Here is a 144,179-nt window from a genome sequence, read left to right on the forward strand (position 1 = left end):
AAGGATCAGAGGGTGCTGACTGATGCTCACCTGAACATGAGCTGTCAGTGTGCCCAGGTGGCCAAGAAGGCCAATGGCATCCTGGCTTGTATCAGGAATATTGTAGCCAGCAGGACCAGGGAGCTGATCGTCCCCCTGTACTCGGCTCTGGTGAGGCTGCACCTTGAGGACTGTGTTCAGTTTTGGACCCCTCCGTACAAGAAGGACATCGAGGCCCTGGAATGTGTCCAGAGAAGGGCTATGAAGCTAGTGAAGGGCCTGGAAAACAAATCCTATGAGGAGCGGCTAAGGGAACTGGGGTTGTTTAGTCCGGAGAAGAGGAGGCTCAGGGGAGACCTTATTGCTCTCTACAGCTACCAGAATGGAAGGTGTGGGGAGCTGGGTGCCATCCTCTTCTCACAGTTGTCAGGACTAGAGGCAATATCCTCAAGTTTCTCTACAGTTTCAGAGGAAATAACTGTGGATAGAGTTATCTAGATAAAATATATGCAGACATACAGCTGTTTGCCAAATTCAATCGTATCATAGAATCGTAGAATCATAGATAGAATGGTTTGGGTTGGAGGAGACCTTAATGAACAACTAATTCCAAACCTCCTGCCATGGGCAGGGACACCTTCCACTAGACCAGGTAACTCAAAATGTTGCTCAATTTTACCTCTACTTCTTCATCTACATAATAGTCAGACAAATGTGAGTACCTTCAGTAACTGTAGATTGAGAGTAGGACCACTGGCAAAACAGATCTCACTTTTACTCTCTTCTTTCTTTCACTAGTTTTTGGAATAAGAAGAAAGTACATGGCCTTAATATTTCCTGGTTTTAAGATGTCTCTATTGACTTTAATTAACCTTCCCTTAGGCTCACAATCATAACAAGCAGTACTTCTAAAAGCAAATAAAAATTACAGTGTTACATGAGGTTTTCAAAGCATTTCTAGCTCTCAAGGCAACAAATAAAGGTTTTAGTAGTTGGCTTTTAAAGATCTATGGGCTATTACCATAGATCACTAATATTTCATTGATCTAGCTAGCCAATAGTTCAACATCGTTAAGGTCCATGCCATAGGCATCTCATGAAATTATATAATGAATTAAGCTTATATCTCTGTTTCAGAACAATTACATTGTATTTTCCTTGACCTTTATGTGCTGTTTACATGGTTATAAGCTGCAAGCAGAACACTTTGAACTTGAGAAAGTAATTTTGACTGGATATACAAAAACTTAACTGGTGGTACAGTTTGCAAATCTAAAAATACTACAACATAAGTAATCACATCTTTTTAATATTTACTTTTTTTCCAACAGTTCAGCTCCTGTACAGTAAGATTTCTGTTTGTTTGCTTGATTGTTTTGGTTTTTTGGAAGTAATTCAGAAAAAAAAAAAAAAGTAGAATTTTAAAAAGTGTAGAAATCTCAGTCCTTAGACAATTTTAAAATCTTCAATAACAGCAACAACAAAATATCAGTAAGACAAAGTTGCATTACCATATATTAGCATTGCAGCTACAAATGTTATTAAGCTCAGCCTTTCCTGAAATTTTACTACCAGCCAGCAATGAAATAGTATTTAGTATAAGTTATTCATCTATAACGTATTTTTCACATGGCTTTAACAGAGAAATCTTGCATAAAAATGATTCTAAATTACACTTTATACCATTCAGCAATGTGAATGTAATGAGAAATAAAGTCAATCCACAGATTTTAGTTTTTCCACAGATTGCTGCAACAAAATAATCCTTGTGCTATCAAGTGGAGTGTAAATGGGACCACTTTAGTCATAACTAACACTAATTTCCTGTATTTTGAGCGAATTTATTGAGTTATTCTAGCAGTTTAGTTTGAAGCAAACAGGAAAAAGAAACTTAGATAATATTTGAGTAGTCTTTAGTGGTTCTATAAAACCATTTGTATAATTGTACTTTTTTGTTTGCTGCTGCACATCTGGATTATACATGGGAATTCTTTTATAATAATAATAATAATTAATAACAACAACAAAACAACAACAACAATAATAATATTAATAGTAAAGGTTTTGCTCAATATACTATTATAAAGCAAAAATTTGGATGTGACTAATATTCTGTTTGTACACACCAGTCTTCTTGCTTCTCAGAGAAGTTAAACTTGAGTGCTCACACTGCAGTATTTTTTACTGACAGATCTAGATAGCCTGTAGGTTTTCTTAAACTGCAGTTCAACTGATAACTCTCTCGAGCTTTTAGCTTCTCATTTACTAGGTCTCCTGCAACAGCTGCCAGTGTATTAATAAAGTAGATCTACTGGTGCTGAAAAACTGTGAATATAGGTATAAAATATGGTTGCTCCACCCCATCTTTTATTTCGATGCTCTCAGAATTGCTTGAGCATGAAGTCAGAATATCTCTGAAGATCCCTCCTATTTTTCTGTTTCACAAGGCAATGTTAGCATGCTGGATCTTTCTCATCTACTGACAAAATGCTGCATAAAGAACTTATTCTGCCTCAGTCTTTAATGCTTCAATCTGGACAACATTCTAATCAGAAGTACTGTTAATCTGTATTATTCTTTTCTTTTGGTAGTTCAGTTTCAGGGACAGCACAAAACAGAACTGAATACAAATCACCCAGATTCCTAGGCTAGGACTATCAAATTATCTACTCTTACCTATAAAATTGATCAATGGACTTCATCCACAATAGCTAATGGAGCTGAGTTGCAAAAACCATGTGCTCTTTGTATGTCTCATGGGTGTGAGTTTGGTCTGGAAGGGACTCTATCCTATACATTATTGTACTCCACACCCCAGGATTCTTCAGTGAACCATTCTTTAAAGTACTCTTTTTTTTTCTTTTTTTCTTCTGTTTTATATTTTTTTCCAATAACCTTACTGAGATCATATTTTTAAATTTTTAAAATCAAAAGCAAAGCTTGCTGCTGAGATGCACATTAAGAGCAGTACTGAAAAGGTTAACAGTCCCAGTTAAAGCAATTAAATGTTTTATTTATATTTCAGAGATTAAGCAAGCAATTCAGCCATTGTAACAAATCAAGCTGACAAGTCCTATTCACATAAATGACAATGTGCAGACAAAAATTAGATTAATTTCTAAAATAATAATAATTCCTTTACCCAGGATGCCATATTTATAGAAAGTGTTTAGAGAAATGCTTCCAATTATTTCCAACTTTGCAACAAATTATTACAGAACAACCTTTTCTTTATAAAATTGCCTTATTTTGATGACTAATTGCACCTTCTCATTCTTTGTGTAAATGGACTTTCTTCATTACATAGACGCAGAAGGGATGGAATTGCAAAACAAAAGCAAGACGGGGGAAGAAATAGTTTCCTTGCTAATTCAGTGACACATTTATGAAAACTTTGCTAAATTAATGTAGCTGCAGGGTTCATAATAACCTATGTGTACTTAATACCTTGCCAGATGATGCATAGGTTGTTTCCCTGGAATTAAGCAGTCATGCATATTTACCTCACAGTAATATCATCTGACAGACGCAGACGCATACACATATATACAAATACACTTATAAGCATGCATGAAAAAAATCTGAGACAGTCTTTTGTTGTTGTTGCTGCTTTTTTTTGTTTGATAGTTTGTTTTTTCAATAAGAAGAAACAAAGAATTTGGTCATACTGTATAGCAGGTAAAAGTAGTCAACATAGGAATGATAGGAAACGGCAGGGCAAGGTTCGACTATTTCCTTATAGACAGCTCTTTAGTTATTTACTATTCAGTTTTAAATGACAGAATTTTGAGGTTTTTCAGTTGTTGGTGCTCAGTCAGCTGTTGATGGTGTTCACATTAAAAAGTATGACAATCAACTTTGTATCACCAATACCTAGCTGTTACAGAGTTACTACATTAGCTTTGCTTTTAGGCCTGAACCATGCTGCCCAAAGCCTCTTAAACATTAAGTTACCACAATTCATATTTTATTCCTACATACCAAAGCTAGTCATGCAGAGAAGACCAAAAAAAAAAAAAAAAAAAAAAAAAAAAGCAAGGTGCTTGTCTAGGGTGATCTACGCTGAATATTCATAGATGGTGGTTATTGTCTTTCTAGTCCTAAATCAGAGACCTGATTGAGAGCTTCCCTGTCCTACACCACGATATGTGCTGCAGGCAGTATCAGCTTTGTAAGTACTCCTGGGACTCTGTGACTTGGTTTTATTAAGGAGCAGTTGAGGAACATAACCAAATCTGTGTATAAGGACTTTTTCAGAGAGAGGTAACACTAGTTTTTTGTTGTTGTTTTTTGTTTGTTTGTTTATTATTATTATTATTATTTATCCGCCCCTAGAATACTGGGTTCTAAATCTAAATAAATGAACAAAAGCTGAAATGAATAGTGGAAGCACTATTTTCCTGCAGTCTGTGCTTTTTTTTTTTCTTTATTTGCACTGATATAAACTCTCGCCAAGCTTGATATGCTTAGCTAAAAGAAAGAAAAATCCTCCCCATAAATTATCACAGAGAGACAATGTTCAGATGCTAGTCTAAATGTTAAACTGTGCTCTGCCCTATGCACAAATGTTCATCCTCAAAAAATCTTCTTCTTCCTACTTATTTTAATAAATAGTAATCTCATTCTTGCCTATTATAATTACAGGAGTAGAAATTATACACTCATTTAATGTACTGTACATCTTTGGCTTCTCGACCAACTTTACTTTGTTGGCCATTTTCTCAGATATCCTGAATGAACAGTGTGATTTATCCCTCTCTCTATTTCCTCCCTCCAGAGAGCTCTGTGTGCCTTTGACCCTGGGCATGTTTATAACATCTTTGATGTTCCTATGTGATAACGCTTTCATTTCAGTCAATGTTATCACATCGTGCAGAGAGCTTTTTGTGCTCCTACTACTTTCCAGGAGATCTCAGTCTTCCCTAAACAATTCATAAAATAGGGATCATCCTACATTCTCTATCATAATAAAAGTTCTTTATCATGTAAACGTGAATTTAGTGGACTGTGTAAGCAAGGAAAAAAAAGATTGTACTAGGAAATCAGTGTAATTTCTAAAGTGCCACAAGAAAATAATAACCTTCATCCCCATAAATCAACTCTGTAAACCGAAGGGGAAAAAAAATATTGAATAAATAAAAAAAATCATGCAGCTGATAATAGTTAAAAAAAAAAACTTACAAAAAAATGGCAACTGCAACTGTTGAAGGACATATTACTAAAAGTGACAGATTTCAGATCCACTCTTCTTTCAAGTCCCCTGTGAGTCACACTGCTATCATTTCTTCATCTGTAGGGGACAAACTCTGTCCCTTCTGTGAATTATGTCAGCAATCTTCCATCAGACACATGCAATATTGCTAGGTGACACCTTGCAGCAGGTGTTCACTTCTTCCATATGGTGCTTCACACATTTACTTGAACTATCATATCTGAAGCATATTGAATTTGTTCAGCCTACAGAAGGTGTCAAGCTAGATGGACGACATTCTTTTAAGTATGTGCATTTGTCTTGGCTTGACAAGTGTCCATTTGACACTGAATGGAAAGCCTTTTCCTGAGAAGGCTCCTGAATACCTTATTTCCTGTCACTGTAATTGTTGTGCTGCCAGAACTTTGCAAAAAAATATTTGTGATTCCCACTGGCAAATTGCTTTTATCTTGATATGCCAAAGTATAAAGTATCTAGATCTCTTGTTCTGAGTTAAATAAGTGGGCATATTTTATAGATAATAAACACTGGTCCTAACTTCCTTTTTTGACTTTTGTTTCATAAATGAGAGTATTGGGTCAGTGCTACTGGCTGCTTCAATAATGTATTTATCTCATTTACAATGGTCTCTATCAAGAAGTTTTTTTTTTAATTAAACAGTTTTTTTTTTTTTTCTGGAACACGTTATTGACACACTATATAATTATTCTTTATTCACTTGTTCAGCACAATGCTATCTACAGCAATGAATATTTAAATGTTTAATATTTAAACATTAATATGTAAACATGTAATATTTATTTACATGTATTACATTTACATTTATTTACATGTATTACATGTAAACATGTAATATTTAAATCCAGTCACTTATTATATATCTGTAACATTTGGCGTCGTGATTTAATTGAGGCTGCAAAGTCCTAGACAGTTTAGTAAGAATGCTTACTGACTTGGACAAACGAGTGGAGGATGACACAGTCTTCAAGAAGTGGGATTCAAAATCAACAGGCTGCAGCTTCATTTGTAATCTGACAAAAAAATATGCTCAGTGAAAGTAAGGAACACTTCTTTTAGTCCACCACATCATAACAAAAATAGACAAAAACCTTGGTCAATCTATGTTAGGATGATACATATGAAAAGGCTGAGACATACAGAAAGGTGTCAGTTCCCCATCTATAGTGCTAGAGATTCTCTAAGCCAACTTCCTAGTACTTTTCTGCACTGAACAGATTCTTGGCAATAGCCCTAAAATTAATGAAGTAAATATGTCTCTTCTACAAAATCTCTTCCAAAATTATGTTTTTCTTTAACAGATTTCACTCTAACAAGCTGGTGCTGCAGTTGTACTTACTGCTGCATCTTCAGGTTTTTTATCTTGTTTCTTGCTGTAGCACTGGAATATCACAAACTGAAGTGAAAATATTCACACACACACACACACACAAAATCACCACCACCAACAACAACCAAAAAAACACCACCATTTTCTTTATCAGAACTAAAACTGGCTAGATGAGGATTTAGCATGTTTGGTCATGAAAAACTGAGGGTTGTAATCTGTGTAATTGATAAGATTTAGGGCAATTTCTCATATCATGTTTTCATTGGCTAGTGCCATGTAGGTGATGGCCTTATGAACAGATATTTCTTGCATTTTCTTTGACTTCACTAGAAATATGGCTCATAAACAAAAACATCCTGCAGTCTTGAAGGTTTCACACAAAGGAACTGCTAAAAACATACTGTTTTGTTTTTCAGGCACCCTTGGCCTGCCTGGAGACCCTGGTGGTTTTGTTAATATCTGTGGGCATTTTTCTGCCTGTCTTATTCCAACAGCCTTAAAAGCAGCCCATGAGAAATTGTTTGAGTGAACCATTCATTTGTATTTTCTAGTCCTAATAAACTGTCTAGAAGATAATAACATCTGTATAGAGTCAGCGCGAAAGTCCATTTGGTTCAATGTCCTGTTTATGCTGAACAGGAATAGTTTTTATTTTGTCATAATGCCACTCAACCAGACAATATCATCTGAGTTCTTTCTACAAGATCTTGCCATCAGTTTCAGTTGAATTCCAAATAATTCTGTCATGTTATAAACTTTGCTCTATTACTGCTCTCCCTTCACTGATTACTTGTGAATGTTCGTCTGTCCCAGTACAGAAACTTATGGTCATGACCAAGCTGTGTGGTGCAGTGTCTACATCATGGAGGGAAGGGAGGTATCCATGGAGGGTATCACTTGTCTGTTGAGCAGGCTATTGTAGCCTTTGTAAACGTAAGTTATTTTTAAAAACCATCTTCCCCTCATGTTATGGCCAAGTTAAATAGCGTATTTTACACTATAGAAAGTTTTGTACTGTTACATAAGAATTTCCTAAAATACTTGGAAATTTCTTGCTATAAAGTTTGACAATTTATTTTAAAACCATTTCTATGAACACTTCAGTTTTACACAGTTCATCATTGTAAGTACAGAGAAGAAATCACCAATGTGAGAGCCTCCCAAAATTCTACTATGTAAACCAATGAAAAATGTTAATTGGTTTTGCAAAGACCTTTACTTTTATAACATCATAATTTGCAATCTTTACGACACAGTTCTTTATAATTTCTTGTCATACTTCTGAGGTATTTTAAAGTGTGTTGGGATAAGGAACCGGACTCCCCCCTCCCTCCTCCAAAATGTTCTCGTGTAGCTCATTATGCTTTTACTTTACGTTAGAACTAAATTGTAAGTTACTCCTTTTCAGTTCTCCACATCAAGACACAGCTTACTCTTTATAAAGGGATGTCTTTGTGCTTGTTATCATTTTCTAGTACTTCAATTTGTTCAGATTAGATTTTATTGAATTATTTAAAAGTCATACTTAATTTGTGATTTATAACACTGATCTGCTAAGGCAAAAGTGGCCATTCTCTATGAGCCTTACAAGTCTTTTATTTTTTGGCTGTCTTTTGGTTTTCTTCCTCGTTTTGTTCATTTTCCATTTAAAATTTTTTAAAATTTATCGAAACATACCAAAAGGCTGTCCCAGATCTTGAAGTCTCTAACTGATTCACAAAGTAGTCATTGATGGTGTCAAAAACTGGTCTCATTGCACCTTGTGCATTATGAAGTTGATCCAGTCCACATTAAGTCATCAAAATATCCTGGTTTGTACAGTTATAGCTTTTCAAATATCTCTTAGCCTGTCACACTTGTCATCCCCACCAGATGATTCACAGTATAACCCCAGTATTGTACTTTCCCCTCTTCAACATAGAATTTCATTTCTATGTGCTCTTTTGTGATAATAGCAATACTTTCCACACATATAACTTAAAGACTTGTTAATTTAAGGTGATGTGTCTTCTGGCATGATTATCTCATAGTCACAAATAATTTTTTTATTTTGCTATTTACAGAGCTTCACTTACCATCTTTCTTTCACCAGATTTTGGAGAAATCTGGCATATTTCAATTTGAAACCTGAGACTTTCACTAGCCTATCTAATTTTTAAATTCTGAATATTTTTTGAAGAAGTGTATACACATTTCATCTATATCTATTTCATGTCTTAAATATTGCCTAATAAATTTTAAGGTTATTCTTCAGAAGGAAGTTCTAACTTCCTTCTGAACCCCCATCAGAGAATGCAGCATTTTTCCGAGTGGATTCTGATGTTCATGACTTTAAACACCATGCTCTTTTCACTGTTTTACATTTTCCAGCATTTTAGTTATAAAGAAAAAAATACTTAAAGACTGTCTCAGTTTTAATTATTATGGTCTGGCACAGTGCCAGTAAAAGGCCATTTTGCTGCAACACATTTTTCTTGTAGACTGTAAAATGGTTCTGAATTCTTATGAACCACTAACATTTTCCTTTTTTTTTTTCTGTTAATCTGACACTACTCATTCTTATTCTCTTCAGTCTCGTGCATGATATTGTCTGTGCTCTTATGCATATTGTTTTTCTTTTAGAAGGGCTTACATTTGGCCATAAGGTTTTCTGCTTTTTCACCTCTCCTTATCAAAATAAAAGTGCTACAGTAACTCATTGAGAGGGCTACAGCTGATAAAGTCCCACAGGTTTTAGAAAGCTGCTTTTAGCTCTATCTAGAAGCATACTTACAGGTTCCCTGTCTCAGGTTAGTTGACCATCTTATGAATCTGGCCTTTGGGACCTCCTCAGAAAATTATCTTCTTACAATCATCAGACAGAAAAAGAAAAAAAAAAAAGTCATAAACAGTTGTGAGTTGAATATTAATGTGAAAAGAACTGATTTTTCAAGCATATGCAAGCAAATAATAATTAAAAAATTAAGCACTTCTACTACTTGCACTCTTGATAAGAATCTGGTGCTGAACCTGAGCTGCTTTACAGGATTTAGAGACCTGTTCTAAACCTCCTAATTTGTTTTTCTTCTTCACTGCCTCCTGCACAACTTCTTGACAGAAATTATAGGGAACCAAGAAGGGTGGGAGGTAGGTTTATTACTGGCTGCTGCATCTTCACCTGGGAAGAGCCAGAGCTGTGCAGGTAGGATCCTGCATGTCCCAGCAGGAAAACTAATATGTTCCCCAGAAAACCATGTGGAAATTCAAGCTCCTACTCTCACATTGTGCTGCAATGCCCAGCATAGGAAGGAATGCTGGTACCCTTGTAACAAGTTCCCTGATACAAGTAGTACAAGGAAGCAGTGAGGAAGAAAAGAGAAAGAGAAAATCAAATTTTCTCTCATCTACTGTCCAAAAGATTTAACATTATTATAGTAACTGATATATATAGTAACTATGCTGAAAGAATCAAATGGCTATTGCCCACTGTTATCACAGAGTGGAAACACAGTAGAAGAAACTTTTGACCATTGTAATCCTCAGTCATTATTCAGCAAATATGGCAGCAGCTAATCCATTCATTCAGTTTATCAACCTCACTTTCTCTATGCGTTCATTCTCCTCTACTGCAAGTTATAAAAATAAGCAGGTCCATGTTTCTTCAGCAAGTTTTATTTATTTATTTATTTAGACTTATACAGCACTGCTTGTCACAAATATGTATGCAGATATAGAAAAATCATCTATACTTTGTATTCCCTCTCACACATACAGATATGTCTTTAGCTAATCAGAATTGATGAACTGGTTTAAAAAATATTAAGTGTGAAAAAAAATGATAGCCAGGATAAACTGTTTGGGAACAGCTCCCAGGCATAGCTGTATACATAGAAGCTCCTTTTTGTCTCTCCATCAGAGAGAAAAGGCTATATGTTAAAGCAACATAAAAATTCACATTTGTGAAATATGTCCATTCCAGAAACTCTCTAATACCATCCCTAGAACTCTGCCCTTTAAACATCAGGATATCTGGAATACTGATCTGAATAGAATTGATCCTGGCTTTCAGAATATGGAAACAAAATAGTGAAAATTTGCCAAAGACTTCAGAACTTCTGGTTCAACCTCTTTCTTCAAGCAATTAGACCCCTCTGTTAACCTTCTGCAAGTTAACCAAATTCTGTTCTCAGCCTGCTCCAACAAAAGGAAGCTGCCACAAGACTCTTTCCAGATTGTTGACTTCTCACTTCTGCTGGGTGTTTCCAGAGCTACATACAGTATTCCAGATGCAGCAGGTCAAGAGCTTATTGGCGAAAATTAGAATCCAGGCCAACAAAGGAAACTTTGTTGGTGGTTTCTACTACAGATCACTGAATCAAGGAGAGGATGTCAATAAAGAGTTGTTTCTTCAACTGCAGGAAGCATCATGCTCACAGATCTTGATCCTGCTAGGTGACTTCAACCACCCTGACTTCTGTTGGAAAAGCAGAACAGAAAATTGCAAGCAGTCCAGGAGACTACTGGAGTACACTGAGGATAATTTCCTTGTACAGGTGACAGAGAGCCCAGCTAGAAAAGAGACGTTGTTAGACTAGTTGCTTACTAATGCAGAAGAACTTATTGGAGATGTCAAGATTGGAGGAAGCCCAGGGTGCAGTGATCATTCCCTGGTAGAATTCTCAATCTTGAGCATAGTTAAAAGTAGAGTCAAGACACTAAACCTCAGAAAGGTAAAAATTTGTCTGTTTAGGGCACTAGGGCATAGTATCCCTTTGAAAATGTGCTTCAGAGATAAAAGAACAAATGAGACATATTTAAAGACCTTTTTTTCTCTTAGGGCACAAAAACTCTCAATCCCAACATGCAAAAAGTGGGAAGGGGAGGCAGAAGATCAATTTGGCTAAGTCAAGGTACCCTTACACAACAGGTTTGAGGCTTTGGAGCTCGAGGGATGGGTAGGTGAGGATGTGGGGGAAGGTCCACACAGGAAGTTGTCTAGGGCAAGGAAGTCAACTCCATTCCTCAAGATTTACTCCACCAAGAAGGAAAGAAGGGCAATTGTTATAGGTGACTCCCTTCTGAGGGGGTCAGAGGGCCCCATATATTGGCCAGACCCTACCGTAGGGAAGTCTGCTGCCTCCCTGGGGCTTGGGTCAGGGACATTACCAGGAAACTTCCTGTCATGGTTCACCCTTCTGATTTTTATCCATTCCTGATAGTTCAGGCTGTCAGTGATGAAATCCCTGAGAGAAGCCTGAAGGCTATCAAAATGGGGATTGGGACGATTAGTGGATGGAGTGAGAGCACAGGTGGTGTTTTCCTCTATCCCTAGTAAGCAAATGGTTCCTCTACCCCTAGTGAGGTAGTGAGCAAATGGCTATGTTGTGTTTAGCTGCCTGCCATGTTAAACCACAACAGGTTCATAGGATCTACCACGTATGTTTTCACATGGTGATATTTGGATGAAAAGGAAGAACCTTACACTTAATTCACAGGCACACATTTACAAAAATCAAGCTTAAGTTAGGGTCTGGTGGGTTTAGAAATCAAATTAAATGTGAATGAAGAAAACTGCACGAGGTTGTCACTCATTTTAAGGACATATATTGTTGTATAAAAGCCAATTATCACCAGTTTTTTGAAGATATAAGGCCTTACAGGCTTTGGCAGGGAGAGCTACAGAATTCAGTTTGTTCTCTAACAGCATCAACAAAAATTCACTTTAGTCTTAGAGCTTTATTTCTGACTCCCTTGTCTGTCACCAATTATTTTGTGTGCACATTGAAAGAAATCAGTCAAGACTGTCAGCAGCATTGATCTTGCTTCTCTGTGCCAGATGTTCATTTTGTCCATCTGCTCACACTTGCTTTGCACAACATGAAAAACAACTGGAGATGGTGAGGTGACACTGCAATTAACCTTGTAAATTATTTTCCTTTTGCAAATGAAACCATCAGTTGGGTCCATAACTTACACAATTAAAAGCAATGCATCTTAGTCATTTTTTCTAATCCTCCATTTAATATTTGATCATAGATTTAATGTTTAATACTGTGAAATCATTGTTCTGTCTCTCTCATTTCTTGAATGTCCTTGATTTTAAGGATAGTCAGCAAAATACTAGCTTGATCTTGCAAAGCTTTACTTGTGTGAGCACTTTGATGATGTCCGATGTGATTATTCACATGAATAAGGGCTTGCACGGGTAAATTCTTATATTTGAGACAGCTCATCGCTGTGTCTTAGTAGCCTTTAACTTTTATTCTTTCTTTGGAATTAGTTTAAGATTAATTGTGTGGTGGGGTCTATAGGTGTTATTTATAATCATTTTCATAACTCAAATTTCTGCAGATCTTCATATGAAATTTTTCTCTCCTTAAAATAATTGCCAGTAATCCTCTTTAGCCACAGAAAATCAAAGTTGCCTGTCAATATGATTTGATATCATGTGAATGAGAACATCCATATGTATATTTGATGTATACTAAAGTGAAAGACTTGTACGGGTGAACGTTTTCTACCTAGATACTCAATTATTTTAATCCTTAAGGGTAAATGTCTCTATTATTCCAGACCTCTGGTTCTCTTATGTAAAGGCTGACAGCATGTTACAATTTTGTGAAGAAAGCTACTATGCACTGATAAATAAATAACCAGGGTCTCATTAAAATGGATGATTCAGATGACCAGTTCAAAAGTTACAGTTAGGCTCCCAAAGGTGAAAGCACATTCCATTAAATTATGATATTATGTATCTTTGCTATTATTTCATTTCAAACTCTACAACTGTTTCCTTATTCAAATGGAAGTTACTAGGCTACTATGATAAGCAGTTGTATTATATGACAACTGACATCTTGGTCATGACCAGAGATTGAAAACCGGGTCTTCAGTTGATAAAATCCTTCGGTACTACAGATGGAACTACAGGACTGACCTCTGCAGTTTGCTATAATAATAGCAGCATGACCCTATACACAGGTGAAGAAGTGCCACTCGTGGCACCATGTGTTGTTACAGCTGAACCCAAAAATGCAAGAACCCACTATTGTGCTAGATTTTTAGATATTTTCACATTGCTTAAAGTAGCAGTTCCTTGTTTTGTTGGAAAACAAAAATCTCATTACTCAGGCAGTTATGACTCAGTTATGAAATTTACTCTTTCCCCACAATGCCTGGGAAATCTCTTCAAATTCAAATAGCTGACATAAGTTACAGTAAATTGCATTAGACTTTTCTGATAAATATAAAATATTAAACAGAATATTTTAATAATCACCATAAGGCCCACCACCAATGTAGTTTGTAGAACCTGTTTTAAATCAACTGAGAAGGTTCATTATTTGTCAACTTTATTGATAGCTATACCTTTTTCTTATTTTTTATGCAAGTCTTCATCTTGGCATTCACTGAAATAGAGTCTCAATTCTATTCTTGACATCTTCAAGGTTCTCAGTCATGGCACTTTTTTATTTATTGCAACTTTTATAGTGCAGGTCTGGAGACACTGGAAAAATAAATATCAGTGGAGATTTCCAGAATTTTTAACTTCCTTTTCCTCTGCATAGTGATGATCAGGGTAAGAGCAAATTGATCCTAAATCTATCAAGATTTTAAGTGTTATTAAATGAAGCAGTTTTGTCTTCTCTCAGCAAACATTTGATTATGAGAACTTGGCAATTCTTGTCACATTCTTCACAAATAATTGACAAATTAGCTTGTACTGTGTGTTGTGTGCATGCTTACACAACCTTATTCTGCAAAAAGAACATTATCCAAGGATTGATCATGAAGTAAGGTATAGTTCACTCTGAATAAACATGAGTAATTTAGGACTAGTTCCAGACATGTATTATTCTATGGGAATGTTCCTGGATGATGAAAGTTTAAGAAACAAACTTACCCCAACCACATAAACAAATATATTTTTGTTTCTTCACGTAACCTTCAGAAATCACCAATATTTTTTCTCATTATGTATCTTTTCCAGTGCTTAGAAAATGCCTCACATTTTCTAAGTTCATGTTCGAAGAGAACATGACGGGCATTTCTATCCTGCAATACTGTGGCCCAAGGGTAGTAACATTCAGGACAAGTGAATGCTAAAGTTTATCCTGTGTTTACTCATGTTCAAGAGCAAGTAAAGTAGTTCTCTCCAGAGTAAAAACAAAGACACCTTCAAAATATGTGCTACTACAATTTAAATAATTCTCCTTTTTCTTTCTTTCTTTCTTTCTTTCTTTCTTTCTTTCTTTCTTTCTTTCTTTCTTTCTTTCTTTCTTTCTTTCTTTCTTTCTTTTTTTCTTTCTTTCTTTCTTTCTTTCTTTCTTTCTTTCTTTCTTTCTTTCTCTCTCTCTCTCTCTTTCCTTCCTTCCTTCCTTCCTTCCTTCCTTCCTTCCTTCCTTCCTTCCTTCCTTCCTTCCTTCCTTCCTTCCTTCCTTCCTTCCTTCCTTCCTTCCTTCCTTCTTTCTTTTTATCCTTTCCTTACAGTGGAAATCCAGAGTTATTTTTCTGCTTAGCCAATAAAGCATAATTTTCATGAATGTCATCATTTTCTTCTGTCGTCACCACTTTTTGCCCCTTCACCAAGGAAAAAGGAAAAAGCAATCTGTGAGAAATCACGTTGTTCACTGTTGCTTTTCCGCTTCATTGACTGGCTACCAAGACAGTAAAGTTGCCATATTTTTTTTCCTCACAAGTTTGTTTATTTTTCTTTCTCTCTGTGCTGTCCATTTAATTAAAGGTCAGGATCTATGACTATAATCTTCTTCTGGGATAATAGCTAAACTTAATAGTGTATCTTCTTTATAACACTGACAGTCTATCAACTGCCGATTCCTTGTGGTAGCTATTCTGTGCACCTCATCATTCTGTTGGATCTTTGAGCAGACACTGTCTTTAAAATCCCATTTGTACCATTTGGGTTAGGTCAGGAAGAGTAATGGCTCTAATCTCGTTGGAGTGATATTATTTATCTTGAAGCAGGTGCGGAGCAAGATGCTTTCTCCAGCCAAAGAATTTCAGTTCTGCAGTGGGTAATCCCAGGCCTACTGCACATGACAAAATGACTGAAAGATTAAGCTATCACTTTAGGTCATATTTAAACCTACATGTTATATTAAATCATTTGCAGGGTACTAAGATGGAGGATTAAAGTTTCCCTTTCCAGTTTCAGCCAGCTTATCTAATTTTTTTCTTAATATGTTTTCAGCATATAGTAAGCAAAAGTAAACAGGAGTAGATGTGAATCACAGTAGTATTCCTCTCTGATCATAATCATATGCTGAGTTTTTTGCTTTGGGCATAACAGGTGCATATTTGCTGATATTTAGAAATTTGAGAAATTCAATTCACAATTAACATGAGATTCAGCGATTTGACATGCTTAAATTTCAGGACAAACCTGTTGTTTATAAAAGCCATTAACTTCAGCTGCAGTCACTGTCTCTTCCGAACATCCAACCAGGACTTAGAAAAAAACCCTGCTGATATGCTGTAGATGTACATCTGTTTCATGTACTCATTTAAATGGGTATTAATTTGGGGGTAAGTTTCATGACTTTGTGAAAAAGAAGGTTAGCAAAGAACAAGATGGAAGATCATGCTTTTGCTTCCTCTTGTTATAGGTCCCCATGCACGATGGAAAAATGATTGCCTAAGCCTGCAGTGCTGGGCCAAGGTGTTTCTAAAAATTATGCCTGCAGATGACAAATATTGGCAAAATAGCACAGTGCAACATTATTCCTAGAAAGGACTCAAAGTATCCTTCTACAAAGGCAGATAGGTTTGTAGGCAGTCTTAGCAGTAGTTCTTCAAACTTTTCATATTTACAGGCAACTTTTGCTCTTTTATTATACCTTCCTGCATAATGTCCTTGAGTTTAGTCCATAGATAGCCACATTAAGCTGGTAGAAACTGAGAGTCCTTAAAACTCCCTTAAAACTGGTGGATAGTTTTTAATGATGAAGACATGGACCCTAGCTCTTGCTTCAGTATACTAGATTGCTCTCATAGTACTGTGAAATGTTATAGACTATTCTGGGATATCCCTGAGGAAAATTAGAAAATCAGTGCAGATACAAGTGAACATACCAAACAACTGCATAGAGATGGTTTAAGAAAATTCAGCAGAATTTGTCCATTATGATAATGGGTCCATTATGTTCAACCATGACACTTATGAGAAATAAGATGGAGAACTGGTTGATTCCCTTTCTAGTTTAGGTTAGCCCATCTTACAGCATATAACTGACGTATTGCAACTTTTCAATACTTATTGCAGCTTTTCAATACTTAAAGGGAGCTTATAAAAAAGATGGAGAGAAACTTTTTGCTCAGGCAGATAATAACAGGACAAGGGGGAATGGTTTTAAATTAAAAGAGGGGATATTTATATTAAATGTTAGGAGGACATTCTTTACTCAGAGGGAGGTGAGGCACTGGAACATGTTGCCCAGAGAAATTGTGAATGCCCCATCCCTAGAGGTATTCAATGCCAAGTTGGATGGGGCCTTGGCCAACTTGATCTTGTGGGTGGCATCCCTATCCATGACTGGGGTGTTGGAACTAGATGATCTTTAAGGTCTCTTCCAATCCAAGCCATTCTCTGATTCTATGATAATGCTATCAATATATTCCAACAGATCATAAAAGATTAAAGAGAAGTTTGGACTGTGCACTTAGTCACATAGTCTGAACTTTTGGGTAGACCTGTGCGGTATCAAGAGTTGGACTTGATGATCCTTAAGGGTCCCTTCCAACTCAGGATATTCTATGTGGAAGAACTGAGCTCCCACCCATTTGCATTTTTGTTTTAGGGAATATTCTATGTGGAAGTTAAGTTGTGGATGAAACATATGTGGTTCTATCTGAATCAAAGGAATCCTCAAAGAGCTCCAGTGCATATTTTTTAAATATTATTATTAATTATATTTGAAAAGTCATCTAAGTAGTATATAAATATACCACTTTTGCATTTTGTCATTAAATACTTTAATTTTTCATTATTTAAATTTGAGTTTGTGGTGATTTTTGTTACTTTCCACATATACACACTCTGTCTGGTTTGGATTCTTGCCCTATACTTCTTTAAAAGCTTTAAATAAGCTTAAAAAAAAAAAAAAGCTTAAAATGATAGATTTTATTTATTTATTTATTAAACAAAAAATGTTTCCTTTAACAATGCTGCATATAAGCCAATATTTTTCACAATTAAAAAGCAAATCGATCTAAGAATGACCATTTTCCTTCTAAGTTCTAAGGTGGAATGAAGTCAGAATTAGAAAATACCTACCAAAATAGCAGCTTCTCCCCACCTCTTACCAGTAGCATTAACAGACATAAAATGTTTTCTAAGTACTACTGCAATAAAAATAGTATGTATTAAAGCTGGTCATATAAAAGATTGTAAACTTCAAACAACCTTTATCCTTATTGCACCATGGCATTGCTATGAAGAAATAGCTATTACCAAAAATAAGAACAAAGTTCAGTGTCATTTCCTGAGCTTAATTTTTTTCAGACTCTTCCTCCAACCCAACGTATTGGCAGCTTTGATTTCACTTTCCAGGGAAGCTGTCACTGATTTGTGGGATTTTCAATGAAACATCAAAAGGATAGACTAAGCACACTGCACGTAGCTCATAGAAAGAGAGTGCACAGCTGGAGCAGAAAGATGTGTGCTGCATCAGACCACTGAGCACACTTGTGAGACCACTCCATTGCTTACTGCTGTTTTCATTGTTGGAATTTAGCTTTTCCTCTTTGTGGGTGTAAAGACGCTCTTTTCTGTCCCCCAAATGGCTCTTCAGAAACCAGAGACTGTCTTCAGATGATGAAAATTCTGCCTAAAACTCTCTGTCAAATGACTTTTATTATCTGACTCTCACTCCCACTCTTCAAAACCTGTAAAAAAATCCTACCGCTCTACTGATGGAATGTGAAGGATGTGGAAAGAATCTCACAAGAAGGATGTGGAAAACATTCTCTATTCTGTAAAGACCTGTATTCTTCCTTTAGTCTGCACCTGCATAAGGGAAGGTTGACTTCATATTTCTTTTCACTAATACTCACTCCAATAGGAAAAAGTCAAATTTAGGGAGACCCAGCCTATTTGAGATATAAGCAGACATGTATTTATGTCTGCAGTTTCTTACACAATTTCAGGATTCTTAGTGCTCTTTGTCCATTTCTATGAATAATAGTAATAATAAAAGTAATAATAATAAAAAATGGTACTTTTAATAACAGCATGATTTTTTAGTAGTGTTTCCTCCCTGTTGCTTTACCCTCATAAACAGGGATGTGTACTGAGCACTGATTTGTTCAGAAACTCTATTTTATGTTTTGAATCTGGGTCAGCCATGGACTAAGTTGTGTAACACACCTGTTTTTCTCTCTAGGATCAGTTCAATTGGAAAGAATTTTTTTTTTTTTTTAAACAGAGAAGTTATTTCTAGCATTTCCCATTGTACTATACAACTGGTATAGCACAGAAAATAAAAAACAGGTTTCTGTTATCCTACTTCCGCCTTGTCAGAATTATTTTGAAAGACTCAACACACAATCCTTACTAATGATAACGAATGACAGTAAGTGTGAAAAAATTCCTCTCTCTATAGTTAAACTGTCACTGAGAAGAAGAAATAATAAATACATAAATAATAAAGTTATTGCCTAATATTGAGATAGCAAAGCATACACCCTATAGACTCCATGGAATCTTCTTTTGTTCGATATAATACAATTTTATATCAGAAACGGGACATACTTCCTATCCAGTTATGGTAAATTTATATATAGTTAGGAAATTGCAAATTAGGCCTGCTCTAGGCTTCTGTTTTTGTTTTGCTTTGTGTTTTGAAGTAGTGTAGGACTGAACCAAACTGTCTGCACATCTTCAGTTTGCTTGATAGTCTAATCTTTCTTCATTGTAAAGCCTAAATGCTTATTAGGCTTCTGAGTGAACCAAGTCTCTTCAATAATGGCCAAAAACATGTCAGCAAGCTAACAGGAAATTCAAACTGCTGCCTGCAGAGGAACTATTAAAAGCTGCTAAAGTAAGAAGTGATATTATGTAGATCACTGAAATGCTATAACCTCTTAGTATTTTGAAAAATGTGAGGAAAGTTCAAAGCCATACTGATGCAATTTTAAAAGGAATTGGACTTCAGTCTTCTCTCTATATTTGCCTAATTTCTTCTGCAAAGACGTGTATACAGAGATTTGTATCCAAACAGAGGAGAAACAGGTCAACATGTAATTAGGAAATGGTATTTTTTTTATAATAAATATTCTTAAAATATCAATTATATTGAAAAGACAAGTGAAACTTTGTCTAACCTTAACATAGAATTTGGATTTCATAGAATCACAGAATTATTAAGGTTGGAAAAGATTTCCAAGATCATCTGGTCCAACTATACCCCTATCACCAGTGTCACCCACTAAACCATGTCCCTGAGCACCAAGTCCAACATTTCCTTAACCACCCCAGAGACAGTGATGTCACCCCCTCCCTAGGCAAACCATTCCAATGCTTAACTACTCTTTTTGAGAAGAAATGTCTCCTAATTTCCAACCTAAACATCCCCTGGCGCAACTCAAGGGCATTCCTTCTAGTCCTATCGCTAGTTATCTGTGAGAAAAGACCACCCCCCAGCTCCCCACAGCTTCCTTTCAGGTAGCTGTAGAGAGCAATAAGATCTCCCCTGAGCCTTCTCTTCTCCAGACTAAACAACCCCAGTTCCCTTAGCCGCTCCTCATAGGACCTGTGTTCCAGGCCCCTCAACAGCTTCATAGCCCTTCTCTGGACACACTTCAGGGCCGCAATGTCCTTCTTGTACAGAGGGGCCCAAAAGTGAACACAGTCCTCAAGGTGCAGCCTCACCAGAGTACAAGGGGACAATCAGCTCCCTGGTCCTGCTGGGTACACTGTTCCTGATAAAAGCCAGGATGCCATTGGCCTTCTTGGCCACCTGGGCACACTGACAGCTCATGTTCAGGTGAACATCAGTCAGCACCCTCTGATCCTTTTCCTTTGCACAGCTTTCCAGACACTCTGCTCCAAGCCGGCAGCATTGCATGTGGTTATTGTGACCAAAGTGCAGGACGCAGCACTTGGCCATGTTGAACCTCATCCCATTGGCCTCTGCCCATTGACCCATCCTGTCCCGGTCCCTCTGCAGGGCCTTCCTACCCTCTGGCATATTGACACTTCCCCACAACTTGGTGTTGTCTGCAAACTTACAGACAGTATACACAATTTCTTCATTCAGATCATCTGTAAAGATATAAAAGAGAGTGGGTCCCAACACCGACCCCTGGGGAACACCACTTGTGACTGGTCACCAGCTGGACTTCATTCCATTCAATACCACTCTCTGGGCCTGTCCATCTAGCCAGTTTTTATCCCAAGAAAGAATGTAGCTGTCAAAGCCATCGGTTGCCAGGTTAACCAGGAGAATATTGTGGGAGACCATGTCAAAGGCTTTGTGAAATCTAGGTAGACTACATCAACAGCCTTTCCCTCATCTACCAGGTGGGTCACCCAGTCATAAAAGGAGATGAGGTTGGTCAGGTAGGACTTGCCTTTCATGAAGCCATGCTGGCTGGGACTGATCCTTTGGTTGTCCCAAATATGCTGAGTGATTGCATTCAAGTTGACCTGTTCCATCACCTTTCCTGGCACCGAGGTCAGGCTAACAGGCCTGTAGTTCCCTGAGTCCGCCTTACGACCCTTGTTATGTATGGGCATCACATCAGCACATCTCCAGTCATTTGGGGCCTCTCTGGATGACCATGAATGCTGATAGATGATGGAAAGCAGCCCAGCAATCAGATCTGCCAACTCCCTCTACAACTTCAGGTACGTCACATCAGGGCAGATAGATTTCTGGATGTATAGCTTGCCGCAGTAACCTTTAACCAAATCCTCTTCAACCAGGGGAAAGTCTTCCTCTCTTCAGGTTTTCTCTCTTGCTTCTGGGCTTGGTAGTGCATGGGGGCTAGCCTTAGCAGTGAAGACTGAAGCAAAGAAGGCATTCAGTAACTCCGCCTTTTCTGTATCTGTCATCACCAAAGTACCCACCTCATTTAGCAGTGCACCCGTATTTTCCTTAGTCTTCATTTGCTGCTGATGTGTTTGAAGAAGCCCTTCTTGTTTTCCTTGATGTGTCTTGCTAAATTTAATTCTAACCAGGCTTTGGCCTTCCTCATTGCATCCCTGCATTCTCTGACAATGTTTCTATATCCCTTCTTCCACACCACGTATGCTTTCTTCTTGTATTTAAGTTTTCCCAAGAACTCCTTGTTTGTGCTCTTTTTTCTTTTTTCTTTTTTTAACCATATAGATGGGATTTTAAAGAGGCTTCAAATTCCTTTCCATTCCCAAAACCAAATTATTAGAATTATACGGTCTTTTTGTATGGTCTTTTTGGGGAAAACAAACAAACAAACAAAAAAAATAATAAAAAAATAAAGAGGTACCTTCTTACAAGGAAGGAACATTTCCTCCACAGAGGAAAAGGCTGCTCTTAAGGGAAACTGCTGAACATCTGTGCCAAGATAACAGAGAGAAACTCCAAAATGAGCTGATCATCTCTTTTGCATCAGTGAAATGGCAGTCAAAAACTTGTTGTTAGGAGACCTCACCCAACCAGTCAACAGCAGTAGGAAATGTTTGTCAGAAGAGGGGAAAAACATATAAGCAAACCTTAGCAACTGCTGATTGAGTTTCTTACTTTTTACGAGAATTTTTTGTTTAGGTGCTTATTAAAGTACTGTCATTTCGTAACCCAGACGCACTTAGAATGTAATGCAATTTTAAAGGCAGCATCACATGCCTAAAGCCATGGTTTAAATTTATCCATTTGTTTTTATCAACTTAATAATATGAACATAGAAATCAAAAGCCAAAATTATAGAAACCACATATGCTTTAAACGAATCACTAAATCACTTCTGGTCTTTGCTTGCTTTAAACACAAGGAGCTAATGCATCATCAAGCAGTACAGATCACCCTCAGGATTTTTAAGTTTTCTCAGCATTAACCCATTGTTTGCTTATTTTGTTTCATTTGGGACCATTGATGGGTAGTGGTTCAATTTCACATAACATTCAGGAATCTCCTGTGTGTTCCAGTTCATCAAAATATATTTTTATCAAGTGCAGAATCTATTTTTTCCCCTTTTCAATGAAAACTGGGGGGAGAAAGAAAGAAGTGCTTCAGTGTTCAAATACTTCATCTTCTAATGAGAATTTTAAAATATGAATGGAAAATAGAATCTGAGCTAAGTAGAAATGGGGTGTGGTGAAAGACCATAATATTAAATCAATATCTTCCTAAGACCTGAGAATATATATTAAAAATAACGGTCTTCATATTCATTTCCTGGGGGTACATGAAGTGCAATAGGTACTGAGAGACATTGTGATGACTCATACTGGATTGGAAAACTACAGATACAGAGGAGAATATGACCAAATCCTACAGCTCTTACACACTTTTTACTCAGGCAAGTTGCTACTGGCACAAAAGCACCAGTCTGTAAAGGAGCCGTAAGAGTTAGGTTACAAAATCATTCTCTTTTTCCAATGGTAAGTGGCTCCCGGCAGTATACTCTGAATTATTTTGTCCTGGTGTGCCTAACTAACATATGCAATGAAGCTGAAACCCCTGAGCTGTCTCTATGTACTGCTTAAAAATCTCATTGGTTTAAAGTATAAACTAAAAGCTTGAAACCTTTTAATGTCCTGACTATTAGGCAGTTATTGCTGATATTCAGGCTGCATACTCTTTTCTTACTTCCATCTCTCACAAGCCTTTTAATTTTCTTCATATTCTCTCAAGAGTGTTCAGAGTCACGGGTAGTGCAGTGGACTACCTAAATTTAGCAACCCAACCTCAAGGAAATAAAAGTTTGTACCTTTCCTATAGATGTTCTATTGTGAAGGAAAGATAAATATATCTGGTTTACTTTTCCTGAAATACCAGACCCTTCCATTTTGATGCTAAATGTTATCCACTAAAAGAACACTCTTCTGGAGAAACGCATAAAATTATATCAGATAGGTATGACCTGACAGAAAATCTAAATATGGGGACAAAATTGTATGAGATAAATAAATAAATAAATAAATACACGTGCATACATGCATACATAAACATATTCTATTTATTTATGATTTTACTTATATATAGTGGAAACAGCATTTTCTGAAAAACAAACAAGCAAAAACCAACTTTTTTTTCCTCATCATTAATTCTTTAACAACTATCATTTTCATTGGCATTCCATTTATTATATGTAGAAAGTACAGATAGATGTTCTCATTCATAGTATATAATGGATATCACTATATATTTATTATCTTGGTTATATGTTTTTCAAAAAGTATGTGCTTTCTATAATTGTTTTTCTATAGCAGGTTCTATAGCTTATTTAACAAATTAATTCTCTGTACTACTAGTAGTAATACCTAGCTGTCTTCTGTATCCTCAAGATATATTTTAAAGAATAATAGTTGAAGCAAGTGTTTGCACTAAATTTAATTAAAGATTGGCTAAAACTAAAGGTTTACCCAATTTAATTTCATCTTAAGAGAGGTCATTGATGTTGATGTCTCTAAAAATCAGTGGCTGTTTATGCTGAGGGCATGAATCTCTGAGACAGGAATTTAGCAAAATGAATACACAATAGGTTTAAAGTATACTAGGATCCATGCCTTTTCTGCAAGTGTTTTAGGTGTCTCCAGGCTGAAGACTGAAAAAAAAAATCCTAGGGTAATCATGCAAAGGATGAAATATGGAATCCGTAGCTGAAAGGTGAATGTGAAAAGGGAAAAAAAAAAAAAAAAGCTTTTTAAAAATATTCCAAAGAATATTTAAAGGGAATATAGACTGGTAGGAGTTCCATTTTAAGATCAGGCAGAATTATTCTTCTACAGTAAATTTAAGCAAGGCTGAAGAGTTTTACTTTGACAGAGTTTATATCAATAAATTATACCATGAATTACTTTACCATATAATGAGTTTGGTGGATTTGAAATAAGTGAAGAAATTTAATGCAGGAATAAAAAAGGTTAACATCATTTAAAGAAACTAATAAACAAAAAACCAGGTGATATAATCTAAATGATATATTTAACTGAAAGCTGAAATATATTAGGTAGTGGATATCTCATAATCCAAGTATGGGTTTGGTAGCAGCATAAGTATTTAAGTACTGTGTAAATTTAGTAACTTTCTTCATATAATTACTGATAAATTAACTGCAGTATACAGGATCAACAACAGATGAATATTTCATAACTGATTACAAGTATAAAAAGAATTTACTCCTGGAAGGTTGTTGTGACAGTGTTTTTAATGAATACTTGACATTATTAATACTGCAATTATTTATTTATTTCATTGGAATTGTACCTGGCATTTGGCAGCGATATAAAAATAGATGATCCCTGACTTGAAGATCTAATATAAAATGATAATAGGCCAAAGTGAAGAAAGGATAAGAACAGATAAGTTGATAAAGCTCTTGGGAAGTCTAAGATGACTGGCTCTAGTTGATATCCTAAAAATAACAATTAATACTGGGAATAAAAGAGGGAAATACTTTTCTCCATCTGCACTGTAATTTACCTCTGATTTCTGAGGGGGAAACTAGAAGATTTTTTTCCTTCTCATTATCATTTTGGTTAGCATTTTAATAGATTTTTTCGTTGATTTAAATTATGTTATTGGTTTTATGCTGCATAAGCATCCTTAGACTCCCCACTCCCCCAATTCTCCATTTTTTTCATCCTTTTCTGAGCTCCATCCATTTTTCTACCATCAGACAACTGAAAACTTAGCTTTAAAGAGACATTGAGGTTTTTAAGGAAACTTAGTATTTTGACAGCTGGCATTTTAAGGAAAATATAAAATATCAGGAAACATAAAAATTATGAGAGTTGACAATGCTGCCATCTAGCCTTTCAAATGTAATCAACAGGAACCATCCAATAAAAAGCAGCGAGTCTCTGAATGTCTTTACTAGCTCCCTAATTATCAGGCATCTAAGAAGACTCCTTTCTGCAAAGTCACAGCATCTTTATCATGGACAATATGTCCTGCGACATCATTTTGAGGAGCAAGACTCTATATCTATTGAGCTAGTGATATCTTATATTCAGATATTCAGAGGCTGCACACCTGAATCATTACCGTAAAACCTCTTGTTATAAAAATTTAAAAGCCAGAAAGCTTCTGTGTTATCCTTCAAAAAAGGATTATGATTTCTGGACTACAGAACATACTCTTATGGCTAGCTTCCTCTGCTTGTAATGTACATAGGTAGGACTAGTTGCAGGTTTTGTTTTAAATGTTGTGTTTATATATGTGTTTTATGTGCATACACAAATATTTTTATGAGATATATCGTTGCTATATGTATGGACTTTTATTATGTAGACTTTTATTATGTATGTATATATTTTTTATTATTTATGTTTGAAATGCTATTTTTTTCCTGTTCTTGTTTTAAAACTAACACATTGTTTTGTTCTAGCCTGTTCCACAATAATTGATTTTGTGTTCACTTGTTAATTGGTTTAGTTGTTTCTTTATTGAAATTCATGGATTTGCTGATGTCCTGAGGAGGGTGTGTTTTCACTGGTAGTCACTAATTGCACAGTGTAAGCATTCATAAGCTTGCAACTTCTTCATAAAGCAATCAACACATTTTAATAACTTCCTGAGTCTCTGCTCTGCTCTCTGAATCTACATTATTTGTGATCCTGCTCTCAGCTGAAAACAGGTGCCATATTTGTATAATAAGAAACTCTTTGAAATGAACATATATTTTACTTTTAACAGAGTAATTTCTTGGAGACAAATTGCTGTAATTATTGTTATTTATTTCTACAACAGAAGCTTTGGGAGTTTCATAATCAGAGATACGTTATTTTACATGCAGAACGAGAGAATAAAAGACATTCAAAGCACCACAGAGCCTACAGGGTAAGGGTTAGATTGTTCCTAAATGTATTAGTCACATTATGAGCTTAAAAAAAAAATCATGTACGGTAGCATGGCTTTCAAAGGTACTGTGTGCTTTCTGTTAGGAACCCCTTCTTGGCTATTTCTTGGCAATGTGAGCAGAAGAAATACGGGAATAGAGAGATTAAACAGAGATGTTGGATGTCTCTCCCAGTGACCACCAACCAGGGGCAGGAATCATTAGTGCTGTGTGGAGATACACACTAAGTGTCAGTCCTTTAGGAGAGCATCTGACTAGGAGCAATGACACATCCTATTACCCAGTACCCAGTCCAGAAGCCCAAACCTTCCTGAAGGTCTCAGCAGAGGCTGAACAAAGTCCACTTCCTCTCACAGGCTGAAAAGAGGGAATGAAATGAGATCTGGCCTGCTACTGATGCCTCAAAGCTTTTGAAGTTTTTACAGCTGTGTTGTGAAAGAAATGCACAAATCAAATCAGTCACAGGTTTCTTATCCTCAGTTTCCCCTCTTTTCAATTCCTTTAGTTGTCTTCCTTACATCTTTGGTCTTTTCCTCACAAAACCACTGTAGCTGCTTTTTATCCTTCAGTAATCCAGTAAGAAAGAGAAAATTTAGGCTATATTGTCTTAGTATTGCTGCCTGTAGCATTCCCAAATCCTTGCCCTCCACTAGTGGGTTTTTATATTGTTTCCTGTTGCTCTCTTTGTCTAAATAAAATCAGACTGAGCTATACAGCTATATACGCCCAGCTTCTCTCAGCAGCTTTCTTGGTAATAAATTCACAAATAACTACCATATACATAGTTATTTACCACTTAGTATTATCATAGGCATATATGTTAATTATAAATACAAAATTATAAATATTTAAATTGTGAGTATGAAAGAGTACCGCTTAGGAAACCTGGCCAAGGCTCCCACTTTAGCACAACCAGCCACTCCATTTAATGATTAGCTCTTGTCTGTCTGTTGACAGTCACTCTACTGCTGGCCTGAAGGAATCTGCCTTCCTCTGTAGAAATCAGGAAAAAAAAAATCCATTCCATCGCTTCTAACTTTCTTTTTAATTCCCATACGTTTATCCTATACTTAAAGGTTTGTTTTTTTTTTTTTTTTTTTTTTTTTTAACTTTTGCTTCTGTAGTCCAGGTAATTCAGACATGCATTTTTTTTTTTTTTACTTTATCAGTGATTTTATGTAGATACGTGTCATACATCTGTCCAAACAGATGCCTGAGAAGGAAGACAGACAAACAATCAAACAAAACAATCAAAGTGAATTGGGAACAGAATAACCCATGTTCACTTAATACATTCACTGGATATGAAAGTTAAATAACTCCCTGGATAATTTCCTAGCAAGATATCTGTGGGGATCTGTATTGTCATTGTTGTTGCTGCTGCTGCTGTTGTTAATACTCTAATTATTGTGTAAGAATGTTTTTACTTGTTTCAATAATCTCATACTTTCTATAGAGATGCACATGAATATTTTGTACCTGTCAGATTTGTAGACAGACTAATCGCATTCCCATTGCTGTGATTCTCCAATCCATTCCTTACACTTCAGTCTCCACCATCCCTTTGTCTGACAATCCTTGAATCACTTGTTTAAATCCCACCTTGAAATACCTTCTGAGAAGAGAATATCATTGCTTGCCTGCCATAGGAAGGAACAGAGTTGGTCAGACTACATTTATTACTGAGAAAAAAAAAAAAAGTGTTTTCCAACTACTTCTAGAAAATTATTTCTGAGGAAAAAAAAAAAGATTTTTTTTGTTGTTGTTTAGAAACATCCTCATAGTCTGATCATCAAGTCTTTATGTTGTCTTAAATAACACGCTACTGGCATGGGGACTGTTGTTCTTTTCTTTATGTCATGCACTGAGAGATCCAGTGGAAAAAACACAGTAATTTATATCCTTCCATCCATGCTGTAAATTATAAGCCCTGTGTTCAAACAAACCTTTTTTTTTTTTTTTTTTTTTTTTTTTTTTACTTTCTGCTTGAAAAAGAAGTTACAGACCTAGACAGTGTTGGCACCAGGTGAGGCAAATACAGCTGTCCTTATTGTGAATTACCCTTGATTAAACTGAACATGTCTGAGAGCATAATATTTATGAAATGATACACTTACACTTGGAAAGAATTTTTTTTCTTGGGGCATTACAAGGAATCTGACTTCTGTGGTCATTACATAGTTCCTGATAACTTTTCTAAGAATGCAACTTCATACAAGTGTGCATGCCTATTTTAATGTAATTAAAAATTTCGATTGTCTTTGCATTTTTGAAAAATATTGGTCTGCATTCAGAACTAGCTGTCTTCCAGCCTGGTAAGACTTTGTGCATGGAAAAGTCAATTCATACTCTTTATTCAACTTGCAAGCTTATTGTGGAGCTTAATTAGTGAATATGCATGAGGCACACTGAGATCCTTAGTCAAAAGATCTCTATCATAACTTCATAGTCATTAATACCTTAAAAAACATTTGTGCAGCCACAGAAGTTATCTACTTATACTTCATGCTATTTCAGAGGCTGCTTAAATCAGAAAACTTAAATTAGGGGTGCAGTTAGAAAACGAATGCAGAAGAGATTTCAGCCATACGTTTCTGACCCAACCTTACATTATTTTTTTTTTCCTTTTTCATATAAATCTACAAGTAATCTCACCAAAGCAGCTATTTATCCTCTTATCATTTCAGTTCTGCAAGGCTGAATGTTTTTGGCAGCATTTGTTTGGTTTTTTTTTAGATACTTTATGGACTTTCACTATGACTAATTTTAGTTCAGGCACAGAAAAACTGGAGAACAAAAAAAACAAAACAACCCTCTTCACTTTAATAGCAACATGGAAATGCTAGAAAATCTCTTCATAGATGAGTTTTTTTTTTGGGGGGGGGCGGGGGGGAAGGAATGGACAAATAATCCGTATATTACTTTCCTGAAATAAGGTAAGGTAGAGAAATAGAGGGAAGGGAAGGGAAAAAGGGAAGGGAAGGGAAGGGAAGGGAAGGGAAGGGAAGGGAAAAAGGGAAGGGAAGGGAAGGGAAGGGAAGGGAAGGGAAGGGAAGGGAAGGGAAGGGAAGGGAAGGGAAGGGAAGGGAAGGGAAGGGAAGGGAAGGGAAGGGAAGGGAAGGGAAGGGAAGGGAAGGGAAGGGAAGGGAAGGGAAGGGAAGGGAAGGGAAGGGAAGGGAAGGGAAGGGAAGGGAAGGGAAGGGAAGGGAAGGGAAGGGAAGGGAAGGGAAGGGAAGGGAAGGGAAGGGAAGGGAAGGGAAGGGAAGGGAAGGGAAGGGAAGGGAAGGGAAGGGAAGGGAAGGGAAGGGAAGGGAAGGGAAGGGAAGGGAAGGGAAGCACAGAACTTGTGATTTTCTTCGATGAAAAAAGAGCAGAAAAACAAAAACATGATGTCATGCTTTTCAATAACTTGTTTAGAAAAGCAGAGTTCCTTATGAATTAATTAGAACATTTTCTAGTTCCCAACTTCTTACTTTCTGCTTTTCTGTGGAACAGAATCTTCTCTTAAGTAGTGCAGCATGTCTCTTAAATGAGAGACTGTTTCTTGTACTATCTTCTCTCAAATTAAGAATTGTGCAAGTCCCCCCTACAACAGACATTGTTTACTTGTAACAGGAGCACTAGGCAGATTCTGAAATGTGGCTTCCACAAATGTACACCTAATTGTTAATTTAGGAATTGTAGAGAAAGAGAAAGGTGTCATGTGACAAAACATGGACAGTTTACATGGGATCTGTAAACTGTCAAATTTCTATGAACTCCAGCGTGCGATGTCACACATTGTGAGTGGAACACGAAACGTATTGAAGTTATTTGGGAAAAAGGCCATTGACTAAGATGTTTTATTTCACACACTATGTTAAGAAATTCTACTGGACCAATAAAAATGTTCCTGTGCAAAGTCAATATTGCAATCTTTATCTGACTGTGATCAAGTGAAATCCTAACACGACTGCTGAGGATAAGGAATAGTCTGAGGTTCTTAATGCCTTGTTTACATCTGTCTTCACTAGGGTTATCCAGTTATCCTCGGGGTACTCATCCTTCCGATCTGGAAGTCTGGGATGGGGCGCAGAAGAAATCCTCCACAGTTCAGGTGGAAACAGTTAGAGACCTGCTGCTCCACCTGGGCTATCAATAGTATGCTAGCAAACCCACTTGGTCTCCAAGAAAATATTTTAATCAGTTTCTGATGATAGGGTGTGGAAATGGGTGGGCAAAAAAGGTTTGAGCACGATTTATTTTTTAATTTCTATTTTAATTTAAACCATTCCATATCCCCACCAATTCCCCCCAGACAGCTAAAAATCAATGAGCCAGGGACTCCACAGACCATTGGCAAGTGCCCGTCATTCTTCAGAACTTCAGAACAAGCAGGGTGATTAATCCATTTAAAATTACTGCACAGGAAATATTGGAGGTGGCAGATGCTTTCCTCAATTGTGATTTACATTGAAAAGAAAATTAAAATTCTCACCGTAACAATTAACTGACTGCTCCACTAAATCCAGTGTCATCTCTGGCTTTTTTGTCTTGTGGAGAATGTGACTATAAATGCTTCCAGCTTTCATGACATGAAGAGGTGATGGGCTTGGAGTTTTTTTTTTTCCTTGTTGTTTTATTTCTTTATATTTTTTTCATCATTAATGACACTCATTTGCTTGTTTTGGGTTATGATTTTTGGGGTGTGGAACCTCTAGGGATTACTGCTTTAGAAACTGATTAATCTATAGTCATTAAAACACTTCAGAGGCACTGCAGCAAAACTGTCAGTATCTCTTCATTAGCTCTAAGATAGGGAGCTCTATATAAGTACATCTAAACCTCAGCTGTAACATCCTCCTCAGGGCATATTAACAAGTGCAGCTTTTTACAATATTTCAGGACTAATTTCCTGCTTATTCAGATACTTTTTCATCACAGGGAATTTACACAGCTACAGACATCTGTCTTAATAACACTCAGTATGTTAATATGGGTCTTGAGGACATCAGGTGATTGAAACTATAGCTAGTCATTTCTCCCCATCATTTTGAAATCATCAAAAGTGAATCCTTCATGGCTTTGGAAGACTTACTGAGTTGATTCATTTTTATTCTGTAAATTATATTCATTTTTTTCCCCTTAAAATTACAGGCTGTGTATAAGACCTGTAAGGTGTGCAGTGACAGTTCAAGGAGGAAGACCTATTACATGAAACAATATAACTTCATGATAGTGAACCATGTGATCTAGTGCTTGCAGAGCTTGCCAGATAAGGCAAAATGTAGGTAGGCAGCAAATCTACAGTGAGACAGAAAACAAGGACAGAAACCATTATAAGATTATAAAGGTTATTTATTATGGTATTTTTGAACCTGATGGTTCAACCTCATTGTAAACTTCTAAAGAGGTATCAGCAGTCCACACTGGTCTTTCACCTAGCCATTATCAGTTGGCCATTTCCAAATCATATGGGTCTCAGGACAGGAGCTAAAAGATGAGAGGTTAATGGCTTTATGCACTAATTCAAGAAGTTCACTCTATTTGAAAAAGTGCTAAGACTCTGTGGCAAAAAATGTCAAGTGAAAATTTTGGGCTACTATCACTGATGAAGTGGAAATGTCAAAGAGCAACTCATTAGAGTCAGAGAACAAATAGGTAGGGAAACTCAGAGCTTTGAAAAGAATGAAAGGTAAGAGCAAGTAGATGAACTAGATGTGATTGATAGGAAAAAAAAAAAGTCAGTGAAAGGGTGTAAGGAGGAGTGATGCAGTGAAAAGGAAGACGACCTTGCTCACATCAAAGAGCAAACAGAGACTGTACACCATCAGTCTGCTAATGTTAGTGTAATCAATTAATTTTGATTCTGAAACAGTCTTCAAATAGGTTTTTATACATTTACATTTGCAAATCATAGAAATATTGGCTGGAAGGGCTTTTAATGATAATATTGGCACCCCAACCTCCCATTTGAATCAAGACTAGGTCAGGTCAAATGCTGTTTTGTCTGGTATAGTCCTGGAAGGATCTTTGTGGGCAACCTGTTCCTCTGCTTACTTTACAATGAAGTTCCTCCCATATTTTATAAAGAATATTTTTTTCCTAATGTCAGTTTGAAGATCCCAAGCCATGACTTGTTCTCATAGATTCTTTTTTTTTCATTTGCCACCAAGGAAAATTGCTTGGCTCAGTAAAGCCTGGCTGTGGCTTTTCTGTTTTCACCCACAGTCACCTAAGAAATGCTGTTGTGCTCCTTTCATTGCCTGTTCTTGATTCCATTTCGTATATGCCCACTCTTTGCATTTTAGTTCTTCAAGAATTCCTCCTTAGCTTCCTGCCTTAGCATCTTGTTTTTCTGTAGAACAGAATACTTTGTTCCTGAGTTCAAGTAATTTTTTATTTTCAAACCAGACACCATCCAAGACAACTCTACCCCTTTTCATGGTGTTGCAGGGGATTCTTCATAGGAATTTACTGAAGTCTGTGGTCTAAAGTCCAGAGTCTTAATTCTTCAGCCGAGCCTCTCAATTAAGATTCTTCTCCAACCATCCGATGCAGGGAGTCAAAGCAAATCCTTGGGTATGTGGTGGAAAATGTGGATTTCCTGTTTCATGCTTGAGCAGCAGCAAATAAAAAAAGAAGAGACAAAAGTGGTTTGCTTGCTTTTCTTTCTATCTTTTCCTTCCTTCTTTCTTTCCTTCCTTCCTTCCTTCCTTCCTTCCTTCCTTCCTTCCTTCCTTCCTTCCTTCCTTCCTTCCTTCCTTCCTTCCTTCCTTTCTTTCTTTCTTTTTTTCTTTCTTTCTTTCTTTCTTTCTTTTAATGAGGGGAGCTATTCTTCTTTGCAACTCTGCCAAATTTTATTGAAATATTTCTATGGTTATCATGTATTGTGTTCAATTTTGGGCCTCTCACGACAAGAAAGACATCGAGGCCCTGGAGTGTGTCTAGAGAAGGGCAACAAAGCTGGTGAGGCGTCTGGAGAACAAGTCTTACGAGGAGCAGCTGAGGGAGCTGGGGTTATTTAGTCTGGAGAAGAGGAGGCTCAGGGGAGATCTCATTGCACTCTTCAACTTCCTGAAGGGAGGTTGTGATGAGGAGGGGGTCAGCCTCTTTTCTCAGATAACTAATGATAGGACTCGAGGAAATGGCCACAAGTTGCACCTGGGGAGATTTAGGTTAGATACCAGGACAAACTTTTTCACTCAAAGAGCGGTCAGGCAGTGGAACAGCCTGCCCAGGGAGGTGGTGGAATCACCGTCCCTTGCGGTGTTCAAGAAGCGCCTGGACAAGGTGCTATGAGATATGATTTAGTAGCTTAGTGGGTAGTATTGGTGATAGGAGGATGGTTGGACTAGATGATCTTGTAGGTCCTTTCCAATCTTGTATTTTGATGATTCTATGATTCTATCGATTAACAGAAAACTTGTTATCCATGAAATATAGAGTTCAACTTAATAGAAAATTATATAGATTCTTACTTTCCTGAAAAAGAACTTTATTGTTAAATATCTAAAATTTGCATTATTGAACTAAAACACAGCATATTTCCTTTCATTTGACAGTTAGTTATGAGCTTTTCACCAAAGCTTACGTCTCTGTGAATCATTTAATATCAGGGATGGTTATTATTGTACCTTTCAGTGGTGATCCTAGTATAAGCAGTCTTTTCAGAACCTGTGTCATGCCATACTATGTTCTCCCATATATATTCACATACCGTATGAATAGGTATGGTATAAAAGATTGAGTGATAAGACTATACTTCCTTTATGTGGCAACATAGTGGAACATGGACTGTTATCACTTTTTGCTTTTGTTGCGAGCAGGCCAAGTATCTTCTTGTACCTGAGCCTACTACAGTATCTTCCAGTCTAGACATCTTATTGCAGATGAAGATCTAAAATCTTCTTTAATTTTAACTGAAAAAATTAGTTCAGCAGTTCAGGCAGCAGTTCAAAACCAACAAACCAACAATAACAGCAACAAACACCTTTATCTGCTTGGAAGTTCTAATCAAGAAATCTATGTCAATAAACTTATGCCATGCAAGACTACTGATACAGCCAGACTTCATTTACTGAGGGTGAGCAGTCCATCTTCTGCCTCTACCAGGGCAGAATTTTTGCTTGCCCTTTTTGTTTTCCCATGATTCCTGCATACATATCTGAACAGTAGCTAAGCTCCAATAAGAGGAATAGCTTCTACCTTTCCTAGTCTATAATTTGATGGTTGGAGTAATTTCTTAGAAATGCAAAAATGTCTTAATTCTACTGGGTTGATAAAATGAATATATCTCTATTTTGGGGGGCAAATATACTAACCATTTTGTTATTACACAGAAGGGAGAAAACACCACTGTCCTTTCAATTAAAAGAGTACTGCATATTCAGGTACATACCATGTTCCTCAAGGAAAAGTTTCTAAGTGTGAAAAACACATAGTGTTACTATAGCAAGAGCTGCAGTGAGGAGAGACACAATTCAAAAAAGGTGCTCAGCATGTTGGTCCTGCCAGTCTCAATCATGGCAACTGAAATCTGCAATGTGACATCCAAAATTTGGTGCTTAATTTGGAATAAACTGTTTCACAGCAACCGGGTCCTGTTCTAAGCTGATATAAAGTGAATATATTAATGAATTATTACCTGATGGATAGAAACCACACTAAGGGTATAAGATATCCATAAACATCCTTAAGCATGTTGTTGAATTGTTCTAATATTTGAAATCCAAAAGCTCTTACCTAAGTTTCTACATTTAGACTAATGCTATTTAAGGGCCAAGGGAGTTTCATTGTTTATAATAAACCATACCAACTATTTCAGAGATGTTGCATTGAATGCTGTAAGTGCACATAAGGAACATTAGGTTTTATGCAATATAATAAAATTCCTTATTATTTCATTGAGGGAAATAACCAGAAAAGACTAGTGCATACTGCAAGCCAATCACTTCCCATTTAGATTGTTTTAAAAAATTAAATCTGTCTTTGAATTATATTCTTATGAAACCACTTTAAAATATGAAAATATTATAACACTTCTTAAGTTAGTTTAACACATCTGAGGCATTCCAGAATAAGGGCCTTTATTCTCAACTGCACTAAGGACGCATTCTATTGTTCTGGCATCAATTACAGTTACAAGCATTTCAAAGCCCCTTTGCACTTGTGAAGAGGTATAAAAAAGGTTTAATGTAAATGAGTCATAATCTTTTGGGATGAATCATTTATAAATGGGAATAATTAACAAAAACATATATTTTCCTTCTTCTTGTCAGTCCTTTCATTCTTAACTTAGGGCCAGATCCTTCCATTCATTTTACTTACTTGAATATGTATTTCCATGTGAGTATCCCTTCCAAATTAGGATTTTTATGTAATTATTTTCAAAAGAGATAAGGAGCAATTTCTGTTTTGCTATTTAATTTTATCAGTAATCTGTGAGCAAAATGGTGGCTCTTTTTTCAGGGAGCATTTCTCTTTGAAATCTTAAAGAAAAAAAATAAGCTCCTCTCCAGTTAAAACTATGAGGTTTGCCTAAAGGCTTTCAAGCAATTTGGAAGTCCTCCAGTAAGTCTCAGTAATTCTCAAGGCCTTCCTAGAGCACCACTTGGGTAGGAATATCCCTTATTCTCCCTACTGCCTGCACTGAACTTGATGAAATAATTTTCACTGATTTTAAGGAGAGAAAGATGTTAAGTCTTGTCAAACAGACTTCTGTTTAGGAGCCTACTTTTCCTCAGGTCTCTTTACAGTCAATGTAGGAAGACAGACATTCCCATAAGGTAACATACATTAAATGAATTTATTTTGGGATTGCATTTGTGTCTCCATTGGATACTTGAAAACCTTGAATACAAGGAAACCATCACTTCCTATGTTATCTGATCTTTGTTCTCAACAACATAGCCAAACTTCTGTAATTACTCATTTAAGTATAGCCAAGGGACTAAGTCAGCTGTCCTGAAAGTACATTTTTAATGTAGTAATTACAAAATAGTTAGAGATACGCATTAAGTGGTAGTTACATAAACACTCATATTACTATGGCCAAAGACTGAATAAAATGGAAAAACAGTATGTTAGAGTGAAATATTATTTACATCATACCATTTTTTTTTCAAAGATCATGATAAAGTGATGAATATATAATTGCAAAGGGTATGGTGGCTGTGCATAAAGACTGGAAATCCCTTAATCAAGCAGCCCCTGTCAGAAAGTTTACTACAGTAGGGACAGACATGGCAAGAGGAAAAAATATTCCCTTGGGAGAACTAAGTTTTGACAGGTAAGACCTTGGACAGAATCTTTGTGACATTAGCCACCACAATACTCTTTCTCTCTTCTAAACAACTGCATTAACATGAAGGTCTGGTAGAAAAAGAACAGACCAACAAACAAAAACAAAAGCAAAGCCATATAGATTAGTTAGATTGGGTAGATGGGTCAGAAATATCTTTTCTCTATCAAATGGATTATCAGATACTGTAAATAAATAAATAAATATTAATTTTAAAAAAGGTTATTCAGTTTCCTTAGTCATCATTTTGTTATGCTTCTTTTAGCAGAATACAAGGATGAAAAACATTTTGTTTGTATAATTTTCTGTCTGAGGCAATCTGGTTATAATAGAACTGGCTTTGGTAAATCAAAAAAAGTTAATTGCTGGAAAGTAACTCAGCATGGTGTTCAAGTAAATAAAATGGCCTATCTTTAGCAAGAGAAAAAATAGAATAAATGAAAATTTATGTTGTACCACCTCTGAAGTCAGTATTGGTTGACTCTATATTATAATAAAGAGCATGCACAGACAAGAATTTATCACATCTGTAAATACCACCTTTTCTTGTATTATTTTACATCTTCAGTACAAACCTTTGTAAAGATGTAATTGGGTGGGTTTTTCCTCCAAAGCCAATATACAGAACCTCTGCATACACATCAATTAATTTGTTTCTTTCTATTGCTGAACATAATCAATTAAAAAAATACTTCATTACCACGCACACAGTTCAGCAGAAGGCCACCAAGATGGACAGGGACCGGAGTACTTGCCCTGTGAAGAGAGACTGAGGGACTGGGCTTTTTCATCTTGGAGACAAGTTGGTTTTGGGTGTCCTAACAGTAGTGCCCTGCAGTACCTGTGGGAAGAAGATGGAGCCAGGCTCTTCACAGTGGTGTGTGGTTGGAGGATGAGGGGAAAATAAAAGCTAATAAATTGTTAGAAGAGACTTTATAACTCTCATATGTGTTATAAATCTCTCATGTGTCATAAATCAATGTTAAAAAGATGTTAAAAACTAACTGTAGAATGCTGAACAGTAAAATCATTCATATTCATACAGCATATAGCATATTTTGATGGAAGGTGATGTCACCAACTGAACAAAATGTTATCTACAAACTTTCCACTGTGTAAACTTACAACTTTGTATTTACGTTCATGTCTACTACACCGGAAAAAAAAGATTTAGAAGACGTTTGCTTTCTGGCCTGCCATTATAATTTAGTTTGAAATCTGCTACCTGTACCATATGAAGAATTTTGCAATGCCCAATAGCAATAAGAACATTCACTTGTGTTTACTAACACTGATAAATAAATAAATAAATAAATAATCTAATGGAAACTTGGCTCAGCCAGTTCTCCAAACCACTCAAAGGTGAACAGCTACACATAACAGAAGAATAGTTCTAATTTTTTTTTTTTTTGGAGGGGGGGGTTATTATTATCGTTACTATTTTTATTTCTGTTCAAGTTACAAACCCCATCTACAAAGACTAATCTCATAAACAATGAATTAATTTGGAACTCATACATAAAACAGCTCTAGCAAAAACTGCAATATTTATCTTGTAATGACCAACTAAACACAAATATTTGTAGGCTCAGCTAACTTTATTTGTACTTCTGCATCTAATACTTAGATGTTTTACACATAGATACCTACTAAGCAGAAATTTCTTGTTTATATTATTATTTTTCCATATTGAATCACTTGAAGCATCTTTTTCCACTGTATATTCTCATTTGCCTGAAATAGAAGTCAGAATTTCTACTCTTTTATTGCTGTTTGTTGTTTGGCTAGGCCCATGAAGAAATCTTTCATGTATAATTCTGATGGTCAATTTCACCAAAGCTAAAAACTTCTTCAGAATCATTAAATATTTAAATATGGTTCACAGTTTGCCATATAGGTAGTGAGATTATGAAAAGGTGACCATGAGTTAAAGAGACTAAAATTAGCATATCTATTCCTCACTTTTCACAGCTTCTCCTCTGCATTATTCAATAGTTTGCTAATTCCACAGACAATCTCTTCAAGCAGACTGAAATAGTTGCTATATTTAAAACAGGAAAACAATCTCTCTCTTCTCTAAACTATGAGAATCCTTATTACAAAAACACCAACGGCCCAAACAGAAGGAATTCAATCCTAGTGTCAAAATTCAATTCTAGTGTCAAAATTTTAGAGCTAAAAGAGATTTTAAGCTATACATTGAGTCACGGTTGCAATGGGGAAGATTTATCCTTTTCAGAAACGAAGATTCATTGAATTTGTTATTACTTTGGGTGCTCACAAGGCTGGACTTTAGAACTATGGCAATTATAAACAGAAAATATTTTTTTTTTTCAATGATCTTTAAAAATTTTACAATTTAGCTTTACAAAATAGCTTTACAAACTATTGGGGAAAAAAAAAGACATTCAATAAAAAATGCAAAATTCTTTAATATTTATAATATATTTATGTTGTTTGTAACACATTTATTATATTCACACACATAATGATGCCTTGCAGTTGAAAAGCTCTCTTGTCAGTTTTTTAATGTCTTGCATAAGTAATCTGAAGTTTTATTACTCAAGAATGAAGTGCTATTCCAAAATCACCATCTTTCGAATTTCCACTGAAATTAACGGAGATTTCCCTGTTTTTTTTTGTTTTTTTTTTTTTTTTTTCAGATCAAGCTGACTGTGGTGTTATAAACAGATCGATCATTCACAATATTTGTTGTATGGTCGTGTAACTGTGGTATTTCTTTGGAGTTATTTTGGCTTATAGCAGGAAGTGTCTTTTTTTTTTTTAATAAAAACACTTTTGCTATAAGCATCTTCATAAGGGAGATTAAAGGGTCAATGTATATATTAGTTTCAAAACAAATATTGTAAAGGTTCTAATTCCAGTCCTTGAATTTATATTCTTTTTCACACAGGCAAAATTTAAATTAATGAAAATGAAAGGAAATACTGTGGAAATACTTTAACTACAGTGGAGACAAAAGGCACAAAATGACACAAAGTGCAGTTACTCTAATGCAATGGAAAGTCTTCCTGTTGTCCCCCGTTCTACTGTAAAAGAATTCAGTAAGATATGGAAAATGCTATGCAGACTATTAAAATCTAATAAATCTAATTAATAGAATCATAGAATCACAGAATATCCCGAGTTGGAAGGGACCCACAAGGATCATCAAGTCCAACTCCTGGCACCACACAGGTCTGCCCAAAATTTTAGACCATGTGACTAAGTGCACAGTCCAATCGCTTCTTAAATGCAGACAGGCTTGGTGCAGTGACTGCTTCACTGGGGAGCCTGTTCCAGTGTGCGACCACCCTCTCGGTGAAGAACCTCTTCCTGATGTCCAGCCTAAACTTCCCCTGCCTCAGCTTAACACCATTCCCACGGGTCCTATCATTAGTGATAACGGAGGATAGGTCACCTGCCTCTCCACTCCCCCTCGCAAGGAAGTTGTAGACTGTGATGAGGTCTCCCCTCAGCCTCCTCTTCTCCAGGCTGAACAGGCCCAGTGACCTCAGCCGCTCCTCATGTCTTCTCCTCTAGGCCCTTCACCATCTTCATCGCCCTCCTCTGGACACTCTCCAACAGTTTAATGTCCTTTTTGTACTGTGGTGCCCAGAACTGCACACAGTACTCGAGGTGAGACCGCACCAGTGCAGAGTAGAGCAGGTCAATCACTTCCCTCGACCGACTAGCAATGCCGTGCTTGATGCATCCCAGGATACGGTTGGCCCTCCTGGCTGCCAGGGCACACTGATGGCTCATATTCAACTTGCTGTCAACCACAACCCCCAGATCCCTCTCTGCGGGGCTGCTCTCCAGCGTCTCGTCGCCCAGTCTGTATGTATAGCCAGGGTTGCCCTGTCCCAGGTGCAGGACCCGGCACTTGCTTTTGTTAAACTTCATGTGGTTGGTGATCGCCCAGCTCTCCAACCTGTCCAGATCTCTCTGCAAGGCCTTTCCACCCTCATCTGAGTCCACATGTCCTCCAAGTTTGGTGTCGTCGGCAAATTTGCTCAAAACACCTTCTAGTCCTACATCCAAATCATTTATAGGAACATTGAAGGGGACTGGCCCTAAAATGGAGCCTTTAGGGACCCCACTAGTGACCATCCGCCAGCCAGATGTGGCCCCATTTACCACAACCCTTTGAGCCCTGCCCGTCAGCCAATTGCTCACCCATCGTATGATGTTTCTGTTAAGTTGTATGCTGGACATTTTGTCCAGTTGGATCCTATGGGAAACCGTGTCAAAAGCTTTGGTGAAGTCCAAAATGATCACATCAGCTGGTTTCCCTTGATCGACTAGATGGGTGATCAAAATCCCTATGCATTCAACATCATTACTATATATTAAGGCTATTTCATCTGAAAACCTAATAGAAGCTGACACTACCAGTTACTCAGGATGTTGAAAGTGACTTGATGACATTAGAGGGAATGATAACAGAAGCTTAGATTGTGACATTGTATAATGATTAAACATAGACCTAATTTGGCTGCCAGTTAACTCTGGAATACTATGTTGTGGGCAGCCTAGGGAAAAACAAAACAAAACAAACAAACAGAAACAACAACAAAACAACCAACAACTTGCAGAGTTGTTGACTGAAAAATAGAGGCAGAGGCAAATGTACAGGGTATAAAAATTTAGGTGAATAACAGTAAGGACACAGTTGACCAGTTTGTATTGTCACTTAAAACCTTTGCCTGTGCTGTCTTAACCAACAAATGCTGAAAGAGCAAGCTGCTGAAGTCTGTTGCAGAACTATTATCATCTGTTCATTTTACTTCCCTTGCCAATTATCCTTAATTATTGGAAGCTTTTTTTCAATGTACAATAGCTGCTGTTAGTATACTCATTAAATTGAAGCTCTAGCTCAAGACAGATTTTGATAAGCTACATTATGTTATACACCTGCATTTTCAAGCACTCCATCCTCCATTAACGTCATGTCCATCTTTGCACATTTCCTAAAATACATTTTTGCATTTATCTATTTTTACAGGATAAAGGGACAGAAGTCCAGGTTTCCTTGCTGAAAGCTGACATAATTAGTATAAAAAGACAGAAGTGATCAGAGATTGCTAGCAGCTAGGGATTAAATATGGACAAATATTGCTTCTCGAGGGCTAGTTGATGCAATTCACTTGGGACCTTTGGAAAGGCAGAAGGAGATTTACCATGAATCTTCCTGTTTATAAGGCTCATTGCAACCCACTGTACAGCCAGTCTGTACAACACTGCACAACACTGGGTGCTGTGTAAGAGGGGGAGATCTCAAATCCTATTTGTGTGAGCTGTAAAGAAAATGAAGATGCAGCTATCTCATACAGAGAGTACAATCTTGCCTGACACTTGTGGGGACTTCATAGTGGAAGAGGTAAATATCCCATGCATATATGCATAGCCCCAAATATGGGGTAAATATCCCATGCAATATGCATATGCCCAAAAATGTTAGGGAATGTCTGGCTAATACAAAAACATACAAATACACACACACACAAACACAAATAAACCAAACCAAACCCAAAAACAAACACAAATAAAAAATGATGAGAACTCAGAAGGAAAAAAAAAAAAGTCTTTGTGTACTGCTTGCCCTGGCCTTCCGCCTTCCTTTCATGTCTTCCGGCATCACCTACAGCTTGCATCTCCTCTGATGACAGAACGTTTTACTATAAAATCTAATTAAAATGAAAGCAAATAACTGACAAGATGAGTATGCAACAGTGTTTGAGTGTATAGCTCTTTCTTTTCTCATTCCCCATCAATCTTTCGTTTGTCTTTTTTTTATTGTTATTTCATAATTATGAGATCTGATTTAACTTGTTTAAAACCACCTCTCTGCCTTCAGTGCACAAACAGACACATTATAAAAGCAAACAAAAATATTGAGTTGGCAATTCCAATTTCTTTGAGATGTTGGGACTGTGTTGCTAGTTCCATACTTCCTTGTTCAGCAAAATTCATAAGAGACATAGATTTAAAGTGCTGTCTGATCTTTAAGGTTTATTTTTTAAGGTATTCTTCCTGTACCAGACATGTCTGTCACACTGTCTCACAGCATTATAAAAAAGCAAGAAGTACAAATTTCAAAATGAGACAGGGAAAATAACTGCCTATATAGTTTATTGCTGTTAATTTTTGATCTGTATTGAAAGCTCCATTTGTAAAATTGAGTTAATAGTTTGTTTATTTCATTGCACCTCCATTCTGTGTGATTCTTTGACATGTATATATGTAAACACCTTGAGATTTTTATACATACAAACTCCCTCAAAGTGTTATTTTTATTGGTTTATTTGTTTTCTTTAACAACATGTGAGATATCTGCAAGAAAGCTCTCGTCATACTGTTATTTCTACTGACCACTATCTGTGGTCGATAAAACTCAGGTATCACTCTAGTTTTTCTAGGGAAATCCCCTTTAGGAATCAGGAGGATGAGACATGGGGAAAAGACCACGTTAATAAGTCAAAGGGCTTTAATGAGGACTGTGAGTATCTTCTTTATAACCCTTGAGTCAACAGGTAGAATTGCTAGATCATTATAGTAGAGAGAACTTACAGAAATACCTTATTGACTCTGCCTATCATCACACCCACAATTCCCATCAATGGAGAATGTTCCTGCTGTTTCTGAGTACTCTCTCTACAGCTTTTCTAGGGACAAGGCTTCTATTCCAGATCAAATACAATTCATTTTCTCATGAATAAATATTACATATACATGTTTTGATATAAAATCCATGTTTATGAACCTCCTCACATCTTTGCTGCAAACAACACTGACAGCAGAGTCAGAACAACTCTAATAAAACTGATTCTCACAGTGTTTTCCACCTGATCTGAAACACAAACTGCTAGCAAATGTGAGGTATCTGGGCACACAGTGCTCAAAAGTATGCCAGCTTGGTTTTGCTGAACCATGGGATCTGGAAAAAGTTCAGAGAACCATTTGAACTTTTGGAGCTTCATCCAGAACAAACTAAACTGCCTGGTCATTTAGCTCTGCACAACACTAATCATCACTTGTAGTAAAATCTCTGGAATCAAAAGCTGGATGACAATTTTGTCGATAATATGCGAGGCAGAGTGCAATTCAGTTTGCTCCTTAACAGTTACATTGACTGTGCTGAACTGACAGTAATAACAACTTGTTTTTGTCAGTAAACTAAGCAGATATGATTAGGAAAACACATGGGGTAAATTTTTATAGAGATTCATAGGGTTTTAGCCATGCTTTTGTCAATAAACTCAATAGAAACCGGGCAGCTGAAACCCCAGGTAACTCTTTGACAATTTATACCACAGGGAGAAGATAAGTAAAGTAATAAAATGTTATTTTTCCTTTGAAACTTAGTACTCATGAAAGTTACTAGACTGACAGCCTTGCAAAACAGAAATTCTTTGCTGTATTTATCCACATGACAGGTACAGCATAAGTAGCAGCAATATGGATTTCTTTCTCCTGCTGTACAAATGTGTTGCATATTTTTTCAATGGCACTCATTATCACCATCATGATCTGGGGCACTATTTGTCAAATATATGAGTTCAGGCTTCTTTCGTACTCATTATCAGTACTCATTCCTATACCCAGCTCCCCTGGCAATGAGCAGGGTTTCTTTCTGCTTTTGCACACAGTCATGTGAGTCTGTTATACAACTGTTATGCAAACTATTGATCTGTTATCACATGAATAGCTTCACTGAAGTCACCTGCATACATCAGCTGTTTATTTTCATGGTCCAAATATGTTTACTTCTTATGAGGTGTTAGACATTTCCTGCGCTAAATAACCTAGGATGCAAAGTGCTGAAGAAATTACTTTTATATGTGCTGTTGATAAAGCAAGTTTTTTTTTTTTTTTTCAGGTTATTCCTTTTCCTATCCTTCATCCTGTTGCTCTGTTTCTTTCCCTGTTAAGTAGTCAGATTAGCAAAACAAAACAAAAAAATATTAAAGTTGCTAAACTTGGCTTTAGAAAAAAAAGGGGGGGGGGAGGAATATGTTTGGAACACTGAATTTATGAATCTACGATTCTATGAATTTCCTTTATCTTTGGCATACGATCCATCAAAACCATCTCCTATGTCTGCTTGCCTGTCTGAAAGGACCTTTAATTTACGTTAGTGGAGGTGCTCCTCTAAAGACAAAGGGGAGTTTTCATTTTTCAGTAAGTAAGCTCTAAAGCAAGGAGAAAGTGCACCTGATTAGGAAAATAAATAAATAAATAATGAAAAATGAGTTGCAGTTATCTGAGTTGCAGATTATTCAGGCTCTTGAGACTAGATGATCTGTATGGTTCCTTCCATATTGTATTGGGTTTCTATGGCAAGGGTTTGGTAGCAAGGGAGCTTCAGGGGTGGCCATTGTGAGCAGAGCCCAGCAGCTGTCCCATGTCAGATCAGAGCCAGCTCCAGCCGGCTCCAAGAGGGACCCGCCACTGGCCAGAGAAGAGCCAGTAAGTGAGGCTGGTTGGGCCTCTGGGAGAGCAGACTGAAGAAAGGAAACAAACAAACAAACAAACAAACAAAAAAACAAACCTGCAGCTGGGACAGAGATGAGAGAGAACCAGCTCCGCAGACCCTAAGGTCAGTGAAGAAGGAGGGCAGGAGGTGCTCCAGGCACACAGCAGCAGTTCCCCTGCGGCCTGTGGAGAGGCCCCTGGTGGAGCAGGCTGTCCCCCTGCAGCCCATGGGTCCCACACGGAGCAGATCTCCACGCTGCAGCCCGGGGAGGAGCCCCCGGTGGAGCAGGTGGATGTGGCCTGGAGGAGGCTGCGGCCCATGGAGAGCCCCCGCAGGAGCAGGCCCCGGGCCGGAGCTGCAGCCCGTGGAGAGGAGCCCACGCAGGAGCAGGGGGTCTGGGGGGAGCTGCCGCCCGTGGGGGACCCGTGCTGGAGCAGTTTGCTCCTGGGGGATGGACCCCGTGGTACGGAGCCGTGTGGGAGCAGTTCTTGAAGAGCTGCTGCCTGTGGGCAGCCCCCGCAGGCTCAGTTCGGGAAGGACGGCATCCCGTGGGATGGACCCCACGTGGAGCAGGGGCAGAGAGCGACCTTGAAGGAGCAGCAGAGATGAAGCATTAGGGACTGACTGCAGCCCCCATTCCCCATTCCCCAGAGTTGCTCGGGGGGAAGAGGTAGAAGAGGTTGGGGGTGAAGGTGGGGAAGGTGTTTTTATTTTGCTTGTAGTTTCTCACTGTTCTAGTCTGCTGGAGATAAATTACATTAATCTTCCTACGCTGAGTCTGCTTTGCCCGTGACAATAATTAGTGAGTGATCTCCTTGTCCTTGAGCCCTTTCCATCACATTTTACCCCCTTTTTCTTTGAGGATGGGGAGTGAGAGAACAGTTGTGGTGGAGTTCAGCTCATGAGAGCAGAGTACAGAGGGAGAATCACCTCACTCAACCTGCTAGCTGCACTTCTTCTTATGTAGCCCAATTCATTGAGTGTTCTGAAGTAAATATCAGCAAGTTATTCAACTTGCTGTGAATGTTTCTACAAGTAAATTGTTCCTTATTCAGGAACAGCAACAGAGGAAACTTGAATGTGGGCAATATATTCAACAAGGTCAAAACATTATGGTTTAACCACTTCATCAAGGAGAAGTGTCAAGTCCTTCACATGAGGAGGAACAACCTCATGGATCAACATATACTGGGAGCTACCCAGCTGGAAAGCAGCCTGGGAGAAAATAACCTGGAAATCTAGGGAAGTGCCACAAAGCTTAAGGGACTGAAGCATCTCTCCTATGAGGAGAAGCTGAAAGAGCTAGGACTGTTCAGTCTATGGAAGTGAAGGTTATGAGGGGGATCTTATCAGTGTGTGCAAATACCTGAAGGAGGTTGCATAGAAGATGGAGCCAGGCTCTTTTGAGCAGTGCCTAGTGACAGAACAAGAGGCTTCCTGGAAGTGGTCCTAGGTAAGTGTCCCTGGGTGGCCTTGGTTGAGCAGAGAGAGGTTCAGATGACCTCCAGAGGTCCCTTTCCAACCTCAACCATTCTGTGACTCTGTGATTCTATGACTTCAAAGAAAGCTACTTGGAAGAGGTTGCAATTCATAGGACCAATGCTTGTTATTGATGGGAGCAGAAGGATCCAGAATAAAGAACCAGGGATAAAGAACACTAGCTTATGGAACCTTCATTCAATGACAGTTAAATCGTGTTGTGATTTTTAAGTTATGGGCTATCTTTCAGTGTCTGCAACATAGCTATTATGTCTACAAAGGAAACTTTTTCTACTTTATCTGTTGTTGATGTTGATCTTAAACTATCTCTTGCCATTTGATGGAAAAGATAACCTAACCCATGAGTTTCCTGCAGCTGTGGGGTTATCTACAATTAAACACAGTTGTCAGCTATCTGTATCTGTGTAGATAGCACATGTATTTGCATATGTAGATAATGGCATGATTACTTTGCCATATGGGTTGCTTTACAAGCTTCCCATTTCTCATTAACTTTGTATGTTCCGTTCATCATAGGAATACTTTCCTTAAGTTAAGGGTATAAATCAAGGGCTTCATCCAGCAGTCCTCATGAAGGTAAGATTTGGATCATCTGAATGAAAGATACGTAAAAGTTATTATACAGATCTACAGCTAAGCCACACTTTTAATAGTTGTTTATAAAGTATCTACATTTTATCATGGAGCTGGGGAGAAATACAGGAAATAAAACACCCAGCTACTCTACTTAAAGCATCCTAGAACAGGTGGAACTCTAGAAACATACAGAAGTCTATGTCCAGTCTAAAACTGCAGTTCTTTCAAATCCTGCTAAAGACAGTCCTTTCCTCATAGGAAATATATGTATATATATATATATATATATATATTTGAGATTTACCAGGGTCATATTCTGACACCATTTCCTGAAAGTATCTTCTGTGATTTTTGACACCTACTTATGCAATAAGATAATGCATAGAGACCATATAGGTGGCAGAGACATTTTATGAGAGATTTCATTTCTGTACCACAGGTAAGTGGAGATGGTATAGGACAGTGTTTTTGTAATGTGAAACTATAGAAAATGAGTTATTAATAACCCTAATTCATTCGGGGGTGAAGAGGGAGTCAAGAACTACTCAAAGGCTCCTGGTGTTACTATGCTGCTACTAAACCATATTGCTACCAAAGAACTTATATGGCAGGTTAGTCTCTGAAAGAAATATTTTTCACACAGACCTCCCAACCTAGCCTACAGCATCATCCTTTGGACATCCTGAAAAAATGTTTGGGAATGCAGGACACTGCAAGAATACTGAGTTGCAGTCTCAAAGGTTATTATGTCCATTGAGAAACCATGCTCTGGCACTAACCTCTATGGTCACACCTTTGATTGGGGTTTGTTATTCTGTTTAAATTCAGGTAGTCTCCTTTAATACTACTTCCTTCTCATGACACTACAGGAAAATAGTGCTCTTTGCCCTCTGTGTTCTTGATAATCCTCACCACCTTGGAAACACTTGTTAAGCATATTTTGTTATTTCCTATGCCTGACTAAGTCATCAACAAATCACTAGTTCAGTGAGAAAAAATTATCTTCTTGAGGAACAACACAGATCTCAGAGTGATACGCTCTCAAGTTAAACATCATCTTTATCAAAAATATACATGTTAATAATGTTGTGTACTGCATACAAGCACACAGCTGTCATCAATTTATGTATATGGTTCAACACTGGCTGAGATTAGTAATAAAAGTAAACCAAATATGGAATAAGTGGAACAAGAATGGATTTCATGTAGTTGATCTTGTCCCTGTCTCTGCAAAATGATGACAGAGAAATGAATTTGTCTCATTAAAAAAAATTGGAAAGTAATCCATGTGATTTAGTGTCTGCTGTTTTGCATTCTTTCTCTAGTTTAATTCAACGTATTGACATTCTAAATGATCTAGATTTTTTTAGCAATTTTAAAGATCACTTTCCATTCCATATACACAAAAGTTTATATATATATATACATATATGATATATGTATGTTTAATTTATATATATATGAATTTTAAACTTTTATTTTATTTTCTGTCCATCCCAATCCACCCATGGAAACAGCTAGCATCTGCAAGCAATCAGAACATTCAACAACGAGATTCATTTTCTCCCTCAGTTTTCTGGAGCTTGTATTGATTGATCTACAAGGAATACTACAAAGTCTACCTATCTTCTGCGGCTTTTCCTCAGGGGGATAGTATAAAAAAAAGTGTATGGATCCACAGAATATGGAATAATTGGCGTGCATATGGGCTTGATGAATAGGACAGAATAAATGTTTCCAGTAAATACTATATTCCAAAAATTATTCTTTTTTTTTGTTTGTTTTAATCAGAAAAATGAAAGTAAAAATGAGCTATATATGTGTGATGCTCATACACATTTTGTGAGTTTTTGTATATGTTCAAAATCGGGAACAGAAGTATAAAGCAAAATATTATGAAATGACATGGTCTACTGCGATGGTAATTAAAAAAAATACAAGAACACAAGGATTGTGTGTTGATTGTGACCATGGGTGAAAATCTCCTCTTTGCCTAAGGATGTTATATATACATAGTTTATTTATTTTTATTTATTAATAAGTGTAGATTTCTTTGCTAAATTGAAGGTTTTAGATCAGATAAAAGCATTGTAAATGGGAACTGAGGTCCAAGTGTGACCCTTGGCTTTTTGGATGAATTTTATATATAAACATATTTAATTTATGGCTGAGAAGACAAGTTGTCTGGCTATCAACTGAGAAGGCACAGACAATTGCAATTGGCAAAGAATAATCTCAAACATAATAAAACATAAAACATCTATAGGACAGTAAAAAAAACTGTTGGGGGCCTTTTTATTATTTTATTTTATTTTACTTATTTTTATTTTATTATTTTTGGTGTGTTAAAGTAGATTGTGTAGTCATTTGTCAGGAATACAGAAGAGTGTTTGCAAAACATTTTTATTTTTTAAAATAACTTGGCTGCCAGTGTAAAGAATGGAGAGTGCCTGAAGAACTCAGATTGGTCTACTTTATCCACATCAGGCAGTTGCTCCCTTGAGCATAATCACACTGTTGTGGAAGACGGAAGGATAATGTCTTAATGTACCTGAGATTTCATCCAATCTGAGAATATAGTAAAATGCCTTCCAAATACTTAAGAAACAAGCTATCTGCCTAGAAATAAATTGCAGAGGCAAGTTTTTCAAATAATCGGAGACAGGCTTTTTTTTTTCCCTCATACATTAAGTCAAGATGTATTACTCACATCACAGAGCTTTGAGGTTATATGATATGACAACTTAGCAATCCAAATCAGTACATCTCAATTAAATCACAAAACAGCATTTAGATATTATGTCTCATATTTCCCTCTCCCTGTAACCCAAAGGCAAGCTAAGAATTTATAGGTAAAGAATAAAGATATGTACTGCATATACAGTACTAGTCCTCGTTTCTCAGGGCTCCCTGAACAGCAGACCTTGTGCTATATGGTAATATATCATTTATGCATGTGTTCCATAGGATATGTTGAATATAGACTTGTAGTATGAGCTTAGAATTTGTATGATTTCTTCTGATTTTTATACAAATATTCCTTTTAGGCTATAAGTGGTGAACTTCAGAAGAATTCAACACTTTTTCTAGAACCCTAAACTCAGCAGTGCTTAATGAGGCTATTTCACCAAGAAAATAAAGCTTTAGACTGGTTATTCTATTTGCAATTAGATCAGGGCCAGTTTTGATTCAGTCTTTGCTAAGTATCACATTACAAAATTATGAAGGAATATTAGAGAATGTTCCACAGCACTTCAATTCTTCTTCCTTTAATTATTTCAGTTTTTCTAATCTTTAATTGTATTGTACAATACAACACAACACCTCTAAATAACCCAGCAAATATCCTTAAGTTCATACAAATATATACAATATATTGTTCAAACTATTTTCTTTTACTTATGCGTATGAATATTTAACTTCATTCTACAACTTGTATCCTTACTAGTGCTTGTAAAAAATAAATGTAACACATTCAACACTGTTGATCAGAACATGTTTTTGTTTGTTTGTTTGTTTGCATTCTACAAGGAGTATCATGAATAAAGAGATATGTAGAATATGTAGACATTTTGTAAGTCTTGCAGAATCACCTAACATGTGGCGGTCCCACACTGGCAAGTGTGAGCATGGTCCAGACTCACACTAACAGAGCAGCAGAAATGACCACATTCCCCTGGGGTTGGTGTTGGGGCCCATCCTCTTTTATATCTTTACTGATGATTTGGATGAAGGAATTGACTGCACCCTCAGTAAGTTTGCAGATAACACAAAACTGGGGGGAAATGTCAATCTGCCAGAGGGTAGGAAGGCCCTGCAAAGGGACCTGAAGAGGATGGGTCGATGGGCAGAGGCCAATGGGATGAGGTTCAACATGGCTAAGTGCCGGGTTCTGCGCTTTGGCTACAACAACACCATGCAGCGCTACAAGCTTGGGGCAGAGTGACTGGAAAGCTGGGCAGAGGAAAAGGATCTGGGGGTGTTGGTCGATGATCACCTGAACATGAGCCAGCAGTGTGCCCAGCTGGCCAAGAAGGCCAATGGCATCCTGGCTTGTATCAGGAACAGTGTACGCAGCAGGACCAGGGAGGTGATCGTCCCCCTGTACTCTGGTGAGGCTGCACCTTGAGTACTGTGTTCAGTTTTGGGCCCCTCAGTACAAGAAGGACATCGAGGTCCTGGAATGTGTCCAGAGAAGGACTACGAAGCTGGTGAAGGGCCTGGAACACAAGTTCTATGAGGAGCGGCTGAGGGCACTGCGGTTGTTTAGTCTGGAGAAGAGGAGGCTCAGGGGAGACCTCATTGCTCTCTACAGCAACCTGAAAGAAAGTTGTGGGGAGCCGGGGGTTGGCCTCTTCTCACAGGTAACTAGACTAAGGACTAGAGGAAATGGCCTCAAGTTGCGCCAGAGGAGGTTTAGATTGGAAATTAGGAGACATTTCTTCTCAGAAAGTGTAGTCAGGCATTGGAACGAGTTGCCCAGGGAGGTGGTGGAGTCACCGTCCCTGGGGGTGTTTAAGGAAAGACTGGACCTAGTGCTTAGGGACATGGTTTAGTGGGTGATATTGGTGGTAAGGGCTATGGTTGGATGTGATGATCTTGCAAGTCTTTTCCAACTTTAAGGATTCTATGATTCTATGAAATATGTATTGTGACATGGTGACTAAAAGAACGATTCTAGGAACCTCTGTATTCAAGTCCTTGCAAAGTAGCAGAATTTTCCTTCTCCAAATAAACAATTAATTATGTATGTTCTTATTTGCACAAAAATTCCTCAGGGCTTGTGGTGTCCTGAAAATAAGCTACCTGAGTTCACCTACCTGTGTCCTGCCACTCCTTGGCCCTTCGTGCCCTCCCTCCATCCAGGATGCTCTTGAAAAAGGTAGGTATGTGCAAAAAAATGACGCTAGGAAAAAATTCAGCAGAAATGAGCTTGCTATTCCTTATTAGCATTCCTTAGGGATGGAAGGGGAAAAGACACTGACTGCTGCTGCTAGGGTCATCTTAAGCAGTGGTTTTGTGGACTACGTTCCTCCTTCAAAAGCAGCAAATTTGGCAGTTAACCTGACTTGTATTTTCTCAGCCAAAGTATGTAGCTGAATTGTAGCTGTATTTTTCTTCCATAGGCAACTAGCTCACCTACAATTAGAGCCAGGCTTTTGTACATGTGTGCAGATGAACTATGAATTCTATTTATATTCGAGGTGCATCTGAACATTTGAGTCCAGGTGCTTTATTCAAAGGTCTTCTCCCTGTACAGGTATGTATGAAATGAAGGCATAGAATTTCCTCACAGGTAGGAGGGTATGAAGTCAGGAAGCTTGCATTTCCCATTGCTATTAATGTAGCAGAGAAGAAACTTTAACAGTAAATTTACCTGTTTTATCAGCCTAAAACAAACAAACAAACAAACCCTAAGCCCTACAACTTATTTGCAAAACTGGGAAAGTGAAGATTGATTCTACCACACACAAGATCATAAGGGTAAAAGATATTTGTGGCAAAATGGAGAGGAAAAACATAAGTCAACAGTTGACCTCTTCAAATGACATCAGGAGAAATGGAAAATACTTATGAGGTAAATGGGGCATTGATTAAGACAGTTTCTATTTTGTATGGAAAACTGGAGCCTCAAAGAAAAAACAAAACAAAACAAACAAAAAAAACAATCAAAGGAAAGCATTTGAGATTATTGCAACTCCCTCCTTGTGTTCAGAAGATACAAAAGGTATTATTTAGTATAATAATTATATTATTATAATACAACAACAACAACAATAATAATAATAATATTATAATAATTATTTAGGAAAATATTTATATAGAAAGTATAATTATACTTTCTCATTTTTTTTCTGAAAACTTGGAAAGAAGAGTTCTGCATGACTGGAAATAGAAAAAAAAAAGAAAAATCTGAACAATATTACATATATCATTTTCATAAAACCTGAAAAATGTAGAAATTAAATAATGACTCATAAAATTCTACTGAAACTAACACTGAAACTTAAAAAAAAAATCTTCTTATTCACTCAAATGTCAGTCAATGTTGGAAAACATATTCTTTTATACTGGGAATAATAGATTCTTTTCCCTGAATAAATGATATATGTTATGATTGTTGTTTAACATTAAATAATGTAATATAGATGAGACTGTAACTCAGTTTCTTTGGACTCCTACAAATTATTTCCAGGATGCAGAATTAAGTAGTAAAGAATACTTAAAATAAACATTTTTAAAGGTAAAAATATGTATTTAATTGCATATCCTATACATCCAAACAAACCACTATTTATCTTATCAAAACAGTATGTGAGGTTATCTTTCCTAAGCCAATTTAAATATATATATATATATAAAAGTGAAATAGAAGATCATTTTGCACTGTGTAAAGCTATCAAAGACATTAAAGAATAGAACAGTATTTAGTTGAGTTTAAGGTACAGTAATGGTCAAGTTGGTTTTCAAAAGATGATACTGAAAAATTAGTATCAAAAGACTATTTTGATGCCATGGATGTTTCAACAGATGGTGGTTTGCATTTCAGCTCTTTCTAGAAGATTTTTTTGAAAGAATGTGATGAAATGTCATATGTTTTTGACATTTGGTTTTTGTTAGAGAACTATTTCTCACCTGATGCTGTTTGTCTTTTCAGATGTTTTTAGTGATTTGATGTCAATACTGACTGCAGTTTATATTTTATTTCTTTCACGAATTTGAATTATTTTCCTTTCTATTCATATATTCCAAGTCAAGTTGTGTTCCAATCCTTTCTTCTCAATTGCAGTTGTTATCACAAGCTTTGATTGCCATTCCACAATTAAAGCTGTATGAAATGAGAAGAATATAAGTGTAAGCATGGTGTTACTTTTAACCTAAAACTTCCTAGAACCAATCATCATGGTGTGTAACAGAAGAAGCAGTTCATTTCATGACTAGTAGGATACTAATTTGTAAGAAACTTGGTAATCACTTGGCTAGATATGGTGGATTGGTCCCACCCAGCAGCCAAGCACCCATATAGTTTCTTCCCAGCGGGACAGGAAGAGAACAGAGAAGGAGAAAACAGGAAGAACAGGAGAAAGAAAATTCATAGGTCAAAATAAAGACAGGGAGATCACTCATCAGTTACTGTAACAGACAAAGCAGACTCAGTTTGGGGAATTTCAATTAACTTATTGACAATTAACATAAACATTTAGGTATTGATTCCGGTACAGAAAGATAAACATTTAAACGTTTGGCAAAATATCTTCTCTTCCTCTTTCCCAGACTCAACTTCATTTCACACACCCCTCTGCCCCTGCTGTTATTGCTGAAGGTTATACTCAGTAACCTCAATAAGAGGTAACTTCACTCAGTGTACCTCACTTATTTATTGTGAAGACAGGGACAGCATTTTTTAGTAAACCACCAAAAAATATTTTTCTTCATTTATAATGTTTATTTCACCATTTAAAAGAAAATAGTAGTCAGATAAGCAAGCTATTTTCCTTCCTGGCTCATAAATATGATTTCTTATACATGCTTATTGCTACTGACTGATGAGATGGGAAATATTCTCTATTAAGCCCGCTGGGGGCAAAGATGGAGATGATAGTTACGTAGCAGTGAAATATGACGTGATTCATGAAAAAGGCAGAACTCAAAGACCTTATTCTCAGGGTGAGAGGACAAGGGTGAACAAAGAAAGCAAGGAGTGACTTGGAAATATGGATACTGAAATCGCATGGTCATTTTGAACGTGGATTGATTGCTCTGGGGCAGCTGTTCATATAACCGTGAACAGAGGACGTGAGCAAAAAAAAAAAAAAAAAAGAACAAAGTGGAAGGAAGATAAGCCATTTGCTTGTATTTTCCTTTGGCATCCAATAGACTTTTATCATTACAAGGGGATAACCATTCGGTACTCCAGTTCTAGCAAATGCTGATCACCTCATTGTAAATTAACAGACAAGCTGTCAGAACTTAATCTCACACACATGGATTCTACATAGGAACACCCGTAGAATTGTATTAATTAATTAAAACCAGAACAAAGTCTTAAATCTGTTCTGTCTTACAAAATAAAAGAAAGAAAAACCAACAAAAAAAAATAAAAAACAAAAAACCCACTACCAGATTGAGACATGCTATTGTCTAGAACAACTTTAGTTTTCCAGAAACAAAATAACAGAAAAAAATATATATTATTGGTAGTAGCCCTTGCTTTGAAAATATATGACAAACACCTATGCATCAGCTCCAAACTACTGTATTTGATACTTTGCTTTCCTGCTGAGAAGTGGGAAAATTTGATTACTAAGCTTTTAAGAATTATTGCACCAATTCACTTTTCTGTGAAGAAACTTACAATGATGGTTCTTAGAGCATATAGTCAGTATAATTAAATATGAATGTATTTTATTCCATGGAATGTCTGAAATATATAAAAAAGTAAAAGCCTACAGAAGTTTCTCAGCTAATCAAGAGATCAAGAAAGTATTGTTCACACAGAGCTGAGGACATGGCAAAGAAGAATGCCTATTCATGTTTATTGATGTATAGTTTTATTTACTTTATAGAAGATGGTCTCTTTCCATCTATCTTCTTAATCTGACTTTAGCTAGTTTCAAAGGAAAAGTTTTAAATTATAGATTGTAACGGTATTTTGGCATGATATAGCACTGTGAATGAATTCACTTTATGGAACTATTATGAAGTTAACCTACATACCACACTGACTCTGTGAATATTAATATTCTGATTAAAAAATGTTGACCCGATTCTGTCTTTGTAGCTCACATTCTACCAGTTTTATACTAATGTAAATCAACTTAAGCAAACAGATTTCAACTAGCATAAGACTGGGATAAGTATTTAGAACTGGCTCTGATACATATGCAAAGGGTGACTTTTCTAATGTAGCTTGCTCTGGAAAATATTGCCAGAGCAAAATTCATATAACATAATGTCAAATTTTTGATTATATATATGTTTACAATACCTTTCTCTGTGTATGTATATATATGCACACACTTTCACTCATTGCCTTGTGAATTGATATGAAATATTTGCACTGATACATTGCATTGACTGAATGATTGAAACAATTTTATCACTATTGTATAAGCATTTGTAAATGGCAGATGACTATCACGGGAGGAAGAAATGTATTTTCATGTAGTTTTTGAAAAGAGAATGGAATTGGTTGTTCTTCAAAGAATATTGTTTTAATGAACCCTTTAGGTGTTCATAAATCATTGACACATTGTAGTCACACTACAAACAGCAAGTTGTCTGTACAGTTACAGCTTCTATACTGAGCCTCATTGTGAGCCCTCTCAGAGAGGATAAAAAGCTCTAGGTGATTCCACAACAGGGCTGCATATTACCCTTCTGTTCCTGAGGCTTCAGCTACAGCTACCTACAATATTTATCTGCCCTTGGGGCAGATAACGTCAAAGTTCTTCTAGCAATAACCCATGGCTGCCTTTTCTGCCCAACATGCCCATTACAATGTCACTTTAAGGGCAGAATGGATAGGTGGAAATAGTGGTTCTCACATTTAAACACAAAACTAATCTTAAGGCCATTTAATATATACAACATAAATTAGATTGTTCTTTCAAATGGGAGTCCGCAGACTATTTTTTCATTCCTCTTACAAGATAGGCACATAATTTTAAGACTAAAGAAAGACTTGAAAAAAGGACTTGGTAAGTGATGAACATAAATTCAGTATTTGGCAGAACTTTATTTACTCCCTTCACTATAATATTAGAAAGCTTATCACAACAAGAAGAATGCAACAGGATACTTTATTCTTCACTAAACCAAAAATTTTCATGGGTCTAATTGCTGAAGGGCTATTGTATAATCACAGACAACTTTCCATTGATGGTTATCATTCTGTATTTGTAAAATGAAAATAAAGATAAATGAATTGCCCTCCCAGTACTTGCAAATTTTATTGATGTATCAGCATACATATGCATGCTTATATTTGTGTGCTCTTCTCTGTTTATATATATATTTATGTAAACACTAAAACATATTCATATTTATGAAATAGCAGAAGATGCATCTTAGAAAGACCTGAATAATGTCTTAAAATATGTGCATATTCTCTTTTTATGTATGTGTTCATGATATCTCTCTTTACGTATAGTATGTGTGTATGTATATTTGAAATCATGCTTTTACACACCTTAGAAATGCAATGAGTACATGACTATATTGTTTTGTTTATTGAACCTTTGCACTGTGCAGGGCTATATCTAACTGCATTATTCAAAAAAGAAAAAAAGAAAAGATTAATTTTTGTTATTTCTGGTTTCCATTGAAGCAGAAATTCATTAAAGTGTAGATCTGGCAAACTGGAAGCTCTGTCTAGAATATAACATAACATGGGCTTAAAATTTATCTTTTTCTGGCTTGCATTACTTACAAATTTACATTTTTTTTCTTTTAGTTTCTGATCAAAAGCTATAAATTTTACCATATGAACTTTCATATATGTCTACAGATCACAAGGCAAATTTACCACATCTAAGATTGAAGAGCATTTGAATCTATATCCCCAAAGACCCTGATCTCTTTTACCTGCTGTAACCAAACACTGATATTTTATAAGGTCATATTCTTCAGTGATGTTGGTTTCCCTCTGACTGAAAATGTGGGAAGATCCATTTGTTGTTTTTGCATCATGGCTGTTTCTATATACAGAAGTATATAAAGCAGGAATGGATGAGACCTAGGAGACTGCTAGTGCTTGTTAACTCACTAAATCTGTAATTCAAAGACTTTGTAGAGGAAATATGAGGTGGGGTAAGAAGAAAAACAGATTTACCACCTTTAATTATGCCTCCCTTGATCCTTATTAAAATACTGACTTTACTGTTGCTGATTTTTTTTTTTCACCGAAGCTAGCATTTTGATACTATGCAACATTTTAACACCGTAATCCCTTGTGGCCATCTTTCTACTTCTGACTGACATTTGTATAGTACACAGTGCAAATTGCTTGACATGTATTTTGAAACTTGATGTCAAAAGAACGGCCAAGCTATTGATGTGGGTATTCTTATGCTATGTGACACGTGGAATTGTTTAGAAAGACTCTCAGGAAACCTCCAAATACTTATTTGACAGTCCTTAACTTTGATACAACTTGTACGTTTCATGTCTGTTTGTTTTACAAATGTTATCTTATCCTGAGTTGTTTTTTAAAATGCACATTTAAAGATGTGTGTGAACATCCAGTCATAAAATGTAGCAAGTAGCAGAAATAGAAACAGAAGACAAAGTTTCACAATTTATTCTCAGAAAGTTGGTGTCATTTCTTTTGGGATTTCTAAACAGACATAGGGAAATCCATTATTTGTGAATGGAAAGATATAGACATAAATATATTGCTAAACTGTGGCTATTTTGCTCTAATGTATAAGATCCTGGTTAGTTATTATGATAAAAAATAGAGCAAGGCATGGTGTCTTTGCTTCATTAGCCCTTCAGCAGACCTTACTTTCAGTCTCGATCTACGAGGATTCAGCTCCCTCAGTTTGCTTTGTGATCTTTTCCAAGTTTCACTTTTCGACTGCCTTGCATGAGAGAGGTTCACAAGGGAACACCTTCAAAAGGCACTAGTGGCAATTCAAATATAGACAATCTAATTGCCACTGCTCCTTATGTCAGACAGGATTTTCAAAAACAGAAGCTTAAATTTAAGTTCTTAAAACTACATCTCAGCATTTGATTACTTCTGAGGAATGCTTAGTGGGCATTTTTGGCCTTTATTCTTCTCATCAGTATGTTCATCAGACCTGTCCTGCATACCAGAGGACACAATTTTTAGGAAGAGCACTTGAAGAATCTTAAATAATAATCAACATTATTATTTTCCTTTGGACTGGTCCCAAAGTGCTGAATTAGAAGTTACTGTGCAGATATCTTCCCACTTTTTTAAAAGACAAAAATATCCACAAATAGACAAAAATTATGTATTTTCCTTTCCCAATCCAACTAAATTTTTTCATTCTTGCACTATTGTGTAGCAGTGGAAGTTTCCAGGTGCCACTTCCCATGCTATTTATTGTTTAGGTATTTCATCACTTCTCTACAATCTCATGATCTATTAAGACAGGAAGCCTGATAGAAAGGTTTTGTGTAGAGGATCACAGACTTCAGTGGAGAGAGCCAATGACAATATTTATTAGAAGTTAAGCTTTGCGCAGCTATTCATATATGTTGCCATTATTTTGCCTCATGAGATCCCTCAGAGGGAATATATGAATATTTTCTTGTTTTTGTTTTGGTTAGAGCAATATCTCACAATACTATTTTTATTTTAAGACAGTGTAATAATGACAGGCCTTAATATATGAGTGTATTGCATTTACTTCCAATTTGAAGTATCTGACAAAATATGTAACTACATATCACTGAACCCTTTGGTATAGACACATCTCTAACACTGTTAATGTTAGCAAACTTACATTCTGAATCTCAAGACAATAATTTTCTGTATACTAAGAATTTTATAGAAAGCAAATACTTCAGTGAGTTCAGATTTGTTCATCCATTGGTATTGTACTGGGTTTATACAGCAAGGGTTTGGTAGCAGGGGGCTGGCTGCAGGGAGGGCCTCTGTGAGCAGAGCCCAGCAGCTGCCCCGTGTCAGATCAGAGCCAGCTCCAGCCAGCTCCAAAGGGACCCGCTGCTGGCCAGAGCCGAGCCAGAAAGTGAGGCTGGTCGGGCCTCTGGGAGAGCAGATTGAAGAAAGGGGAAAACAAACAAACAAACAAACAAACAAACAAACAACAACAACAAACCTGCTGTGCCACAGCAGCTGGGAGAGGAATGAGAAGAGGCCCTGCAGCCCCCAAGGTCAGTGCAGAAGGAGGGCAGGAGGTGCTCCAGGCACACAGCAGAAGTTCCTCTGTGGCCTGTGGAGATGCCCCGGTGGAGCAGGCTGTCCCCCTGCAGCCCATGGGTCCCACACGGAGCAGATCTCCACGCTGCAGCCCGTGGAGGAGCCCCCGGTGGAGCAGGTGGATGTGGCCTGGAGGAGGCTGCGGCCCATGGAGAGCCCCCGCAGGAGCAGGCACCAGGCCGGAGCTGCAGCCCGTGGAGAGGAGCCCACGCAGGAGCAGGGGGTCTGGGGGGAGCTGCTGCCCATCATTCAGACCCGTATTGGGGCAGTTCTTGAAGATCTTCTGCCTGTGGGAAGCCCAGGTGGGATCAGTTCGGGAAGTACGGCATCCTATGGTAGGGACCCCATGCTAGAGCAGGGGCAGAGAGTGACCATGAAAGAGTGGCAGAGATAAAGTGGTAGGGACTGACCACAGCCCCCATTCCCTGTTCCCCTGTACTGCTTGGGGTGGAGGAGGTAGAAGAGGGTGGGCAGGTGGGGAAGGTGGTTTTAGTTTGTTTTTAGTTTCCCACTTTTCTAGTCTGTTAGTTATAGGCAATAAAGCATATTAATCTCCCTATGTTGAATCTGTTTTGCCCATGATAATAATTGTTGAGTGATCTCCCTGTCCTTCTCTCAACCCTTGAGCCCTTTCCATCATATTTTCCCTCTGTTTTCCTTTGAGGAGGGAGAGTGAGAGAGGTGTTGTGGTGGAATTCAGCTGCCCAGCAAAGTAGTAGCACCACCAAGGAGAATTCCTTTCTTTCAACCCAATGAAGATTTTTTTTTTCCTCCTCTGTCAATTACATCTCTTGATTTAAGATCAGTTAGAAATTATTCTCCATAGAACAACTCTTTTCTATATATATATAGAAAAGACCTAATATATTAAAAGAACACATTTCCAAATCCAACTTTTACTTTAATGTCTAATAATGAGACATTGAGACTTTTTACAGAATTATTTATTTAAAGAGAGGATAAGAATAAGGAATTCACTGCAGTGACTACAGTTGACAGTATTACCCTCCAAGCACTAGATACCTAAAAGTGTATGGGGCTGAAGCCAAGAGACAAAGACCTGATCATATTAATATTCCATTATTATCATGTATCTATTCCTTTATTATCATATATTACTTCATCATTGTGGCTATGTTGAATTCTATGGAATCTTAATGGCTTGTTTCTTTTTGTTAGAAAATATCTGAGCAACTCAACACTTCTACAAAATACACATACACTGTCTTTTGAGAGTTAGAACTCTCATTGCCATGCTGGGGTTTGCAATCCATCGTAGTGGAGGCACGAAAGGGAAGCAACATATTGTCCAGTTATTTAAAACGGAGAAAGTCATGCAAAGAGAATTTAAATCCATCCAAGATCAGTGCTGTTTTGTAAATGTGAAAAATAAATATGACTTTTTTTTTTTTTTAAAAAGCACTTTTAAACACTTTTTAAAACACTTTTTAACACATCCACACTTGTCTAGATGATTAATTTCTGGAAGAGACCTAAAAAAATGAACTGGAAACAAACATCAAGTTGTTTAAATTGCTGCATAAGGTGAGATTTTATATAACCTTTTGTGTCACCATACCCCATGAAACAAATCTGGAAGCATTCACTGAAATTCCAAATCCCTTGTGGATGTTAAAGCTTAAATCCTCCTATTTTGGCCTGCTGTGTAAAATGTCACAATTAAAAGGTTCCAGAAGAGCATGTTTTAATTCTCGCATATTACCAAAAGTATTGCTAGAAAGCTGCTTTAAGAATGAAAAGAGAGGAAAATACAAACCTCTCCCATTTCAGCAAATAAATTAATGGACATTCATGAACACAATGTTTGCAAAGCTCATCAACAACATAATATATATATAAAATCACAAAAACTCTCACACATGCTGTATCCATCCAGTGTGTCTCTAATAAGGTAATTGTATCTAAAAATGAAAATTATTTAAGCCTCTATATTGTTTTGTTACTGACAAATTGATCAGAAGTGGAGGACAATATAAAACATTCTTAATGTTATTTTTCTATAGCACATTTTTCAAGCTCAGATGTCAAGAAGACTTGGAAGATGGATATTTTAAACAGGGCCGTTAAGCTTCTTGCTTGATGATCTTGAGAGCAATTGACTAGAGGCTGTCTTTGATGCTCATAAGTTATGCTTTCAGGTTGCACTAGACACACCAGAGTGTGACAGTACTGAAAGCATCTCCAAGAACAATAATTATTTTCTGCATGGACAAGTGATCTATCCGCAGTTAAAGGATCTATTCTGTACAGGGGAAAAATGTCAAAATTAGGGAGATTTTAAATATATGATCAGCATCACCATTAGTGCACACATTAGTTGGGTTTAAAACCTCTAATGCCTTTAGATAGTAGAATGGACAAAATCTGTATGATTATTGGAGAAGAGCTTTTTGTTGTTGTTGCTGTTTATTTTAAGATTTTGGTTTTGGTTTGAATCAAGATCTATAAGAAATCTATTTTAAAATGCATTTGTCAAACTTATTTTGTCTCTCTCATCAAAAAATTGAAAACATTTTTTTTTTAAATGCAGATTTGCATACGAGTGGTAACTAGGGTGATGCTCTAACTAAAACTGCATATTTCTGTTACCTACAGTGGGTGTATTGTTTTATATATTAGGATGTTACATAGAGAGCTAGTAGAAAAATGCACATTTAAATTATATAAATTATATTATGTGTACATAGATATGTGTGTTTACATATAATTATACATTTACTTGTTCACCATACTGTTCAATGTTCACATTCTTCATTTACAGAAATGGTTTCCCTTTTGCATAAACTACAGAATAATATCCATTCTTGGTTTGTGCAGAAAAAACTGTTTGAAAGGTCACTCAAAAACCTGAAGCCAGTATATATAATTAATTAGGAAGTCTTATGAACACTTAATTCATGTGGGAAGCTAAAAACATTCGGAGTCAGCTCTTTCCAGTTCTGAGACAATGAGAACGGACCAGCTGTTGGTGGCCTACTGAATTATGTTCTTCATAAATCTCATGCTGAGATTAATAGTTTACTGCAGGTCACCCATGTATGCCACTTCCGAGTTGTTACATTAAGCTTCCATCCGAAACAGAATCAAAAAAAAAAAAAAGAAAAAAAAGTGGGGGAGGGGAGGGGATAGAGTTTACAAATGGAAAGACTTCAGATTTTTGATAGTTTGTCATTTCATGAAAGATCGTGGAAAAAGTAGTGACCAAAATTCAGAAAATTAGACTTGGAGAAAGACTAATAGTTCTGGTGAAAAGCTCCCGACCATGGTCTAGAACAAATTATTTTATGCTCAGTGGAGAGATCCTGGGGAGATAATTTGCACTGGCTTACATAAGTGACTGTAAAGGTAACTGACTGTTTTAGAAGTCTTGTGAAACCTAGAAACTCCCTAGGTACAGGCTGGCTGTGCTTAGAAGAAGTTAGTGTTAGCACTCTATAAACCCTTTTTCTAGTTTATTTCCTTATGAAGAATTATCATTTACTAGCACCAACTGAAATGTCTGATAACTAAGAAAAACTATAGAGAAGAAAGTATGTGGTGCAGCTTACTCCATTTTATACATTACATGGAACAGACTGTCTGTCTCATAATTCTGTACAGAAAGCCTGTAGCAATATGTAATTATATGTAAAATTACTCACAAGCCAATTCTGACAGAGGCCTATGGGATCTCTCATTGGTCCTCAAAGGTGGGTAGGAGTGAGTAAGATGGGGAAGGGCTACATAGTTAGGTCCTATCGAGACTTAGATGTGTCCTCTAACAGCCTGTTCTTGTTCTGAGCCTTCAGGAATGATGACGAGCTCTTCTCAGTGAACAAACTTCTAGTGAGAAGGCAAAGAGGAATTTGATTTCTCCCTTTGTCAGGTTATATAGCATTCTTCCTTGCATGCACTCTTGTAAAATACCCACAGAAAAAATAAAATAAAATCTGTTGTAATAGAAAATAACAGATCTGGAAATAGTACTACATGGAAGTATATGAGGAATTATATCTCCAGCATAGATGTTTGTAAAGTCAGATCCAGCTATAATGCAGATAGCCATTCAGCTTCACAGACTTCTCTCTTGAAGTGGTTGGGAACATTCATACTACATCAACTGACTAATGCAGGAGTAAAAGCTTCCTGGGCTCTCTGCTAAATCCAAACATCTCTTTCACTCAATAATCCAAAACAGCAAGGCAGTCCTGTTTGCACTATAGAATCAGGTTTTTTACACCAAAAGCTGGCATTTTTTATTTTCTTTGTAAAAAATGAATAATCATAGGGTACATTATAAATAATGTCCCAAGATCTACAGGAGAAAAACAAGAATAACAAAAAAAAAAAAAAAGAGGAAAAATTTTAAAAAATAAAAAAAAGAAAGAAAGAGAACTGGAACATAACACCCTATGGTTATAAAATCTTTCTATCCAAAAGAATCCTATTGCATTGTGCCAAAGGCAGTATTTTCTCATCAGGTGAAGAAGGTGGGGGTAAAAGCTGGCTGTTGTTCTTCTGGTACATATACACGGCAGGTTTCTACTACATCTTTTAGTACAGGAAGAAACAGAGGCCATTTTAAAAATGAAGGTGGAGAATGAGTGAAGATGATATACACCAGTTTCTCAAGATTTGATTCAGCAAGGACCTTTCACAAGAAGGTGCTTCTAATGTTGCTGAAAATGTAAAGGAGAAGTGGAAGAAAGAAGGAAAAACAGATGCTCAACAGGACCCCAAGTAAACCATACCTTTTGAAGGAGCTTAGATCATCTTGGCTTATTTAGTAGAAACAGAGGCACTTCAAAGATTACAGTTCTCCCTAGCTACTTTGTGGGGGTTGAAAGTGTTGCAGAATCAAAGTCAGGGATTTCCAGGTGTCCAAAATCATTTCCTGTAAGCTCTAGGATTTCCTCAGAGATTTTATTTTGAACTGCTGGATCCTGTTTTGGATCCTGTTTGGTTTAGAAGGCTTGACAAGCTGACAACCCAGGTGCAATTGGATCTGTGGAAATAATGATTGTAGTCATTAGGGAAATATTTCTTGGAATGGTGTAGTGGCAAAACTCTGCACATGGGATGACAGAAATGTAGAAGAATAAAGAGACAATGCGAATCCAGTACAGTATGATTTAAAACATTAAACAAGCAGTGGCTTTTAAAATGTCAGCCATTGGAAGTAATGGATTTTATTTGCTTTTAAGCCCTGTTGCAGAGGACAGGAATCAATAATGCTCCTCTCCATTAAATCAAGACTGTTTTTACTCTGGTATTCCTTTCAGTATTGCACATAATTTTATTACTCCGTGCTTTTCTCACAGGCTTCAGTAATTGACTGGCAAAGCTACAGCATTTAGGAAAGTTTTTTGCACTTGGCATCAGGAGACACAGAGTTCCTAAGCTCATTTCATTTGTGATTCTTGAAAGCTTGCAGTCAAGTCATGTCTTTTAAGCATGAAGCTCCAAGGAATTGCACAGATAAAGCTTGAAGAGCAGAGGAAAGCTAAAAGAGAGATAGAAAAAGCAAGGGGGACTAGAAGGAGATAGATACAAGCAACACAGAAGCAACAGACAGCATAAGCTTCAAAAGAGAAAACATGGAATCTCATGGTACACAGAAAAATCTTAAAAAAGAAAACAAAAGGTAACATTTTGGTGCTCACCTAACCCTCATAAGGCAGCCTACAGAGGCAATGGAGAGTTCTTAAAGCTATGTCTGCCTCTGAGATTTCATCCTGTGTGAAAGCTGTAGATTGAGATGAATAATAAGATTGTCAGCTCAGGACCAAGACTGTCTATCAATCAGCTTAATAAATAAATAAATAACTAAAGACAGACAGCAACAAAACCAAACCAAAACAATAAAGCAATCTTAACAATCCCATGTTTATCATTGATTCAGTTAAATATGTAATTAGCTATTTTCTTTAATGTTTCAGGCAGCTTCACTTGTCTGATTGTGTCTGTTTTGCTGTCAGACACTCAGCTCTCTTTAATACATAGCATCCCCAGGACACCTGTCCTTTACCCAGAGTATACCCAGGATACCTGTCCTTTGGAACATTTATCCTTTACAGAGTATCTTCCTTTCTGTTGCAGAAAATGAAACTTGCTCCTTTCTGTATGCTGCCATAATATGTTCTGATCAGTTGAATTCACATGTCATTTTCATTTTCTGCAGTAGCAGGGCACACAGCTGGTGCTGGGAAACCAGTTTCCTATTACTGTTCTCTGATGAGAGTTTGTTGGTGACACTGCACGCTCTTCAACAGAGCCACTGAATTGTAATACACATGTGTAGCTCAATTCTTTTTCCAGTGCCGTCAATGGCAAAACACCCATGGACTGTACAGAAACCTATGTAAAGCAATTTGACAGTATCAGGACCTTGCCTATCTATCTATTTATTTATTTATTTATTTATTTCTCTTTCTGGATAACCTATATAATGCAAAAGAAAAATAGTAGCCAAAAACTGGACAAGAGGTATTAGAAGGAAATAGTAAAATGCTTCTTATGGGACAAGAATAGCTAAGTAAAGCTTAGGATGAGGTCATGGTCAAGGGCTAGAACCATTAGGCCTGCCATGATATAGATCTTCAAATGTGCTTGGAGCCAGACTGCATCTCTGACATCATGAGTCAAGAGTAGCCCCATCGATAAATATGCTTTCTCAGAGCATTTTCAATTAAAATAGGAAAGAAATTAAGCGAAGGGAAAAAAAAAAAAAAAAAAAAGAGGGAAAAGAGGGAAGGCAACCAGCGAATTGGAGTTAAAGGAACTATTCCTAAGGAATCTCATAAACAGTGGATTAGGACTGATTCCTTGTTCTATTTCCTTTAAATGAATATGAGCTACAAAAATGCCCTTTATTTTGCTCTTTACCCTGCTTTGTACTTAACACTATGAAGGACTCTCAAGTGCATGTTACAACTTAGCAATGTTAAAATGTCTAAAACGATGTGACTATTTCTTAGTTTAAATAGAAGTCCATTTCTTAGCACAGATACTCATTCTGCTGCAAGGAGACATGAGAACCAGTACTGGCAGAAAACAATTAAGATTGTTATCACAGGATGGTCAAGCCTGCACTTTTTAGTATGTCTCTACAGTTTACAGATGCTCTCAATCCAGGACTTGCTATAAAATATCAGAATGTGATTCTAAGAAGCTATAGGAAATTAAAACAATATCTAAAAAGGTAACACAAGTAGGTCATTTGCAGAATAAAATACTTAAAAGAGAAGGACAAAAGATTTCTTAAACTTGCATGAAATGAATAGATACTTCAAAGAACATATTAAAGCCTCTTGAAATTACAGGCTATGTCAAATAAGAGTAGTATTGGTAGAGCAGAAAATTTTATCTCCTCGGAACAAACATGATACAGATTATGTGAGGTGTTGGGGGAGAGGGGGGAGGGCGGAATAAAGAAGCTTTGTACTTCTTCTGTACTATTATTCTCATTTCCCTGAGGCAGTCTCACTTGAAAATGCCTCAGTGAAACAGATATTAACATATACATAATCTATCATGCCAAAATCATGTAAAAAGGCACCATGCCAAACACACTGAACTTCTGAACAGAATTCATACTTAATAAAACATAAATTCATGTAATTTGAAGATAAGTAGAAGTTTAAGCACATCACTGTTAACATCCATAATGCCTGGTCTGGCAGGTAGACAGAAACTGCAGTCAGACAGTTTGCTAATAAGTATGTGGACTAAGGCTGTGATTACTTTTTAAGGCTGACAGTAAGAAACAGCATCATTGAACTAAGAACCATTAGCTGTCAACACATTGTTCAACAGAGTTAAAAGGAGTGGTTTCACTGTTAGAGATCTGGTGTTAGAATCACTGGGGATTTGAAGATAGAAACAGAAGGCAAGACAGAACATTAATCTGATTGGGGATTGAAAAATCTACCTTCACTTCATGAAAATAATGCCATTATAGCTACAAGCAGAAGAAAATTCACATATTATAGTCCTGCAGTCAAATGATAATTTTGCCACAAAAGCACAACTTGTGGCGGTATAGGCTGCAAATTCCCAAAAAATAATTGGGGAAAAAAAAAAAAAAAGAGTCAGCAACAGATTCAGCAATTTGAGACACCTCCACTCAACAATATGTACAAATGAGAGTATCAGACTTCCTACAGCTTCACAACAGTGCTGTGGCCTCAGCAAAGATCTTAGAAGGGGATCTAAGAATCACAGAAATACTTGGGTCAGATGGGACCCTCATCCACAATCATTTCATCACAGAAGGCAACCAGGTTCACCTGGCAAGGTTTACCCCTGCTCAACCTGCAATGATAGACCCAAACACTATTTTGCTTCACAAACACTTTTTTCTCCTTCATGTGGTTAGAAATGGCTTTTAAGAGGTAAAATCTTCCTCTATGCACAAAATGTTATAATGATTAATTATGACACATTATACTTTTAAAATCCAGTTGGTATTAAGAATGGAAGATACAGAAATACAAAGATCATTTTAATGCAAATAGACTGAATCAAGAATCCTTTTCTAAGAATAAGGCAATTTTCAAGGCAGCAGTTTGGTGTGGTTGTGTAGTCCTCAAGGGAATGAGAAAAGGAAAGCAATTCAAGAAGTTACAAAAAATTCTCATCCATTTTTTTCTCCCTTCTTATTTCTTTTTCTCTTCCTGAATATTCTATCCTTACGAAGGAAGTATGTTCTCTGGCCCAGTGAAGCTGGGGGACAAGAGGTGTAGGTCCAAAGCAAGATCTCAAACTTGAAGGAAGATTGAGGGATGCAAAGACATACTTTTGCAAGCTGAATGTCTGTGTGCTGGCACAGGGACTGAGAGAAAACCTTGTTGGCACACAGAGCACAGCCACAGCTGGGTTTTCCAACCAAGGCTTCATAAAGTTCTCTAGGCACTCTGGAAAATGAGGTGAGAAATTTGATGCTAAATTTAATTTGTTTGGAGCCAGGGTCATATTTTTTTAACAGTATGCTGAAGGGAAAGTGATTGCAGAATAAGTATGACTATCTTTGTTGGTGGAAGGTGGTGGGACTGCATGAGTACATGTATGTATGTAGACGTGGTATGTGGCAAATACCTACAAAACATATAGGACAGCAAAACTCATATAATTTGAAAGCCACTCATGTAATACATTACATTTAAATTTACAGATGTAAAGCTGGCAGAAATTAGTACTCATAAGTTTAAAACTTACAAGTGCTTTTATCTGGGTTTGCCTGCACTAAAATTTTGACTCTCCACCATTTCTTTAGTAACTACGTGGGTAAAATTCCACGGAAAATCTTGATATATTGCACTTTTAAGTAATATGCTGGGGATGTGTACCTTTTTGACAACTTTGCATTGACAAAAAAAAGCCACAGAGTACAAGCATCCATGGAGCTATCACAGCCTTTGCCATCAGGAGGCAGGGAGAAGCTGCCACCCTCAGATGGGGGTGCGTGTTCCAAGGGCTCCCTGTACACTTTCCTTACAGCTTTCCTGATCACCTTGAGAGGCAGTGATGAGTGACATTGGCCCACTCTGGCCTCCCCTGTGCTGAAACAGGCTGTGTTTTCCAGCCTGACTTTAGCATGCTCCATTGAATTTCAGTAAACAAGTTTGTTTATGAGCCTGACAAACCTTGAGAACAGTTTAAAACCACGCTCAAAGAAATTTATTCCCAGTCAGTTTATCATATGCCAGGGAATCCCATATATTGCTCCCATTCACAAGTCCCAAGTCTCCATTTAATTCTTATCTCTTGAGGCCATGTATCCCAGAAGTACTGAAGTTCTGTAGCCTGGACTATTTTGCAGAGAAAATGATAAAAAATAGGTTTATCAATGTCTTTTATTCTCCTAATGTTCCTTTCAGTTATAAATTGCTCTTTCCTTCTTTCTATGTTGCTGTTATCTAGCCATGTAGCTAATAGTCCAGCTTCTCCCTGTAACCTTTCCCCCTCTGCCTTTATCATTTTCTCTCAGGACTCTTGCTCTTCTTTACATTGTTTACTTCTCTCCTGCATTGCTCTTCCACCCTCAACATCCTCTGTTTGTAAAAGGTTTGACATTGCTTTACATGTGCACATGGGATTTCATATGATTGCTGGACTGAGCAACTCAAATATGCTCAGTAGATATGCTCCAGATCAAAGCCTTATGAAATATGTTGATCTCACATATGCTGTCTACAACAACAACAACAAAACAAGAATGTCAGAATAGTAGCAAGAGCAAAGCCTAAGAAAGGTTTCTCCATCTCAATCATTTTTGAATACATCCTAAAAAGATATTAAGTGTAGATTTGGGATATTTTCAATACTCACAGGAATATTATTGTTACAACTCCATTGCAGCTTCCTTCAATTCATGAGTTCTATTGCTAGAATTAATACTGCATGTAGAATTAATGTTGCATGAGAAAATATAAGGGCTAACCAAGTAGATCAATAGGTATTTTCATTTCCCCATATTTGATCCTTTCTGAAAATAAATTTTCAGTAATTTGTCATTTTCAATAACTGATTTTCATCTGGATAATGTGTCAGATAAAACATAACACTATTACAAATGTGCCTGTGAATAAAGTCTGGGTGACTTTCCAAATATCCCTTTGTCACTTAGAAATAACTTTCCGTACTACAAACATATCTGTACTTGGATTCAAAATGTTGTGGTTTAAACCTGGCTGACAGAAATGTAACACAGCCACTCTCTCACTCCTCCCAGGTGGGCTGGGGGAGAAAATCAGAAAGGTAAAAGTGTGAGAACTCATGGGTTGAGATAAATGGAGTTTATTAGGTAAAGCAAAAGTTGCACAAACAAGCAAAGAAAAACATGGAAAACATTTGCTACTTTCCATTTATAGGTAGATCACAGAATCATAGAATCATGGAATCATAGGATCAATCATAGAATGGTTTGGGTTGGAAGGGACCTAAGAGGTCATCAAATTCCAACCCCCCCATGCCATGGGCAGGGACACCTTCCACTAGACTAGGTTGCTCACAGCCCCATTCAACCTCTCTCTGATCACCTCCAGGGATGGGGCATCCATAACTTCTCTGGGAAACCTGTTCCATCCTGTGCCTTACCACCCTCTGAGTAAAGAATGTTCTGCTAACATCTGATCTTACTCCTCCCCCCTCTCACACACACACTTTAGTTTGAAATCATTTCCCCTTGTCCTAACAATATCTGCCCATGTAAGTCGCCTTCCATCTCTTTTATGATGTCCCCTTTAAGTACTGAAAGGCTGCAAGTACTGAAAGGTCTCCCTGGAGCCTTCTTTTCTCCAGTCTGAACAGCCCCAGCTATCTCAGCTCTTTTTTTCATAGGAGGGGTGCTACAGCCCTCTGATCATTTTCATTGCTCTCCTCTGGACCCACTCACAGGGATCCACATCTTTCTTGTGCTAGAGGCCCCAGACCTGGATACAGCACTCCAGGTGGGTCCTCAAGAGGGCAGGAGTAGAGGGGCACAAACACCTCCCCCAGCCTGCTGGCCACTCCTCTCTTGATGCAGCCCAGGATGCAGTTGGCCCTCTGGGCTGCAAGAGCATACTGCTGGTTCATGTTGAGCTTTTCATCCACCAGAACCCCCAAGTCTTTCTATGCAAGGCTGCTTTCAATGAGTTCTTCTCCCAGTCTGTGCTCATGTTTGGGATTGCCCTGACCCAGGTGCCACACCTTGCACCTGGACTTGTTGAACCTCATGAGGTTCACCTGGGCCCACTTCTCAAGCTTGTCCAGGTCCCTCTGGATGGCATCCCTTCCTTCTGTTGTATTGACTGCACTACTCAGCCTGGTGTCATCTGCAGTCTTGCTGAGGGTGCACTCAATCCCATTGCCTATGTCTTTGATAAAGGTATTAAACAGTACTGGTCCCAAGACAGACCTGAGGTACTGTTCCTGAGGTGACACCATCTTCCACATGGACACAGAGCCATTGAACACCACTCTCTGGGTGTGGCCTTCAAGCCAATTCCTTCTCCACCAAATGGTCCATGCTTCAAATCCATATCTCTCCAAATTTGGAGACGAGGATGTCATGTGGGACCATGTCAAAGGCCTTACAGAAGTTGAGGTAGATGATGTCAATTGGTTTTTTAGTTGGTCTTCCCTTGTCAACTGATGCAGTCACTCCATCACAGAAGGCCACCAGATCGGTCAGGCCCAATTTGCTCTTGGTGAAGCCATTCTGGCTGTCTTGGTTCACTTCCTTGTCTAACATGTGCCTTGACATTACTTCCAGGAGGATATTTTTCATGATCTTCCCAGTCACTGAGGTAAGGCTCACCGGGCTGTTGTTTCCTGGGTCTTTCTTTCTACCCTTTTAAAAAATGAGAGTGATGTTTCCGTTTTTGCACTCAGGAGGACTTCACCTGACTTCCATTACTTTTCAAATATGATTGAGAGTGTCTTCACAACTCCATCAACCTTTTCCCTTAGGACCCTGAGACCATGTCATCATGCCCCTTAGACTTCTACCTGTTCAGTTTCATCAGGGGTTCTTGAACCTACGCTTTGCTTACAGTGTGAGGTACTGTGCTCCCATTGTGTATGTAGGTCATTTTTTGTTTTTGCAGATGTTCAGCCACTTCCAGGAAAGCAGGGCACATCACAGATAATGGTTTCTTGGGAAGACAAATGCCATCACTCCAAACATCCCCACCTTCCTCTTACTTTAACCCAGGTTTTTATTGCTGAGCATGACATCATATGTTATGGAATATCCCTTTGGCCAGTTTGGGTCAGCTGTCCTGGTTCTGTCCCCTTCCAGCTCCTTGTGCGCACCCAACCTCCTTGCTGGCAGGGCAGCATGAGAAGCTGAAAAGTCCTTGGATCTGTGTTAAGTACTGTGCTGCAACAATTAAAAATGTCAATGTTATCAATACTATTTTCATAAAAAAATCAAATCAACATCATAAAAACCTCTACAAAGAAAATTAACTCTATCCCAACCAAATCTGTGACACAAAACTTTGTGGAATTTTTAACTTGTGTCCATGGGCACAGCTAGATTGAAATTGAAAGTTCTCATATTACCTCCAGCCTTTGTTTATTTCTTATTTGCTTCATTATCAGGAATCATTATCATTAATAATTATTATGAGTACACTCATAATATTAACTTGTATAACGAAAATCACATATGGTGTTGTTTTGTTTTTTTTGTTGTTTGTTTATTTTTCCATGTAAGGCATAAAAACAAATAAGTCAGGATAATTGTAAATTTGCATGGTATAAGAAAAACAGTGTTTATAAGCTGATTCAGTACTTTAAATTAGTCAGTATTTCAATCAAATGGAGCTGTTATTTGAAAATGTATTAATATAGTACAGCTGGAAAAATAAATGCAACCTGTTGCTCTTTTAAAAGAGAATTTCCATTCTTTTAAAAAAAGAATATCCTTACATTAATTCCAAAATACCACGGCTTTATCTCAGACTTTATTCTTTGCTGGCATACATAATAGCATCAACAGAACAATAGTTTTGACATGTCATCTGTATGTGATTAAAACATCAAAAATATAAAGACAAAAGAAAAGGTATAAACTAATTGCAAGAGAAGTTGCATTCAATTTCCATATAGAAAATTTCCAAGTAGGTGGTGTTATATGGTAGGAATATAGTTTGGAATAATGTTGTTAACTTTACTTTGCAAATTGTAGATTTACCATGTAGGTTGCAAACGTGCCCTTCCTAAAACGAGCCAAAATGAGGAAAATACTCTAGGCTGTAAAGCAAAGTTAATCATGTGAAAGTTACTAAACCATGTTGGTGGCACAGAGAAGATGGGCCAGCTGAACTGTACGAAGTCTTTTGTCTTTATTATGAAAATGCAACAAACACCCTGGCTAGCTCTTTACATGCGGGTTGGATGTTTGACCCATATGTTAAATGGAAATGTGTCTTCTGAAATCAGTAAATACTGATTTACACAATGAGACAAAGGTATAATAACATCATTCCATCAGAAGCAGTAATGTCTGCAGGTCCAGAAAATTAAATCTAAATTCTTACCAGCATTTCTTTCATTAAGTCAGAAATAATCAGGACAGTAACTAAGTAAAGTAAGCCCCAAACACCTGTGCATTAAGGGGACAAGGAAGGAGGTTTCTGAAGAATTTCCAAATTTATGGTTCGAAGATGGAGCACAAAAAAGACTGCAACATACTAGGGAGGAAAATCCCTATACATTTAACAAATTATTTGAGCTGTGTAATGCTGTGGCTGGTGCAATACTTTTATCTTGATAAGGGCACTAAGAACAAAACAAGAAAATCAACCTGCTCTCTGAATGCACATTGTGTGAATTAGCATATTAACAAACAACAAATGTTGCTGGAGACACTGTCAATTTACTAAAATTCTGACAAAAATAAAGTTCTTGTGAGGAATAAACTTGACTTTGCAAAGATTAGAAGCTATCGAGGGTGAGGAAGGAGAGTTGCAATTATCAATTTCAGCTGAAGATTCTTCAGTGAAAGCAAAGGTCGACTAAGTTTATGCAGAAGAAAAGGTTTCATAGGCAAGCCAGAATCAAAACCAGATATAAAGACCAGCTTTGTCAACAAAACCTTAGGGGTTGTCTTTAACCAGGTGTCATGGATTCAATGTAAGTAACTTTTTTGTTATAATGCATTTTTCTTATTCAAGTATGTTAAAAAACAAAATGTTAAAGCTTTATTAAAGGTCCATTAATGGGGGTGGGGGGTAGTTCTCTAATTCTAGCATGTTATAGTCCGGGTCATTATCATTTATCAAAGTATACAAATAAAGGTTCTGTAATAGATTGATCTGTTGTACCAGCACAACAGATTTTTTTTTTTAATATTTAACTGTTTTTTTTTTCATCTAAGAAGGATACTTCATTTATTAATACAGTGCTGCTGCTGACAGATCTTTATTTTTATTTTTTCTTTTCCTTTTTTTATTTTTCTTTTTTGGTATTTGTATTTCTTTTGGAAGGGAATTATGAAATGCCTATGACAGTTAAAGTGATCAGAGCCTTAGGGCTGCAACTTACAAAAACCATCTATAAAAAATAAGAGAGGCATATTTAGTGTAGTAACACAGAATGAGTTTTTCCTCTGGAAAGTAAACTATAGTTATATAAGATCTCTGTATCTCATTACTGTGCCCTTTCCAATAAACAAGAAAATTGATAAGTGCATGCATGATTATGAGTTTTATATACAGGAGACTTTCTGTGTTCCTATTGAAGAGTAATTTTTTGTTCAGTTGGCCATATATATGTGACATCTATATTCACAATGTCAAAGATAATACTGAAGAATTAAGGGTATTTAAAAAGGATAGCATTACAGGCTTTTCTATGCTACTAAAATATATGGTGATCATGTGATCACCATAAATATCACATGATGTCTTATTATGCTGCAAAGAAGGTAAAAAAACAGATAACATCTAATTTTTATCACATTTTTGTTGAGAGAAATCAAGTGATTGATTTCAGCAGTGCTTGTTGGACTAATGAATGTCTGGAATCACCTGTAAACCTAGGTGATAATAACCTAGTAATATCAATATCCGTGGAGTAAGATTTTATCTTTTAAAGTCAAAACCTGGAAAGTAAAGGGAAAAACCATAAGAAGATATTCTGAAATAGAATTACAACAGTGCAGAAATTTTCCTCCCAAAGGCATTTGGTGCTTCTCTTAGTTGAAATAGTTGATGTATCTTGAAATTGATAAAGCATTGCAGTCATAGGCTTGTCATGGTCCTCTATTAGCCTTGCATGGCTAGATCCTGGAAATTTTTGTCTCTTTAAAGTGTCATTAATGGACATCCATTTTTGTACATCCAGACGTCAGGGAATAGTGATCCCACAAGACAGAAACTGTATTCCTTCCTCAAGATCACACTTTAGGATTTTTCCCCTCTTACAGAGGATCTGGTATTGAATTTTATATAGAATGGGTAAATGCTGCAGTAGGAAGGCTGTATACACCTTGGCTGCTGAGCTTGCACAATTCAGAAAGGTTTAAATCAAAAGGCAACAGAGCGGCAAGAATATGTGTCCAGAAAAATGAGAAAGGAAGTGAAATAATGAATACGGATTTTTTAACTATATATTATTCTGATATACAAAAATACTGAAGGATATTAATAAAATCTGATGCAACCTATTAAATTTCCCATTTAATACAATTATTTAAATACATCTACCAACTATAAGTGTATTAGCATGTTAGAGGTTAATATGTTTGCAGTGGAAAAAAAAATGGTGATACAATATTTTACAGAAAATAAAAAATATTTTTCAAAGTACAAATTGAATAAAATGCAAATCTGTATCATATTTATTTGAAATACAGAAATTTCAGCATATTGATAAACTAGCGTGTTATAAAACAATAACTTCTCATGTGACTGCAAAAGGAGGAGTTAGTTACAGTTTAACCCAGACTTGTAGAAACAGCTGGGAGAAGTCTTGCATTCTTGTTCTCATGGGGGACTTCAACAAGAAACAGTCTAGGAGGTTTTTAGAGTGTGCGGAAAATAGCTTCCTGACACAGCTGGTGAGTGAGCCAACTAGGGATGGTCCTCCCCTTTTGCTCATAAATAAAGAAGGAATTGTGGGTGATGTGAAAGTTGGAGGCCATCTTGGGCACAGCGATCCCAAATTAATAGAGCTTTTGATCCTTGAAAAAGTAAGAAGGGAGTTAGCAGAACTGGACTTCTGGAGGGCAGACTTTGGCCTGCTAAGGACACTGGTTGATGGAGTCCCATGGGAGACAGTTGTGAAAGATAAAGGAGTCCAGGAAGGCTGGACACTTTTCAAGAAAGAAACCCTAAAGGCACAGGAACAGACCACCCCCACATGCCAAAAGATGAGCCAGTGCAGAAGAAAACCAGCCTGGCAGAACAGAGAGCTGTGGCTAGAGCTCAGGAAGAAAAAGAGGGTTTATGACCTTTGGAAGAAGGGATGGGTCACTCAGGAGGACTACAAAAATGTTGCGAGGCTGTGCGGGGACAAAAATAGAAAGTTGCTCTTCTCCTGTCCACCAGTGCTGTAACCCTGTTGTAGATGGCCACCAGATTTGTCAGGCACGAGCTGCCCTTAGTGTAGCCATGTTGGCTGTCACCAATCACCTCCTTATTTTCCATGTGCCTTAGCATAGTTTCCAGGAGGATCTGCTCCATGATCGTGCCAGGTGCAGAGGTGAGACTGACTGGCCTGTAGTTCCCAGGGTCTTCCTTTTTTTCATTTTCCCTTTTTAAACATGGAGGTTATGTTTCCCCTCTTTCAGTCACTGAGAATGTCACCAAATGGCCATGACATCTCAAATATGATGGACAGTGGTTTAGCAACTTCATCTACCAGTTTCCTTAGGACCTGTGGATGTATTTCATCAAGCCCCATGGACTTGTGCACCTTTAGATTCCTTAGATGGTCTTGAACCTGATCTTCTCCTACAGTGGTTGGTTCAGCATTCTCTCAGTCCCTGCCTTTGTCTTCTGGGGCTTGGTTTATGTGTTTGGAGCTCTTGCTGGTGAAGACTGAGGCAAAAACGTCACTGAGTACCTCAGCCATTTCTGTATCTCAGGTAACCAGGTCTCCCACTTCCTTCTGGAGAGAGCCCACAATTTCCCTAGTCTTCCTTTTATCACCATCATATTTATAGAATCCTTTCTTGTTGCCCTTGGCATCCCTGATCAAATTTAATTCTGCCAGGGCTTTAGCTTTCCTAACCTGATCCCTGGCTGCTCAGTGTCTCTATATCTCTCCCAGGCTTGCTTCCACCCTCTGTAGGCCTTCTTTTGCTGCCTGAGTTTAGCCAGGAGGTGATCCTTGCAGGCCTCATGGAGATTTTGCCTGACTTCTTCTTTGTTGGGATGCATGGTGGCAGCTCCTGATCTCTCCTTACAAAGACTGCTTCTGTAGCCATGCCCCTGTCAGCGTCTTGCCACCTGCACACAGTACACATATATATGGTCAGAGAGAAGGAAAAAAACAGCACCATTTGTAATGTTAATTCAGCATATGAATCATTTTGTTAATAAGATTTCAAGTACAGGCTGATGCTATTCCACTAATGAGTTTAATTCAGCTCAATTTTTTTTTTTTTTGGTAGGAACTTAGCACTATAAAATAATTTCATTCCTGTCAGTCTTTTTCTCATAACTTATTATTGCACTTGCATTTGCTATCTTATGAATTGTTCCCATGGCAGTAAAAGTAAGATTTCATTCACTTTGACTCCATTTTTTCTACTAAACTTGAATCACTTATTTTTATTGTTGAAGGATGGCAAATTTAAACTGCATTATGAAAATGCAATAATGTACTCTGTATGTTATTGGTTCATATCTATTTCATTTTTAGCCATTGTTGAATAGCAATTGAATAATATCACTTTCCATTACAAGCAGTCTTTATTAACCTTTGGGAACTATTTTTATCCATTCTGATTCCAGTTGTTTGATAGAAACACTTGCATTGGTTGCATTGGTTTTAATTTATTAGTGAAAGAGCTGAGTTAGCAGCTATGGACAAAAATAATAAACTAAGAGTAATTTTCTGTATTATTTCTAACTCTGCTTTCAGCTTTAATATTTAGTTTTACCACAGAGAAAAATTATACACTGTGTAATAGTCTGATAGCTTGGGTTTCATTAGAAGCCCAATACTTCTCACATCTGTATTAGTTGAAATGTTACTGTTCACATTGCTGGAAAAGGAGGAAGACACATTTGTGTACACCTGAAGGGATGCAAGACACGGACTCCTGATGGTTCTTGAACAGAAGATGTTTATTGCCCTTTTTCGCTACTACATATACTTTCCCCGTAGCCCCACGCGCTGTCCACACACCCGAATCTGTCTTACAATTGGTTAGAGACCCTCAGACACGTGCCTCAAGCCAGCCAGCAAATGGCCACTGCCCAAAGCTCATCTTTAACACTGTAGCCAATTTACTTTATCTCGACCTTGCTCAAGTTTTTGGTTCTACTGCTGTTTTCCTCATTATCTCTAACTCAGGGACATGTGAAACAGCACAAAGCTCCCTGCAAATTCCTTTCCCACATACACCTTTGAGTTAATATGAAAGTAAAATATCCTCGAGTTAAAAATTTTGCAAATCTGTATCAGAAACTGTATATATAGACAGTCTAGCTAATACTCATAATATGTGTTCCTTGGACAGTGAACTGCGCATTAGTTAATAGAAACACATAAGTTTCACATCTGTCGACTTCAACAAAAGTCCAAAAAAAACTATTGTAACTCCTAAAAGGTTTTACACAGTTGCAGTTCAGGAGATAACAAATGCCAAATGATTTGACCAAATAAAATGTTTCATAAAGTCTAACAATTCTGCTTGCCAAAAATCATGGAAGCAAAGAATCACAGAATCATAGAATGGCTTGGGTTGGAAGGAACCTTAAAGATCATTTAGTTCCAACCCCCCTGCCATAGGCAGGGATGCCACCCACAGGATCAGGTTGCCCAAGGCCTCATCCAACCTGGCCTTGAACACCTCCAGGGAAGGGGCATCCACAACTTCTCCGGGCAACCTGTTCCAGTGCCTCACCATGCTCTGAGTAAAGAATGTTCTACTAACATCTGATCTAAATCTCCCCTCTTTTAGTTTAAAATCATTCCCCCCTGTCCTGTCAGTCTGAATGAGCAAAAAGCTGTTCTCCATCTTTTTTTCTCTAAGCCTTCTTTAAATACTATAAAGTTGTAATGAGGTCACTCCAGAGCCTTCTCTTTTCCAGTTTGAACAGCCCCAACTCTGTCTGTCTTCATAGGAGAGGTGCTCCAGACCTCTGATCAATTTTATGGCTCTCCTCTGGACCCACTCAAAGGGATCCACATCTTTCATGTGCTAGAGGCCCCAGACCTGGATACAGCACTCCAGGTGGGTCCTCAAGAGGGCAGGAGCAGAGGGGCACAAACATTTCCCCCAACCTGCTGGCCACTCCTCTCTTGATGCAGCCCAGGATGCAGTTGGCCCTCTGGGCTGCAAGAGCATACTGCTGGTTCATGTTGAGCTTTTCATCCACCAGAACCCCCAAGTCTTTCTATGCAAGGCTGCTTTCAATGAGTTCTTCTCCCACTCTGTGCTCATGTTTGGGATTGCCCTGACCCAGGTGCCACACCTTGCACCTGGATTTGTTGAACCTCATTAGGTTCACCTGGGCCCACTTCTCAAGCTTGTCCAGGTCCCTCTGGATGGCATCCCTTCCTTCTGTTGTATTGACTGCACTACTCAGCCTGGTGTCATCTGCAGTCTTGCTGAGGGTGCACTCAATCCCATTGCCTATGTCTTTGATAAAGGTATTAAACAGTACTGGTCCCAAGACAGACCTGAGGTACTGTTCCTGAGGTGACACCGCTTGTCACCATCTTCCACATGGACACAGAGCCATTGAACACCACTCTCTGGGTGTGGCCTTCAAGCCAATTCCTTCTCCACCAAATGGTCCATGCTTCAAATCCATATCTCTCCAAATTTGGAGACGAGGATGTCATGTGGGACCATGTCAAAGGCCTTACAGAAGTTGAGGTAGATGATGTCAATTGGTTTTTTAGTTGGTCTTCCCTTGTCAACTGATGCAGTCACTCCATCACAGAAGGCCACCAGATCGGTCAGGCACAATTTGCTCTTGGTGAAGCCATTCTGGCTGTCTTGGTTCACTTCCTTGTCTAACATGTGCCTTGACATTACTTCCAGGAGAATATTTTTCATGATCTTCCCAGTCACTGAGGTAAGACTCACTGGGCCGTTGTTTCCCAGGCACAATCTGCACAAATGATGCAGTCCAAAATTCAACGTGTTTATTTATTTATTTTTTTCTCTATAGACAAGATCTTTAGCACCCTGCAGAGTTTAAAAATAAATAAATAAATAAAAGGGTTCAAAGAGATGTATCTCATAGTAATATTATTAAGTATTATAGTTTATGCTTTTATTCTTAAACACTGGGCATTGTAAATTTTTCCTGAATCATGTAAAAGACTTAGAAAAAGTTTCGTTCACATTTTTTATTTTCAGGTACTATATGAGGTGCATATGTATATAACACGTATATGTGTTTGTGCTAGGATATGTATATTTATATGTTAAGACACAATGTTTTTGAACTTCCACAGGAAAATCTGAGTTTCTTAATCAACATGTCAATACATTTATCATCTTTTAAAAACCGAGTTAAATTATTGTTTTGTCCATAAGCTCCAGGGATCATGTTTACATGTGAGGAGAACATCAGTGTAATTTGATTATCTGGATTATTTAAAATATTTGGGCAGTGATTTCAACTTCAATGGTCCATTGGGAAAACCATAAACCCAGCAAAGAATGTGGGCAATATCATTTACTTTTCTGACAAACTGGACAAGCTAGCATTAGTGGCTCCCCATGTTCTGGAAAGAGTGAGAAAGGATCTTATGGACAATATATCATTTGTAGGGATATATATGGGATCTACCTTCTTCAGCTATGAATCAAGCAAAAGGCAGGCCCTTTATCTGGGTTGTTTGGTTGTCATTGCCTTGATGAAATAATTTAATGAAAAAGGAACTAAGTATCTCATGCAGATAACAACTAGAACAAGCACCATCTCAAAGGACCCATTCTTCTCAGGGCATTTCATAAACTACAGAAAGGTGAAATATTTCATGCTCTTTCCCAGACTCTTTGAATGTCTGGCTGAAACCAGTTTACAAATTAGCCTTCCAGCTAAGTTAAATAGGATAAAATATACACTTAGTAAAACCTAATAGCACTCCTGTGGCAGTTCATTCACAAATCTGAAACACACATAGTGATCGTATTCCTTTGTTAAAAATGGAAGGTGGCTTGTGCTGCTCCAATATTGTAGAGAGAGAGTACTCTTTAAAATGAAAAATTATTTTTCTCTCAGGAAGAAAGTTCTTTGCCCTTCCTGAAAATTTCCTGTTGCATATATACATTTATTTTTATAACAGAGAGAGCATCAAATCCAGAATTTACTCTATTTTGTGAAATTATTTTCTCCAGAGTTCATAAGATCTAGTTTAAAATGTTCAGGATTTAAAAAAGAAAGAAAAACAAACAAACAAAAATAATTTGATTTCTAATGAATTTTTATAAGACAGGAAAGGAAAGTGAAATTTCTACTATTATTTTAATAGTTAGATACTTTCTTCATTTTTTTCCTTTTTCTTATTAATAAATGTTATAATATGTGATTTGATGAACTCTGAAAAATCTTTATTTTCCAACTTAAGTGTCTGTATAAGAGAACTTTTGTTTATACGTATATATGTATGTATATATATAACTTTTTAGGTTGGAGGTTTAATAGAACAGGATAAGAAAAAAGAGATGAGAAAAAGAGAGGGGGGGGGGAAAAAGCAATGAGTCATGAGGGACCATGCAGCTGAAAAGTTAATGATGGAATTATAGCCTCTTAAAAATGTAAATGACACCATGCAGGAGAGCACATTGTATCCATGAAATGAAAAGAAGAAATGGCATCCAAGGCTAAGTGCAGTGTGAATGAAGATATTACTAACTAGTGAACAAAATGGCATAGTAACTTTCAGCTTCAACTGCATACAGACAAATTAGTCAGTTTTCCAACACTGTTACCACCATGGTTAAGTCTAATAATCTAAATTTGATTTCATTTGATCTGGAACTCATTGCAATAGTTTTACTGTCACTGTGACCATATCCTATTCCCAAACCTGGAAGCATTAATTGCAGAAGTGGTGGATAAGGGTTGAAGAGGAAATGGAGACGTTTATTTTAATTTGTTTGGAAGAAGAGAAATGAATTTATACATAGGAACAGCTATTATTTTTTAAGATTCTGAGGCTCCTTAAATTTAAATCAAAGTGACTTAAATCTTATATGTCTTTAAACTCATAGATAACAACTCAAAACAAAATATTATAGATTTGCAAATGAGGCTAAATATAGAATTGTATCCCTAAACTAGTGAAAATGCAAGACAATTTTATCTGTACCTGCTGTATCGTTTCTTTTTTTTTTTTTTTTTAAAGTTGCTATGGGCTGCTGCATGCCACCTAGAATCAGTACATAAAAAGAGCCAAAAACAGTAGACACAAATATACATTATATGCCTAGTTCTTTTTCCTTGACCCTAACACTCCTGGAGGCTTTAAAGGGGTCAAATTAAGTTACAAGCAAGCAGGAAGAAGCAAAAGAATAGTAAAAAATTTTCTAATGGTTTAATGTTTTCTCTCTGAAAATCTTATTAAAAATATTTTTTTCTCAATAGAAAATATTGAACTACTGTCATGATGAAAGAAATCATCACTTGGCACAGTTTAAATAGACACTATTCTGTGGTTCAAATTATCAGCTTAATCTTCCATTTTGAGAGTGTTTACACCAAGCAGTGACTGATTAACCAAAGTAGTGGTAAATGGTAGCAAAGGTAGGTATTTTGCTCAATCCATTCTATCTGACATAATATGCCATAGTAATAACCCTTTAACTATAGTAAAATATTTTGGAAATTACAATTTATAATGTGATCCTGCTAATCATTGTTTTTGTGGTAGTGGTGAGTTAGCTATTTTCATTCCTACTAAAACAGAAAATCAGGTTTCTTATTGTGGTGGTTTTACTCGGGTGGGCGGTCAAGTTCCACCACAACCGCTCTCTCACTCCCCCTCCTGAAAGAGGAATGGGGAGAAAATATGATGAAAAGGGCTCAAGGGTTGGGATAAGGATGAGGAGATCGCACAGTAATTATTGTGACGGGCAAAACAGACTCAGCATAGGGAGGCAGTAAGATTTATTGCCTGTTACTAACAAGCTAGAGAAGTGAGAAACAAAGGAAAGAAACCCAAAGCACCTTGCCCCCCATCCACCCTCTTCCACCTCCTCCCCCCGAGCGGCGCAGGGGTACGGGGGAATGGGGGTTATGGTCAGTCTATAGCGCTTCTTCGCCGCCGTTCCTTCTTGATCACTCTCGTACCCTGTGCTGTGGGGTCCCTCCCACAGGACGCAGTCCTTGCTGAACTGATCTGGCATGGGCTGCCCACAGGCAGCAGCTCTTCAAGAACTGCTCCAGATATGGCTCCGTACCACAGGGTCCATCCCTCAGGGGCAAACTGCTCCAACCTGGATCCCCCACGGGCGGCAGCTCCTGCCAGGTCACCTGCTCCTGCGTGGGCTCCTCTCCACGGGCTACAGGTCCGGCCCGGAATCTGCTCCGGCAGGGGTCTTCCACAGGCCGCAGTCTCCATCGGTGCAGGTCCACCTGATCCACTGTGGTCTCCTCCACGGGCTGCAGGGTGGAACCCTGCTCCACCGTGGTACTCCATGGGCTGCAGGGGGACAGCCTGCTTCACCATGGTCCTCACCACAGGCCGCAGGGGACTTCTGCTCCGGCACCTGGAGCACCTCTCCCCCTCCTTCTTCACTGACCTTGGCGCCTGCAAGGCTGTTCCTCACTCCTCTCACTCTCCCAGCTGCTGTGTGTGCTGCAGCATTTTTTTTTTTCTCCTGTCTTAAATCTGCTCTCACAGAGGCACAAAACAACATCACTTATTGGTTCAGTTCTGGTCAGCAGTGGGGCCCTTACCAAACATGTGGCAGCTTCTAGATCCTTCTCACAGAAGCCACCCCTATGGCCCCCTGCTACCAAAACCTTGCCACGTAAACCCACTACACTTATAAAATAAAGTAGGTCAGGTAATTTTTTTAGAGGTGTTTTTGTTTGTTTGTTTTTGTTTTTTTGTTTGTTTTCTTTTTCTGTACTGGGCATGAAAGTACTGGATATGGTGTGTTTGCCGCACAGAAGGCCAACTGCTTCCTGGAATACATCAACAGAGGTACAACCAGGAAGTTGAGGGAAGTGATTGTCCCCTTCTACTCTGCCCTCATGAGGAGCCACCTGGTGTACTGAGTCCAGGTTTGGGGCCCCCAGCACAAGAAAGATGTGGACATTTTTGAGTGAGTCCAGAGGAGGGCTACAAAGATGATCAGAGGTCTGGAGCACCTCTCCTATGAAGAAAGGCTGAGAGAGCTGGGGATGTTCAGCATGGAGAATAGAAGGCTCTGAGGAGACCTCACTGTGACCTTTCAATACTTAAAGGGGTCTTATAAAAAAGATGGAGAAGAACTCTTTACTCGGATAGATCATGATAGGACAAGGGAGAATGGTCTTAAGCTGAAAGAGGATAGAATTAGACTAGACATTAGGAGGAAATTCTTCACTGTAAGGGCGGTGAGGCACTGTAACAGGTTGCCCAGAGTTGTGGATGCTCCATCCCTGGTGATGTTCAAGGCCAGGCTGGATGGGGCCTTGGCCAACCTGATCTAGTGAGTAGCATCCCTGTATATGGCAGGGGGATTGGAGTTAGATGATCTTTAAGATTCCTTCCAACCTGAGCCATTCTATGGTATGATTCTGTGAAGATGCTCTCAGAACATCCTGAGAACATCTCCAAAGCTCTTCTTTATGTGAATTGGTTTGTCACATCAAAATTTCAGTTCATCACCTTGACTTGTGTATGTTACACTGATAGTTTGTGTTTAATGGCTAGGTGAGCTGCAGTTTGCTACCCGGCCTTGAATTCTGAATATTTTCACTCCAGCTGGTACTGATGAATTTAAAAATAAATGACAATAACAAAAAATATTGTGAAGTAAAGCAAGCTGAAGTTAGTTTATTATTGTGACATGTCCTGAAATGAACATTCTTACAGAAAAACTCATCTTCTCGTGAAAAACCTTCATCTGTCCTAATTCAATGAGTGGGAAGCTAAAGACAATTATCTACTGATTATTACAGCAATAGCTGGTACATCTATAGCTACAAGGATATCAGTGTTTCCATTATAAACCCTGTTATTCTAGGTTCTAAAAACTGGCAGTTTATTGAAAATTGACACAAAAGTTAGAAGATTAGAAACAACCTTTCTGAAAAGAAATCTTGGTATCCAGCCATTTGCAGATTACATAATTGAAGAAGGGTAATAGTTTGCTATTTAAACATGTATTGTGCAGGCTGTTCAGTTTAGAAGGACTTCACTGAAAATACCATTTACCTTACAGTAAGTCTCCCTATATTATTTAAAATATAATTAAATTATTTTCTTTACAATATATTTATCAGGAGTATAAAAATGTTACACAGGAATTCTAGTAAGATTCTAGATGACATCATGTAAGGTTATATTTTATCTTCTGTTATAATAATTGCCTCTTTTGATTCCTTCTGGTATTGATTCCGGTTCTGTAGGGCATTCAACCAACCCTGTTTGGAGAAACATGGGGTTGTTCTTTTTGAACAATGAATTTCTGGAGCTTTCAGCTTCAGCTATCTTCAAGGGGTCTGAACAAATATCTTCAGAGCCGTGGTACATGTATCGCCAAATCTGTAAAGCACAACAGAGTTATGAACTAAAAACATTCTGATAACCCTTTGACTTATTTCGTCATAAATGTATAAAGACGTATTCTTATATCTATGGAGATATTCTGAGTTTGAAAGAAAAGAAAAAAAATAGTCCGAAAACCCATCCATTTCCATTTTTCCATTGAAAGATGGGAATATAAAGTTAACTTCCTAAAAATCTAAAGGAGGGGATAATAAGTCAATTAAAAAACTATCTAACACTTTCTACAGATTCATGTGGTTGGGAAGGCTCTTTTTACCCTTATTACCTTATGTTTCTAATGAAAGGATTGGGAGAAAAAGCCCAGACATGCTTGCTATCAGAGGTACAATAAAAAAGACAATAAAAGGAGAAGGTGGCAACTGCAAGAGTGTAGAAATAGTACCAACCAAGCATCAACTCTGCAGCCAGTCACGTTGAAATTCCCATATTTCTTGCTTCTCTTTTAAGTAGGGGAAAGGCCATAAAACAAAGCAAAGCAAAAAGACCAGAAACATTCAAATGAGCTAAAGCCTGCAAACCAGAGACAAGACATGTTAAGACACTGATATCTTGTAGCTATAATATTCAGTTATGTCCTAAACCAATATTGTAAATTTTTGCATGTCAAAGAGCATGGCTTATGTGTTTTGTTTTTATTCCTGGATTGTTTAAAAATAAAACAAATGCCAGCAGACGGGTCTTAGTCACGTCAATCACAAGATATAGAAAATTTCAGAGGGAAAAAAATAATTTTTTTATTATTTGAAATTTTATAATGTAACTGTTTTTAAAACATGAACGTGTTATCTAAACAGATTAAGTCAGCAACAGTCTACCTGAATAGTCTATCTAAAATGAAAATAAGATGAAAACTGAGAAGAAATTAAATTTGGCATCAATGAGACAGACAAATCCTATATTTCTGAAAGAAATTTCTGGATCATAATGTAAATATTGTCCGAGTTCCTCTGCTAGCAACCACCTTTTTTCTCCTGAATGCTTTCCTGAGGTTTGAGACCTTCTTGTCATCATTAGTGCTGAACAAGCCTGTATGTTGGGGGTCTGTATACATGAGAGGTAATACTGATTGATTTTCAGAAGAAGAATCTTATTTTAGAACCAGGAAGTGCAGGCTTACTAAGAACAAGTAAATGCGTATTCACAAATTTGTGTGCTATAATCTTTTTTAGTTGAATTAGACTTGCACAAGATGAAAACAGTGTGACAGATTTGCTAAAAATCAAAGAGCAATGCAACATTTCATTCTTACATTTCCAGTGACACTTTTTTCTGCTTACATTCAATTTCAACAGACATTTTTGGAACAATTCTGTGAAAACCTAGCAGTCTTGCTTGTTTTGTCTGTGGCACACTAAGTCTTGCTGTAGAGGAAAACAATGTTAGGATGTTGTATTACATCCACTGTTGATTGGTAGCTGTGGTCACTCGGCTCCCTGCAGGCATAACAAGTACTCCTTAAAACAGCTTTCTCGTGTGCACAAATTGACCGTACCACATTGTTTTGATTATTGAGTTTGGCAGAGACAGCTGATGAAAGTTGTAACGCATTTTCAGTAAGTACTCATAAATGCATGTTTGGAAGATTCATTTTTACTCCTTTGATTATCTGTCTTTGATAAAGACTATATGCTTAAGTGATAGCAGGGATTTTTATTGTGGCAGAAATGCTTTACAAGATAGTATTATATTGTTCCATATGATCTCAATTAAGTTGTTGTGGCTACATTAGTGGGTATGGTGGCATCTTACATCGAAAATTTCATGACTGATTGCTGGTGCTTTTCTTTTGGCTCTTTAACAGACACTGTGTTGTCAAATGAGTCAAAGAGAAATTACTTCTCTTCAATATAAAACTGGCATTCAGAAGTAGTGTTTGGAACACTTCTGCAATACTGGGGCTCATCAAGAGGATACATGACTGGCACATATGGTTAATCTACTGACTGATCATATGTCTCAAGTGTACTCTTATGCCTTCCAAAATTTCAAGACAGTTTCACTGTCCTAAAACTTCATAATAATCACTGCTTGTTTCCAAAATCTGAGAAATTTGGCTATGCTTTTACTAATACCATTGTGGGCCTACTTTTGAAGATAAAATTGAGATCTGGGGGTAGGTTCTGATTATGACAATGACATCCTAAACTTACATAGGAGTTAAAAAAAGATTCTGAAGAATAGTGTAATTACTATTACATACACTATGTATAAAACACCTCAGTGAAATGTAGAGCAAAAACAATTTTTCTACTGACCCTAATCAGTCTACTGACCCTAAACCTAGAATTCATGGATAACGTTACCAAGTTGCTGCATGTTGTGGTTTAGAAGGTTTGGAATTTGTCATCAAAGAATGATGTGACTGTCTCTGACCTGCTGCTCCCTTTCCACTTCTCATTCATCCTCTTCAGTTGCATCTATGTTGGGAAAAATTATCCATCTTTAGCCTTATGGCAGCTTTTACAGTTAGAAAGTTTAAAGGGACTTTGTCAATATTTATATTTGTTTGAATATCACCCTCCATGTTGCTGTAAAACTGAAATTATGCACTATGCACAATCACAGAATCACAGAATGATTGAAGTTTGAAGGGACCTCCGAAGATCATCTAGTACAACCCCCCTGCCAAGCAGGATCATCTAAAGCACATTGTACAGGATGGCATCCAGGCAGGTTTTGAATATCTCCAGAGAAGGAGACTCCACGACCTCTCTAGGCAGTGATCAAAGTCTGATGAAAACATTGGTATTGAAATTAGAAAGGGCAGCTATTTAATCTGTATCCCTTAAAATGCAAAGAAACAAAGAATACTTATGAAAAACAGCAAAAAATGTTTGGTTGAACAGCAGTGCTTATTGATAGAACGCAAAAATGTTTGGATGCAGATTTTAAGGTAAGTGGACTGCCTGAGCTCCACTGGACCTGCATCTGAGAGACAAGCAGGTATGAAACTATTGACTTAAAATTTAAGTCAATTAAGTCAAACTCACAATTGACTTACAGTTTACATCTATTCATTCAGCATGTGTTGGCTGATAAAATATATGCACTTGATACTGTGTATTTCTGGCATTCTTTTCAGAGACATAGAAAAATCTGTACCGAATAATGAAGAGAACCTATTAGGACATCATCTTTGGTCTATTTACTCCGGTATCTTGTCGTTTTCTAAACATTGTGTTTTGCTCTTTAAGCATTTATATTTTCATTTTTTTTCATTAAAAATAATACATAACAGAATGAGAAAATACTAGAAAAACTTCTCAGATAAAATTACTCAGTAAATCTCTCATTTTCTTTGTCTGTAAGTTGCCAGTTAATTTACTTTGATTGTCACTATTGCTGGGGATTGATTAAACTCATGCGACAGCACCTTGTTCTCTGTGAATTGTCTGTGAACTTCCTGCACTATTCTTTCTGAACGTCATATGATTTATAATTAATTGTTTATTTTATGTGAGGTCTATCCAAGTCAGAAAATACTTTTTCTACTCCAGGACTTTTTTTTTTTTTTTTCCTGAACCGATAAAGAGATTCAAGAAGGCCATCAAACAAAGAAATCCATATTAACAACTTTGATTGTCAGATCATATTCATGCTTATCCTGTTTGTTGTTGTTGTTGTGTTTTTTTTTCTCTTAGAACAAGAGTTTCTGGCACACAAATATTCACACATCACACAAAATAAAAAGTCTGGAAAACACTATAAAATCAGATGAACAGATTTTATTCAGAGAAATGTTTACAAATACTCTTTTCATGTTATCTATCCAGTTCTTAAAGCAGGAAAATACATAATGAAAAAATGTCAAAGCTCCATCTCTTCTCATGTTAAAACTGTTTTAAAATACATTTCAAAAATGTAATTTTATTTTATTGACATAAGCAGAGCAGATGTATTTCTCAATATTTTAAATTTCCACTGGAATCATGAGTAGTACATTTACATAAATTATCTGACCAAGAACATATATAGTGGTTACAGTTGTGTATTCATTGAAAATATTGCAAAATTTATACATAAATACATGTTGATCATTCATGTTGTGTTATTAACACAAGTAGGTTAGTAGTATTCTTTCTTCTCCTTCACTGACCAACATATTATGAACATTATTATTTAAAAAAGATTATTTTTTATTAAAAACATTATTAAATGTTGCTGTGAAATATGAGATATAGATAACATTAAAAGGTACTAAATTCCAAAGAAGAAACAGAATATGAAGAAAGTAAGCAAAACTGAATGAACTGTATACCATGAATACTAAAATGAACTATTTTAAGGAAGTCTGTAAGCAACCTGTTGTTATTTTGCTTAAGCTTTTTGTGTTGTGCATATTGTTTTATTTTTATTTTATTTTTATTTTTTAACCTAAATTAAATATTAATTTCTTTATTTTTAGTTCAGGTCATATTGTGTTTGCTCAATATGTGGGTTTTATGTGTCTCATTTTCTCAGAACTCTGAAAATTATCTTTTAAGTCTGTGGGACATAATTGTAATAACTACTTGTTTTCCATGTCCTCTGTTAGTTATCATAGGTAGTGCCACCTTTGTTGATTACACAGCAGATGCAAAACTTAATCATAGGTTTTTTAAGCCAAACTAAATGTTCTTAGTAAATATTTCAGAACTTTTAATTCTTTAGTATCAGTCGCAACAATGCATTGTGGCTTATAAATCACACTTCAGTACCAGTTAATTGATTAAGTTGTAAGAGTTTTCAGGTAGTGCAATAACTTTATCCCATGGGAGAAAAAAAAATATGTTCTGAGTGCCTAGCTAAAAATCCTAAAAATGTAATAATGAAATAAATAACATAATATAAAAATTAGGAAAGGTTTGAAGTTGTTAAATCAGATGATGGGAAAACTGGCAATCACAAGACAAGTGACAAGTACAGTCAAAATGTTTTGGAAGCAAACTTGAAAACAACTTTATTTCTGCTATATAGCTTTCAGAATAGCCTTCTGATGCATTTCAAAGCAGTTTACAACGTAGATATGTACCATTATTTTCATTATACACAGTTGATTGTTGACACTGATTAACTTTTAACATTGTTAATATTTTCATACCTTGAATTGAAACTCCCATTCCATCATATGTGAGCCTATAGATCCTAAAAAAGCTCTTTCTCCTAGCCTTTCCTCAGCTATTTTCTCATTTTCAGCTGAAATATCAGAACTTATTCTGCATTTGATAGTCTGAAGAAAGGGAGTAGGACCACCACCACTGAAAAACGTCCACTAAATCCTTCAATAGAGCAAAGGAGATGTCATTCTTCTACCCATTCAGCAAACGTCACTGAAAAACCTACAGAACAAAAAGGACAAAAGTAAGAACAGAAGAAGCAGATTATGAATACAGATGAGTAGAAAATTTGTTCTTCATTCCCATTTGTTTTAAAGCCAAAGATATTTAATATGCATTTATACCCATATTTAATGAGATGATCAGAAGTCAGTTTGAATTATAATCTGCAGCCTAGAGTTGAAACAGCTTTAAGCTCTTCAATGATGGTCCAAAGTCTTAACCTTTATTCTGGAGGGGCAGTTCTATCTGTATTTCTTCCAGAGGAGGAACTGCTCAGCAGTAGAATATATAAATTGTTAAAAAAACTCCTTGATGTCATTGCATACATTCAGATCTCTAAAAGAACCAGTCATGAACAAAAACTGAATTGTACTCCAACACAGATACACAGTCTACATCATCTGAAAACCAGGCCAGGATTCAAATCCCTTTAGACACAGACTATTTGACTGGGTAAAATATATTTGATCAGAAGTACAAATGAAATTATAATGCTGGTGGTGGAGCACTGGTGAAAGGAAACTAACAGAGGGACAGAAGAACTGTTTAGTGTACATGTCTGTATTCCAAACACTGTTGATTAGTATATCTAAACTAAACTAGTGTTTTTTTTTGCAATAAGCTTTTGTGTAACATGATAGCATATATTGAAAAGAATCACATCCCCTTAAAAAAATAAAATAAAAAAATATAAAAAAGGGGGGCAGATAACTTGATATCCTTTCCATAGTCCTTCAGAGTCACATTAGGCACAGGAGGTCAGAGATGAGAAAAACATACTGATGGAAAAAGACATTAGCAAAATCAGAAAACAGTCAGACTGCTGGTATTTTAAAGAAAGTAGACAAAATTCAGGATCTGAGCACCTCCTACATGACCTTATCTGTAAAATTGTGAAGGTTGTTAACACCAGAAACAATATTACAGAACTCTCAAGGATACAGAAAACTTCTAACAGACCCTTCCATCTCACACGCTAATGTGTGTACAGATGCACAATGTTTTCTGAAGCAAAACGAAAACATTACAATATCCAAATTAATTATATGAAGCCAGATTTTATATTTTCACAGGCAAGAAAGTTAGCCTGTAGAATGCTGCGATACATCTAGTCAGAGTGTATCACATCATATGTTCAGCATTATTCTACAAGAAAAAAAAAATCTAATCACATTTATTAGCTGTTTTATTGGTTACTAGAATTAGGCTGATTTGTGAATAAAAGAAAACATTCCAGTTAATTGCTTGTGTTGGGAATACACTTTCAGGTGTCTGAATAATTGGTATAAACTAGTGTTCTTAAACTTCTAAATACAAAGCCTTTTAAAGTGAAGGAAAAAGAAAAAAAAAAAAAGGAAAAAAGACAAAATCACCACCAACTTGGTATTCTGATCCACAATTCTTTTTCCAACTCTTCACTGTCAGTTGGTGGGAGTTCATATGATTAAAAATGGTACTCGGAAGTATTTAGGCAAAACTATTTATTATGTGTTTTCCCTCCAGTGAATATCACTGAAGAAGATGGAGAATCATATCTTACTTCCTCTAGACACATATTTCAAGTTGATGTTTTGGGCTTTCAAAGCCTACACTTTCCCTGAACCCCTCATTTTCTCATACTTTAAGTAGCACGGTATTCATTTTTGAAAAACAAAAACAATTTAAAAAAAAAAAAGTTTCCTGTTTTTATGTAGAAAAATATACTTGATATTCTCTGAAAACCACTGCCAGGTTTCAGAATGCATCACTGACATCTGCACCCTTACAACAACCTCCCTATAAGGATAGAAATACACAAAGAATGCTATGCAAGAAATTAGGATTCAGAACAGAAGTATGTTGATATCTATTCTTACCAAATGCATAGAAAGGTTGGTTCATTCTACTTTTTTTTTTCTTTTTCTGAAAAGCCTAATATTTTCTCTCCTTATATTAGAATTATTATGTTTTCAACACAGCACAATTTGATTATTTGTTTTCTTCTTCATAGTTCTTTTAAAACCACAACTAGCTTTTCACGTTTAAATTTATATAATTGGAGCTGACATTAGTTTTATTGGCAGAGAATGAAGCAGTGTTAATTTGTATTCCCTTTATGGATATAAATGTTCATGATAGCCTTCTTAGTGGAAAGATAGCAAAGCAAAGAGAACTTGAGATAGTAATATATTTAAATATAACATGAGAAACAGGTAAATTCTTCAATTAGCAAGCAATTAAATTTAGTAATTATTCTAAAATGACTGATACTTCTTTTAGAAAGTGCCTTTAACAAGAAGCGGGATATTAATAATCCAGTCTAAAGAGGTTGTTTCTGTAGATAAAATAGCAGAGCATTAGCTTAAACTAGTTCTTCAAATGTAATCAAATATGTTAAGAAAAATACCTTTTTCTGCCAATATAGGTGTGATTATTTACTTTATTATTATTATTATTATTTTTTAACCAGTCTGTTAGGACAGCAATGTTTTACACCCTAAATCAAAAGAGTTATGCTTAATAAGTAAATAAATAAAATGAATAACCTTTGTCAGATCTGACAAAATATTTAAAATCTTACTTAATAAATACTCTTATTAAAGGTCTGGAAGGACAAGCCTGAACAGGTTCAGCAGCTATTCTTTTTGAAAGGTGTAAACTTCACTCAGTGTTATTATATATGTGCCTGTAAACATGAGACGAGAATTGCAGATTTTCTGTGTTAGAAGTGCAAAGAAATCTGAGCAGCGAGAAAAAAAAAATAAATAAAAATATGCAAGTTTGGAAATCATCCTTCATTTCCTCTTAATGAAAAATGAACCTTATCTTGTAGAATACCATATATGATTTTTATGACAAGTAAAGAGTCTTTTCTCCATTCAGATAACTTGTATTGTGGATTAACTTGGTGGAAATGCAACTCAGGGTTGAATTTTCAGGACTTCCACTATTCCTTCTTTATTGAGAGCTGAACACGCAGCTGATGAAGGAAAAGAATGAGATAGATGAGATGGAAAAGGGAAGATAATGACTTCTTTACAAAATCTAATGTGAGCATAAAGCATGAAGATGATGAAGAAGCAGAGGTAGAGAGATATGTACACTGGTTTCTGTTATTCTGCCTAAATCTGTATGTCTTCTGTACTGTATGAAGTGCAATTGTTTTACAAGCAGAAGTCTGTGTTATATGCATCAGTTTACAAGTCCTTAAGAAGCAAACTCTGAAATAAGGTTGAGTTTTTTAAAACCAATTTGAGATTATTTTTTTTTTTGAGCATACACACTGATGATATACATGACTAAGATAGCTGGATAGTAGTTTGCCCCATTCTTATGAAGCCTTTACAACATTTTTTTCTTTGACTTTATTTACGTGCAATCTTCTTTTGTAGCATGCAGTCTTAGACTGGTTTCTCACATGTTTTCAGTCTTCCCTTCTAAAAATCAATTACATACTGCTTCTTAGATTCTTTTCCAACACTTTCTTTTCAGCCTCCTGCTGACTTAACATAGTGTTGTTGCAGCAGCTCTAGATATCTTCATTTAAATTCACTCTTTTCTTTACAGAATTACTTTTCAGTTCACTTCTGTAAAGCAGAGATGTCCATCTACTTTATGAATTTTTAAATACCACTTTTAAGATTAATGCTGGGCTCTGAAAAGCACAGTTGTAGGAGGCTTCAATGCATTTTCTTGATGGGTTTTCAGAGGTGTTCCATAACACAGAAGTGCATAAGCAGATGTCATGACAATGAGTAAGGAAGAAATTGAGAAAATAATTGAACAAAAAATGTTATTAGCCAAAAAGTCAATAGAATGTGCACTGATAACCCTGTGCCCTGGTTTGGCTGGGAGAGAGTTAATTTTCTTCTTAATAGCTGGTATGATGTTGTATTTTGGATTTAGGATTAAAATAATGCTGACTACATGCTGATGTTGTAGTTGTTGCTGAGCAGTTCTTACACTGAGTCAAGGACTTTTGGCTTCTCATGTTGCACTGCCAGCAACTAAACTGGAGATGCACAAGAAGCTAGGAGGGAACACAGCCAGGGCAACTGACCCAAACTGACCAAAGGTATCCCATACTTTATGATGTCATGCTGAACAATGAACCTGGGGACAGCTGCTGGGAGACTGGCTGAACCTCAGCTGGTGGTGAGTAACTGTTGTGCATCACGTTGTTGTTGTTGTTGTTGTTGTCGTTGTGGCTGTTGTTTTAATTTTTTTTTTTCCCCCTTATTATACTGTCTTTATCTCAGTCCATGAGTTCTTCCTTTTTCCAGTTCTCCACAATCCCACTTAGGGGGAATGAGGAAATGACTGGCTGCCTGCCAGGTTAAACCACAACACCTTGTTATATCTTAAGAGACAGATTATGTTTTCAGTTTTGTGTTTGATTTCTGATGAAAAGATGTCACTATCTTCAAGACAGATACAACTGTCTTTGTGAAAAAACGATCCCTCTAAAGCAATTTTTTTTTCGTATTTACAGCAGGAGATACTATACACCAAGTTGGTTTTATTTACACTGTTCTGGTTCCCTGTACGTTGATTCCAATATTTATGTCTGGTTAATGCCAATTATTTCTTCTCATCAGTGTTAATTAGGTACCTGCATACTCCAATAGCTATGCTACCAAGAGTTTCTCATTTTTTTTCCTTAACTTTTTAAGATAAGCAAAAGAAATCTACTCTGATTTCTGTGGATAACCAGGAGAGTGAAGTTATTTATGGAAGATGGTATTTGGGTATGCTGGTAGAAGAATTAGATTCTGCTTGCTTAATATTTGCAAGGTTTTAGTAATAATTTACTCAGCAGAATTGTGATCAAAGGATGTGGTTGTTTAGAATTTTTATAATTGTGAATTACACAGTAGTTTGTTTATGGGTTAATTTAGTAGATGCTTGTCATGGTCTTGGTTGCATAAGAATAGACTTCTGTGAACTACTTGCTAGAAATCTTTAGATATTTCAAGGGCTTCAATCAAGCACTGTCATTTCATATGAGGGCTCCAAACTTCTGAGACTCATGCTCATAATACTCCGAACATATTTAATATATTAATTTTCAGAGCACTGGGTACTGACTTTTTGCTCCCAATCTTTTGCCTAGGAGAAAAATTGGCTGCATGAAGTGCTCCTGAGTTTAGAGGCTAAAGAACTGAAAATGAAACTCACTGACTTTCATGCCTTTTATGTGCACAGAACTGGGAATTAAATGGTGCACAACTTGATCTGCAAAATTTTCTAAGATTTTGAGATTAGACCCAATATAGCATAGAAATGTATCATTTCTCACTGTTCCCACATGCCTACTGATGTCTGAACTCTGAAATCTTTGAATCAATCCCACTTGTTTAAAGAGATTCATGAGACTGAAGTCAGGCAGAAAGAATCCTCGTCCTTCTTATAAACACTATTTGAAAGATTCATCATCTTTCTACTTAATTAATGCAACCATTTGCTAACCATTAATCTAGGAAGTCTCTTTCTCTTAAACATGAATGACAGTTCAATGTCTGTGTCAACTATTTCTATAATGTGTTAAGCAGATGGTCTCAAAGGAATGCAGAATTTGTGAAGGTATATCAAAAATGGTTTCTGTGATAGTGAATTACATGTTTCTAGAAAGTGTAGTTTGGTGTTTAATAAACTGCTCATGTGTATTATTCCTTCCAGAGAGAAGGAACCAGCAAAAGAAAGTGTCTCTTGCTCTATCTAGTAAATGAGATAGTACATCAAATATAGCAACAGAAGAATGTATTGCATTTCACATATGCAAACCAGATTATCACAAGCAGGTTCAGAACCAGTCTTTTATGTCCCAGTATCTCAAAGATAAAAGGGTAGCATCAAAATTTGCATGAATTTAAAGATATTTAAAACAATAGAAATTTAAACTGCAAATGCAAATTAATCCGTCACATTATCCCAACTGTGAGAATATCTTTTAAATTCCAAACCTGTAGTGTTTGAGTAGAAACTTTTTTAGCATTGTGAATCGGCATCTGTATCTAAGATGGTGAAGACAAGCAAAGAAATTCTTCTATCTCAGATATGTCAAGGGCTATTGCTCATTAGCCAGCTATGCCTGGAATCAGCTTTCAGAATAAAGGGGTAATTTCTTTGGAGCTAGTGTCACATCTGCCACGTGTTTGTCTGTCTGTGATAATCTTTACTTTGTTCTCTGCAAATCTTTATCTGAAGCTGTTCTTCAGCAGAGTCCTTAATTTTAATGACTATCAGGGATTTTGATCATTATATGGTGAATCTTTGCCTCTCAGATGTGAATGGCTTTTTAAAAAGTGCTCCCAATTTCAACAAGTAGTCCACTGCAGAATAACACTTGTAAATTGAATATTTTTGATTCTTCAGCTATATTACAGTAGGTTTAACAAATTTTTGTCACTAGAAATGTCTAAAAATTAACAATTTTGATCTTTTGGAAAAGTGGGTGAGGTAGCTGAGGGAGAGAGATAAATTCAAAAGAGAGAAATTTATGATGTCCTAGGGATACATCACTATTTATAATATACTGGAATTTTCTAAATTTAATATTCTAACATTTGTTTTCATAATTTTTGCTGTCAAAAAAAAAACACTTTTTTTTTCTTTTTTTCTTTAGCAGAATGACCATGCATAACATATATACATGTACACCATGCTTCAGATAAATATATTAATTTCTGCTGTTAGTTATTATTATTATTATTTAATAATCTGAACTTCTGAACTAACTTTAAAATCAAGTATGTCTTCTGAAAATCTGGTTTACTATTTATTATTTAATTTAAACATAAATGAAATTTAATTAACATTTTCAAAAACATTCATTTAAACTGACAGATTTGATTAGTCAACCACTATGAATTTATTTTTCTTCAATATTTACCATTTATAGGCTAGATTTGTCAAATAACTCTCTATCTACAGGTTACACAAACTTCATTCCAATTGTTCTTCATTGTCTCTTACTGGAGAGTTTAAGACCAGTCTGCAGTGGTCTAACTCTACTCCCAGTCAAGTTAATGGATGCTTTCCAATTTACAAATTCCAGAGTACAAGCCTCTGTAATTCGGTGCCTGGCTCACCTGACAGCTTCTCCTCCTTGATATGCTGACTGTTTTAAGATGTTTGAATGATGAATAATGGTTTTAGACACTTGTAGAGAATACATGCATACTTATAATGATTTAGCTAGTGTCGACTGCTGTGCATCTCAGAAGCTCAGTGGTTCTCTTATTACTGTTCTGGCAATGTAAGTAGGCTTTAAAATGGGCATAAATTACCTGTTTACATATTTCCAAACCTCTCTGCTGTAGTAGAATGGTGTACAATTGCCTAATATAAATGAGAATTAGTCACTGTGGTTTTTTTTTTTTTTTTTTTTTCGTTTTTTCTTTTTCTTATTTCAGTTTTGCCTTGGTTTTTAATGTTTTTTCTCTTAATTTTCAAAATTTTCAAAATTTGCTTGCTAATCTGAATTTTCTTATAATGTGAATTAGGCATATAGTTTAAAAGTTGAAAAATATTACTAGGCAGTATAATATTTAACTTTTTTTTTTTTTATTTCTAAGCTTTAACCTAAAAAGGATCAAGAGTTAATACATCAGAACTGTAAGATTTATTTTTCTTATATATTGGGCCCAAACCTCATATTTTCTTTTCATGTTAATGCAACTACAAAAGAGACTCAAGTGGTTCAAACAGCTAGGCTTTGGTTCACTTTACATTCAGGTTCCCCTAGGTTACAGAGCTGGCAAATCTTGTTCTGCCTCGCATCTGCTCCTCAGTCCCTGACTATGAGAGCTCTTGTTCTGGCTGCCAGATAAGTCCCTTTGGGCTGGCTTCTGCAGGAAACAAAGGAGAGCTTCGAGTTATGAAGAGGCATGACTTGTCTCCACTAGTTGACAAGTTATAAAGATGGTTGACAGCTGTCATATTCCACCCAAGTGCTCCCTCATGCTGAACTATCTGGCAAGTGGGTCCCCCACAAAACAAAAGTCTTTGCCCCTGAAGAATCATTGTTTTTGCAGAGCTGTTAAAATATAGCCTAGGGAAAAAAAAAAAAAAAAAAAAAGTCCTATAGGTATGGGACTTAGAGTATAATTTGACACATTTTATGTGCTAAAGTCATGATATTAGTTATTTATTACCTGAGGTTATAAAATTAGTATAGGTTCATAAATTACCCTTTAAGCAAGGAATCTAATTGTTGTGTGCTTATTCTTCAACAGTTGGGGCTGAAAATTATTTTTAGAAAATGGATTGCATTTGCCCATGGTTATGCAAACCTGTTGATCTTTTGATGATGGCTGAAATAAACCCACTACAGTAACAACAGAAAATTGGTGTGCTGCCATGGCAGAAATTGCTTTATATAAACAAGCATAATGACATATTTGAAGAATTTCAGGTGATGTGGAAAAAAAGATGTTTTATATCTCAGTCAAAATGAGATGTATGAGAAAGAAGCATATCAGATTATTGGGGAGGCTTTGTGGGGAAGAAGTAGTACAGCAGTTCAGAACAATATTTTAAAAAGAACACGTTTTGCTGCTTGTCCACAAAGCTTCTTAATTATTGTTTTTGATGCTGTTGTTGTTTGTTGTTGTTGTTGTTTTGTTTTCTTTTACCAGTATTTTTAAAATCAATGGATGTTTATAATGGAAAATATAAACAGTTTGCACGGGCCTATCTTTGACCATTCCTGTAAAGGCACTTGAAGTACATACAGGTTTAATGTAGTGTTGCTTTCTAACAGGAAATGCTCTTCCTCCCCTTAATCTTCCTGTTAAAACATTCCTTCTTACAAACCTAGGACTTTTCTGTTTTTACTTGTAGCAAATCCCTTTATAATTATTCTTGGCTTGGCTTGATACCCCTCAAAAATTGCCAGTTTCTGTGGACAATGCTTCAGAACAGAATGCACACAAATGCTTTAAATCAGAGGATTATGCCAAAGGAAAACAAAAACAAACAAACAAACAACAAAGAAAAACAGTTTAATGTTTTTCTTGCATATCCATAGCCAAGACCTGGATTACTGGAGCATAATATCTGTATCTCTGATCACACTGTTGAGTGAATCAATTGCTGATTATTTGAAATGGATATTGAAGCTCTCTCAGAAGAATCTAAATTCCAAATTAAGGCTGATGACCGTTGTTTTGACTTTGGTTATAATAACCCATGAGGATTTATATATTCACAAAAATCTCCCAAGATTTGCTAGTTTCCTGCAACTAATGACCACTCTCAGACCAAAAGTTGTGTTCAAAGGCTTTTTATTAGACAGCAGATGTATATGAACTTGTTAAAGGAAATTAAATCAAGCATTCTTCAAACGTCCCCTCTTTATTATGCCTGCAAACAATAGTAATAAAATTAAAAAATAAAATAAATAAAATAAAACAGTGAATTATAGCTGGTTTCTCTCATTACTTTCTTGTTTCTTGTTTTACCTTGCATATCTCTTTAGTTCCACATTTTTTGTTGTTGTTGTGCTGAAAAGACGCATAATACAATGCAGTGTCAAACTTGTTATCCAGCTGCTGGTCCAGAAATGGACAAGTCTCCTATAGGTCCTAACTTGTAACACCAAGCTGTAATGACGCGCTGAGAAATCTTACATACCACAGAGTATCTCAAAACATATAAATGTTCTTTCAACTGAATCTATACTTGCCTACCTAATTATGAAGAGATAAATTACTCTCCTGAGTAATTTACTCACATTAAATATATTTGATTAACTCATCTATGCCTTTATTGGAAACTGTCTCCTACAGTAACACCTACAATGTAGAGATTTAAATGGAAAAGTTGAATCCCATCCTGTGATGTTGGAGATAAACTGTCTTTTCTCTTCTTTGTTCACTAACTGATACAGAGGGATGTTGAATGCCAAGTGAAATTGCATTCTTAATTCAGAAGTTATCACTTGTGTGGTGGTGTATATGCATAGACTCACATTGGAAGAGATAGACAAGAAAGATGAGTTTAGTTAATGCATAAAGTACACAAACTAACAGTTTCTGGAACATTATGCTTCTCATTTTTATCATATCTTAAGGGTAGTTGAAGACTGCAAGAAAGGACAGGTGCTGAAGTTGTTAGTGATGGGACTTAGATCTTTATTCTGCACAGAGATAATGCAATGAATTTCATTTGTTGGAGAAATGCACCTCTTTCCCTTCTGAGCACAAAGGCACTTCTTGGATTAGATGAACAAAATACTATAGACAGAGTTTTTCTGGAGATACCTCTTTTGAAGTGCAGATCTTTAATTCATAGCTCTCTTGAATGCCTAGATATGCTCTGTGAATTCATGACTTGTAACAGCATTTCCATGTTAGAGGTCATGAAATAAGTGGAGTCATATTGGTTATAAATTTGATTTCTTGTCTTGTATAAATTTATTTATTCATAACAGCATATTTAAAATAACAATATCGATGGAAATAGAACCCGTGTTGCAAAAGTGGTTCCATAATGCAAGCCCGGGAACCATTAATAACAGTTCCTGTAAATAATTGCAAATATTCAGCTACACAAGTAGACAGAGAGGAATCTTACTAACTCACAGGCAAACTAACTAAAGTACTAAATGCATTCGAAAACTGAGGCATCAACAAAGAATGAGATGTTTGTGGAACTAATGATATTAATGCATATCTTTCTTATTTATTTTCTGCTGGCTTAAGATGTTCAACATTTTTCGTCCTTGTTTATTCTGTCAAGTTAGACTGCAAATCTTTTCAGTGGGGAATTTTTATTCTTTTTATATGTCTTTGGCATGTGCACAAAATATAATCAGTACTACAGAGAGATCAGCCTCATTACTATTAATAACAGAGACTGCATGTATTTAGCAATGTTAACTCTAATAATCACAAACATAATATGTTGATAGAATCTGCAGGTGCATAATTAGAAGTACTGACTTATGGTTAACTAACATTTGAGTTGTGTTCACCTCTTTGGAATGTTTTTTCCCCCTAATAATTCAGTTTTGATTAGACAGATCATCACCAACAGGTCAGTGGGAACAAGAGAAATCAACGCATCGAGCCTTGGTTCCCTTATACTACACCCCGTTCATTTTTTAAAGCTTATACTACAAAATGGCATATTGAACCTCCAATATTCCAGATAAATAAGCAAAGGTTTCTGAAATTTTGTTTTAGTTGAGTTATTCTCTGTATTTGGGAAGGAGATAGATGATATAGATATATTAGATATAGATGGATATAGATATAGATTAGATATAGATATAGATTAGATATAGATACAGATATAGATTAGATATAGATATAGGTAGATAGATTAGATATAGATACAGATAGATATAGATTAGATATAGATTAGATATAGATACAGATAGATGGACATGGACATATAGATAGATAGATGGATAGATAGATAGATTAAATAAATGAGAGAGATTAAATAGATAGATGATAGATAGATAGATACTGTTCTGTGATATTCAACATCACACCTAACACCTTTATGACACTTTGATGCAGCTCTTTTGCATTTTAACTTAACCGTTTTCTTGTTGGCCTCTGGCAGACTGCTGACAAAGTCAGGAAAAATCACAGAATGAAATATAAAAATAGCCTAATCTTCAGACAGTGAATAATATCAGAATATTACTGTCTCTTGTGTAATTGCCTTTAAATTATTTATAGATAATTTCTGTGGAGATAGATTCATCAGGCTGGAGGTGTCTGTGACATAGATGTCTACATTTGGACTAGTTACCTTCTGTCAAAAGAAAAGCAGGCACATTTAAGTAAAGTAGATATAATCAAGTATATGAAAAGAGAAGAATTGTGCCCTAGATTTACCTTTTTTCACAAATGAAGCCCACACATAAGATGTTTTCTTCATCAGCAGGTTGTTTGATGTATCTTACTTTAGGTGTCATAAAATAGTTGCTACGTATTAACAAGTAGATACTCTAGGAAATTAGATGAGATCTTCACTTTGACATTTGCAAAGGGCCAGAACATCATAAAACATCATGTAGGATGTGAGATAAGCTTGACTATAAATGCATATCAAACTTTAATATCAAAACTCTTTTTCTCTCTCAACAAGAGAGGGCCCTTGTTGCATCATTTAGTGGGTGACATCCCTGCCCGTGGCAGGAAGGTTGGAACTAGGTGGTCTTTAAGGTCTCCTCCAACCCAAGACATTTTATGATGATTCTATGATCATGATGCAGTACCTGGCTTCCCCATACCTGCAACATAAACTGTCTTGGCAGTATGTATGTATCTCACCTAACCTAGTGGTAGTGATACAAGTGGCAGTCTTTAAAAGACGTTTAGATGTATAGCTTAGTGATATGGTTTAGTGGAGGACTTGTTAGTGTTAGGTCAGAGGTTGCACTCGCTGATCTTGGAGGTCTCTTCCAGCCTAGATGATTCTGTGATTCTGTCATATTTTCATTGCCAGATAATTTTGATGACATCTTAAAAGAAATGTGATTTCTATATAAATTGAGTTTAAGCTATTTTGCTTAGTATTCAGGGAAAACTGGCAGCTGGTTCCCCTGCCCCTACCTAATTTTTAATGAAGCAGAGAGGTAGCTCTGAGAAAATGCTGAATTTTAGGCTCCTTCTTGAAGCAGAATAATGTCAGTATAACCATTACAGAACATTTAAGACACAGTCACCAAAGCAGATTACCTGCTGAGGGAAAAGCCAGGGAAAGACAAATCTGGAATTAAATTTACAGTATATAGAACTGCAAAGATTTTCAACAGAACCATAGCTCCTACTGAGGGGCTGAGACTGGTTTCAATATTGCAAAACTGTCCCCACTACTCTCTAAATCATGGTGAGGTATTGTCTGGCAAGAACAAGAAAGAACAAATACCCTTTTCCCCTGAGCTCTGAATTTTGCGCTATGTGATTGAGAGGTGCAATATAAGTTCTCACTAGTGACCTTATGAAATTTTCTATTTGCATGTAGTGGGTTTAGGTGGCAAGGTTTTGGTAGCAGAGGGCTGCAAGGGTGGCCTCTGTGAGAAGAGTCCAGAAGCTGCCCCATGTTAGATAAGGGTCAGTTTCAGCCAGCTCCAAATGGGACTCACTGCTGCCCAGAGCCAAGCCAATAAGAGATGTTGTTTGCACCTCTGTGAGAGCAGATTTAAGAAAGGGAAAACAAACAAACAAACAAACAAACAAACCTTCTGCACAACAGCACCTGGGAGAGTGAGGAGTGCAGACCAACAGTGAAGACACCAAGGTCCGTGCAGAAGGAGGGCAGGAGGTGCTCCAGGCACCGCAACAGAAGTTCCCCTGCGGCCTGTGGAGTGGCTCCTGGTGGAGCAGGCTGTCCCCATGCAGCCCATGGGTCCCACATGGAGCAGATCTCCACGCTGCAGCCCGTGGAGGAGCCCCCGGTGGAGCAGGTGGATGTGGCCTGGAGGAGGCTGCAGCCCATGGCAGCCCATGTAGGGTCAGTTTGGGAAGAATATTTTCTCCCAAAAATATTTTCTCCTGTATTTTCTCCCCCTTTCCCTTTGAGGAAGGGGGAGTGAGACAGCAGTTGTGGTGGAGCCCACCTGAGTAAAACCACTACAATTACACTTCAATATCCAGATTACTTTTGTAGCTCCTTTTCTAGCAATATTCAAAGCTGAAAGAACCGTCTTAATGGTCCTGAAGGTAAATTTCACAGAAAATAAAATAAAATAAAATAAAATAATAAAATAAAATAAAATAAAATAAAATAAAATAAAATAAATAAAATAAAATGAAATAAAAATCTGGTGTTTAAAAATACATAACGAATATTATTTTTTTTAAATTCCTGAATGTGAAATTAATTTATAAAAACAAAGCAAGACAACCAAACAAACAAGAAATGTATTTGAAAAGACTATCTTGTCTAAATTTTTTATCTATTATCTAAATTTTACACTGTTGTATTTGCTGTAAAAATCTACTTTTCTGTGTATTACACTACCCTCTGTAGGAGTACATGTCCAAAAAGTATCTGTCTCCCAAAATTTCGTTCAGTAACTAAAAATATGCATTTTATAGGTTCCTAAAATTGTACCAGTTTAGTCAAATTTAAAAGAGAAGGAAACATTCTTTCATGATTTTTTTTCCCCTGGTTTCTCATTCTCTTCTTCTGCCTCCTTTTTCCAACATGTCTTCTATTTTTCAAATTAAAATAACTGACAGTGAAGATAAGGAAAAGAAGAAAAATGGTAAATTATTTTTTCAAACTTTTTTCAGAACTTATTATTTATTTATTTATTTATAAAACAAGCCTATTTACCATAGGCTGCGTGGCTTTTAAAAACAGATTATTTATTTGCAAGCTCCACTTTTTTTTCTTACATTATGATTATTCTATATACTTTTGCAGAGTAAAAACATCTTAAATATAAAATTCTACTAAAGCTCAATCTTCCTTTCTTTCACACTAGCTCCAAAATAGTATCACATATTGATTGTTACTCAAAATAATCATGTTTACAAGCAGTTTGTTCATGTGCACACACAAAAAACTCTGTTGCTATAATTGCCATGGGAGATGGCAAAGAGAAAAGGAATTTAGGCTTTATCTATTTATTTGCCTGTCCTTATGGTGTTTTAATGGAGAAAAACTATATAAATATTTCCACGCTTATTTTTTTTTTTCTTTTCAGAAACTAAATCTAGGAACTGGATACATGTTACCCTCTATATTTCTTGCAGTCTGGTGCACAAGAACTCTTTTAAGTTCATAGCCAAACTGTTTTATGTAATACAAAGAAATTGAACAAAAGAACGTCACTTTTTTCTGAAGGTTTTTTTTTTTTTTTTTTAATGTCTGTGTTCTCAGAAGTGGAAGAAAATGTTCATTTATTAATCAAGGATGAAATCATGCCAACAAGAGAATAGTCCCATTAAAGTGAAGCATAACTCACTTTTCTCTGAAAAAAAACGGTCTGAATATAGTTGTATGTTAAACTGAAACATGTTAAGTGACATACATTATACACAAGTGTCTGTCAAGCAGTATCACACTAAAATTTCTCACTTATAACTACATTTAATGTATTTCACTTTCTTTTCTTTTTACATTAAAGGATATATTATTTAATTTTGACTTATGGTAACTTAAAAAGCCGTTTGACTGGAAATGATGAAAAACAATTGATCAACATGACAGTCCATTGGGAGAAAAGCAAAGGTAAGTTGACCTTTTTAATTTTTTTCTCTCAATTCTGTATTGGTCAGAGTGGTTTAATATTTGTTTTTTACCTTTTTCATCTTTTCCTACATTAATTTCTTATTCCTCTGGGGATATTCTCTATTTTATTAAAAAATGCAGTAGATATGTCAGTGTTAAGCATGCATTTTGCTTGGCTAATTATTAACTGGTCTGCAAAACGCAAACCTATTTAAAACATTTGATTTATTTTATGTGTTTAGGTGGAGAAAGGACGAGGACTTACTTAAACCATGTTTGATTAATGTATTTTCCTCAGATATTTTATTTCTGTCAAATATTTGTTCCTTCTATAAATTCACTTTGTGGATTGATTCAGGGAGCTTCAGGAAGAACACTCTTCTAGATCAATACACAGAGCTTTGATTTGATAAAGATTCACTTATACATGTACTACTTTTTGGTAACAGTTTCTATTAAAAAATGCCTTCAGTTGTGATGCTGAAATGATTGTTTTACAGCAAAACCGGACCTGGACTGTGGAAATCGAGAAGCAGTGCCTTTAAAGAGAACAGAGGTTCAGACAAAGTAATGAAGGTAAATCCTAGAATTGCAGGAAAATTAACAGAAAGAAATCAAATACACGAAACATATCCTTGCTCATTATTAGGTCACACACACACACGCACACAAAAAAGAAAAAAAAAATAAAAAGGAACATTAATCACTGATACCATCTGTTCATTTCTAAAATAAGTTTGCAGTGATGATAACAGTCCATTTTAGTTTCATCCTGAACAGGATGAATATTAGTCCAAAATGTGTTCTCATAGATTAAGTTTGAATTAATGGTTATTCATCTCCAACTTCAGTCATTTATATTTCTCTAACAAAGGCCTAATTAAATTAAGAATTTCCTCAGATCAGTAGTGTTAGAAAGTTACAGCTACTTGAAAAGTGCTTGGTGACTCATGTGAAATAAATCTGTCATGTTATTCTACCAATATGGGTAGTCAAAGAATTGTGTCAAAATAAAGTTAACACAGTATTTTGCCCTAATTCTTATGTGTGTTGGCTGAAGGCATGTTCATAATATGTAAAAGAGCCCAGCATAAACAGTCCTGAGTAAGGTTCAGAGTAATTGTTGGTTGACAAAACATGTGTCAAAATTGTGCACAAACACTGGGACAGAACACAGAAAATACAGACCCCTGTGCTGGAGGGTTCTAGCTACCAAGCCATCCCTGTGAAAGGCAGTTTAGATGAGGTGCAGTATTATGCTGATACATGCATCTCCTTTCCATTTTCAGACTTACATTAACCACACCTGGATCATGAAGTCCCTTCTGCAGTGAAGGCCTTGAGGAAATCGTTTAGAGCTGTGTGTTGTTTGCTGAGCAATAATGGATTCCCTAAGTGGTGAATGATAGAGAGATTGAAAACACCCTTGTCCTCCACAGCTAGTACATGTAATGGTGGAGAGGATTTTAGTTTCAAAAGTTGTCCATTAGGAATCTATGATGATGAAGAAATTCATGTGAAACTAAATTAAACAATTAAAAGTAGGATTTTGTATTTAGAAAAAATCACATTTCCAAAAGAAACCTCTATATGTTCAAAGAGAATGAAGGTTATGACTACTGCCTCACAAGATGTATGTATGGTAGTATATATATTTCACTCTGGCACATTGTTTACCCAAAAGATCTTTTAGCTTGAGGGGTTTCAGAATTTTAATGTAAAATTTCTTGATGTACTTTTTATTATTTAACAGAAAGAGGCTGTCAAGAACATCACAAGCATTGTAAATTATTGTTTCTGTGTCAAGATGTATATGCCACTGTCAACCCTCTTTGCAAACATCAGTGCTACTTTTTAGAACTGGAAAAAAATATTTGGATAATCAGAATATATTACTGAACAGGTATGAGGTTGTATCAAACATGCAATACATTAGATACTAAGATGAAGTACTTGGTTGGATAGCTAGTTGCACAGAACATAAACTAAACATTGTGTTTAGGGTGTCAACTACTACTGATTTCAGTCCTTTTATAAGCTTGATTGGATGCCAAATAATTTCTTTCTGTATTTAAAGAAACCCTTTACTTAAAAGAAAGGGTGAATTACATATGAAAAAAATGTAATCCCTGGGTGCCATCTATCCTTATGGGAGTGAGTAGTGAAAGAGAAAGGATAATTTCTACAGAGTGATATGTTATCACTCTTTATTTCTACAGCTAAAATTTCTGTACATTCTTAAATGCATAGCTTTATTTATCATTAAAGATAAATGTGAAATATATATTTCAGGAAAAGATCAATGAACAAACTAAAAAAAAAAAAAAAGATGGAATAGTGGCTTGTCTAGCAGTTTCTAACACAGCTTTGAAAGTTAGATACTGCAAAATTCATCAAAATTACACTCTCACATAAGACCTCAACAGAACCATCAAGAACAAACTCTATGGTGCTATTGTGCCCACAGGAGTTTGGTAACATAGCATTGTCAGCTGGAAGGTGTCTTTTTCCAGCACAGCTGGTATAGCTATCATGGGTAAACTTTTCCTTTTACATAGAGGCATGAACTATGCCAAAGTATTACTATGTGTTTTGCCATAGTAATTTTATTTATTTTATTTTATTTTATTTTATTTTAATTACTATGATGGATGAATTAAGTTCTGCATAAACATATGTCAATCACAAAAAGGTTAAGGTCAAATCTTATTTTAGTCTCTAATACATGCAAGACTTATGTTGCTAATGACAGAAGTGTTTACTGCCTATTAGATCTTCTACTACAGAATAGGGGATAATAAGGATAATAAACATTATGTTAGTTCCTTCTTTATTTAAGTCTACTAAAGAAAACAAAAAGGTAAGTGCTCTGAGCTTTAGGACAAACTAGAAAAAAAGAAGTGCAAAAAAGTTATCTATATTTTATATGAAATGTGCATGAATTTCTGGCTTTGAATTAGTGATGTTTGCCTTTAATTCACATACAGTAAGACATTATCCAATTTTTTTTATTATTAATATTTTTTTGTCACTCAACTTGGTAGAAATAGTTCTTGCATTGGCAGTTCATTATTTAAAGAAATACTGCTGTTCTGAAACTATATATATTAGCAATCAGAGTTAGATGGGAAGGTAAAAAGCTAAGGTCACTTTTCAGATTTGTATTCAACATTTATAGAACCATTCACTGTTTTGAAATATTAACAAATATTTCCTATTTTTCCTAAAAGTTTATCAAACAAGACACAGCCTTAACCCTTGGATATTTAAACTGACTAAAGACCAGATGTTTTAATTCCAAGTTTGGAAATGACATTTCTCTTTAAGAAGCAATGCATTTTGTTGTAGCAATTTGTGTAAAGATAAGAAGTCATTAAGTAGTCTGCCAAGTTTTCTGTGTTTCATTTCTTATGATTTTTGCTTCCAACACAATGTTACAGGTTCAAGTCTCAAAGTGACATTCTGTAGCACACTATCAATGGAGCTATCTGTACTTTAGGTGACATTTTAAAATAAGCTCTCTGGCCGTTACCCAAATGCATGCTAAAATTCATAAAAAGCATTTTCAGATAAGAGTTGCAGATAATAGCAGTCTCATGGGCAGCATCTCTTGTCTCTATAAAACTGATAACCAACATTGTCTGAGAGCTATTGCTGAGCACATATGTAATGGCTGCTTCATTTTCTGCACTGTCATTCTGTAACAAATAACTCATTATCCTTCGGAGATATTCAATATCTGGGATTTGAGAAGCATTTTAAAACCAAATTCTATTCAGAAGTCACTAATCTATGCCCCACAATCTTATGTCACTTACTGTAAATTAACTCCTCAATCCTAACAACTCTTTCACTCTTTGTATGCCAAGACAATGTAAGCAGATTCTCTGAACAATCTCCTTTTCAGTGATGAGTTTAGAAGTCAGTAGAAAAGTATCACACCCGGGCATAGGCAAGTAAGATACGTAGGTTACCATGAACATAGGTGTTCTCTTAGGATCTGTCAAACACAAAAGGTTTTCTCTACAGCTCTGTTTAGTCTGGTAAAAAGGGAAGATTGTTTCACCCAGAGTAACAAGAATGAATAAGATCAGTGGTGTGGGATGTTAGATACTGACCGTTTTGTAAAATATTTTACAGTCTTGAGTCATTGTAATTTTTCCTTTTGAGTCAGATTTCCCCCCCCCCCCCCCCCCCCCCCCCCGGGTGTGTACAGTTCACAAGTTATTTTGCTATGATATATATGAATATTATTGTCAATGTTGGTGACATTTTAATGGTAAAAGCTATAGACTCTAAGTTTTTTATTTAACTGTGTCTCATTAGACTGGTAACAATATGGGATGTCCCTATAACGTTTGTGGTATTTTGAACAGTAGTAAGTGTTTAGGAATTTCAGGACATCTTTAGGGCTTTAATTAAGAAGGCTTACTTGACATACTTGAACATGAACAATACTTGACTTGAACAATAAATATATGTAAGATAGTTGATAATATGGAAACTGTAGGAAGTGCCATCTGTATCTATCCCTGATTCTTCTCTCACATTAGTATTACACTGATAAACCATTCATTAGGGTTTCCACTGATCTTTGCAAAGGAAGAGACTGGAAAAATCAAATCCCTGTATTCTGACCCTCAAATATCTTTCATGTGATAATCTCTTTGTTCCTATTATGCTAAGAAAATAATTTATTTTGATTGGTGGGAACTACTGACCTACTCATCTTCAAAAGTATGTTATTTTCTTTGTTAATACATTCTTATTCTAGTACAGATAGTTGTCTGATAAAAGGTTTCTGAGAATTTGTATTTTAGTAGCTGATGGAATGACATTCCTGACTTTGTCTACAGTGTTTTGTGTGCTTTTATTTTTAGCAGTTGGGATAATAGCGTCTGATAACTACTGTCCAGTCAGGAAATAGAATTCAAGTCGGGAAATATGATTAAAGTCAGTTATCCCTTTGTGTATAATTCAGGTGAACTGTGTTAGAGGTTTTGGTGGTAGAGAGTTAATAGGCAATCCTATGTATCGCTTAATGCACACACAATAAGTTGTCCAAAGTCTGAGGAAAAATGGGTAATTTATCTTTATCAGACTATGGCTACAGCTGTGTTTGAGGGAGTCTGTGAGGCTGCAGGGATCTAAATGGATTTGTTGTTGTATCGACTGAATTCTTCAAAAAGAACTTTTTCTCAAAAAAAAGAAAAAAAAAGAGAAAATTCTGGTAAAACAAAACAAAACAAAACTTCTCTTTGAAATTTGAGCTAGCCTCAAGAAAGTGTTCCCATATATGTTTGAAATCCCCTATTCAATGCCAGATTTGTAAATAATTTCCCCTTTTCAGATTTAGCCTGGCATCACATTTTTAATAATGTTACTCTCTAGAAATCACCTGAAAGTGAAGTTACCAGACTTTTGTCTCATGTCATGTGACTTTCCATTCAGAGCCCAGAAAATTGATACATACTGGAAATATTTGGAAATTTGTCCACTTGCTGTGCTTTGAACTTGTTATAATGAAACTAAGATACCTTAATCGGGGTATTTGTTCCTACTGTACAATATTTGATAATGGATTATGGGAAGGTGCTCATTGATTCAGCATCTCATGATTTCTTTTTCAAATAAAAAAAAATGAAAACACGCAGACTATTTTATTTTATTTTATTTTATTTTATTTCCAGGTCCCTTCCTGCCAAAAAAAAAAAAAAAAAAGCACTTTTAATGGAATTGGACTGGGACTGAGAATAATACAGTGGAATGAGATGGTGTTGAAGAGGGTTTTGAACAAGAAAGTGGAGGGAGTTGTCATGTGTCAAGGATAAGTGATTGGGTATAACATAGAGTTAGCTGCTGGATATGTAGTCTGCTGTGACACAGAGGTCAGCCTGTAAGACATTTTCTGACTTATTAAAAAAGATATGAGTAAGAGAATGAGTGATGAATGGCATTCCTCGGGTGTTGGTACTGGGACCAATGCTGTTTAACATCTTTGTTGGTGACATGAGCAGTGAAATTGAGTGCACTCTCAGCAAGTTTGCCAATGACACCAAGCTGTGCAGTGTGATCAACATGCCGGAGGGAAGGAATGCCATCCAGAGGGACCTGGACAGGCTTGAGAGGTGGGTCCATGTGAACCTCATGAAGTTCAGCAAAGCCAAGTACAAAGTCCTGCACCTGGGTCAGGGCAATCCTAAGTACAAATACAGGCTAGGTGGAGAATATATTGAGAGCAGCCTTGGGGAGAAGGACTTGGGGGTGCTGGTTGAAAAGATCAATATGACCCAGCAATGTGTGCTTGCAGCCCAGAAAGCCAACTGTATCCTTGGCTGCATCAAAAGAAACGTGGCCAGCAGGTTGAGGAAGGTGATTCTCCCCCCCAATTCCACCCTCAAGAGACCCCACCTGGAGTACAGTGTTCAGCTCTGGGGCCCCCGACATTAGAAGGGCATGGACCTGTTGGAGCATGTCTGGAGGAGGGCCACGATGGTGATCAAAGGGATGGAGCACTTCTCTTATGAAGACAGGCTGAGGGAGTTGGAGTTGTTCAGTCTGGGAAAAGAGAAGGCTCCAGGGAGACCTTACAGTGGCCTTTCGATACCTAAAGGGGGCCAACAAGAAAACTGGAGAGAGGCTTTTTATAAGGGCATGTAGTGATAGGACAAGGTGTAATGGCTTTAAGCTAAAAGAGGTTAGATTTAGATTAGATATAAGGAAGTTATTATTTACGCAGAGGGTGGTGAGGCACTGGCACAGATTGCCCAGAGAAGCTGTAGATGCCCCATCCTTGGAAGTGTTCAAGGCCAGGTTGGATGAGGCTTCAAGCAATCCGGTCTAGTGGGAGGTGTCCCTGCCCATGGCAGGGCAGTTGGAACTAGGTGTCCTTTAAGGTCTCTTCCAACCCAAACTATTCTTTGACTCTGAATATCTAACCAAAGTAGAAAAAGTGTTAAAGAAAAGAAATACATGAACAGAAAATGGATTAGGGAAAAGATGGTGGTAGCACAAAATAGCTATGTAATGCTTCAAAGGTAAAGACAATAAGTTTGAATTTTTCACTGAAAGAAGTGAAGTCACTGAGACTGATGGGTTTTTATGACAATATTTTGTAAAGACTAAAATTAAATATATCTCGTTTATATATTTTTCCTTCATCATCTCTCTAATTGCAGGACATGCTGAAGTAATCAGGAAGCCCTTTTGGTTCTTGTTGCATTTCAGTAATATGTTCAAGTAATCTGTAACCTAGATGATCAATCTATTATTTACAAGGCAGGTTTTATTTTTCTGTCACATGTTTATATAATATATAGAGTTCAGTGCTACTTTTGCTGTCTGATGTAGCTTAATGCATACAGCTGTAATAAATATTTACATTTCACCATTTCCAAGGATTCACATCAACAAAATGCTATACGCAAGCACTGTATCTGTATTGTGAACATTTCTTCACTTTCTTATGCTTATGTACATATACGACCTATGTGATTTAATTTTTGTCATACAGAAAAACTATTTACAAACAAGTTAGGTAGTTCCAGAGAAGAATCTGTGCCATTTTTTTCCTTTCGGATGTGATATTCAGAACTGAATGAATCAGTAAACAAATATTCAGAGCTTAGCATGATTCTAACAAGCCCATATTGCTGAGACCACACACATAAATCCACCAGCTGAAGTGACCTGAATAGGTCTATCATTTATAATGTCACTACAAACAAAAGTGAAGCCTGAACACTCCTAATCACATTTTTATTATATCGTGCTTTGGACAAACAAATAAATTCAATACATATTGTTATTCCAAAGAGTTTTCCAGAATTAAATGAATTGCACTAGATGCCTTAATGGCAAGGAGAGATGTTGGCTAAGCAACTTTCTTGACTCTGTCAACAAAAGTTTGCTGTTATGTCAGAATTAGTGGCACACTGCCCTAGAAATGTTGCAAAACTAACCCCTTGGGACTGAAGGTTACAAAAACTCTTCACAGAATAAATATCTACATCTTGAGGTTTATACGGAATGGGAACACCAAAACTGGGAAAATTCATCGAAATGGGAACACCAAAACTAGAAAGCAAAAATGTGTATTCTATGTTTGTCATCAAGAAATGGCTTTAAACAGCTCCTCTACACCCTGACTGCAGTTATTATTTCTTTGATGCAATAACAACCGATGATTACGCAATTACTCTACAGACACACAATTTAGGTGGCAAAATTACCAGTCATAGGTAACTAACGTGGTTAGAATATACTATATTGGTGGACAATAACATTGAAAATAATCTGTGATTCTAATTTGAATGATATGCATAATAGAGACACAAATGACACATAAAAAGTTACTGACAACACTGAACTAATGCATTTAACTGTTCTAGTTAAAATCCAGTATAGTTTTGGCAACTTGGGCCTGTGGTATAATTAAAACACATCAACATCTCTTCCTATTCTGCTTGTCTTTGTGATGCTTTAAAAGCTTACAAAGTGTACAGCCTAACAAAGTTAAGGACAGAATAACAGTGATAGCTGAGATCACATGTAGCAGACAGATTTTGAAGATTTGTTTGGAAAAAAAATTAAAAAATAAAAAAAAAGAATCAACATATCAGCAAGGTTTTAATGGCAGACTGTATGTCTGATTTCCATTTCCAGCACAAATCCATAGGGGAACATGGGCAAGGCTCCCTGCTGGGCTCTGCTTAATTTCTGACGCTTGGGTCAGATAATTTGGGTTTGCCACCATCGTGCTCCAGGGAAGCGACATGCAGCATCAGTCACAGTGTGCTGCTCCATCTGGCATCTACTCTGCTAAGCTTCAGGTGTAAGAATGCCCTTTACTTTCATTTTTCTTTTTCTCAAGCTTTTCTCTGGATTTTAGGAAATGACAAGGATGAGCAGGTTGTTGCTTAATTTATTTTGTCAGCATGACTTTTGGATTTAGATTTCCAAAGCTGATTAGGGGATTAAGATGTACAATTGCCACTGATGTTAACCTCCTTTTAGCTAGTTTGAGAATTAAAGCATGAGTCTTTGGGTTTTACAATTTAATAACAACATAAATTTTATATACAAATTATGGGATTCTGTAACAAGGAACATTTGGGATCAACTGTTTCTCTGTACTAAAAAAAAAAAAAAAAACACTTGCTGGACAACTGGTTGAACAAATCAAAGCATATAACAGAAGCAGAAGGTTTTCTCAAAAAAAAAAAAAAAGGAACTAATCCAAGTTTCTGAGTTTTAGCAATATATACATATAAACCTCAAATAAAATTCAATTAGCTTCATACTTCAGTGAGAAATAAACACCTGGGAACCCCAGATAAGAATGAGAACAACTTAGTCTTAGAAATGCTTTGAAAAAATGATGAACAAATAGAAAAATATTTTAAATAAAATATTAAAAAATCTGAATACAGATTTAAAGATTGTACTCCTAATGAAACAAACAACAACAAAAAAAGGCTACACCATTCATAATGAAACAATATTTAACTTTTTCTTTTTTTTTGGCATTTTGTCACATTGATCATGATTACAAATGTCAGACTTGAATCTATATTTCCAGCCTCCATACGAAAGGTGCATCAAACACTGCAAGATCTGGCAGCACAGTAGACTTTTGTTCCTAAAGAACAAAAGAATAATTAACTACATTGATGCCTGGAATGTCTGACTTTTCATTTCAGATATTCCTATTATTTCAATTGCATCTCTTATTATTTGGATATATAATAACCCTCTGGACTGCCATAGAATTTGAATGCAAAGACTGAAAAATTTGTTTTGTTTTTCTGGCCATCATTGATATGGATGATTTGACTTGTTCTTTTCATATGTTTTTCACAGATATTAATTTCCATTAGGTCATGTCAGCAAAATAGAGCACTTAGTTGTAAAGAACTTTACCTAAATTTCATTTCTCCTTCTCACTTCTCATAAAAACAGTTATTTTCAGCGATAATGAAATAGTACATGAGACAGCATTTCAACCTAATAATTGCTATTTAGGAATGTCAATTTATCATTGACAGTTTATGGAGGATCATATTATGCACTAATACATATGAAGCATTATGGTGATCTTTTGATAGAACCATCCAGAGTATGTAACAAAGCTCATTTAAGGAAAGAAAATAATGACAATACTTTGACCTGGTTGAATCTTGACTACACATATATATAAGGGAACATCAGTCTTTTGAAAGTCCATTTCAAACTGTAGGAATGATGTTCATAATAAACAGATTTGCAAAAATGAAACAGTTTAAATTTCATGATGAGTTACCGAGATGGGAAATGATTACTCTAGAAAGGTGCTTTTCCTTCATACAAAGACTTCTGAGAGGTGAAAAGTGCTGCTGATATTGTTGGAATTTGTCATGCATGCAATAAATTAATCTGGAAGTTAGGTTCAATGAGAATGGGGTTCTTATATTCATTAGTTTTAATTGTACTTTTGGATCAGTATTTTACCAGCATATTTAGTGTTTAAACTATAAATGCAGCCATTTCAATTGCTAGTGGAAAAGAATAGATTATTTTAGTCTCTGGAAATCTCATATGAATTCTTTGATGTATGTCTTCACTAACTTTGATTTTCATTTTCACAAATATAAATTAAACCTTGGGTTTTAAATTAAAAAATATTATGTTCTTCATTAAATTGGAGGGAATTAAATTAACAAAAGAGCAATTTTATGCATTACCTTAATCTGACATTGTGTTTATGATGTCAAAAAAAATCTTTTTGTACAAAAATCCTTTTTGTACACTCTGATGTACAAAATCTTTTTATAGTCAGTACTGCTAATAGAATAATGGATATTAAATTATATTATAATATTACACAATGACAAGCAAAAGCAAGTTGAAAATCTAAGTCTAGAGCTGAAAACCTTTGTATGTAGTTTTATACCAAAATATTATTTTTGAAAGCAGTATTGTTCATAAAAAAATGAAACCATTTATGCATGTTTTCCCAGTACTCTCTGAAGAAAAACAAAATAAAATAGGAGGAATGAATACAAACAAGGAGCCCAGTATGAAACTTATTTTACAAGAAATGTATTTACTCTGGTGGGATTACTCGCACAATTACAGGAACACAAAAATACCACTAGTAATTTGCTGATCCTAAAACCGGGATGTGGATTTGCTCTAAGGTACTCAAGATGGCAATGATACCCAGAAGACTACAAGCTCCTCACCACTGTGCCACAGAGATCCAGGAGACCATTGACAACCTAAGGGAGGCAGAACTAGCTCTGGTACCAAATGCAAGACAGTCAGTTCAGTGTGTGATAGCTCTCTAATCTGCTATACCCTGCACACGACTGACTGTGTGTGAGTAGACTTTCAGAGCTTGTGCTTGAACTTTGAAGTGAAACCACTCTAATGGCCCACCTCTGCCAATGCTTTCTACCACTCTCAGTGGCCTGATGCATACCTGCTACATTTGACATATAGAGGATTTATTTTGTGGAGAAGTTTCACCCAGAACCTTTTTTTCTACCTCTGCAGGAAAATCAGACAGGCAGGAGAGCTCTTTTGTGGTGCTCAACTCTATGTTAAGCTGTATTTAAAACTTATTTGCATGGCCAGACTGGGACACATGGCATAAACTTAGTTTTGCAGCTTATGGCCATCAAGGAATATTTTCAGAGCTACCACTATGGTCACATGTTTTAAATATAATGTTTCTTTTTTTTTTTTTTTTTTTTTTAATGTGTGCATTAATAAGTGCAGTTCCAAATATATCTCTGGTATATTCACTATCCAGGTCTGTTTAAAAGTCTCCTTGTCAGAAGCAGATCTGGTACATACCGTTCCAAGTTACACAGCTGCAAATCCAATTTTGTTTGTATGATGTGATGATCTATCCTCCTTGAAAAAAGCCATCTTTGAGAACTTTAACTTGCTCTGGACAAATAATGTTTTGTTGTCGTTGTTGTTTGTTTGTTTTGTTTTTCATCATTGAAACAAATAGTATCTACTCCTAGCTCTGTGAGAAGCACTGCTGAATGACCTTTGCCAAATTTAACTTCAGCAAACCAAAATTTTCATCTGTATACCAGTCTTCCTGGTTATCTTCGTAAACAGCCATTATTCTATACATTATGGCATCAGTCCTTCTGAGAAACACAACACAAAACAAAATCTTTTCCTTTTCCATCTCCATAGCCTCAGGTGGCATGTCAGGCTGCATCTATGCTAGTATACAAAATGGACTTAAGCTGTTTCTCTGCCCAGGGGGCCACGTGGGAGAGCACAGCCTGTCTTCCTGTGTCGCAGCCTCTCTTTTATCTCCCAATCATCATCCAGTCAGGGCAGCCTCATCCATGCTACCTACTGGGAACAGTGCTTTTTCTTTTCTGTTCTCTGAAATGTTGTTTTCTGGGACAATGCTAACTGGCACAGGCTAAAGTGGTGGTGAGGCGTGCAGGTAGTTAAATAGTATGATAAACACCACAAGCCCAGACCCTAGATATGGAAGTTAACATTCTATACACAACGCATCTTCCTATAATTTTCCCCGTTGGTTAAGAGCTTTACTCTACTTTTTAGTAAAACATTTACCTCTTTTGCTTGCTTGTTTGTTTTTTGTTTGTTTGTTCTTATGGTTTTTCCTTTTTTTTTTTTTTTTTTTAACCTCCCTGGACACTGTATCTTCTCCAAAACCCTTTCTATCCTCCTAACATCTGTTTGCCTGTCTCCTAAATACTAATTCTCCAGAAATCCTGAGAAGGATATAGCCTAATCTCCTTGTTTTTCTCTCTTGGTGTTTTTCTCAATCCTCTTCTAAACTTGACAGTGTTTTGTCATCCTGTGGATACACAGCATCTCTGGAAGAAAAAGTATCTGCACTGACAAGTTGCTTCCCAAAACTAGACTAGATCATAATAGGCAACAGATTGCGGAGGCATACAAGAAAGCAATTTAGAACGACTGCATCCTTTACTTCTGCACAACATAATTAAGGCCCATGACTGGTGACTCATTTGAATTACCCTGAGGTAATACGGTATTATACTCAAAATCCTGTTTATGGGCAAAGTAGAAACATACCTTATGTACAAGTAAAGCCATTGAATTTACTGTTAGTATAACTGAAATCTTAAGAGTACAGTCAGTATTTCTACAAATCTAATTGCTACAGGAAAATAAAAAAATAATTATGTAGTGAAAATTGTTATACATGTTTATTAGTTCCCTCCCCTTTTCCTGTTTTTATACTCATTCTTCCCCTGCTCCTCTGCATCATATCTCTGGTGGCTTCACTCTGTTTAGGAGTGTTATGGTGGGTTGTCAGTAGCTGGAGCCCTTCACTGGGTCAGATATGATGTTCATGTTGATGGCTTTTTCCTCCCTCTACAATCCTATTGAGGTCAACTTTAGACATTTGCTAATGTGTTCTTACACCTTTGAACATTCATTACTGATCTCCAGCTCCATGTGACACCTGAATTCACTATATACAGTGCCTTTAATTGTGGAAGACATTATTTCTTCTCTTTGTTACCCCTAATACTAGCTGTCGCTGGCTCCAGGTCTGCATTTCTTTAGTTGACAGTTGGTGACTTGTTCATAGCTATGGGGTTTCCAATGGGGTCAAGGTTGTGCCTCATCCTACACCTGCTCTCCTCTACCCTGCATCTTGTGTCTCCTCAAGTACCAGGCATGTATTTCTTCACACTGTATCATTATATTAGAGTCATATCTCATTCTACCTAGAATAACTTGTTTTACTGCTATCTATCTAAAACTTTACCTGTACCACAAAAGGGTAAACAAAAGGAAGACAAATTAGCCATACATCAATTAGAGACATTGCTGTCACAATTAAGCCAAATAGAACAAAGTTGTATACAGCTCAGAAGTTTGGATAGAACAGATCTGAAAAGCATCAGTCCTGAGGTCTTGCAAATTCAGCACAAAGCTTATGGCCTGTTACTAGCAATGTCAATACTGTATTATGGTTGCAATAGTTCTATCAAATCAATATTTCTATAATAATAGGGAATAATTCATATTTGGGGGAACAATATACATTATCAGAATAAAATTGAATATTTCTCTATGAAGCACTCACAAAAGTACGAGATCCGCATGTACATTATCAGCCTTCAGCTGTAGTAAGTGATGAAAAAGTACAATAATATGTAATCCAGAAACATAAAGGTGGTTAAACTGAAATGCTCTTGGTCACTGAGTGGAACAACCTGACAGACTGCAGGCATAAAACCATCAGCAGAGACTTCAGGGTTACAAAACAGTAAGTTTTTTCATTTTGTGACCACTTTCTTTTTGTCTTTTCAGAACAGTACACCATCAGGGAGCTGTTCTACTTTTGCCAGGATTTCAGCTAACTTCAGTGAAATGAATATTGATACCGGATCTCACAGTGTACCAAAGCTTCCCTCATTATCTCATGATGCACCAGCCACTGGCTAGTAATATATGCACTAAACTTACAGAAATATTTAAGAACGTAGTGGGTTTTGTTTGTTGGTTTGTTTAATTTTCTGGCTGGAATAACTATTTCTTTTCCACTAAGGGCTAAATAAGTCTTTCTGGTATAGCTGCCTGCAGATCTTATGTACTTATTTGTCTGTAAGACTCACTGATCCAGGTTGGCTGCACCCAAATGTTGACCTCATTGCTCTTGCCTTCAGATCTGGAGGCCCTTGTTATCATTTGCTCTAAAGAACCATGTATGGACTGTGAGAAAGGGGCATAAAAGCAACCTACAATTTTCATTTATTCAACTCTGTCAACTCTGAATGCATGCATTCATCTATCTATGTAGGATGGCCTTATACAGGTGTTCCTGTCAGTACCTAGAATAGTGAAAAATGGGAAAGTTTCCTGTTTATCTTAGTGGACTTTTCATCAACTTCTGGTTGCTTCTTAACTTCTCACAGACTGTAACTCCTTATATCTATATTACTTGCTGAGCTAAATAGGTGTAATTTTCTTTTAAGTTTGAGATACCTTTAATAGATTAGACAGAATTCACATCACTACTCACCATGCTTCTGAGCTGAAAGTATACTTTTTCCTATTATCTGTTATTATCCATGATTTCTTAAAACAAAACAAAACAAAACAAAATCCTACAATTTAAAAATAATAAAACTTGAAGAATAAGGAACTTTATTACAAGAAAAGCATATCTTTTAAAAAGGAAGTATATTTTGATCTGAGAACTTGAAGTGATGGGTACTCTTCAAAGATTTTCAATGGTGAAGCAGTTTGTTCCAGTCAGTCAGTACTGTCACTTCTTATCTTCTTTCCCCCTTTGCATGCCATAAAGCAATGTTCTCAGACCAAGTTCCTTCTCCAAGGGTCATTCCATGATTTGGTGCCTAAATGGCCTTGGAACATGGATTAAAAATGAGGCACCAAATTTCCGTCTGCATAAACAGGAAGGAAAGCATAGAAAGTAGTGCTGGAAAGGACCGCCTAGAAATGTCCTATTTACCCTATTACCTAAATGCAGGGTCAGTTTGTCTCTGGTTCAGAGCATGACATTACAAACACCATCAGCATGTGAGATTTACTCTGAGTTTTACTTGTCCATTCTGTGAAATTTAAGGAGCTTTAGTAAACATCTTTCAGGATTGTCATTTAAGTGTGAATTTTACAGACATTAATCATACAACTGACATGCAGAAATTTGATTTGGTGAGTTTTTGGATCTCTGTTAATGTTGCAAATCACCATCTGTGAGTTGTTCAGATCTTTCTATTATAGTGCTGATGCAAGGTGCAATCAACAGTAAACTCATTTTAAACATTACAGTCTGCTTTTCACTCCAATAAGTCACAAAATATTTTTGTATTTCCAGTTGATATTGAGGATAAACTTCAAAATATTTTTTAGGTTTCAGACTTCTGGGAAGTGCTTCTTTTATGTCATATGGATTATGAACAGATCTTGTTAATAATTTTTGTCCATATTCTTTCTGTAATTTTCCAGTATCAAAACATTCCCTCTACAGAGAAGAAATATGAAGGAAGAGCATAGTAGATCTTAAGCAACCCTTAAACTTTGGCTTCTTCAAATATAAATTACATCCAAAATATTTTTGAAACCAATGTTCATACTTGAAATGCAAATTGAACATTTATGAGAAATAGCCAAAAATATGTTACTTTTTATTCTTTGTACATATATTGTAAGACATAACAGTATATATGCAATAAGACCACATGCCAGCAATACACAACAGCAACAGTAGTTTGTCACATTCAATATTAAAGGTGTTGTCCAAAGTCTTTGCATGAATCCTGAAAAAAAATAATGCATGCATGCATGCCTTTATCCCATCAACAAAAACTCTTATTAGCACAGAATTATTAAATTCTTGCCGAGGCAATCGGCACTGGGGCAGATGCGTTCTGCAGCAGAGCAGGGGATCAAGACAGGCAGGGCTTTTTTTTCGGCATCAAGGCCACTCGAAGCAGCCGAGGGAGCCGCCAGGACCCAGCAGCCCTCGTGAGGCAGGCTGACGAGGCGGAGGCAGAGCCAGCAGCGCCCCCTCCCCGGCCATTCAAAAGCAGCCCCTAGGGAGTGCGAGCGACCAGGAGCGCTGCGAACAGGGCGGGCAAACAGGGCGTGGTGTGTCAGAAGGGTGTGGCGCAGCAGTTTGCGTGGCAGTTCGCGCAGGGAGGGCCCCTCGCCGCTCTTTTGCAGTGGTCTTTCCCTTCGGTACTTGTAACCTACCTGCGAGGAACCTGGCCATGGTATCAACCAGGCAGAAAACCATGGCCTCCACATCTCTTGCGGCCTCTCCATCCACAGTCACCGATGTGGCTACTCAGATGGAGGGCTCGGGAAAACACACCGCCGTCCACGTCTTGGGCTGCAGGGTGTGCCCGAGTCTTCTGTCGGTATCTGAAAGCAGCAGCGAGGGGTATGCCTGAGGGACGTGTGCCCAGGTTGAAGAGCTGTTCAAACAGGTAGCGGAGCTTCAGAAAGAGGTGAGCAGGCTCAGGAGCATCTGGGAGTCAGAGAGGGAAATTGACTGGTGGAGGTGTACTCTGCCCTCTCTGAGACAGACTCACGAGCCTGCCACAGCACAAGTGTCTCCTGCTACGCAGAAGACAAAAGTTCCCTCATCCCGCCAGGCAGTAGGAGGAGACCTAGGCCAAGGGGGGGAATGAAGGCAGGTTCCTGTTCGGGGTGGTAGGCGAGCCCTGTCCCTGCCCACCTCACCTTCCCATCTACCCTTATATAACAGGTATGAGGGTCTAGAACATGACAGTCAGAACAACGAAGTAGACGAAAGACTGTCCCAGTTGGAGAACGTGCCTAAGGCAAGGCAACCTACCCCCCGCATTGCTACATCATCTGTCAATAAAGAAAGAAGGGTTATTGTCATGGGGGACTCCCTTTTGAAAGGGACAGAGGGCCCAATATGCCGACCGGACCCAACCCACAGGGAAGTCTGTTGCCTCCCTGGGGCTCGGGTGAGAGACTTCGCTAAGAAAGTCAAGTGCCTGGTACGACCCACCGACTACTACCCACTACTGGTCTTTCAGGCTGGTAATGACGAGGTAGCAACGAGAAGTCCGAGAGCGATCAAAAGGGACTTGAGGGCTTTGGGGTGACTACTTAAAGGATCAGGGGCACACGTTGTGTTTGCCTCTGTCCTTCCGATAGGGGGGATCAATGCTGACAAGTAGACTCATCACATTAACATGTGGCTTCGGGACCGGTGCAACCGGCAGAATTTCGGGTTTTTCGATCACGGGAAGGTCTATGCGACACCGGGCCTGCTGGCACCAGATGGGGTGCCCCTCTCTCAGAGAGGGGTAAGGATTTTTGCTCATGAGTTGGCAGGGCTAATAGAGAGGGCTTTAAACTGGAGTCGAAGGGGAAAGGGGATAAAACCAGGCACACCGGTGATGAGCTAAGGGATGGTGCGCTAGAATCAGAGGGACTGTGTGCTAGTGAGGTCCTTCCTACACAAGGTGCTGCATGTAGGGAGGAGCATTTGAAGTGCTTCTACACAAACGCACGCAGTATGAGGAATAAAATGGATGAGCTAGAAGTCTTGGCCCAGTCCCACAGCCACGACATCACCGGCATAAGTGAAACCTGGTGGGATGAGTCCTGTGGCTGGTGTGTTGTAATAGATGGTTACAGGCTCTTCAGGAGGGACAGGCAGGGTAGGCGAGGTGGCGGGGTGGCGATGCGATGTATGTGAAGCATGGGCTGGACCGTGTGGAACTTCAAGTTGGCGATGGCAAAGTTGAGAGCCTCTGGGTAAGGATTAAGGGACAAACAAATAAAGGGGATGTCGTTGTGGGGGTCTATTAAAGACCACCTGGCCAGGATGACAGCGCCAATGAATTATTCCTTGCAGAACTAAGGGATGCCTCAAGATCAACTCCCCTTGTCCTTATGGGGGATTTCAACTTGCTAGACATCAACTGGGATCACCACACGGGTGACACGAGCAAGTCCAGGAGGTTCATAAAGCACCTAGATTATAACTTCTTGGTGCAGGTGCTAAGGGAGCCAACTAGGAAAGGTGCCCTCCTAGATCTGTTGCTGGAGAACAGAGAGGGTCTTGTGGGAGACATGGCAATTGGCGGCCGTCTCCGTCATAGTGACCATGAAGTGGTTGAGTTTAGAATTTATGGTGACAGAAGGAAAATTGCCACCAAAACTTCAGCCCTGGATATGGGGAAAGCAGACTTCAGGCTGCTCAGGGAACTAGTCAGCAAGGTCCCCTGGGAAACTGCTTTTGAAGGCATAGGCATCCATCAGTGCTGGTCAATCTTTAAGCACTGCCTCCTAAAAGCACAAGATCAGGCAATTCCAAAATATCGGAAGTCAGGCAGGCGGGGCAGAAGGCTGGCCTGGCTGACCAGGGATCTTCTACTGGAGCTTAGGTGATAAAATAAAGTGTACGGCTGCTGGAAGGAGGGTCAGGCGATGAGGAAGGAATACAGGGATGCTGTTTGTGTTTGTAGGGAGAAAATTCGTGTGGCCAAAGCCCAACTAGAGTTGAAGCTGGCCATGTCTGTGGGAGGCAATAAACAAGTTTTTTTTAGGTATGTGAACAGAAAAAGGAGAACCAAAGAAAACATAGGTCCGATACTTGATGGGGAAGGTCTCCTCACAATGACACAGGCAAGGCAGAGATGTTTAATGCCGCCTTCGCCTCTGTCTTCAACACTGCTGATGATCCTCGGGACCCAGGGTGCCCTGAGCTGGAGGACCATGACAGTGGGAATGACAAACTCCCAACTGACCCTGAATATGTGCGGGATTTGCTGCTCCACCTGGATCCATACAAGTCCATGGGTCCGGATGGGATTCATCCCAGGCTGACGTCATCGCGGGACCTCTCTCAATTATTTTTCAACAATCTTGGGAATCTGGAGAGGTCCCAGTAGACTGGAACTGGCAAATGTTGTGCCAATTTTCAAGAAGGGCAAGAAAGAAGACACTAGCAATTACAGGCCTGTCAGTCTCACGTCAGTGCCTGGTAAAATTATGGAGAAGATGATCCTTGAAGCTATTGAAGTGCACCTGGGGGACAATGTAGTCATTGGTCCCAGCCAACATGGGTTCATGAGGGGTAGGTCCTGCCTAACAAATTTGATTTCCTTTTATGATAAGATCACCCATCTAGTTGATCAAGGGAAACCAGCTGATGTGATCATTTTGGACTTCACCAAAGCTTTTGATACGGTTTCCCATAGGATCCAACTGGACAAAATGTCCAGCATAGAGCTAAACAAAAATATCATACGATGGGTGAGCAATTGGCTGACGGGCAGGGCTCAAAGGGTTGTGGTAAATGGGGCCACATCAGGCTGGCGGATGGTCACTAGTGGGGTCCCTCAAGGCTCCGTTTTAGGGCCAGTCCCCTTCAATGTTCTTATAAATGATTTGGATGTAGGACTAGAAGGTGTTTTGAGCAAATTTGCCGACGACACCAAACTTGGAGGAGTTGTGGACTCGGATGAGGGTGGAAAGGCCTTGCGGAGAGATCTGGACAGGTTGGAGAACTGGGCGATCACCAACCACATGAAGTTTAACAAAAGCAAGTGCCGGGTCCTGCACCTGGGACAGGGCAACCCTGGCTATACGTACAGACTGGGCGATGAGATGCTGGAGAGCAGCCCCGCAGAGAGGGATCTGGGGGTTGTGGTTGACAGCAAGTTGAATATGAGCCAGCAGTGTGCCCTGGCAGCCAGGAGGGCCAACCGTATCCTGGGATGCATCAAGCATGGCATTGCTAGTCATTCGAGGGAAGTGATTGACCTGCTCTACTCTGCGCTGGTGCGGCCTCACCTTGAGTACTGTGTGCAGTTCTGGGCACCACAGTACAAAAAGAACATTAAACTGTTGAAGAGTGTCCAGAGGAGGGCAACAAAGATGGTGAAGGGCCTAGAGGGGAAGACGTATGAGGAGCGGCTGAGGTCACTGGGCCTGTTCAGCCTGGAGAAGAGGAGGCTGAGGGGGGACCTCATCACAGTCTACAACTTCCTTGCGAGGGGGAGTGGAGAGACAGGTGACCTATCCTCCGTTATCACCAGTGATAGGACCCGTGGGAATGGTGTTAAGCTGAGGCAGGGGATGTTTAGGCTGGACATCAGGAAGAGGTTCTTCACCGAGAGGGTGGTTGCACACTGGAACAGGCTCCCCAGTGAAGTAGTCCCTGCACCAAGCCTGTCTGCATTTAAGAAGCGATTGGACTGTGCACTTAGTCACATGGTCTAAACTTTTGGGTAGACCTGTGCGGTGCCAGGAGTTGAACTTGATGATCCTTATGGGTCCCTTCCAACTCGGGATATTCTATGATTCTATGAAATATGGAGATAAAATGAAATTTATACACAACCTCAGTTCTGAGGTGTCTACATAGTGGACTTTTCTGGTGCTAGTACATAGCAGATGGGAATTTATCCTCTGCCTCCAGAAATACTTCACAAGACCTCCACCTTTCCTGCACTTCTCCAGTTGTAATAACTATTTCATCACAACTTGCAAGCAGCCAAGGTAACAGCTTTATCATTTTTAATATGTACAGTTTCTTACTTCTCCCTTTAAATTTTACCATTGTTCTTATCTCACAGGTGATATTTGTATCACAGTCTGAAAGCTGCTGGAGCAGCCTCAGGTCTGAATGAAAGTAAATTTTGTCACTGCATACTCTGTTGGTTTTTGCATTGCTTTACATGCGAAGGAATGCTTTTGTGTATATTCCTTCAATTATTTTCTCAGAATCTCTGCTTTCCTTGGGAACATCCCATGATCCATCATTCCCAGTGGTGCACAACTAACATTACCAGTCTTCCCCTTTCACCAGAATGGTCCATTTAAGGCTCCAAATACAGCTTGTAAGGCAAGTCTATGTCTTGCACATCAGCTTTCACCAGCATGCTACAAATGGCACTAGTGTAAACAGACCCACCACTGTATCCAGAGAAGAGCCCATGGTGCTACCCCAGAATAGAATAGCATACAGAAATTAGAAGACTTAGACTACCTTCTTTTAACTGATTTTATTTCAATATTCACATCTATTTTTGACTTGAATGTTAAGGGAAGTATAAAATTTGTCAGGGACCAATATGAGAATTCTGGATTGTTATTGTTTGGACTGTTTCTAATTCCAGTGGAAATCTTAGAATGATTAATCCACTTTTTTTGTTTGTTTGTTTGTTTGTTTTGTTTGCATACTTTATATAAGCACTGTATATTTGTCTCATGAATGGAAGAAATCTAAATAACAGATACTAAAGGTTTGATTGTATTCTAGTACTACAAACTGATGCCTTAAAATGTGACTATGAGGCATCAGTTTGATATTTTCCATATCAGCAGTCTTTCTTAGATTTCTCAGTGCAATTCCAATTGACTGTGGTATTCATAGAAATGTAGAGATAGAAAAGACATATTAACTTGTGTGGTCAGTCCTTCATCCTGCCAGCATAAGGTTCTATTTTATGGTGACTTTTGCAAGCTAGTTTAAAATGATTTAGAGAGTAAAATTTTGACCAACACTATGGAAACTAATAGATCTGTAGGCAAGTAAGCTTCTCCTAATAACTCTTTCTCCTTTTCTGAGTTCTGTCCATTCTGTTGCTGCTTCTACCTAAATCACTGGTGTATATATAGATATATTTTCTGCTTATACTTTCTAAGTAGCTATAGACTTCAGTTGTTGCTTAGGTAATCTGTACAGTTTCATTCTCTTATTTCGGCTTCATAAATGAATTTCTGTACTGGGTCTGTTATGCTTAAAAACAAAACAAATTTGAAGCTTAAGCTTGTACGTTGTATGCTGAGAGAAAATGTGTGGTCAGCTACAATAAGTCAGATGGTAGGAGCTAATTTTGTAAGAAATGAAATATGTCAGATTGTTTCTGCAGTCCTTTTTTTTTGTAAAGAAGTCTCAGTGATGAGAATCCCTAAGAAATGTTGAAAATAATATCACATTGTGTCAGCTTAAAATTTTTTCTAGAAATATACATGAAACAAATTATAAACTGTTCTCTGTTTCTGTTTATCACCTAGTTATAATATTTATTGGGCAAAGCTCTCATAATATTTATAATTAATGGAACTTTGAAAAATTATATACACTAGTTGTATTTTTGCATAGGATACGGTTACAAAGATTTTAGGCTGATAGCAAATGTGAATGCCTTTACAAATGTGTAAATACTGGAAAATTCCAAATTCATCTGATAAGTCCTAGACTTCTTTAAGCATGTGAAATCATATTAAAAGCATCCATAGATTTTTCTTCTGTGAATAATGATGTACTGACTCTGGAAGCCAGTAATACTTGGTTTACATGTTTTCTGTTATGATCTAAGCAAACTTTGTGTGGAAAATATATACATATATTTATAGAGTTAAGAACCCAGCATGCTTCCTCTGGAAATTCAATGATTTCCCATTAGTGAAAGCTATGCTGCTCTAACATGAATGTTGCCAGTATGAAAAAGGAATAATAATTAAATGTGGAGATCATGTTTAGTGCAGAATGATGATGGAAATAACATTGACTATACTGAAAGAATTTTTTTTTTTCTGCTTATAAAAACTTGCTACTCTCCACTGTGCAATAAACCTTATTACACTGAATACTATTTATTATTATTATTATTTATTTATTTATTAACTGTGAAGGGGTCAGGAATAGTGATAATATGAATCTGACTAGAAAAGGACTGGAAAAAAGTGGTCTATTTATTTCTAAAATAATTTAAATATCCTAATGCAAAATATTATAGGAAGTTTCAAAAGGAATTCTCCCTTTGTTAGAATAATTGGTCCTTTACCTTGCCTCACAGGTATTGCAGTGACATTCTGCTTATCTTCTATGATTCTTAGGCATGATTTAAATTGACTTCTCTCATCACCTCCACTGTATCTCTCTCATCAGTTATTCACCACAAATGCTTATAAATCCAGTGACCTTCCAGAAGATTTTTGGAGCTTATATAAAAGGGTAAAAGAATCATACTCTTTTTTCCTAATCAAAACTAGTTATAGAAACTCAGAGCAACCATAGGTCGAAGTTTACAGATAAGGGAGGAGGGAATATCTAATGTAGTTCATCCAATTTAAGTCTCTAAGACGTCATAAAAATCTATTTGTACATTTGTCCAGATGAAAGAGGACCTGGCAGCATAAGGTTTATCCCACCAGAGTAAGAAAACAGAGAGAGAGTGGTGCTGGGGTGTACTTTTGGGTAGGAGGTGAATTCCAAGGCAAAACGCAAGAACATCATGATGGGGTTATATTAGCTGGAGGTTTATCTGCTCAAACAGTCTCTCAACAGAAATGGAAATTTAAGGCAGAGCAAAGCAAAAAAAAAAAAAAAAAAGTGTTATTAAACCAGATTGTTTTACTAACTTGTGCAAATCTTCAGTTGAATTCAGACAGCCATATGACACCCTCTGGGTGCCACTGTCCCACCACACAGATCTGAGCAAGGCAGTAGGTGATAACCACTTAGCTGTGGCAATGGTTGCTGCAACTTAGAGTCAACCAGAAAATGCACCTTTTGTTCAAGAACTGTAAATGAATCCAGGAGAATAAGGGAAATAATGAGGGAAATATTATGTGACAATATTCTGGGGAAAAAATATATATATATATATATATAAATGCAAGGATAAGACATACATTGTAATGTACAAAGGTACAGATGTAACTTTGGTGTGTTTTAGAAGTTTGCTAGTTTACTATTGCTACTTTTGTTTTGTTAATCTGAAACATTTATTAAGAACTGAAAGCTCCTGTGCCTCTATTTCCCAAACATCAAACACTTATCCATCCAGGGACTAAACGGTGAAAGTAAAATAATAAACTATAATACTGTCGGTCTGCCTAAAAGAAAATTTGTAGTCTGGAAGCAAAACTAATATTAAAGTGTAAAGATGAAAGATAGGGAAGGCTCCAAGCTAGCAGTGCAACGTGGCACCTTTTGTCCCATTCACAGAGATGAGGAGTCAGTCTGGTAAATTTATTATATGAAATTTCGCCATAGGTTGCTTTGACTGGTTTAATTTATAATTTGAATTATCTGGAAGCTACAGAAAAACTAGTGTGGAGAACCAAAACAAACTTAACTGTTGCTGATGAATGGTCAAATTGTCAACAAGATCTTTTTGTTGTTGATGGCATTGCTACCTCATTACTCATCATCCTGAAAGTTAAACTTCACTTTTTTCTTTCTCAACACAGTCCATAATACAACTGTTTACAGTAACTATAATTTGTATCATTGATCATAACTAACTATTCCCACCAATTTCTGTTCTAATTCATCCATATATTATTTTCTTATAAAAGCGGTCAACAGGATTTTAGCAAAATTCAGAGTGAAAATCTATAGTACTATGCATACATAATAGCTATAATACTAGAATATAATGATATTAGTTACATCACCTTGTTCTTTTCTGTTTCTAATTAAGGTGAAGCATGCTTTAAGCCATATGTTTACAAGAGTAATGTAGGTGTATAATGTCTTTCTTCTGGGAGAAAATCCAAGGAAAAACAGATACAGAGATCCATGTGCACAGTGTTTTGTACATTACACTAAACAGAAATTATTTGGCAACATAACTATTTATTTTTTAAGGATGACAACTGTCAGAGACACAGCGTGGACTTGGAGTTACCATTGAGTTAAATACATGTTTTTCTTTCAAACTGATAAATTGTTTGAATGTTTTAACATTTTTCTTCAAAACCTAAGATTTTCTAGCAGGTAGGAAATGAAGATGAAAGGCCATGTCTACATGAAAAAGTAGAAGTCTATGGAATGTATGGGTATATCAGATCAATATGTATGTCTTTACGAAATCACTTACCATGTACTTAGATGTAAACATACAAGTAGGCCAGGCCCTGCTCATGTAGTTTGCTGTTTAACTATAATATATGAACAAAAGTTCAAGCTCAACTGATTTAGAGGGCATACTTCTATATCAGCGAGCTGTAATTTTTCACATCAGTGGGACTATCCCACAAGTCTTAAGTTCATAAAAAGTAATTTTATGAATAGGGGCCTTTTGCCTAGCAAAATATATTTTTGTGATAATTCAATGTGTTTTATTTATTTATCTGTTTGTTTGTTTGTTACTTCCCAGAGAGTACTAGAAAAATAATAGCAATATTTTCTTTCTGATGTTTTTCAACAACATTTTCCTTGGGTTTATTTTCTCCAACAATTTCTTACTTTTGATTTAGAAAGAAATTGTGAACTATGAATAAACATGATAAACTATTAACAGAAATTAAATTCCAAATTCCTTGGCTTATCCTTAGAGAACTTTTATTATTTGAATGAAATTAATTCAAAAGTATAAACATACACAGAAGTCATGCTATACACAGAAGTCATGCTAAATGAAAACTATTAGACGTACATCTAATAATAAGTTTAATTTATAAACTCAAGTTATAATAATGATTATTCATCAATACTTTTAAAATAATATTTTTTTTCTTGTGTTCATGTTTTATTTTAGCTTATAGAGAAGGATATGGCCACTTAAAATAAAAATAAATAAATAAATAAATAAATAAATAAATAAATAAAACACAGTATTGTCTAATGTGGCATAAGCAAACAAAGTGAACAGGAAAGAGTTGTAAAATTGATGGCAGTATCATGTACAAATGTAGCATAATTAGTGAAACCTGTTTCTGACTGACAAGGTATTTAGGAAAGTCAGAGTGAAACAACTGATATGTTTGTATTCAAATTCAAGCAGCTTTAATAACAAAATGGTATTAAACTACCAGTATCAGAGATACAATCAGGTATTATAGGAAGGAAACAGCAAAGTACGTTCAAGCAGCAGTAATGACTGAAATAACTGACTGTGTAGAGAAGAAAATTGTTGGGAAACATGTTAATTAGCTATTCAATAGAAATAAGAAATGAACAATAACAAGAGTAGATTACAGCTGAGAAATGCTGAAAAGCACCAGAATGCTAAAGAAGTCAACTGAGCAAAGGTGATCTGTCTATGAAAAGCCAGAAAATTCTTGGAGTCTCTTCCTTCAGTCAGTGTATAAACACTAAGGAAGGCCTTCTATTTAAAGCAATTGGGGAAACTTGGATGGATTCCACATCTGACGTAAAATATGTGGAGTAAGCAGACAGTCAAATGAAGCCTGCTGGTAAACAAAATACAATTCTTATCTATTGGTGAATTCTACTTTTAGTGAACAAGAACATACCTTAGGAAAAAGAAATAGAAAACTTAGAAAAAAAAATTAGTTTATGCATTATTATTATTATTATTATTATTATGTACTGTAATTGGCTTTTTATTTTTAGAAGTACCCACAGTTGAGTTGTGTCAATGAACACTTCTGTTAATGATCAGAGTCATTAGGAGGAAAGGGTTACATTCTGATAACAGGAAAACATGCATAAAGATACTGTTAGCACTGTGTTCAACTCCAAAAGGTCTGATGGACGTAAAGCTAAATTTGAACTTCTGTGTCCGCCATTAAAACACTGGGGAAAACAACACAAGAGCATTCAAGCTTTTTTTCCACTCAAGCAATCTGTCATCACTGTAAGCACTGCTGTCTTCTCTGATGTTTTCCACTGCCAGTTCTGTGCTCAGCTGCCGTCTGCCAGTCTTCAGTAAGTGTTATCCAGTTTATATTTCTAGTCACTCTCTTTTCTTTTGGGCAACTATCAGTTAAACTTGCTGATATTAGTGAAATGCTCTTCTTTTAAAATTTCTTATAAAGAAAAAAATGAACTTTATTAAATTTAGGCTTCAAAAATAATTTTTTTTATTTTGATGATTCCCAGTATGTGAAAGAGAGACTATAATATTAGCGTAATTTTATGGCACATTTACACACTGGATGTTTATATCCACAAACAAACTTGAACAAACTTGAGCTCCTGACTCTTGCAGTGCACTTGTATGTGCTATATCTGCTCCCCTGAACAGACAACTAGGCTCTCCCAGTACATAAGATAACCCTCAAAGGCCTGCAGTACACTCTTGGCTACTTCCCTTATCCAGCAAGAAGAGTCATAGTGTGAATTTTTTGAAAGAGTTGATTTTTGTACTCTTCAGCTGTTGTGCAGCTTCAATTCCAGATTGAGCCGTCTTCCCTTTAGGAACAAGTGCCAATTTGTAAAAGGGTTAGGAAGCCTATAGATTTCTTTCTCTTATCCAAAAGCCAGACAGGCCCTTGACAGCTCACCTGCCAGGTACTCTGAATTTCAGAATCTGTGCCCAGATTGCCCAGGAGGATTTTCCATTTCAACTGTGCAGGTGAACTTGACAATTCAGGATCAGCCAAACTAAGTAGCTTGCTGGGCAGTTAATCTACTTCTTACACCCAGAAGTTACAAATGAGAAAGGCTGTTTAATATTCTGTGTAATATTTCAATTAGTTTTGGAATAGTTTAAAGCAAAGAACGCACATTTTATATTTCTGCTGTGCAAGGGGCATAAAAAGACATTTGTGCATGCTTGATCAGGAGTGTTCTGTTGTAATAAGCCCAGTTTCAGTTAGACAATCCAAAACCACTAAACTAGCAATTGAACTTTGTGCATAACTAACTCTTTAATTTTTATGCATGGGTGGTATAATACTATGAGCTCAAATGCAATTATTTCACTTTAACCCAGAATCAAATTATACTTACACTTCTCTGTACAAACTGTCTTTGCCAATGTGCCCTAAAATCTATTCAACTAGTTAGACAGCTAGTTACAGAGCTCAGCATCTCCAGGGTGAGGGAGCTCTTTACCATTTGTATCTTGCTTAATTCAACAGTCCATGGTTACTCATGACCATTTCTTGCTCTCAGTTGCCACAGGATTTTAATGCTTTCTTGTCTTCTATGCACAAACTAGTGAGATCAGATCCAGTTGCAGCTGGCTCCAAAAGAGACCTGTCACCGACCAAAGCTGAGCCGATGAGTGATGGTAGTTTTGCCTCAGTAAAAGCATATTTAAAAGAAAGTTAAAAGTGCTGTGCAACAACATCTGGGAGAGAGGAGAGAGAAAATGAACATCCCTGCAGACCCAAAGGTTATTGCAGCAGGAGGGCAGGAGGTGCTCCAGGCAGGCAGCAGCAGTTCCCCTGCGGCCTGTGGAGAGGCCCCTGGTGGAGCAGGCTGTCCCCCTGCAGCCCATGGGTCCCACACGGAGCAGATCTCCACGCTGCAGCCCGTGGAGGAGCCCCCGGTGGAGCAGGTGGATGTGGCCTGGAGGAGGCTGCGGCCCATGGAGAGCCCCCGCAGGAGCAGGCCCCGGGCCGGAGCTGCAGCCCGTGGAGAGGAGCCCACGCAGGAGCAGGGGGTCTGGGGGGAGCTGCCGCCCGTGGGGGACCCGTGCTGGAGCAGTTTGCTCCTGGGGGATGGACCCCGTGGTACGGAGCCGTGTGGGAGCAGTTCTTGAAGAGCTGCTGCCTGTGGGCAGCCCCCGCAGGCTCAGTTCGGGAAGGACGGCATCCCGTGGGAGGAACAGCATGCTGGAGCAGGGGCAGAGAGTGAGGGAGAAGAAGAGACAGAGATGGTGTGTTATGGGTTGGCCACAACCCCCATCCCACATTCCACTGCACTGGGGAATTTCTCTACCTGAAGAGAAGGAGGTAGAAGGTGAATGGGAGGAAGGTGTTTTTAGTTTACTTTTAGTTCTCACTGCTAGAATCTGTTATCAATAGACAGTAAATTATGTTAATCTCCCAAACTGAATCTGTTTTGCCCATGACAGTAATTGGTGAGTAATGTCCTTGTCCTTGTTCAACCTGTGAACATTTTTTTCATTGTATTTTCTCCCCCTGTCCTTCTGAGGGAAAGAGTGGTGTGGTGGTGCTTCGCTGCATGAAACTATTATACCAGTTTAGGTCAACAAATATTTACATCTAATTTTGTGTTTCAAGCCCAATTCTTTCCAGAGATCGCTAGGCTAAAAACTTCAGCCTTACCTTTCTATCCTTTAGTTAAGGAAATATTTAATTCCCATACAAAATTAAGGGAATTGCAGCCTACATTAGTAACTTCACAGTCAGCTTGCATCACAGTTGTTACCTTCTCAGTTTCTTTCTCCATCAGTCAGACTCATTAGAAGGACAGCAGAGTGATCACATAGCTAAGTATGTTGAGTTAATTTCTATGTTGTTTCCTTTTTAAACAATGTCTTCGCATGGCTAACATGCAATAAATTGATCATTGGTTCATATGAACAACAAATTTTATCTCTACATAAATTGTGAATAGATGAGTTAATCCCCAAAATAAATAAACCAAAAGATTTGTATAAGCAATTTTAAAATGAAAGCCAGTAATAATGTCCATCTATGAGATAGGATCTTTAAATCTTTTAACAAAAATACAATTTTTAGTAGCACCTCTAACATCTCATCCTACAGATGGTATGGAAAAAGAACCCATCAACTTCTGAGCAAAAGACTGCAGTAAGGAATGATGTCCCTGTTGACATCAAGCTATCAAAAGATTAAGAATTTGTTACTTTCCTTGGCACATGCTGCAACAGTTACCAGCCTGCTCTGTCAAAAATATGTATGTTCTCACAAAACTTGCATGCCTGTTTAATTTCTACTCCCTAAATGTAGCATCTCTTAAATTCTTTTAAATAATCATAGTTACGTGTAGTTATTCGTGGTATTTGTATTATAGTAATATAACTATATTACACATGTAACATGGTTACATGTAGTATTTGTGAAGATAATAATTTTAAAATAAATTTAAAAATGCAGATATTTCTTTCCTTTTCTTTTTGGTGACCAAAACATAACAAGCTGTATAGCTTCTATTGTAGAGCTTTTCTTTAAGCCCTTAAATTGCGAATAAATGACTTTTAATCATTAACTTCACCATTTTAGTATGTTTCTTAAAGTATGGATACTAGACCATTATTTCACTACTTTAACTAACAATTTCAGCAATTTGGTATATTTTATTTGATTCTTTTTTCTATTCCTATCTATCACCTTTTTCCTCCAAATCTTCGGGATGCTATTTTTTTCCCAGATTATTGTCCAGCATTAATGTTTCTCAACATATCAAATACCATTTTGAAGAATTTCCCCTCTTCTTTTCTCTCAAGAGGTTTGTCCTTTTGAAGTACATAGAAGTGTATATACATATCAATCTTAGCAGCTCAAACTTAGCAGCTCCAGGTAGGATAGGAAATTTTGGAAATATTGATAGGCTCTGAATGTCTGAATGTATGAGAGATGCCCTCAGTTTGCTTATAACTATCTGCAAAATATTGTGCAGACAGATCTGTTGAAATATTTATTAGGGTAGAATTTAACAGATAAAGCTTTTTTGTTGTTGTTTTTTTTTTTAACTGATGTGCTGTAAAAACTGTACCTATAAATATCCTCAAAGAGAACTTATTGTTTACCTTTTTCATCATGTAATTCAGTTTTCTTTTATACATGATACTACAAAGTAAACATTAACCAGCAAAGCTACTAAACAAAGTCCTTGCTATGTTTTAAGAACTTCTTATTACCTGGAACAATAGGATATTGGAGTGCTGAACTCGATTCTGGATTGGTTCCTTCATGTTCCTATTAACCTGTTTTGAATGGCCAATCTTTTAAAATTGTGGGTACTATGGTAACTGGAGTTTTCAAGATGTCATGGAGATAAAGTACATTTCTGCTCAAATTGTAGTCTATTTGAGTCTGCTTTAAAAAAGCACAGAAGAAGCTTTTTGTTGTCTTCTAAATGTAACTACTTAGAAGTGGTGACTCATATAAGAGTTGCATGATACTAGTGTTTTTAATACACCATTTAAAAGTTTCAGAATTAAAACCGAAGTGAAATAAATGCAGCTTCTCTTACACAATTAAAGATCCTATGTAGAAAAGAAGAAATTCCTTGGTTGAATGTAAATAACCAACTAAAGTTATGTCATTCTCTACAGAAAAATAAAATAATTAAAAAAAAATATTCTTAGATGATTTCTTTTATTACAAATTTGACTAAATTGAGTATATGATATTTATATCATATTTAGATACATCACAATTTATCTAGATGTGTAGTTTGGGAGTATGCTCACATTTCTCAATGTAGCAATCAGGTAAAGATTTTTAAACTCAGTGTGGGTTTTCCTGTAACAGATTTAACTTACAGAGAATGTTGGGTTTTTTGATTGTTTGTTTTTTACTTTCCTCAAAGTACCATGCCAATAAACATTTTGCCTTTCCAAAAAGAACCATATTATTTTGAGGTAATGTTTAGTTTTAATAATAATAAGTAAATAAACAAAAAGACAAACCAAAAGAGATCCATTACTTTTCTGCTGATGGGTTGTTTATACACTTCTTTTTACATTGTTTGTGAGAGTCACAGTGCTACCTACCCTAAGTATAATAAGATGGACATAAAAAATAAAAACAAAATAATGACAATAATAATAAACTGATACTGAGACTTTGGGCACAATTTTGTCAGTTCTAAAGAATGTTTTCTTTTATTTTCAGTATCACACACAGCTGTCCCTAACTTGAGGGTCAGTGGCTCACACAGTTTGCACAAATAATATTTATCTGGTCCTTGCTAAATTTGTTTGCCTGATCCTCACTCCTATCAGTTTTTCTACCTCTGTTATTTACAAGCAGATATTTGTTCTCTCTTTCTTTTCCTTCCTTCCATGCATCTCTGAATCACCTTTTCTGATTTTGTCATAATTTCCAAGCACTTTCATCAAGGAAGTTTTATTTCCTTCTCTTGACTATATTGATCATGTTTCTTGCAAGTTTTTAAAATTTACTTTCTGCAATAATTTTATTATTGAAACAATGTATTTTTTTTCCAACTTCTTAGTCTTTCTTTTCTGTCAGGTTAGAAGTCTCACAAATTTTTCTAGTTGGTGCAAAAGCTTTAAAAACAAATTTTTTATTTTTATTTTTTTTGAGATGATTCCTGCTTTTCCAGTTTCTTAGTACCTATGCTAAAACTATTCTTGTCATGTTTAATTTCTTGTTAAATATTTATTCTGTATCAACTATCTAGGTCAAAGTCTGAACAGAGGTACAAAGCCCTTCAGACCTCATAAGCTTTCCCTTTCCATCACAGCTTTTGCGATTTTAGTGTGATTTCTTGGTCTTTCAATACATGATTGCAAATTCATGTAAAGCCTGTTTTATTAAGTTACACCATTTTTCAGGTAAAGCACTAATCAAAACTATGCTGTCTTCATAACTCTGCTTGCCCATGTACGTGTTCCTACCTCTATCACAGGGCTGAATAACTGTACACATATTGCCACTACAGCTAATCATATGTAGTATTGATCCTGCCTCTTTTACTACTGCATTCTAACCTCAATAAAGCTCATATTTTATCTAAGTGTAATAGAAATCCCATCTCAAACATTGTCAGGCATAACCTGTCAAGTCCTATAAAATCCAAATTGTCTTGGTGAAGCTAAAAATTAAATATTGAAGGATTGCCCAAATTGTTGAGTGAAATTCCTCGTGATCCTTAAATTTTTCACTTGTTCTCTGTTTCCTAGCCATCATATTCACCTGATATTCCCTTCTGGTTTTGTTTAACTCTTTCAATGTCATTCTACATGCATATAAAACTTAAAACAAACAAACACAAAAATATTTGCTAACTCCTTCAAAACATTTTAAGCTGGTGTTAGTATGATTATTCCTTCTTGTCCTAGTATTTCCTTGTATCTGTTTAGATCAAATCAATGCCTGTATCTGCATGCAGAGTATGGAGATCCACTATCCATTGAATTATCTAGATATTTAGCATTTTTGTTCTTGGTTTATCATTTTAATCCTGAATGTGGCTTCAGATTTTAAGAAGTTCACTTTCCACCAATGGTGGTTCACTTTCCACCAATCAGTCAGAATAAAATTATGGAGAAAAAGAAATCAATGCTAAATATGGTTTAATGTAACAAATCTATCTTCACTTCCTACTGTTTTCTCTGGAGAGAAATAATATCACTTTAATTCTCCTTCCTAGACAAGAACAAGACATTTAAACATAGTTCTGGTAAATTGCAGTGCTCCCTTTGGCCTTTCCTTCCCTTCTTTCTCTCCTTTTTGATCACCACCTCCTCTCTCCCTGCCCCCACCATTGCTAGCACACCAGAAAGATATTATTACAGCCTATGATATTGCAAGTATGTATATCCAACATACTCCACCTTCTGAAAATTTGTTCACTGAAATATTTGCACTGCTGCATGGTTGCAAAAGGCAACCATGGAAAACAGTATCTGTCAGCTGAGAGTCACAGTAGTTTTATTTTACAGCAGAACTTGTCAAACTCTGAAGCACTACAGTTGGAGGGGAAAAAAACAAACAAACAAAAAAAAACCACAGACATTTATTGATAGAGAAAATGAATCAGAATATATATATATTTTTTGTGAGTGTTCTTGGGCAATGCAAGTCTTATTCATACAGAATCTTATTCATGACTTATTCTTTTTAAAAATAAAATTGATATTCCTTTAAAAATCCTTATCTTATACATTTTTTGTTTGTTTGGGTTTTTTTTACTTCCCAGCCAATCATAATTCAAATGTTGCTTTTATAACTCTATCAGGATCAAGCCTGTGCTTTCTCTATAAACCACGTGAACTAATTGTGGTCATGAACTAATTAGCATTGCCTAAACTGTGGTTATTTTCATTCCTGAGAGAGTGCTACATACATACATACAGTGTAGGACTTTTCCAATAGCTCTAATATTATCAAATATTGAGTGTTATGACCTATACCCATAAAACAAAAACCAAACCAAACCAGACCAACCAACCAGAAAACAACACAGTTAAACCCTGGCTTATTTTATGTATTTGGAAGTGTTTTTTTTTTTTTTTTTTTTTTTTTTTTCTTACCACTTAAGCTAAAAAGGTCTAAGTAGTATAATTCTGATGTTGTCACAACTTTTCAAAACTAAGGTTTGTTAGAACATACAAAATATGTATCTTAAGTTAAGTCCTCCTATTATCAGTTATGCAGAAGAATTTAAGAGTTTATTTTATTCATTATTTTTGTACTTCGCTGAGGATTAGCCCTGATCAATTGATATTGATCCTGAAAAAACTGGAACGGAATCCAGATGTCCTAATGCCAGCACAAGACCGTCAAATGCTCTGTATTACTATTTTAAGACAAAAAACAACTTGACATTTTCTATGGGAGATGAAAAAAAAGAAAAAAAGTATCTGCTCTACCTAGATGAGGCTGATTTAGATATTATTTAGACCAAAGTTTTCATTTTCTTGTAGGAGAGAGAGAAGAAGGAGGTGACTTCAATTACTTTGATGTTATCAAAGATGCAGACATTCAGAAAATAATCCTGAAATAACTTCTCTCTGTTGAAGGTATAGAGGTCTTTTGAAGGTAAAGAAACATGATAGGTATTAATAGATGCCTTCCTCCATTTAGGTTTTACTCTATCTGTGTCTCTCCTGAAATAAAATTCGCAGCGGAAGGGGGCTGTCACTTTTTAAAACAGATAATATTGAAGTCAGCTATGTTCTTTCTCATATTATGCATAATCTGAAAGACAGACTCACTGAGCAAAGGAAATCTTACTCCTCACTCTGGAGTAGATGAAGAAGATGGGGAGGAGAAAAAGAGAGCAGCTGCTTTTATTCCTGTTAATCCAGTCCAGTTTGTGTCCAGAGGGGAAAAAATGCTGATGATAACAGGAAGAGAAACACCTTTTTGAATATAACTTAATGGAGATATCTCTCCATTTGAAGATTAAGGTTCAGCCTTGTGGTTTAACCCCTCTGGTAGATGAGCACCACACAGCCCTTCACTCACCCTCCCCTTTCCCTCTCTGGGACGGGGGAGAAAATCAGAAAAAAAAAAGCCTGTGGGTTGAGATAAAGACAGCTTATTAGGACAGAAAAGAAAGGAAAATAATAATGATAATGATAATAGTACCACTACTAAGCAAGTGTACTAAACAAGTGATGCACAATGCAATTGCTCACCACCCGCTGACCAATGCCTAGCCTATCCCTGAGCAGTGGTCCCTCCACCCCGGCCAGCCACCCCATATTAATTGCTCAGCATGACACTATATGGTATGGAATACCCCTTTGGCCAGTTTGGGTCAGCTGTCCTTGGGCTGTCCCCTCCCAGCTCCTGCTGCACCCCCAGCCTGCCCGCTGGTAGGACAGAGCAAGAAGCTGAAAAGTCTTTGGCTTGGTGTAAGCACTGCTCTGCAACAATTAAAACATCAGTGCGTTATCAACATTCTTCTCATCCTAATCCAAAACATAGCACCATATCAGCTACTAGGAGGAAAATTAACTCTATCCTAGCCGAAAACAGAACAAAACTCTTCTCAAAATGGCTCTACAGCTCAAGTCTCCTGTGCCACAGATAAGCCTCCTACTACCAAGATGCATAAAATGCTGGTGATGCCACCATGCTTGTTTCCTATTTATTTTTGTTTTGCAACAGCACCTAAGGGAGTAGACAGATATCAGCTTCTCAGATAAAGCCTCTTGTGGGTTCACTGGAGCATGTCAAGCCAACCAGAGACTTAATTTGGGGAACTAAATAAACCACAGATTCAGAATGTGAATGATTGTTGTTTGAGATTCAAGCAAAATCCCAAATACCAAAGCCTTGATTTCTTAAGTATATTCTGTCTGTAATTACTAAACATACATAAAAATATTGTGCCCCTCTAGTGAGATGTATGGACCAAAATTAGTATGTAAACATAAAGATGTTATTAAAGAACACGTGTGGTCTATAGCCTCTGGGGAAAACAACAAAAACCACAATGATTTCTCATACTTAATAGCATTTTTATTCCAATAACATTATATCTTATCTTAAAACTAATCCATAACTTTAGTGTTCAGTGACAAAGAAGAGTGCAGAAATATTTTCATTTTTTCACTGCTTCTACAAAAACTTACCATGTTTTTCTTTCAGATTTTCAGATAGTATAGCATGAGTTTGAAAGCTATGCAGGACTCATATGCCTTTCTTGTAGGAAGAATGGTCACCCCGTAGGGGAAACAAAAGAATAATCGTGGAATTCCACTGCCTTAAGAGGCATAGGTTGTCATGGGGATAGCCAAGACTGTCTGAAAGTGGTTCATTTTATTCAGCAGCAAAGATACCTTGCTGCAAGAATCTGGTGCTGGTATCATTAACATCCCTCTTTGTTTTCCAGCCATTACTGTTGGTTTTACATTTTACACGAGTGCATATATGAAATAAAGTTGCATGTAAATCCTGCTTTTCAAACAACTTTAATTTTTGCAGTATCACCTGTCAGAAATATGCAGATTCAGGATTTTAACAAAATTTTTGTTACGACTGAAGATGCACTTTATATTCTGTAAGCAATGCAATATCACGCAGAGTAGGTGAAACCAGAAAATGAAGTCTCACTTTTAAGCCTAAAAAAAAAAAAAAACACCGTTCAATGGGTAAA

General features: G+C 36.9%; 3 long non-coding RNA genes across 3 annotated transcripts; all 3 read left to right on the forward strand.

The window, feature by feature from the left end:
- Positions 1 to 29,818: 29,818 nt before the first annotated feature.
- LOC308190498 lies at positions 29,819 to 56,855 on the forward strand. The gene is made up of 2 exons (XR_013947271.1): positions 29,819 to 33,098; positions 37,531 to 56,855. It is a non-coding gene; the product is annotated as an uncharacterized lncRNA (long non-coding RNA).
- A 17,069-nt stretch (positions 56,856 to 73,924) lies between these two features.
- Positions 73,925 to 97,096, forward strand: LOC308190497. Its single transcript, XR_013947270.1, has 4 exons — positions 73,925 to 74,915; positions 83,564 to 83,722; positions 89,265 to 89,368; positions 89,782 to 97,096. It is a non-coding gene; the product is annotated as an uncharacterized lncRNA (long non-coding RNA).
- A 10,000-nt stretch (positions 97,097 to 107,096) lies between these two features.
- On the forward strand, positions 107,097 to 109,786 carry LOC308190499. Its single transcript, XR_013947272.1, has 3 exons — positions 107,097 to 107,200; positions 107,701 to 107,776; positions 108,490 to 109,786. It is a non-coding gene; the product is annotated as an uncharacterized lncRNA (long non-coding RNA).
- The last annotated feature ends 34,393 nt before the right edge of the window (positions 109,787 to 144,179 follow it).

This window comes from Anser brachyrhynchus (assembly GCF_964034855.1).
Source record: "Anser brachyrhynchus genome assembly, chromosome: 2".
In the NCBI taxonomy this organism is placed as follows: Eukaryota; Metazoa; Chordata; class Aves; order Anseriformes; family Anatidae; genus Anser; species Anser brachyrhynchus.